This window comes from Anolis sagrei, chromosome 3 (genome assembly GCF_037176765.1).
Source record: "Anolis sagrei isolate rAnoSag1 chromosome 3, rAnoSag1.mat, whole genome shotgun sequence".
Lineage (NCBI taxonomy): Eukaryota > Metazoa > Chordata > Lepidosauria > Squamata > Dactyloidae > Anolis > Anolis sagrei.
Genome location: NC_090023.1, coordinates 240,287,673 through 240,431,851, shown reverse-complemented (window position 1 = coordinate 240,431,851; position 144,179 = coordinate 240,287,673). Strand labels below are relative to the sequence as shown.

General features: G+C 39.2%; 2 protein-coding genes across 3 annotated transcripts; both read right to left on the bottom strand.

The window, feature by feature from the left end:
- Positions 1 to 559: 559 nt before the first annotated feature.
- On the bottom strand, positions 560 to 30,348 carry LOC132770614 (carboxypeptidase B-like). The gene is made up of 11 exons (XM_060767750.2): positions 30,238 to 30,348; positions 30,072 to 30,147; positions 24,551 to 24,675; positions 18,164 to 18,263; positions 17,689 to 17,790; positions 14,850 to 14,951; positions 9,987 to 10,097; positions 9,796 to 9,886; positions 8,400 to 8,602; positions 1,336 to 1,420; positions 560 to 787 (listed from the first exon to the last, which is right to left on the bottom strand). Exons 1-11 carry the CDS (start codon positions 30,306 to 30,308, stop codon positions 600 to 602), a joined length of 1,254 nt encoding a protein of 417 aa, XP_060623733.2. The 5' UTR covers positions 30,309 to 30,348; the 3' UTR covers positions 560 to 599.
- Positions 30,349 to 57,294: 26,946 nt separating this feature from the next.
- Positions 57,295 to 119,909, bottom strand: AGTR1 (angiotensin II receptor type 1). 2 transcript variants are annotated; one of them, XM_060767754.2, is made up of 2 exons: positions 119,768 to 119,909; positions 57,295 to 60,449 (listed from the first exon to the last, which is right to left on the bottom strand). In XM_060767754.2, the coding sequence occupies exon 2, from the start codon at positions 60,398 to 60,400 to the stop codon at positions 59,312 to 59,314; it is 1,089 nt and encodes a 362-aa protein (XP_060623737.1). In that variant the 5' UTR covers positions 60,401 to 60,449; positions 119,768 to 119,909; the 3' UTR covers positions 57,295 to 59,311. The 2 variants fall into 2 exon arrangements, with proteins under 2 accessions (XP_060623737.1, XP_060623734.1); XM_060767751.2 differs by lacking the exon at positions 119,768 to 119,909 and adding an exon at positions 119,198 to 119,522.
- Between the last annotated feature and the right edge of the window lie 24,270 nt (positions 119,910 to 144,179).

Genomic DNA, 144,179 nt, shown 5'->3' with positions numbered 1-144,179 from the left:
TGAGCCAAGCCAAAAGCTAAAACTGTGGGCGAGTGGCAAGGCAATTGGACTGAAGCACCTCTCTCTAGAGTAAGGATGCAACCGAGCAATTGAGATGCTCACTCCATTAAACAGACACAGCTTGCTTAAGACACATCGTGGCTTTCTTCTATTTTGATGGGTCCAATAGGCAGGGCTCACAGGGGAACCCCATGTAAGCATGCAGCAGCCTCTCTGTGCGCCATGTGATCCTGGACAGAACAGAGGTAGCCGTGACCAGCAGCCACGTGGTCAGTTTTGGTAAAAAACAAAACAAAAACCATGGTGCCCGAGCCCTTGCCATTATGGGCATCCAAAGAAGCTGAAGGCAAATGTCAAAAACGAATCAGTGCACAAGCCTACTGCTTAGTTATAATGTTTTCTGCCTCTCCTGTAGTTATTCCATAGTGGGGTATGCAGATACTGAAATAGAAGCAGAGAATGTCATGGGTCCATTAGTGTTAATGTAAATAATGTTTTGAGATTCTTTGTAGATCCCAAAATAACTCATAACAAGAAAAAAGGAAGAGAAAAGAAGCTATTGTGAATCAAGCACTCTTTAATAGTCCCAGACTACAACATTAGTACAGATGATCAAGGACATAGCTGGCAATGTGTTTAACAGCAACCAGGGTCTCTTCACAAGTTGGTTTGATCTGAGATTCAGGAAGAGCAAAACCATATCGACCTGTGTCACGAAGCTCAAAGGTGAAAGAATACTTGATGCCCTGGTCATATGCCCAGTCATCAGAGCCACCAGCTGCGGGATCTGCAAAGGTGAATGAAAGGGAGCACCAGTTAAATACTAGAGCGAAGGCCAACGCAGCTGACTTTCTTAAGATTCACAAATTGTGCCTTTCCTTAGAAGTTTGGAGCTGATGGTTCTTCATGGTCTGAACCACCTCTCTCCCTTTCCTCTTCTAAGAGTGTAGATATACCTTTTCCATCTCCTCATTTCTCCCACATTATGCTGCAACAGACAGGCTGTCTATTTGAAGACATTTAGCAGTGTGAACCAATAAAAACAAAAAAAATGTTTCCATAACAATGGGTTGCAACTGGAAAAAAAATGTGGCTGAGAACAACATCCTAGTATTGAATTAAGGGAACGCAACATGTTACTCTCAGTTTTCATTGCATACGTTTTTTTCCCTTTTTCCTTTCACTTGCTTTTCATACTGCTTGTTTAGTTCAATATCTAATTTAAGAAGGTGGGAAACAACTGTACAGACATGTACACTGAGTGATAGTAACAATTTGCCATTATGTTGATGCTGATGCTGATGATTATTATATCATTATTAGAGTGATACTTACAGATAGTTGTAGCTCCTGGACCATATGTGTATTTTGTCCCATGCACTGTGGCTAGCTCTTGAACAGTGGCTTTAGCAAGTCTATTCTAAAAAGAGAAAGATGTTCAGGAGCTTTACTCACATGTTGCTATTCTATATCCCAGCTTTTTCCTAGCTTATTGCCTTTGAGGCAGGTTGGGTTTCAATTCCCATCAGTCTTAGCGGGCATAACTTATAGGAAAAAATACTGGAAATTATGGTGCCAAACATTTTGAAGGCATCAATTTGAATTTTAGTTACTGCCAAATAAAAATTATCCCTTAAATTTTAGGTTACTGTAATCTTGGATGTTTGGGAAGGAAGATTTCATTTGGAGGGATAATTCTTCTTTAGGTGGCAATGGTCCCATTTTGCCCCTACTGTGTTATGGAGGAAGATAATCAACCTTCTGGTACAAGCGCTTTTGTACATCTTGCTACAAAATGTTCACCTTTTGTCCAAGTAGCATAACAATCATATTAGCAAGCTGTTTGTTCCCCATTGTGCTCATAAAATTGCAGACTTGTTTTTCTGGTTTTGCAACAGAACCCAGAAATTCCAATGATAAGTTCAGTGACAATCTTGCCTCCCACCTCAGGTCTTTTCAAAGGTTTATCCGCACTGCACTGCACATGTTTGATATTTTATAAGTTTACTTCATACTATTGTTCCAAGCAATTAAAAAATATCTTTGTGCCTACTATAGCACTTGACTTGCTTTTCAAATCATCTTATTTAAAACGCATATTTTCAGATAATAGGGACAGTTCATGAAAACCACATTATTATTTCATGCTATCCATATCACTTCTTGAAGTTTGCACTTACAAGATAATGTATCAAGCCTTGTGCCTCCTGGCAGTTAACAGATTAAAGGAAATTGTTTCATCACCGTTGTCCAAATCAGCTATTTAGATTTGTTTCAATAAAGCCACTGCTGGCTTGTCTTGGGAGCTGATTTGGATCTATCAGATGATACTTGAGCTGAACTGCCATTGTTGTATCTAGTACATCATTCATCACGATGAGGAAAAATGACACCAAACTCATCTGCATGGGTTCATTTTTGATATCTCACAACCTAATAGTGCAGCTGTGTTACATAGTTAGCTAGGGGGGATATTAGCTGGCACCTATACTCAAATCCTAATTAGGCCTTGGGACCTCATCTGCCTCTATTTCGTATAAAACTGTTCTACATGGGTTTTTATGACTGTCCCGTAATTTAATCTTGATAACCTTGGAGCAGATACAAGATAGGAATATAAGTGTTTCTCTAGTTCCATATAGCCCAGCCATCTGCTCCATATAGTCTAGCCATCTGCACGATCTGTGCCAACCTGGATGTCTATAACAATTTCTCATGGAAGATCAGGACCGAACTTGGAAAGTTTCTTTTTGCAAAGGTTTTGACTTCTTTTATTCTGTACAGAATAAAATAATTATTATTGCTGCAATGCTAAAATATAATGTACTGCATTGCATGCTGCTTTTTCATTATTTTTGATTTTTGTTTTATTTAAAAAATGAGGGATTGTCATAAAACTTGAAAAAATTTCAGTCAAAATGCCAATAAAATGGCTTCTCAGAGTAATGCTGTTTAATGTTGCTCAATACACTATAAAGAGTACATCTACACTGCTAAATTCATGCAGTTGGATACCACTTAATTTGTCAGTGCTCAATGCACTAAATATTTTCACCAGCTCTGCCTTTTTTTTGACCAGGGACCACTCTGACCAGCGACCACTCTCCAACATTAGTATACCAAAAGGGTACTAATCGGTTTTTGGTCAACTTTAGTTTCAGTTTGATGCTGATTCAGAAAATTGTATTGGATAGACCACATCAGCTCTAGTTTCTGATACAGAACATATGGTTAGTGACAGGGAAGGAGTGACAGGTGGTGCAAAAGGAGTGGAAATAAAATAAAATAAAGAGGAAGGAGGCTCGCGGACCAGACTTTCATCCTTGCGGCCCACAGGTTAAGAACCACTGCTATAGAAAAATTGAAGACTGTTGTATTTTTCGATTACTGAGATTTATAGCCAGGTATCCACCATGTTAATCTTCCCAGCATTCTCTTTTATCATTCAAGCACAAATAAAGTGGGAACAAGTTGACAATGTAAGATGGAACAATGTAAGATAGAACTAGAATGTTCTAAACTGAAACTTAGGCCAAAGAATGTGCCAATATAAAGCATGAAATATTTCATTGGGGTGGAGGGGACTTACATCTACTATTACTAGCTCAATATAAATATTGCTTAAGCAAAGTCTGGTTGCAAAGAAAAGGCAGACAGTTACTATACCAACGATGTGAGGAAGGGTCCCTTAGTGCTTCCAGTTAATGAAAGGAAAGGAATTTTTGAGAAATATGTGCATATGCATGGATGTGCATATATTTAAGTACTGGAATGCAATAAACAGAATTATGGAACTGATTGTGAAACTCGGGAATATACTTTTCATTAATAACACATTTCTTCCAAGAAGCTGTCTTGAGACTATTGTGTAACATCTGTGAGAATTCGGAAAAGGACCTTGTTTCTCTCACTTTGACAGTAGGGTACTACTAGCGTGTTTTTCCACTAATAAACATTCACTAATAAACACAATACTTGGCCTGGACTCTAGAGTCTTTTTAGAATAAGTGTGCTTGAATGCTTGATTTTTTTTTTGGTAGAAGTATTATGTTTACTGGAAGGACAAGACTTGCCTGACTCATGGTTCTGTTGAGCGCATCTGAAGATATGTAGAGAATATCTATCGATTCATTATGGCTGTTTTCAGTCTTGAAGCAGCTGGTAATTAGGCTAGTCTCAGTGGATTTTAAACTATTTTACGAATTATTCTAACCAGCAATAAAGAAAAAAGGTAGAAAACAAAGGAACCAACCATCTCTATAGTCTTCCCACTTGCAAGCTATAGTCTGAAACAAAGCTTAGGATGTAACTTTTTGAAAGACACTAGGTCCTCTTTACTGATCACTCAACAAACATTCATGCCTTGTTACTACAGCCCAAAATGTAGTTCATTGGATTATAGTACACTTGATAATAATATATTACCAGTACTGCCTAAAGTAAATACCCTAAAGGCACCAGAACCTAAATGTGTCAGAAGCTAAGTAAGATCAGCTCTGGTTAGTCCATAGATGGGAGACCACTAGGTACTATTGGCTTTATTTCAGAGGAAGGAAGGAACTGTCAAATATATATCTAAGTATTCTCTGCCTAAGAAAACCCCATAAAATGTATAGGGTTACTGCAAGTTGACAAGTGACTTGGTGCACTTACACAACCCATAGATTAAAGTATCTGGTTCCCTCATCTCTTTCAGTGCTATTCTGGATGGAGTACATTGCTGGGAGTCCTCCTCCATAGGAACAGACAAAGCATAGAGGATCATGTGGTTATCATACACACTGCACACAGATGTTTTGGGAAGGTGCATTGACACAACTACTTCTTTTCCCATCTCAAATTAGAGGAAAGCAAAAAACACAAATTTCTTAAACATTTGGTAGCAATTCTGTATCATAGTCAAAGTTATGTAAATGTATGCATAATTGGCTACAATACAAAAACACTACAGTACCCTCCTACTGCATTGCAAAAAACCCCCCATCAGAATCAAAAGCACCATCCTAATGTACACTGACAATCCCTAGATACAAATCCATTAATGTAGACATAAGTCAATTTACCTAGATACTGAATTCCAGCCCTTTTCTTTTAACATATTAATGGAAAATCTCATGTATGCTTTCTTTTGGTCTGAATTTTATTGCAACTCAAGGACATTGCCAATGAAGAAATGTCAGGATGAGAATTTTCTATATATTTAGTTCTGCACCGTAAAAAATTACACATAATTGCCTTTTTTCATAGGAAATAGAATTTTCTATGCAGAAAATATTTCTACACAGAAATAATATTCCTTTCACCAAAAGCTGTTTTTTATACAGAAAATGCTGTACTTGGTGACTTATTATGGAAATAATTAATACACTAGTGATTGCACAGAAATAACATTTTAAACATAAGAAATATTTTTTTCATGTAGGAATTATTATTTCTGTAGATAAATATCATTTTTGGTGCAGAAAATGCTACTTACTCCACAGGGAAACAATCACGTTTTCCTGTGGAGTACAAAACAATCACGTGTGGTGTTTGTACAAAACAAGTACGTGTAATGTTTGTACAGAACAGCCTTCAAAACAATATGGTTTTTGAAGACATTCTTATAACATTAAGCAAATTGCAGAAATTAATTTTTGCTTCCCTTGAGAAGAAACTTAGTGATGAAGTATGATCCATCTCTGTTCAGACCTACAGATGAATGCATGGAGTTTTGCAGAAGATAGTGGGCATGAGTTTCATTCACCCTAAAGCATTAAGCTTTCATTTGATTACCAATCTTATCACATCATAGCAAAGCTAGAAAAACATGAGATGGCAATCTCTAACGTACCAGATATTGCAATAAAAATAGATAACGGGTTGGTAAAGTTTGAGTGACTTGAAATGTCCTCCCTCTCTGTCTACCTATCCAGACCCCTTTGTAGTGTAAACTGATACTCTTAGGGATGTTTCTCCACCTCTTCTTCTTCCCATGAATCCCCTCTTGATCATATAAGATGGAAATAGGTTATATCAGTACCCCAAGTAACGTTTCTATCTCAGAATCGTGTTCCTACAATAAGGCTTAGTTTCTTTATCCAAGCCATTGGTGTGTTTGTGCCTTAAATCAAGATGTTTAACAGTTGAATGCACTCTAACAATCACATTAGAGAAGGACTGATACAAATAGAGATATTTGAGGGTTAAAGAAGTTAAAATAATTCAAAATTCCCACTGGTCATCGTCAACCCCTTGAGTAGCTTTTTGGATCCTGGCCTCTGTTTTTCTTTTCATTTAGACCAAACAACAATGTGTGAAGTTAGAAACCCTTGTGTCAGAAAGAAAGGCAAACAGAACAAGGAAGAAATGGTTCTAGTTCACTGGAATAAACACAACTTGAACATATTGGCTTGAGGGAAAACAATGCAGCATAACAATGTACAAAACAAAAATCTTTTTTTTTCCAAAATGGAAAATGAGAAGATTATGTTGCCAGATGTCCGCAGAAAACAATTAATCTGCCCTTTCTGTCCATTTCTGCCTGAAAATCCTGATATTTCCACTAGGGAACCATTATAAATCTGTCAGGATTCTAGGCAAAAGGCCAGCTTTCTGTTTTGGCCTTGGACTTCTGGCAGCCGAATTAGGGAATTAAAATGCTCTTGATTTCTTTTTTGAAAAAATGGTTTGTTTATTATGTTGTGTTTAGTGCCAGCAACATCTACTCTTTAATATTCCAAAGCACTGAAGTAATTTTCTTCTGAGAACGTTACGGATTTTTTTGATGAAGAAAAAAGAAAATAGGAAAGAAACCCTATTAGCAAAGACAAACAAAGATGTATCAAATATATAATGTCCTGGATTCAGTATTGTAGGCAGATGTCTTTAATCTTAACAAAAAATAGTTGTGTATTACTATTTCGGTGTATTACCAGAGACAGTTAAAGGGCAAATTCCAGTTCTCAGGATGCTCCTTTATATTAGAAGACTGATACATGGCTGGAAAAATAACTGAAAACAAGATATTATTTCCAATCATGTATCAGTCTTCCATTATAAAGGAGCATCCTGAGAACTGGAATTTGCCCTTTATCTGTTTCTGGTAATACACCGAAATAGTAATACACAAGTATTTTTTGTTAGGATTAAAGACATATTTTTTTTTCTTATCATGCATTTTCTGAGAAGTATTTAGCTCCCAATCGAAACCAAATGTATACTAAATAGCAGAAGTGACAATAACCATGTGGTGTGATTCGAAGTCTTATGTATGCATCAAATAAAACTTCAATAGAAATACACATTCTATTGACGTTTGATTGAATTAGGTGGGAATTCCTTTTGAGTAGCTAACAGTACTATAAATGGGTGGCTGAGAGTTTTCCGGGCTGTATGGCCATGTTCTGGAAGCATTCTCTCCTGATGTTTTGCCTACATCTATGGCAAGCATCTTCAGAGGTTGTGAGGATGCTTGCTGTTTGATACTAGGCAAGTGGGGTTTATATATCTGTGGAATGTCCAGGGTTTATATATAAACCTCACATGCCTAGTTTCTAACAGACCTCGTATGTTGCTTCTGGAACATGGCCATACAGCCTGGAAAACTCACAGCAACTCAGTGATTGCAGCCATGAAAGCCTTCAATACATAGTACTATAAACGTTCCCCTTCAGAAACTCAATATATGCAAACAACAAAGAAACTTGGAATGCCTTAAAGACTAATGTGTTTTTATCAGACATGTATTTTCATGTGCCAGATAAAATTTGCCATTCAAATACCTATCTAGTTTTTCTGTTGAGTATATTATGTGTCTTCAAGTCCCCTATTGACTTATGTTAAATCTATGAATTCCTCTGAAATATAGCCCACAGAACCTGGTAATCATTAGTGGTACCCCATCCAATTGCTAACCTGGGATACCTCTGCTTAGCTTCCAAAATCAGAGAGGATCTGGTGCCTTTAGGGTATTTAGGCATATTTTTTATTTTTAACCTTTTCCCTTTTTAAAAGGTTTCTTAAAATGAAATTTTATTTTGTTTAATAATAGAATTGAAAATATAGACTAGCAATGAAAGGATCCCACATAATAAGAGAGAGTTTGTTAAGAGAAAAGGGGGAAATGAGCTCCACTCCTCTGAAGTGAGTTTCATAAATTTGAAGAAGACTGGCCCAGTTTTTGCACTGATCCTTAAAAATTTTGTTTCTGTTGTTCTTCCCCTTTTTTTGTTCCCATATAAACCTTACCTAATTGTGCCTCTAAATCTTTTATATACTTTTCAACACCTAAAGAATAAGAACTTCATAACGAAGAGCATTTCAGATCTATAATATCCAAGCAATACGAGTGAAATAAATGTAAGTTCACCACAACCCTTTTAAATTTAGAATAATATCGCCATTTAGTTCCTGCTTACCAATTCCACGTTGTCCTTTGTTACGTCATAAGTATAAGAATATGGATAAAGCAGTAGTTGAGAATAAGAGTGAATGGTCAAGTAAGCTTTGATGGTTGAGAGGTTTTGACGAATGAAGTTAGCCAAGGCCTTGGTCTCCTTCTCTGATTCAGGTGCGCTGCCACAGTAAGTGTCATCACATGGCCTTTTTGATGCACCAAGAGCTGTGGGTAGTAGAAAGAAAATGAGGAGAACTATACTGTCTAGTACCCCTTTCTATTTATACAGACACTAAACAAAAGGCAAACATTCAATGCCTGAAATGAATACAAACACATCAAAATAATACAAGATAATGCACAGAAAGAACAGTAAACGAACAACAGATAATTAAACATTGAGAGGAGGGCCTCCTCCGCTGACCCCAGTACACAGGGTGGTTTGTATAGGGAGATGCAATTACAAGCACAATACCCATGTTGAAATGCTCTTCATTTGTTCAGTGTAGCTTACTCTAAGTAAGCATGCAAAGAATAGATTGCAGGCACTAGGGAAGGCTGGCTAGTACTCTCTGTACTAATGAGCTTCAGTGTTCAAACATTTAATATACTACTTCTTCAACTGTGGCTCACAACCCCAAATAGAGTCCTCTTAACTTAATGGTGGGGTCAATAACATGCAGAGTTTACAGTGGACTCTGCAAAAAAATTCTTCAGTTATACAGGGTTAGTCAAAATGCATAGGCCAATCTGCCATTCAATTGAATGGCAGATTGGCCTATGCATTTTGACTAACCCTGTATTCTACAAAAAGGAAAAACATCATTGGGTTGCTGTGAGTTTTGCGGGCTGTATGCCTGTGTTCAAGTACCATTCTCTTCTGATGTTTCACCTACATCTGTGGATGGCATCTTCACAGGTTCTACAGCCCCTTCTACACTGCAATATAAAATCCAGATTATCTGCTTTGAACTGGATTATATGACAGTGTAGAAGGAGCCCCAGTGACCAAATTATAGTGTTTTGTTTTAAATGTCATTCAGAATTTATTTAACAATGTTCTAAACAACACAGAACAATATTAAATGAGCCTCAGAAGCTAACAGCAGCTCTCAAAAATTTGCACACCACTCTCACATGTTTAAAACACTTTAAACACAGTATAACTGTAACCTTATTTTGCAATATTTTTAAAAACACTTTGCAAATATTACCTTCTCACTAAGTGTTTTCAATGTAAGGAAATATATGCTTCATATGGCCATTGGGATGCATTCAAGGAGTGCAACCAATTTCATGCTGAAAATGTATTCTTAAATTTGGTAAAGGCCTTATTCTCTGAAATCTTACTCAGGTACATTCTGTCTATTGCCTTTTTCTATCTTTTCAAACCAGATTATGCCATAGGATATACTTACTGCACCATCCAGCATCCAAATTTCTGTTGGGATCTGTACCAATGCAACTACTGCCAGGATTTACAGAGCGTGTCTTCCTCCACATGCGAGACTATAATGGAAGGTATTTGTAAGTGCCACTTTGGAAGTACTGCATCTCACTCAAGTACAGTACCAGATGTTTAAATTCTGAAAACAAATATGCAATTTACCTTTTCCCAAGTATAGACATAGCCATCAATATTCAAGACAGGCAATACATAGAAGTCCAAGTTGTCCAGAAGTTGGGTCATAATAGTTTCAGTTCCATAGGTTCGAACAGCCTAAGTATAGCCACAGATAAAGCAGATATAACAAAGAACTGGCAGAAATATAACCATGAAAGACTGAAGTCATCTACTGTCTTTATTTTACATGAATTTGTGTGTTAATTATTTCATATTGAGAAACTGGGTTGTTATGAGTTTTCCGGGCTGTATGGCCATGTCCCAGAAACATTCTCTTCTGAAGTTTTGCCTGCATCTATGGCAGGCATCCATAGATGCAGGCCATACAGCCCGGAAAACTCACAACCAGGCCCGTAGCCAGGATTTCATTTCAGGAGGGGGGGGGGGGGCTGAATTTTTTTCAGGGTTTTTTTGGGGGGCTGAGTTTCGGGGGGTGGGGGCTGAGTGAAAGAGGGTCTAGCCTAGCAAACCTTTTGTATCATTACCCCAATACCCCCATGCATATGAGATATATTGAGTATGGTGATCAGATCTAAACATAACAGTTTAAATAATGCACCAGTAAGGCCTTTTCGCAAACCACCATGATAATTTCGGGGGGGGGGGGGGGGGGCTGAAGCCCCTCAAGCCCCCCTCCCCTGGCTACATGCCTGCTCACAACAACCCAGTGATTCCAGCCATGAATGCCTTTGACAAAATATCAAGAAAGTCATTAAATCAAATGACCTCCAAAAGAGAAAGAAGACTGTAAATTGGCAAGGTGACTCCTCCTCAGCAATTGAAATAGGATAATCAGACACAATTTTATAACCAAATATAGTTGTTTTGAAATTATTGTTATTTTATTGGCCCACTTATTGGCTCCTCTTCCTGGAGAGGCCTTTTGAAAACAGAGAAGAAAATCTTGGCATACTGGGGGTTTAAAATTCCTTATGAGTCTTCATGTGGCTGATGGCCTACTTTATAGATCCTTAGTATATTTCAAGGATGGTACAATTCAACTCTGGCTTCAAGTGAAAGGCCCATGAGAAAGGAAAGTACCCATTTGGAACTTGTATATCAACAGCCCATAAACAGCTGACTGAGAAGGAATGCCAGTCACCTGATCAGAGTTTTCTTTACTACTAAGATTGCAGAGTTAATTTGAAAATATTGCATTTACATGTATTAATTAAAATTGCCATGTGCCAATCTATGTCCCATTTGTCTTCTTTTGACTGATGCACTTCCTCCTTTTGGACAATGAACACGTGACTACCTAGGAGTCTTTACTCATTAGAATGAACCAGAGGCCTTTCCCAGCCAGGCATCTTCTACTTACCTATCACCTATCGAATGAAAACCAGAAGCAATGACAAAGCCCAATCAATAAGAAAGGCCTTTCAGATGATACGAGGGTTGAATGAAAAGTAATGCCTCCACCTTCATTACTTGGGTTTGGATGGGAATATTTTAATAAATCAAATGCAGAAATAATGTGCTCTTTAACTACCACTATTCACTTTTTCCCATAATCATCAGACAATTGGATACATTTCTGCCAATGATGAACAACTTTTCTGAAGCTGTCACGGAAGAAGTCGACACTCTGTTTCCGCAACCCATCGTGCACAGATCTTCCAATAACCAAGCAAAGCAATAATGTGACCCACACGTTCTTGTGAAATGCTGATTATGCTTGGAATTTCTCTCTGAGTGATACGACGATCGTCCTGAATCAATCTGTCAACCTTTTGCTTGTGAAACTCGGTGGTTGCTGTCACAGGACGTTCAACTCTTTGTTTGTCGCACAAGTCAGATGTTCCCATCTCAACATCTTTAAACTTACTCACCCATTGATGCACAGTACTCACATCAACACAGTCACCATAAACAGCTTGCATTCTCTGATTAATCTCCTTTGGGGTGACACCTTCTTCTGTCAAGAATTCAATGACTGCACGTTGCTTAAGTCGCATTGACCGACCATCTGCGCAGTGTTCCATACTTCACACTTTAACAACACAACTGTTCAATGCTAAGGCTTCCTGCTAAAATGGAACTGTAGAGGAGAGTCTACTGAACAAGCCAGTACCTGCCGCATACCAGTACTGCCATCTGTTGAGGAGTTACGTAGGTGGAGGCATTACTTTTCATTCAACTCTAGTATAATAGGGATCCTTAAATATATTAGGATATCATCTGGTTTCAATCTAATCCAGAAATATATGAATCCAAATGCCATGTAAAGCACTGGTATATATGGCTGGGATTGCAACCCAGCTGTTTTAAGTTATTTCCAAAAGTCAAGCATTGTTCTGGGGAGTGGGGGGAGGGGAGGGGGTAAATATCAGAGACTGATTGCTTTAGCAGTTTAGATTACTACTAGTTGTAATAGCAATCTAAACTGCTAAATAAGATAACATTTCACTCTCTGTTATGTTACTGGAAAAGATGTTGCAAAGATACGATTGCAATGTCACTTTCCGTTTCTGGGTCTGTTCTTGCATACTTGTCCCAGTGGACAAACATGGAAGCTCTTCTGCCATCACTGACTAGTTGCTAACATCCTAGAGTCAGTTATTTTAGGCCAGTTGAACTGTTTGTTAATTATATGCTACTGGTACTGATGTTTTTTAAATGTTGGTGTAGGAATTCTTATTAAACATGAGTCTCAAAAGAGCCATATTTCGAAGTTATTTTGTAAGAAGCAATCATTAGAGAACTTCATAGAAGCAAACATATTGTTTTATTAACTGAGTGAAAGCTGGAAATTGAAAAGTCAATTTCATAACTGACTTTGTGAAAGCTGGCAATTGCTAATAATATGAATAGAACTAGAATGCATATTCAATTACTTTTTGCATTAAGGAATTTTGGGTAATATCTCTTGAAATGTCTTTAATGGAATTTTTTTGTGTAAACATTTTAAAACAAGAACATTACTTTTGCATCTAAAGAAAATTCTTTTTGCAAAAATCATTTTCATTTTGCCATTGCTACTGACTTCTATGCAAAATTTCTGGCATTGTTTCTTATCTTGCTCAGTAGTGAAACATCTGTAATAAATTACAATTTTTGATGGTGTCTCCCTGTGTCAAGGCACATACTTCCTATCAAGGATGGAAATAAATGGATCTTTTACACCACTAATACAATAATACCTAATACTAGCAGCTTACCTAAATCAAGGAGCCGCAGTGGTGCAATGGATTAAACCTTTGTGCCGGCTAAATTGCTGACTTGAAATCTGTGGTTTCAATCTGTGAGATGATTCTCACATCTGCGGTTTGAATCTGTGAGATGGGGTGAGCTGCAATCTGTCAGCTCCAGCTTCCCATGTGGACATATAAGAGAAACCTCTCACAGGATGACAAAACATCCGGGCATCCCCTGGGCACTGTCCTTGCAGACAGCCAATTTTCTTACACCAGAAGTGACTTGCAGTTTCTCAAGCCATTTCTGACATGAAAATAAGACCTAAATCAAACACACTTGTTGTGTCAACATTTATGTAAATTGTATTGATTCCTTGGTTCTACTCCAGTTCAGACTAAGGATGGACAGAATATTCAAAAATGGTAGAAAAACATGTTCCTGAGAACCCCTTATTGAGAAGACTCCTGGACTGATAGGAATCTTCACTGTTCATGCACAAAATTTGCATGTGGTTATTATATACAAACCACAATATTTCTAGATAGAAGTATTTTCTATTCAGGAAAAAATGCTTCACAGGAATCTTCACTGTTCATGCACAAAATTTGCATGTGGTTATTATATACAAACCACAATATTTCTAGATAGAAGTATTTTCTATTCAGGAAAAAATGCTTCCTATGCAGAAAATGTGGACATATTCTGCACAAAATTTTGCCAAAATTGATTTGTTCAGAAAACATCATTTTGAATTGTGCAAATTAACCATACATTTGGCACAGAGTAAATCCTAATTTGCAAATGGTGTGGTTTTTAAGAGCTTTTTGGCAGTGAGAAGAACATGGTTTATTGCTTTCTTGAAGAATGCTAGTGAAGCAATACATGCCTAATGTGGATTAACAAGTGGATGTAGACCTTCAGACAAGGTGCTTCTGATAAATTGAATGATATGGCCTTTGATTTGCTATCTTGTGGTTGTTTTCAAAAATCTGTTTTTAACTGTTTTACTATATTGATACCTTAACTAATTTTAACTATTGTATGATGTATTTTTTCTGCATCTGTTTTAAGTTTCATAAGCTGCTTCTGGAAACAAGTATAGAAGAATAGATCCTGCTTCTTAAGTATATTAATACCAGCTGGGAGCCTTTAGCTATTAAAAAAACCCAGCAAGTTACTTTGGCATAATGTACCTATTATTAGGTTTCTTTTGTTTTATTGATTTTATTATTAGATTCAATACAACCTGCTTCTCTTCAAGGAATACATTTCTGAACTTATGGTGGAAACAGGAAATTATGGAACCTCAATGAAATAAATTACATCCATTGGAAGCAGCCAAGGCTTTCCTGGTTTGGAGCGAATTAATGCGGCACTGCCCAGAAGGTTGTCTGGACAGCCCCCTTTTTATTGTGGGTGTTTCCACAATAAAGGGGCTGTCTGGATGGGCCCCTAGAGTCCTAGGCCAACATACACAGCTGCATAAACTTTTCCAAATTAAGTATGATAGGAGTTCTTATTTGGAATTGACAGATTATGAAACCATATTTTTTAAAAATATTGTTATGGATCCTTATACACTCAAATTTGTGAATCTGAGAAATGAGAACTGAGAAAGAATAATATTTTGGGGGAAGTATGAATTCTGCCTCTAACTGGGTCAGTGACCTTGGCTGCTGATTTATTGAAATTAATGCTTTGATCACTAACCTGTCTTACAAACCACTGGCAAAAAGCAGGCGAGATCCACTCTCGAGCATGAAAGCCACAATCCATAAATATGGCTTTTTTGTTCCCACCAGGTACTCCCACCTGTAAAATCATCATCATCATCATCATCATCATCATCATCATCATCATGCAACAGCAGCAACTTACATTACATACAAGCACTTATGATTTTTCTGTCTCTATCGCAGCCTCAGGCATGACTAGAGATAAACAGGGGAGAGTTTCACCCATGGAAATTAAAATCCCAATGCTGGGTGCATTTTATCACCTTCTTTTAAACATCACCATATTGAAAAAAACACAATGAATCCATATTTTATCCCTGCTGATAACTGTACATTTTTCAGTAGCTTGCTTAACTGTGCTACATTCTTTAGCTGTGTCTACATCTCCCATTTATACATAAATAGTAATGTAAAGGATGACTGTAAGCAAGTCAGTCTCTTATCTTTAACAGTCGTGCATAAGAAGAAGGTTTGTCACACAGGCATGAGACGAGCTCCATCGGCTGGATTCTGTATCTATTAATGATACAGGAGCTCTGCCATTTCCATACATCTCCCAATGCATTTTCTCTCTGGGTTGTCTAAACCAGTGTTCCTTAAGCTATCTGATGTGACAGACTGACAGAGTTGTATTTGTGTCTGTGGGGGTTTTTTTGCCCCAATTTCTAGGGACAAGTATCAATATTCGTTCTTGTTTGCTTTCTTTCTTTCCTGGAAACTTCCTGCAATGGTTCATGGACCTGCAGCAATCCATGGCCCAAGAGCACTTTGAGTAACACTTGTTTAAATGAGCTTTCCTACATCACAAAGTAAACACAGATATTTTTCATGCATATTTTAGTCAAGGCTTACTTTTGTAAACAAGGATAGGGCTAAAAGTTTGCTCTTTAGATATCCCCCAAAATGGTATGTGTATGTGTGTGTGTTTGGTGTGGAGGACAATTTCGGAGCATGGTTTTTTCTCAAGCTCTGGTAGAATGATGGCAAGAATAGCTGTGCATATTTTCCCTCACACAATGCCATAGCATCAGCCCAGGGACATTCTATGCAAGCTATGAATTAGCAACAAGAGCTTTTCCACTGTCTCCCTTACTATGAGTGACAGAAAAAGGCAACTTAAACAAAAAAGGAATGAAAGCAAAATCCTTTAAAAAAATAAGGAAACAGTTGCTGCTTACTGTCATTGCACAAGCAGTCATAGGCCTTATATACACTGCCATATAATGCAACTTGAAACTACATTATATGGCCTGTGTATACTTAAATAATGCAGTTTAACTGCATTGAACTGGATTATATGAGTCAAACTGTATTATATGGAAGTGTAGGTAAAGATTTCCCCTGACATTAGGCTATTTGTCTCCGACTGTGGGGGATTGTGCTCATCTCCATTTCTAAGCTGAAGAAGCAGCGTTGTCTGTAGACACCTCCAAGGTCACGTGGCCAGCATGACTGCATGGAACGCCATTACCTTCCTGCAGAAGTGGTACCTATTGATCTACTCATATTTGCATGTTTTCAAACTGCTAGGTTGGCAGAAGCTGGGCCTAACAGCAGGAGCAAACCCTGCTCCCCAGATTTGAACCACCAACCTTTTGGTCAGCAAGTTCAACAGCTCAGCGGTTTAACCCGCTGCACCACCAGGGGACCCTATATTCAAATATGTATACTGTCCTATATCAGACCCTAAGAGAATCTGTCATCTCACAGTTGAATTCTCTTTCTACTTTCCTTGTGATTTCTTGCCATTAATGACTGTTTCTTTAATGTGCAGATTCTAAGGTTGGTATGTTTTCTATTTAGAGAAATGAACTTATAAAGCTTTGGGAAAAGGCCATGACTAATATACTAGTTCCTGATAAAGCAGAGCTGAAGATTGCTATTATCCTGCTTGTCAGCTTTATATGGGCAACAACTTGATCATTGTGTGAAGAAAATGTTGCTTTAGGTAGACCTTTGATCTGACCTAGGCAGACCCTACAAAGCCCAGTATTCCATAGGATGTTGCCATGGCAGTTAAAATAGAATCGCAGTGCTATCATTGAATGGATGGAAAAGGTCCCAGTACTATAGAGATCATTCTAAAAAGTGACCTGATCTCCAAAATAAGGGCAAGACTCTTTAATTGTCTTTTATTTTTATCAGCTGTGCTGATTACTATTTGACAGATCTGTTTATTGATTAGTTCACTGACCATATCAACAATAAAAGACAAAAACAAAAAGACACAGACAAAAAGACACTAATCACTATGCTAAAACTCCTGTAATCCTGCTGATTACTAAAACAGATAAACATTGAATAATTTTGTGTCATATTATAACAAAAAAGAAGAGGTATTCTCTTGGCTACCTACCAGTTATTGAATGATGAATTAAAATGTAGGTAAATCCCATTGATGAATAGGTATACTCTAGTTTGGACTAAAAACAGAATTTAGGCCATGGTATTTTTTTAAAAAGTATGTGATGAGACTAAAGTTTATAGATCATCTGATAGCAAATAGGTTTACAAACAACAGATGGAGAACACAATGATACAAAGGTAGATTACCATTTACCTTGCTTACAGGAATGCAGTAAAATTTATACATGCAAACTGTCAAAGCTTTTTATTACACTCTGTGCTATTTTGCAAGGGTTTACGATCAATCAGAAAGGATAAAAATGTCAACATAAAGGAATTCAGAAAATCTGTTCTGTATCCTAAAGCATTATTTTTTTAAATAAAAATTAAATCTGGAGTTCCAGGATATCATAAATATTGTTATTTCTTAGCCGACAAGTCCGCAAAAGAAAATGAATAGTGAATACCTTCAGGAGATGCATTGGGCGTCCCTCAAAAGTTGTCCCTATCTGTGATCGGGAAACAAGAGTTGGGTTCTCATTTGCAATATCAGCTGTCCAAGCCTCTATCTGTGAAGTAAAAAACATGTAAGTGCTTTAGTGATATAAGGAATCACCCAATGTTGAATTTAATACAATTCTAAGAGGAAGCATTGATTCAAAACAATTTTGAGGTCTGCATTTAGTTCATGATTTGGAGGTTCCTCACTCTTATTCAGTCTTGGTTTGTGACTGTTTTTCAAAGTCCAAAACAGTACTTTTCTAATTTTGCTATCAAAAAGAGCATTAACTGGAGATTACAGGGACTGAATTGGACTTGGAATACACACCAAGCGTCTGCCTTTCCTCATAATTTTGGACCCTTCATATCAAAATAATATGCCTAAGCAAAACCTGCCAAGTGGAAAGGAAAGAAGGTTTTCACATGTGAATATCAGCTTACCAGTTCCCAGCGGTTATATTTTTCATAATTGTGTCCAGCAGCTCTAACATGGTTGTCAAACTGCCCATCAAGCACGGATTGGAGGTTATCAATCAAAACTCTGAAACATAGAAGCAGTAATGAGAAGTGAAAACAGACATATTCATTCTCTACTTGCATTTTATTCCAGCTCTTCTTAAGGTCTCCTTCTCTACATGAAAACCAAAATCATTTTTTTGTCATTGGTTCTTCCTATTTTGCCTGGAAGTGGCAGCACTGCATCTCCCTAGGATAGAGACAGGAGACACCAGAAAGTTGGCTACAATTTGCAAAAGATGTTATAAGGAACTGTTTTCTACTGAGTTAGACCATTTTTCCATCTATCCCAGACTTGTCTGTCTATCCCAGACTTCTTTGGGAGTAGGGTCCCACCCCCACCACCATTTCTACATACTTTAAAACAATTTGAAAATAGAGTCCTATGGAGCTGATTATTATTATTATTATTATTATTATTATTATTATTATTATTATTATCTTTATTTGTACCCCGCTAGCATCTCCCGAAGGACTCGATGCGGCTTACACGGGCCGAAGCCACAAAACACAATACAATAGAAAACATAACACAGCAATAAACAAAGCAAATCAAACAATTAAGCAAAATAACCACAATGACAATACATCAAGACACTATTAAAACTGGTTCGGCCAGCGCAATGGGGTACAGGGTTAAAAGTGCTGAGATGGCAGGAGGAACGTAGGATTAAAAGTGCGGTGTGCAGCAACATTAGTTGTGCTAAAGTGCATCTAGGACTTGAGATGGGGATTCCTAATCTGCGAAGGCACATCGGAACAACCAAGTTTTTAGGTTCCTTCTGAAAACTGCCAGAGTAGGGGCCTGACGAAGCTCTTTTGGAAGGGCATTCCAAAGTCGGGGGGCCACCACAGAGAAGGCCCTGTCCCGCGTCCCCACCAAGCGCGCTTGCGATGTAGGTGGGATCACGAGCAGGGCCTCCCCAGATGACCGGAGCGAGCGTGTGGGTTCGTAGATGGAGATGCGGTCACGCAGGTAGGGTGGTCCCAAACCGTTCAGGGCTTTGTAGGTGAGCACCTGCACCTTGAATTGGGCTCGGAAAATAAATGGCAGCCAGTGGAGCTCCTTGAACAAGAGGGTTGACCTCTCTTGATAATGAGCTCCAGTTAGCATCCTGGCTGCTGCCCGCTGGACCAATTGTAGTTTCCGAGCCGTCTTCAAGGGCAGCCCCACGTAGAGCGCATTGCAGTAATCCATTCTAGAGGTGACCAAGGTGTGGACCACCCCGGCCAGATCCGCCTTCACAAGGTACGGTCGCAGCTGGCGCACAAGTCTCAGTTGTGCAAAGGCCCTCCCGGATACCGCCGACACCTGAGCCTCAAGTGTAAGCGAAGAATCCAGGAGGACACCCAAACTGCGGACCTGTGGCTTCAGGGGGAGTGTAACCCCGTCCAACACAGGTTGCCACCCTATACCCCGATCCGGTTTACGATCGACCAGGAGGACCTCTGTCTTGTCGGGATTGATCTTCAGCTTGTTCTTCCTCATCCAGATCGACACAGCGGCCAGGCACTCGTCCAGCACCCGAGAAGCCTCCTTGGAATTAGGTGGAAAGGAGTAGTAGAGTTGTGTGTCATCCGCATAGAGATGGCACCCAACTCCAAAACTCCGGATGACCTCTCCCAGCGGTTTCATGTAGATGTTGAAGAGCATGGGCGACAAGATAGATCCTTGCGGGACCCCACAGGTCAAAGGCCAGGGGTCCGAGCAGGCGTCTCCCAGCTTCACCATCTGGGTGCGTCCCTCCAGGAAGGACCGGAGCCACGACAAAACCATGCCCCCAAGGCCCATCCCAGAGAGACGACCCAGAAGGATACCATGATCGATGGTATCGAAAGCCGCTGAGATGTCCAGGAGAACCAACAGGGTCACACTCCCCCTGTCCAGCTCTCTGCGGAGGTCATCCACCAAGGCGACCAAGGCTGTCTCGGTGCCATGACCAGGCCTGAAACCAGACTGTGCCTGATCTAGGTAGTTGGTATCGTCTAGGAAGCCCTGGAGCTGCGAGGCGACCACCCGCTCCAGCACCTTACCCAAGAAAGGGAGGTTGGAGACTGGCCTGTAGTTATTCAGCACCGTGATTATATAACACAAAACTACTTCCAGCGGTTCCTGGTGGGACTATGTCTATAAACATTTTTCCAAGTGTGTAAAAATAGAGGCTTAGAAGTTTGTGGACTGGACTGACCTTGAAGGAGCTGGGGGTGGTGATGGCCGACAGGGAGCTCTAGCATGGGCTGGTCCATGAGGTCACGAAGAGTTGGAGACGACTGAATGAATGAACAACAGAAGTTTGTGAGCAATCATCTTCAGAGCTCCCAATTAACACAAAAATTGCTAATGGCATTTATTATAATGTGGAATGGGAAATATCAAATTCCCTGTGTTAGATCATCAAAGTGTAGGTGTTCTTGTGGGCAATCTTGTAATGTTCCTCAATGCTCCTTTTCTCACCATTAATCTTCTTGCAGGACACTTTTATGGTAATTTTAAATAATAATTTATTCTTTGGGATTTGAGCAATTTTGATAGATTTTGATAAGTTTGCTGTAGCTATAGTTCCCCCCTTACTATCACACTTACCTGTGTGATAGCTCAGAAAGCAAAGGATTATAGAAGAAACAGACAAAAGTACATTATGTGTGATGGGATGAATAGATTATGCATTTTCCTTATAAACCGAATGGGAAGAAACACTATAATAAAGAAGGCAATCCCCCCTGCTTTTCCCCTCTCATGGGATGAGGTCCTTATATTCTCTGGCTAGTCATCATTCTTTAGGATTTCAAGCAGAATTCTTCCTTAGCTCTATCTGGAGATCACTGAAAGTCAGTGATGGTTCCTTATCAAAGCACCAAGCAGTTCCAACTTCTGGAACCAGGAGAGATTGTCTATGTGCAAAGCATTTTGATGGTCTATCATCACTACTGCTTGCCATCAACATGGCCAGTCAGCTGGACTCCAGAAAGTCAAACAAAGTAGTTTTCTGATGCTCCAGGAGCTAGAACAAGAACTAGTAGACTCAAAATAAAAGCAATGCTTTTAAATTCCTCTTAAGGTTTCTCCAGCAACAGCAAGATAATTCCTCTGGGCAGCTAAACCAGGAAATCCTAAATGGATGCCCCCCCCCCCCCACCAAGGGTCTGCCTCCAGGGGCAAACAAAGAATGGGCCACTTGGAAGTCCCTGAACAGACTCAGAAGTGGAGTGGGCAGATCAAAAGACAACCTGGCAAAACGACACTACCCAGAAGAATCCTGCACCTTGTGAGACTGTGGAGCAGAACAAACAACTCCACATCTGTATGTTTGCCCATAATGCCCTGCCTTATGCACAGAGGAATAATTGTTTAGGGCTACAGACAATGCAGTCACTGCTGCCCATCTTTTGTCCAAAATTATTTAGCTGCTTGTGCTTCTCCTATTTTTATCAGTTTTATACTTATATATGCAATGCTTTTGACATGAAATAAATAAATAACATATAAGAAAAAAGATAATGAAAGATCCAAAATAGTAAGGACCTTTTGATTACAAAAGTTCTTCAACAGTATACCACCTCTGAGGTTTGTATACGTTTCTTTCTTTCTTTCTTTCTTTCTTTCTTTCTTTCTTTCTTTCTTTCTTTCTTTTTTTGAAGTTTTTAAATGGTTATTTGGTGGCCATCTTTCAAGAGTGTATCAACTGTTTATTCCTGTATTGTAGGGGGTTTAATTAAATGACCCTTGTGGTCCCTTACAATGATATTACTCCTCTGTGAAATAAGTTCTGCATTTTTTAAAATGAAAGATATCTGGGAAAAGTGATTTCATTACAGATGACAACAGGACAAAAGAAATGTGCATACACTTTGCTCATCTTCCCTAAGCTCATGTCCAGATGTTTTTGACGTCAGCTGTTGTGATTCTTACATGATTATCATGTGAATTTGGGCTCATGGGAGTTGCAGTGTAAAACATCTGAAATCTATGAACTAAGGGAAGACTACTACGCTATAAAATTCCCTTCAAAGCATTTAGAGATCACATAAAAACATTTTGTTTCCATCCATGTACCTTTAAAGACTGCCTTCAGAAAAGCCCACATTGTTAAAAGCAAAGGAGGTCTTCTCATCCACAATTCCCCCTCAACTCATTCTGAATAAAAGAGCTTTAGGGTAGAGAAATGTGCAAACTTAACATCCTTGATCCCTGTGACCTGCATTCAAAGAGTGAGAGAGGCCACTTTGCAACGCACCCCCAGCCTTCATAATGAACACTTGAACTGGATGCATTGACGTGATGTCAGGGCATTGCCGCTGCACATCAAAGACTTGTATCTTCTTTCGTTGTAGCAAGGACACTTCACTGAAGTTTGTCAGGGACAATCTTTCAAACTGGTCTCTGCTGCAGGCAACTATATACATTCATTAGAGGAAGTGTTGTAGTAACTCTTCCTTTGCCACAGAGACAAAACCGCTTCACCCAGGACTACAGAAGGTTACTAACTGGGACCATAAATGGTAAGATATCTTGCCAGTACTTACATAGTAGGAAGAAAGAGTATAAATTATCTGCATATAGTCAGTATAAAAATCCTAAACATGCAGTTTAACATCTGATTAAACAAAGTATCTGCTGATTTTTCCTCCCTGCTTTGATTCATGTTCTTCCTGCATCATTTCGGACTCAGCAATCTTTTTCATGTTGGTTGCAAAAAGCATCAATGCTTGCATACAGTGTTTACTGAGAGAAGGTGTCTGTCCTTTGTTTGAACTCTCTTTATCTTCCTTTGGTCTATGTACTCAAACCTGTTGCTTCCATCTTGCCTGCAGTGGTAACCTCTCACTTCCTCATGAAGTTAGTCTGTTTAGTAAGGTTGGGGATCCAACTTTAATAATCGCTGCTACCTTGCAAACACAGAGAACCAGCTTTTAGAGGCTCTTGTAACCCAGCACAGGTCAACTTCTGCTTCCTTTTCTATCCAGATTGGATTTTCTGAAACAATTTTCTTTTTCTTTTTACTTTCTTTTAAAATTTTTTATTAAAGGTTTTTATTTGTATACATATAGGTAAAAAGGACAAAGGAAGATGTGGTAGTGTAGGGATGGTATTGGGGTAGGCATAGGGGAAGCTGGGAGGCATGGTGGGAGAAGAAGGGGGCTCTAAGAGCATATAGTGCAATTAGTGCGTTTCTGACCTATGGCAACCCTAAGGCCCATGGAGCCTCATGCCATCCATCAAATTATGTACATCGACCTCTGGTGGGGCTCCATGGGTGAACTGTCATTGCAGTATGGTGGGACACTGCCATCACCAACACAGAGGCTGCCTCAGGTTTCATAAGGAGCAACAGGGTTTTGGCACAGTGGTGACGCTTCTTCACGTGAGAACACCAGAACTGCCTTACTGCTGCTTCACTGCTGCCATGATTCGTCACGGAGGCTGACAAATCATGTGATGAGGTCCAATTAGAGTATGAGGCCTATACATTCTTTAGTCCAAACATTAAACATTGTGGTACCAGCAAAGGTCCTGTATGTATTAGGGCGCATCCAGACAGCCCCTTTAAAGCAGGAGTTCCCACACTTTAAAGTGGGCTGTCCAGATGATGTTAAACAGAAAAATGAATTCATTGTTGTGAATTAATTTGTTAGTGTGTTTATTCCATGCCTTCTTAGAAGGTGTGGGACAAACCCACTACTTCCGCTGTCTGGATTGCTCCCTCAAAATTCTGGACCAGACAGTAGTCCCACATTCTTCTGGGTTAAATTAACCCGGAAAATGGCGAAGACACCAACCCACTCCCCAGAAAATCCCAAAACCGTCTTTAAAAATAAAAGAACTTACTCTGCCTCCATTACTGTGGTGCCGGAGATCTCCTGGGCATAGGAATAATGCGCCAGGAGGAAAAAAAGGGGGGGGGGGGAGGAATTGAATTGTACTTGGTCTGGATAGCCCTTCAGACAGAGGACAAACTGAGGGCTGTCCTCTTTAATTATGACACAAAGTTATTCTAAGGCTCAGGTATATCACTAGTATCTCATGCTGAGTGAACTGATTTTCAGCTTTTCTCTAGTTAAGCAGCATGTAACTGCAATCTGTCCTCTGTGTAACCTACTTATTGTATATATCCATGTATAAGTTGAGGGAAGATTTGGGGTCAGCTCACCTTTTGCTACTGTTCTCACAGATGGTTCCTTTTAAAATAAGACTTACATTGACAAATCCAGTCAACCAGGGATTTTTTGTGCTGATTTTTTGATTAAAATTTCTAGACTTATACATGAGTATATACAGTATATTAGTAAAGCAAATAAGGGGAAAAAACATACTCATAGTCCAGTCTGTTCTGCTGCAGAAGATCTTCTACTTCTGCCGATTTGTCCACTTCAACTCGGAAGTCAACAGTCATTTCTGCTTTGACTTGAGCAACAGAATCTGGTTTCCAGAAATCAACCTGAACAAATAAACAATGAAGAGGTTTGGGGGAAAAAACTCATAGGTTCATGCTGGATTTTTCTGTACATGTGGCTCTGCTTGGACATTCCCCCTCACACAGTAGCACTGCCATTAATTTATACTGATGGCATGTTGATACATAGATCTCTTCAGTATGTTTCACAGATGTTGAGAAGCTTTGTCAAAGCCAATTGCAATAGACCTTTGCACTAATCCAGTCATAAGTCAAATTCTACTGATCCAGGAAGTAAGATTGCCATTATAAGTATGCAATAGTGCCTGCTGGAATCTCCAACTCATACACAATGTGCTATTGCTTTAAAACAATTTAAAATTAATTTTAAAGATATCTTTTTGCTATTCTTTAGTATGATGAGAACAGTCATAATGACTAAGAGCATGCTCATTTGGACAAGATGAAATTTCATTTTGTTTTCTAATATGAGAATAATTAGTGTGAGGTAATGGAAATGCTATAGTTAGTTATCTTTTCCATCTCTTCAATCATTTATTAGATTTTGAAATGACAAAAGGCTGGACAGATTTGCCTTTTTTGTTTCTCTGAGTTTTTTCTAACATGTGGTCTTGTCAAACAATATAGCTCATCCTTTATTTGTGTCTCTTTATTATTTTGTTATTTGAATAGTAATCTGTGTATAGTTTGTGTGTTTTAATATTTTCTTTTCCCCACACCCTAGTTGTTGCTATGTGCCTGATTTGCTTGCATTGTGATTTTTTTTATTTAAAAACCTAGATTTTCTCATTGTATATGCAACTTTGTGTAATAGGATATTGTCAATACATTTGCTCCTCCCCCATGCCCTGCATGTACTGACATTGAAAAGGTTAAATGTGTAGGTATGGAATCCATTTCTTGGGAGAAAAATGAAATTGCAGTTTTGGGCCCAGTCTACTTGAGGGACTGCATCTTCTCCTACCAGTCCATATGAGCCCTGAGAGCACCGGGATTGTGGGCACCGGGATTGTGGCGCAGCTGGCTGAGTGTCAGCTGCATTAAGATCACTCTGACCAAAAGGTAATGAGTTCGAAGCCAGCCTGGGTTGGAGTGGGTTTCCAACCAATTATTTATAGCCTGTTGTCGACCTTTGCAACCAAAAAGACAGTTGCATCTGTCAAGTAGGAACATAAGGTACCACCTTAAAAGTGTGGGGAGGCTAAATTAACTGATTTATGAGGCCATAAAGAAGACTCCAGCAAAGCATTCCAGTTGGGAAGCATGCGGGAATGTGGAAGTGCTTCATCAGCATCGCAGATGGATGATTAAAGCAACAGCTTCCCTGGTGGCCAGAAAAAGTTAAATAGCCTCTGTGTATGTCTGTATATGTTGTATGTTAAAATTGGCATTGAATGTTTGCCATATATGTGTACACTGTAATCTGCCCTGAGTCCCCTGCAGGGTGAGAAGGGCGGAATATAAAAGCTGTAAATAAATAAATAAATAAATAAATTTGGAGAGGCGCTCCTCTTGGTCCCACCACCGTCACAAGTTTGGTTGGTAGGAACGAGAAAGAGGGCCTTTTTGGTGGTGGCTACACAGCTCTTACCTCCCAAAGAGACATGTTTGGCCTCCTTTTTATCTACCTTTCGCTGCCAGATCAAAGCCTTTCTGTGGAAGAAGGCCTTCCCTGACAACCCACAATAAGCTATCACTAGATAGCTAGTGATTATTGCCAAGACTTATCACCGAAAGCCAACCTGGTCTGGCAAGGTTCACATGGCCAAAGATTTGGAGCTTTGAGATTTTTTAGAATAATGTTTTAAGTACAACCTCAGTGGCCTGAGGCCTAGGGATCTTTAATGATAACGATAAATGTTATTATTTATTATGTGTATTATTTATGGTTTATGAAATGGGCTTGTGCAATGTGTTTGTTTATTGTTTACTTGTTCGAGCTGGGTGGATGATGTGGTGCTTTTTGGATTATGTAATTTTGGTTTTTTTAACCATTTGTTTGCCACTTTGTGCCCCACTCATGGGAAAATAAATAAATAAATAACTGTTGAGAACAGTTGCAAACAAATGTGGTGCAGGATTTAACAAAGATGTTCTTGAACAGAGCAAATGACAGGCAGCATGAATTACTCCTTGACTTACTTCAATTGATGCTGAGCTTAAAGAGCAAAGGTAGTGATCGTTTTGTCAATTTACCTTGGAAAGAAAATATAAGTGGGCAGAATTTTGCCCTTCGTGGTTAGGCAAAAGCAAACTGTCACAGCCTTTCCCATTGTATGTGCTCTTCAGCATTAATAACTGTTGCTTGACCAAATATGTCTCAGTTTTTATCTATGGAATGTTGGTAGAATATGCTGTATGTTTATAGCAACAGCTTTCATTGCCCCCCCCCCCCCACTTCAAAAAAGAAACTCTTTATCTCACTGGCTTTACAAAGCCAGGTTTCTCATATGCCTTGCACTAAAATCTCTCAACAGCTGGAGAACAGATGGGACTTGACTGGGCTTCAGATGTGTCTCACAGTGAAGAAGACTGTTGAAAGGCATGTTAGCACTATCACTTGAAAGAAACAAATGGCTTATGAATTTATGATGTGGCAGTGATATTTTCATATCTTTCTAAAGTTAGGAATTTGCTACAACATTTCATTTGGATGGACTGAATGGGTCCACAGGAATGTTTGCGAGTAAAGCATGCCTAAAAGGTGCCTACTGACTTGGTATCTAAGCAGTGACCAAAATATTATTACCTCTGGGATTATTACCCTGTAAACAGTGACATTTATCATCTAAATATACCAAGTTAAATTTGGATTCTCTCCTTTGGTCATCTAAATTTTTTTCTTAGGGAATAATAGTAATTGTTTTTGTTGTGATCTTGCTTTATTTATTTAAGTTTTACTCTTGTACTTCACCAAACCTTGTAACATACCATTCCTTAAATGGGTGCTGTATATTATGCACTTTCACTGAAATTGAGTTACCAGGATAACACAAACTGTGTTTTCTTTAGTCAGGATTTATAGAAGAGGAAATGTATAGTTGTGGAATTCAAATGAAATCAAATGTATGGTCTATTTCATGGGGAGCTATCACATAGAGATCACGAGCAATGGCCAGCTGTACAAATGTTTACTCAAACTTCAATTTCACAATTTAATGGTACTTATTCCCAGGTGAGATGTATAGGAATTTAATTCCTTTATGCTAAGTTCGAAATTATTACTTACTGGTCAATCACAAAGCTATAAAATGCATCCAGGTATGCATACTATTTTTCTGAGTAGACTGATGTGGCTTTCTAACAACACAAAGCCAAACTTACTTTTTACTACAGCCAATGTTATTGGGTACTACCACTGATTTATTTGAATAACGTATAGTTAAACATGGGGCCCTTCCACAAAGCCCTATATCCCAGAACATCAAGGCAGGAAATCCCACATTATCTGAGTGTGGACTCAGATAACCAAGTTCAAAGCAGATATCGTGGGATTTTCTGCCTTGATATTCTGGGATATAGAGCTGTGTGAAAGGGTCCTAAGTCATTTAAGAGGACTGCTGACCTTGGCCATGCAAAACAGATGCTCTACCAGTCAGGTATTGGTGCCTGTATCTAAAAGTAGCACCAATCCCTTGTAAACAGGAATTGGGAATGTGAGCCCCTATAGATGTTGTAGGACTTTAGTTCCCATCAGCCCTTCCCAACATAGTGAATGCTAAAGAATGATGGGTGTTGCAGTCCAGCAACTCTTAGAGGACTTCACTTTACTAATTTCTTATGTAACAGTTGGTGGTCTTTGCAGCAATGACTAAAGTACAGTTGGCCTTTCACGTTGACAGGTTCATCTTTTGTGGATTTGATTATCCACAGATTTGGTTAATATGGCCTCTCTAGAACCTCCACTGTGATTCCACCAGAAGTTGACCACAGAGTCACACTGCAGGTCATAGAAATTAATATAAAAGTGTTCTTTCAGGTAAAAAATAGCAGTCCCCCCCCCCCCCAGTTTTCCCCCTTTTTGGTGAGTTCTGTATCTCTAATGAAATTGGAGGGCCTACTATAATTTTCTACAGTTTGGTGCTGTTCTGGTCTACAATCTGCATTATCCCTAGCCACGTTAGCAGGAAAAGGTGGGAAGGGTAATCAAATACCTTTTAAGGACACCAGCTTGGGAAAAGTTGAACTAAAGGCTGTTTTGGTCCTTTTTGGATCCTATATCCTAATTTTTGAAAAAAAGTAAAACTATGGTAGCATCATTATAAGACATCCCACAAATTCAACATGATACATGAACAGCAAAACTCTTCTTGATTTGAAAGGATGCAGAATGGAAGTCAAAATGAAGAGCAGTGCTCAGCAGAGGACAGAGTTTGACAATGACCTGTGGTTAATGAAAAGCCCCCCTACATCAGTATATCACTGTAAATGTCACATTTCATGATGAAGCTTTGGGTGTTTCCCTCCTCTCTTTTGCAGCTATTTCTCAACATCAAAGGGATACACAAATATTGAAAACAGATCTGCTATCTTTGCTTGTGTTTTCCCATGCCATCATACATCTACATCAAGGTCAAACATGCATTTGGAATGGACAAGTACTTTACAGAACATTCAAGAAAGAAATGTGACATACATGAAATTGTAACATGGGACTAGGTGGGTGATGGTAATCATGAACCTAAATAATTTTAGCATGCCATACTAATCAGAATCTCTGTCCTGCTTCTGGTCTGATTCTCATCCGTTTTTTAAATGTATCTACTACAGCACATGCAAATTTATCTACTACAGACCAACAATGACAACATCTCAACAACTTAGAATCAGGCACTTCTCTGCTCAGTCTGTAAGTTTCCAGTGGCACTTAGGAATTAGGAATATAGTAGACTTTCCAGCAATGCATTTTTTCAGCTGAGTCATTTTCATGGTAGCAATTTACAAAGTAACACCAGAAAATCAAAAAGAAAGATGTCTGCTCCCAAGAGCTTACAATCTTCACTGCTCTGATGGAAAGTCCAATAATAAAGAGAGAGGAAATAGATAGAAAGGCTCAATGGGAAGTAGGGATATCACAGTGATAGTATTTTTTATAGCATTACAAGGGGTACTAGTAAAAGAAAATGATGTCCAGGGGTCCAGATAAAACTTTGCCTTAGAACAGCAATTCTCAACCTTTTTTTGACCAGGGACCACTTTGATCAAGGATCACTCACCAACATTAGTACCAAAAGGGTTACGAATCAGTTTTTGGTTAACTTTAGATTTGGATTGGTTTATAATTTTCAGAATCTCTGTGTTGGTCATTCATTACATTCTTCTGCAGTAGGAGCAACCCTCACTTTCTTATTCATGGAGAGAAGAAGATGTAGACTTAAAATAACTTCTAATCATTATCATTTTAGTACATTTCAATTTACCTGAAAGTTGCTGGCCAAGTATTCAAGGATGCCTATTTGTTCTTCATTGTGAGGGGTTACGCGGAAAACTTTCTCCCTAAAGAAAACAACAGTAGTGAATTATATGCCCCCAAGGTCTTGTATATTCTCCCAAAATGTGCAGGTTGAGAATGCTGTATATCCTTACCCATCAAATCTGTGAACGGAAACATCAGCTAAAGCAGATGTAGCACTTAGGAAAAGCAGCAAGCCCCACATCTTGGTTTTCACTTGGAAGAATAGAGCATCAGATTATCCTCTTACTTGCTTTTATAATTTACTGTTTTATCTTTGACAGGTCAGACTGTACACCAAGACCGTTTGTTCATTGATTGATGGTTCCCCTGGCCTTGCTTTGTTTACCGACTATTTATCATCAGCGTGGATTATGGCTCACCTGTGGAAACAGGAAAGAAAATCTCACGGCTTGTTAATGGATTACGTGTCTGGTGTTTGAAAAACAATGTTACTTTACAATTTTGTGCCTCTCCCACAAAAAATAGTGTCAAATTATGTGATGGTTATTGGTAGTCTTTCAAGTCTGGAAAATTGACTTTGCTCAGGCTACAGATATATTCTTGCAAACACAGCCATTGAGTATTTTGACTGTGGAATTTTCAGAGCTAAAGTCTAAAAAAAATATATCAATGTCCTGATAGCTCTGGCAGTACATGGGTTCCTCTCCTTCCACAACTGGTTCCTGTGCAGGACTACCTGTTTTTGTAAAGGATTGAAGACATTCCTTTTTGATTTGCTGGATTAAGCTGCTGAACTGTGGCTGGTGGAATATTGTTTTTTTTTTCCTTTTTGTATATTTACAATATTACATTTTATTGTGTTTGTCTGTGGTTGCAAATATTTGATGTTCCACCTTTTGGTGGAAAGTGCGGTATAAATAAATGTTGGTGAGATTATTACTGCTACTACTACAATTACTACTACTACTACTATTACTACTACTACTACTACTGTGTTTGCTAAGCTACTATTGGGGCAAGGAAACTGCCCAAGGTATTATTTCAATATGAATCCTGTTCTCTCCAATAATTGTTTTTTCCAGTCACCTTGTTTCTAGCATTGTAGTAAGTTAAAACATCAAGGGAATATGAGCACAGCACATACAAGAGGTCTAAGATTGAATTAATTTCCAATGTCTTACTCATTGTAGGGCTAGAAATTTGGAGACTGGAGGAAAAATTAATGAGAGGGAAGAAATCTTAGTTGGAATAGCATTTTTGTCCTCATTATAAAATTTGATTTATGTTCTACCTTTTTCCTAGAGTGGAAAAAGGTACTTTCATGAGTACATCTAAAAAGGTTTTAGATGTACTCATGAAAGTACATCTAAAACACAGCTTGTTCAGCACACTTTCCATTTGTTGTCAGTAATGGAGGGTGTGTATCATCTGGGGAGGCCCTGCTCTTGGTCCCGCCTTCTTCACAGATGCATTTGGCAGGGACAAGAGCAGGGCCTTCTCAGTGATGTCCCCTTGGCTGTGGAACATCCTCCCTAGGGATATTAGATCAGCCCCCTCCCTCCTAACATTTTGTAAAAAAAGTTTAAACCTGGCTTTTTGAGCAAACATTTGCAAATGCAGTGTAACAGGCAAATATAGATCTATGGAATAACTGGACAGCGTGAATTGGAAAATGGTTTTAGTAAGGAGACACTGAGAATTTATGTTTTTATTGGTTTTGTATGGTTTTTATATTATTTGCTAAATGTTTTTAAATTGTATTTTATGTTGTTGGGGGCATCGAACTGTGCCGACTGTAAACTGCCTTGAGTTGTCTTCGGGCTGAGAAAGGTGGTCTATAAATATGGCAAATAACTAAAGAAATATGTTGTCTCTTTCACCAAATTTTCTTGGGCTGACCCAGATCCCCTCCTCCATTTTCTGGCTTATAGTTTTCCTTGACATTCAAAGTAACAGACTATGGTTTGTGTCTTACTTCTAAACTACACTGTAAAATATATGTTGCTGATATGTGTTCACAAACTAGGGCATGGAAATCAGCATTAAATACCGTTTGGCAATTCAGGCATTCTGGTTTAATATTCAGCTTCAACAAAGGCACCATTTGCTGCTTGGGTTTGTGAAATGCTGTGTGGTATTTTAAAAAAAAAATAAAACTCAAAAGTTAATCAGAAAAAATGCATATCTACAGATTTTAGTGAACAATATGCTATAGCATGCATTTTGGGCTTTTATCATCTTTATAGATATTGTGTCACAGCAAAGTGGAAAATGTTTCTTCTTTCTGATTAGTGTGAACCTTGAGTGGGAATCTAAACGAAAATAAAAGAAAGGGTCAGCATGTATTCATCTCTTTGATTCTTGAAAGCATTTGATGTGGTATTTGTTTGTTTCTGACATTTCATAAGTGCACATTTCTTGCATTTGATATGAAAAGATGCTGCATAGAGGCAAAGAAAAATACACAAAAATAGCCAGCAGAAATACAATGGGAGATAATTTAACTTTTGTAGTGAGATAATGCTTATAATCCATCTTTAAGCCCCAAGGAAAGCTATCAGATTTGCTAATTAATTTCCATTATGAAATGTCCTGGTTTATAATCAGAGGCATTTGAGGATATTTACTAAAAAGGCAAGTAAATGCTTCACTGATTGTTCTCCATCTTTCATACAATTGAGTTCCACCATTCTTTGTAGCACTTGGGTAAACCAGTATACAAGCAAAGAATAATTCGACACATATATGGCCACTGCAGAGAAGATGGTAAAGCTGTTTTTAATCATCATATTTCAGGTTCCAATATTTCTCCTATACCTAATATACTAGTTCCCTGTATAGATGCAACCCCAGCCCCTGGAGCTCAGCAAACATGAATATGGCTAATAGAAAAGGGGTGTTTTATGTGGGTCATTAGCAGGAAGTTTTGAAGGGAAGATACAGAGTTCTGTTTCATTCATTGTGAGGGTGCTGCTATAGTCTTTTTCTGTGGCCTATTTGTGTGCGGAGGCTGCGGATAGCTGAACCTGCAGCAAGTTTAAGTTGGTGATCCTGTTGGAAGAGAAGCAATTTGAGGTCTACATAACTATTCCCCAGCATATTAAAATTTTCTTGAATACAGCAGAGCAGAATGTCCTGGATAAGTAATACAAAGTGGATGTCTCTGAATACAGCTTCTGAATACAAATATTTGAGGCTGTAAATAAGTCAGGCTGTTTTCTGCTGCTCCAGAGACAATTCAAACTATAGAAAAAGAGATCCCACCTAAACATAATGAAGAACTTCTTGACAGTGGAATATACTGCCTTACACTGGTGGAGTCTCCTTTTTTTGGAGGTTTTAGAAGCTGTTGAGGGGTGCTTTGATTGCATATTCCTGTGTGGCAGGGTATTGGACTGGATGGCTTTTGTCTCTTTCAAATAATAATAATAATAATAATAATAATAGAATAATAATAATAATCATCATTATAATCTTTTATTTATATCCCACCACCATCTCCCAGAGGGACTCAGAGCGGCTCACAAAACACTCAAGGTGTGACATGCAAAATTCAACCAGTGCAAAACAAAACATACAATAGACAATAAGCAATCAACACAACATCATACATTCACAGTACCCCCTGGGAAAAACAATAAAATACAGCAATTGCTATAGATAAAATAACAGTATTTGATCTCAGATGTATAAAGTGCTAATAAAGAATCTAAAGGTCCTCATTATTAGAGAGTCTAAACATGGTCGAAGGCTTGTCAGAAAAGCCAGGTCTTTAATTGTGTACAGAAGGCTTGGAGGGTGAGGGCTAGCCTGCTCTCTCTCAGGGGGGCATCACCAAGAAGGCCCTCTCTCTCATCCCCACCAACTGTGCTTGAGATGGAGGTGGGGCTGAGAGGATGGCCTCCCTGGTAGATCTTAAAGTCCATGCTGGTTCATAGAAGGAAATGCAGTCGCAAAGATAGATTGGACCCAAAGTGTATAGGGCTTTATAGGTAATAACCTGCACTTTGAATTGGGTTTGGAAACTCACCGGAAGCCAGTGGAGCTGCTTTAGTAGGGGCATAATGTGCTCCAGTTAGTAATCTGGCTGCCGACCTTTGTAGTAACTGCAGTTCCAAGCTGTCTTCAAAGGCAGCCCCATGTAGAGTGCATTGCAGCAGACCATTCTAGATGTAACTAAGGCGTGGACCACCATGGCCAAGTCAGGTATTTTGAGGTATGGTCACAGCTGGTGCACAAGTTTTAATTGTGCAAAGGCCTTCCCATCTAACACCTGAGCATCAAGTGTCAGTGCTGAGTCCAGAAGGACCCCCAGACTGTGGACCTGTGCCTTCAGAGGGAATATGATCCCATCAAGCACAGGCTGCCACACAATACCTTGACTGGCCCTCTAACTAACCAGGAGGACCTCTGTTTTTTCTGAATTAAGCTTCAGTTTGTTGGCCCTCATCCAGTCCGTCACAGCTGTCAGACACTGGTCCAGGATCCGGGGAGCTTCCTTGGAATGTGGTGGAAAAGAGTAGTAGAGTTGAGTGTCATCTGAGTAGAGATGGCAGCCATCTCCAAAACTAAAGAGGACTTCACCCAGTGGTTTCATGTAGATGTTAAAAATCTATAATCCTTTGGTTCTAACATCCCTTCTTAATTGCCTGCAACTTGGTACTTTACAAATGTGTTGAATTTTGATTTCATTCTTCACCATTTGAAATGGGTTTGCTAAATGACATGGTTGGATTTGTAATCTGATAGATTTTGAGAGTAGATCTAGGAAAGATTGGTTTAAGAATTCTGTTCAACAACCAAATTTTGTAGGAATATAACCATTAGCTTATGAATAGTTTCAAAAGTATTCTTGCGTTTTGAGCAAGGTTACAAAAGCACTATTTCACACAAAATATAAATTTCTTTTTTTCTTTTTGCCAAAAACATGGTTTGCATTCAAAACACAAATTCCTTGCACACATTTTTCTTAGAAACATCTCATATGAGAAAAACCCCATGGTAACTGGCCTTTCTCTCATTGAATATAAGACGGTGTGCACTTGAGTGCAGATCAAGTAAAATATAACCATCAAGTCAGGTCTTCTGCATCCAACAGAGTTGTAAAATCTGATGGAGAATGGAGTGAGTCACTTGTTAAGTGGTTACATTTGAGGCAAAATTGTTGTCGTTGGCAGACCTCTTGCCAAACCATAACTAAACTCACAATTAATTTGACCTAATTTTGTAGCATTTCATGTGGTTTTTCAGCTGTCTCTTGGAGTCAGGTCTGAGAAGACTAGCGACGGCAGGAGCTATCACAAACTGCCAAAATAGCAGCTGAGAGACTTGAGAACTTTTAATTTCCAGACAATGAAATCTATAACATTTGATACCATTGTTCCAGCTCACAAACGTGGCGAAAAGACAATAATGCAGAGTGATCAAGCCCAGGAGCTGCAATAAATAAATGATCAAAAGGAGTAATCAAACAAATTGTAGATGTCATCATTCCCTGTTGAGAGGCAGGAAGAGAAGCAGAAATAGAAGCCTGTCAGATTTTTTCCATGCATTTGAATGGAGTTTTAAGGGATTCTTTGTGCTTTTTCAAGCAGTTGGAGACCATTTCTGAAAAACAATCTATAACACATCATTAGCCACTGGCAACCATGGTGCTGCCAAGCTATATCGCATATTGTAATTTTTGATGACAGGTACCTTTTCATCTGAGATTAGGTCAGAAACACTTGGTGACATGAAATCCCACTGAAGTGCTTTATTTCGGATCCCAAGATTTGATGGCTATTTATCAAGTTATCTCAGAAAGTAATTCTAAGGAGCTTCTGGTTCTGGCACTCTGAAATTTCACTGTATAAATGTTCAAAATAAGAAAATTAAAGGGTTAGCATGGAGATAATCAACAGAAAATAAAATTGAGGGAGGCCATCTGCCCTTTGTCTTTTATGACTATCAGCTTTTATCCTATCTGATGGTCAAGGATTCATAAAATATTGCCTGCATAAATTTGAAATTATATTTAAGTCACTTTAGAGGAAATATGTTATTGAGACCAATTTTATTGTTGTTGTTTTTTTTTTACAAAACGCACAATTACAGTATCTGCCTTTTTCATACCCAGGTCCTCTCTGGTTCTCTGATATGACTTTCAATATGCAGAAAAATAAATAGCAATGGCATTTCTGCTAAAGATCCAAAGTGTTTCTTTTTTGCTCCCTTCAACATGAATAGAATTCTCTGTCACCAGAAACTGATCTTTGTTTGGGACTTTAAGCAGGTGATGAGTTTCAAGAAAACGTAAATTGGCATAGAGTTTTAGCTTTGTAGATATAGTGATGTTGTACTGGTAAATTGGGCTTACCAGAATGTTTTTTGTGATTATACGTAATTACAGGGATATTTTATTAAAATAATACATTTTGGCTGAAACACTATACAAATATTTTATGTACAGTCATTTTGCAGTCATCCCCTCTGATGGTGTCACCTCCTTACCCCTTAGTGATGTCACTGCTATGCAACTCATCTTTCTTCTTCCTTCTCATCCCTCTGCTTTGCTTCCAAGTACTCTCTTTAAGAGAAGATAAAACATATACAGCTTCATCCTTTAACCTTCACACTTGTGTGAAGAACATATGAATGGGGCCAAAGTCATGCCTTCAGTTCTATTTCAGGGGATATAGCAGGGGGAGAGCTGCCATTCAATTTTCTGAGTATTTCAGAAACAATGCTGTGAATGTAGCAACACCAACGCTCGGAAAAGTTGCTTGTTTTGAATACAAGTTCCAAAATCTTCCAGCCAGCATGCTCATTGGTTGTGTGGGAGATAGAGTTTTGGAAGTTTGCAATCTCATCTCCCCTCACCACATGAGAGCAACTTTTCCAAGCTCTGAGGATAATCAGTGACTTTTGCATTTGGTGAGGCAGGGCTTTTCAGTCTGTTCCAATGTCAGAATTCATTGCTGATAAGATAATAAACTGCAGTTTGCTATTTCTATTTTTTTTTTGCAACTTATTGGACCTAATGGACTCAGGAGATCTTTGGTCTTTGAAGAGATGGCGTGCTGCTGAGCCTGTTGTCAACCATATGCACATCTGCTTAGGGGAGACCTTCTTTCCACTCATATTTGATTAAAATCACATCCTTTCAATTCAAATAAAAGTCTTTTTGACCCATCCCACAACTCAGTCTCCATATCAGGGGACTAGGGTAGTGTGCCTTAATGGCTTCATAGAAACACAGTTTTGTTTACCTGAACAAAGTGTCTATGCTCTCATCCAGGGGTGGGTAACTGGGTGCCCTACAGATGTGGTTGGACATCTCTCATTACGCCTCTCTACTGGCATTACTGGTTAGTGCTGATGGAATTAGCCATCCAAAAACACCAAGAGGGACATTTTTTAGTTCTGCACTCATCCCACCTTATATGTCTGCAGAAGGTAGTGGTCAGATATAATTTCTGACTTATGGCAATACTAAGGTGAACCCATCAGGGGATCCAGCATGACTAAAGGAAGTTGATTATAATGTCACACGAGAGATTCCTAGAGAGAACATTTTAAATCAAATCCATGAATGATTAGTTTTCCAAAAGTTAAAGCTGCAAATCATAGAATCATGGAATGATAGAGTTAGAAGAGACCCCATGGGCCATCAAGTTCAACCCTCTGTCGTGCAGGAAAAGAACAATTAAATGTGGGTGGGTGGGGGGGGGGGACTGTAGATTTCAAACTGCCCTATCACCTTTGCAGTAGCCAAAGACTGTGTGTGTGTTGGTGGGTGGGTTGGAGTAGGAGTCCTTGTTTTTAAATCAAGATGTTCTGGAGCTATAGTCTTCTTTTTATAGTCTTCTCATTAACTGCATGCTGTCTAGATTAAGGTGATGAGCCCAATTAATTTGAACACTGAATAACAGGTCAGTCTATACATTGGCTCCATCAATGAATTGACTCTACATAGTCTGTAGTTATATCATGCCTAGCTATGGAGACAGGTACATAATGTGGCTCAGAACTGGTATGAAAAATGCTTTCTGGCCACATTGAAACCACACAAGGGTGCTGATAAGACAGGTTGACATAAAATCTCCAGAAAAAATAGATTTTCTCATGTTCCATCTCAGAGGTTTTTAGAGTCCAAACAGGATACAATGGTGCTTAGCAATAATATAGATATTAGGGATGATGATAAACAAAACTGCAGTGTATAGTGCAGCTGGAGTGGATTGCTCTTCATCTCATCCAAACTTGCAAGTTACCCCGAATGACAGCAGGTCCATATCCATAATTATTGGAGTAAGAGCTGCTCCAGCTGGCAGTCCGGGTAGAACTATGGTCCTCTTCTGCATCCCCCACAAGAAGGAGACTGAGAAGGGAACAAAGAACAAAATGTTTATGCTTCCACATCAGCTGTGCCCTGACCTCAGGATTCACTTTGCTTTTGGAAATCCTGACTTTAGGTCTCTTCTTGCCAATGGGGACCATGAGTGGAGCATGAAGAGAATCTTCACATTTATTGATCAATAACTGGAATAACTGGCAGCCACTCTGCTAGCCGACATACAAGATCATCTATGTTGTTACTTGAGATCAGTGACCTGAGAGAACAGTAGGTTTCTCTCTCTCTCCCTATTGTCTTTCAAGTATTACATGAAGGAGAGGTGTACCATCCCACCAGCCTCCCCATTAACCTCCAAAGGATGCTGAATGGAAATGCTCTGTAGGTCAGAAACTTCTGTGAGCTTTGACATGTCTTTAACACTGAGAGACTGGTATCATAGCATCATAGAAAATGAAGGGTTAATATATTAAGAATGCAGTGGGAAAAGTGTGACCTGTGGCCTTTGAAACTATTTTTCCAGCTTTGTGCTTCTTTATAACCATGACTGACCAATTTACTTTTGGAAAATAATATGTTTTCTGATCTTGGAACCATTGAGGAACAATAGTTTGCAGTAAGATGGAATGCAAAGTCTTTCATCCTTCCTCATCCCATGAACCCAAAGCAGACTTCATTCATTTCTTCCCATTTTTGACCATTGGGGAATTGATATGGCATAGAAACATTGTAGTGTGTTGAGCATTCACCTAGGTCTTGTGAACTAGAGTTTGAAATTATGGCCAGCCATGGAACACTAACTTGGGCAAGACACAGTCTCTCAGCTTTAAAAAGATAAAGGTTTCCCCTTGACATTAAATCTAGTCATGTCCGACTCAGGAGGGGGTGTGTGCTCATCTCCATTTCTAAGCCGAAGAGCCGGCATTGTCTGCAGACAAGGTCATGTAACCGGCATGACTGCATGGAGTGCTGTTACTTTCCCACTGGAGCAGTACCTATTGATGTACTCAATTTGCATGTTTTTGAACTGTTAGGTCGGCAGAAGCTGGGGCTAACAGTGGAAGCTCACTGGAATCAAACCACTGACCTTTTGGTCAGCAAGTTCAGCAGCTCAGCAGTTTAACTCGTTGTGCCAATGACCTTTAGAGGAAGGTAATGGTAAACCTCCTATGAATAAATTTTGAAAGACCTCCATGAGAGGGTTGACATAACTTGGTGTCAGTTTGCAGGCAAGAACAGCTAATGAAATGGGCAGTTGCCTGTATTTTGATACTACGAGATTGCCTATCCTTTTAAAATGAGTTTTATGGAATTGAAGAAAGATAAGTGTCTCTGCTGCCTTTAAAAAAGCATTACAAATCTGGTAGTAAATAGAAGTGAAAATATAGTAGTTTTGAGACTGAGAGAGAGAGGGAGAAGTTTATATTTCATAGATGCATCTAAAGAACCAGACTGACAACCTTATCAGACACAGAGAATGGGCGTCTTCCCTTTCTCTTCTCTGCTGGCACAGCCACCATCACATGACATAGGGCTACTTCCGAAAGGACTCTGTTGGGCTCTGTGCTGGCAGTGTTATGGCAGCAGAGCCCAGAGGAGTCATGTCTACACCTGACTCCTCATTGAAGAATACAAGAGGAGCTAAAGAGGAAGTGAGGACAGAAGGGGAAATGTTGTGGGCAGGGAACCTACGAGCCCAGATGGGAGGCAACAGAGCCTGGTGGCTCCCTCTGCTGTCCCACATTTGTCCCATGATTTCCCCCACTGTTCCCCACTTTATTCCGTTTCCATCTGATAAGGTCCTGCCTACAAAATTTTGTGCTATAAACTCTTAGTCGCAAAGGTTCTACAACATCCCTTTGCATACAGATACAGACTAACAAGCTATGACTTGGAATACAAGTAAAAAGGTTATGCTTGGAGTCTTAAAAAATGTAATTAACTTTCACTGAGCACTTTCAAATCTTTGTAGGGGAGGAGGAACTGCTCTGGTCTCTCTCATGTCTTTCTGGAACTTCTAGAGTTAAAAGAGGGCAATGAGGACCAAACAGGTTCTAGGAAATTACAGGGGAGGCAAAGGGAGGTGATGGATGGTGGGGAGAAAAACTGGCATTGTTCTTTTTTTTTTTTTGCTTTGAACAAATTTACAAAAGGCATCTCAAATAAATAAAAATAAGAACACTTTTCACAGATAAGAAATGCAGCATAAAATGTTAAAACATACCTAGCATCTGGCAACATTTATCACCAAATCACTATTAGCTGTCTCAAGTCTTTCCCTGGGAGATAAATGGCCTATATAAGTTATATTTACAGCCCTGCTGAAATCAACACAGCTTTTGATACTATCTTTTAAATCTGTTACTCAAAAACTGTTCTCCAGTATTTTAAAAATGATGTGCTCCCTCATAGACAACTCCAGAAACAAAAGGATAGGGTACAGATAAACACCAGTTGGTAGTGAATTGGGAATTGGCAACTTATCATTTTTGGATGAGGCTCTTCAAAACCTTGTAAAAGTATTTTTTTCAACTTGTCATTTAGCAAGAAGCTAGACCATTGTGCTTGTATATATTGGGAATACATACTGGGCAGCAAGCTTGAGCTCTGTGAAGTCACTTTCATTTAAATGACCTTACAAGAGTATCATGAAGATGAAGTACAATAGTCAGTTTCCTGAGTTGGGGGCTACTAGAGAATGCATCCCACTACTACTGGCATACAGGAATGGAACCAGTTCGTAACACAGTTGATGCCATTGTCTGGTAAGTATTTCAGCGCACACATAGTCCCCCCCCCCCCCCCCCCAGTTTCGGCATTGTATAAAGCCATATTCTGAACTCCTTAGAGGGAGAGTGTACTGAAAATGTGATAGATAAATGGGGCCATTTATTGATGATTTATAATAAATAACGATCCTAAAAAACAAAAAAATCTGGAGGGAACAGAATTAAGAGCAGGCTGGCACTCATATCTTTGGTACGGGGGAGCCAAGATAGAAAAAAAAATGGCAATCATTTTGTGAGATCAGCCATTTTTAAAATATGGGAAAAATATAAGGAAAGGTTATGTGAAAAAAACACCTCTATGGTGGGAGCTGCCCAAAGAAGAGTGCTGGGATTGAATGAGTGCCCAAAATACAAAGATATGTTGAAAAAAGATGGAAGGGAGATGATAATAAAATCACAACAAGAATTGAATCAAATTAACCAAAAGATCTTGTGGTATCAATATTGGCAAATAAAAGAATGATTTAATAAAGACAAGGAATAAGGATTCACAGAACAGGGAAACATCTGGGATAAGATAATTCATCTGGAGAAGAAGATAATAACTAAAATCTATAAGAAACTGCTAGAATGGTCCTTAGGAAAGAGAAGGATTACATGAAAAGATGGAAGGAAAATATAGGAAGAGTCACCAGGAAAGAAGAATGGGAAGAAATGTGGAATAAATAACTGATATATATATATACACAACTGATTTAAAGGAAAATTGGATTGAAATGACATATAGATGGTATATGACCCCCCAGAAATTGGGAAAATGTTATAGAGATGTGAACATAGCATAGTTGGAAGTGTGGCGAAAAGGAAGGATCATATTTCCACATGTGGTGGAAGTGTATTCAGAAGATACTAGAGATAAAGATTCCGAAGACACCGGAATTGTTCTTGCTAGGGATACATGATATGAAAATAGATAAAAATCTAGACAAATTATTATTTCTGATGACTACGGCAGCAAGGATATGCTATGCAGAACTATGGAAAAAAGAAAGAGATACCAGAAGAGGAAGAGTGGGTGACAAAAATACTAGAAATCAGAAATATGGATAGATTCACCTTCTTTATCTTAAAGAATAAGGAGAAGATATTGAAGGAAACAGATTGGAGACAAGTTACTGAACATTTAAAAGAGAGAAACAGGATTTTGATTTGATGAAGAAGAAAAGGATACATAGGAAGAGAAAAGTGATGAAGGGAGGGAGAAAGAAATTAAGAGGAGGAGTGAAAGAAGGAAAAGGAGAAGACCTCAATGAAGATACTCGGAAGTCAAGAAATCTCATTTCAACTTTCCTTTATTTACTTTTCTATTTTTTTCTTTTTCCTATTTCTTTATTTTTATTTGAAATATCTCAATAAAGATTATCTTAAAAATAATGATACTAATTGACTAGCAAGGGGAAAGAGATGAAAAAGAAATGGATAGACATTGGGTGATCAAGGTTGTCTATTTCTGCCTATGCTATTAGCAGCAGCATGAAATGCAGAATGAAGCAAATTAAACTTTCCTAAAGATTTATCTCCATCCTATGAAAACTTCAGGGCAAATTTCTGTGCAGCTCAGAGAAAGTAAATAGATGGCTGACCTTTGTCTGTGTGTGTGCGTGTGTGTGTTGGGGGAGGGGGTGAAATTTCTTTCTCTGTTTCACTGGTAATTTACAGTTCTGTTTTGCTTTTCATGTTGAGTTGGCCTTCAGCAGTGAAGTAAATCATGGCGGATTCCTTCTTCTCTATCTGTTGTTTCTGATAAGTCAGCATGATAACTTGAAAGTAAGAGGGGCACCTTCAACTCAGGATAGTTTTTACATGCAGAGGGTGACCTTTCATTGGAGGCAATTTTTGTCTAGTGAGATTAAGCAGTGGGTTAGCCAAAATCTGAGGCAGCTGTCCAGGGAGACATTCCTGGTTTACAGCAAGTGAAGGAAGCGCTGCCAGGAAAATGGTCATGATCTATAAGGAAATCAACAGTTGAAATGCTTTGGGACTACATCCCCCAAAATCTTTCAAGGATCTGGAGTCCAAAGATAATTTTTTCTAAAGATAATTTTTCAATTCATAGGTTTGGAAATTAACTTTTCTAAGCTATGACAAACACTTTCATCACAATGGTTTATGACAAACATTTTCATCACAATGGTTTGGGATTTCATTCAGACGAATAGCAGAAATGAACAGCATCAAGAGCAGAAAGCTTGTGAAAGTTAGGCGTTTGCTAGCTTGGACTACTTCAAAAGATTCAGGGGACATTTTCCCCCTCCTTTGGAGTTTTGAGAACTGTTGTCTATCTCTGGAAAAAATACTACAACCAGAAGTTTGATGAGGTGATTTGCTTTCTAAATACATTTTTCCCAAGGAATTTTCTGCGGGGAAAGGCAAAAAAGTATTTTCTAAGAAACAGGAAGTGACCTGTCAGTCATTTCTAGTTTCTCAAGAAAGCTACTCTGGCCCTCAAATTGCTCTTAACATACACAGAGACAGGGCGTGAGAGAGGGAACGGTTGGAGAATAATTAAAGAATGTGTATTGTGTTGAAAATATTGTAGGTCATTTCCTTTCTTTCTCAACCTGGTTCCAAATTTATCCAGCTGTTTCAAGAACACATATGAAAAGCATATTTGAATGATAGATGACTAGCAGCTGTTGTAGAAGAACTGAAAATGACGATGCACTGTAGGGACGCAGTGTGGAACTTCAGATGTTTTCAACTCTTATTATCCCCGGCCAACTTGACCAATGATCAACGATGACAGGAGGTGTAGCCCAGGTTCCTCGCCTCAGAGGATAAGGCTAAAGTCATTGCTTCTCAGGTCTTGTCACATAGTTGCATCTCTCCTCCATTAGGAAGCTAAATTTAAATGCTGAATCTCATAGGTCAGGTGGGAAAACAGATGATAGAACCGATGTCAATAATCTCTAAGGCTGTATAGTCATTCCTGGGTACAAATGGGAAAATATGAAGCTCTACCTATGCCAGGGCTTGGCAAAGTGCGGCCCTGGGACACATGTATCCTGAGACCACTTTTGGGGTGCTGAATCCATAAGACTCTCTGGGGGAAAGGACAAGAAAAAGAAAGACAGAGGCAGGAAGAAAAGATGGCTGGCATCCTGTTGGTAAGTTTTGATATTGTATGTTACATAAGGACATTACAGCTGCTTTGTAGTCTCATTTGCAATTACACAACTATTGCTATGACTACAAATGACCCTGAAACTCACCTTAAAAGCTATTTGGAATGACTGAGCTCTGTGCTGAATGATATAGGATGACGTGACCCTGCCTAGTCCTCACAGCTGCAGAAGCTGGGACCCCTGCAGGGACCTACTGCAATTTTTCATCACAGCATTGCTTCATCACAGCATTGCTGGAAAGAGTCTGGTCATATGAAATCTAGGACACAGATCTAGACTACACTGGTTTATGTGAATACCCATAAATATTTTTGTTTCTAACCCTTTGATTCATATTTTACCTTTAACACTGAATCATATGTCCTCCTGGTGTCTAAATTCTAGTTCCAATTCACTTGTGTGGTGTCTCATAATCCATTGCTTATTTGGAAAGCAAAAGGAAAATCCACCTCAAAGTGAATCTACTTTCTTTTCATTGCAGAAAAAGGATTTCTTCTCAGAAGAATCCCTTGAACCATTAGCTCCCTTTCTTCAAGGAAATATCAGTTGATCATCTTGAAAGATTAGTAGCCAGGCAGCAGCATAATAGATTGTCTAGTCAACAGTTGTAATTATTACCTACATCTCCTTGATCCCTTCTACACTGCCATATAAAATCAAGGTTGTTTGCTTTGAACTGGATTATATGGCAATGTATACTCATATAACCTAGTTCAAAGCAGATAATGTGGATTATCTGATTTGATAATATCACAGTGTAGAAGGGGGCCTTGTCATGTTTGATGTGAACTGCAACTGTTTGACCATTAAGGGGTGCATATAGAAAAGAGATTTTGAGAGAGGTGATTCCAGTTACTAAGACAGCTTGTGTTTTAAACTTAGAATGCAAGCATTTGCCTTTAGGTGAATTTGCATTCGTGAGAAGAGAATTATTTATTTATTTCAAACATTTATATCCCATCCTTCTCAACCCCCGAGGGGAGAATCAGGGCAGCTTATAACCAGCAACCATTAGATGCCAACAGCAACAAACAATAACAGTACAAAACAAATTAACATTAGAGAAACACCAAATTATAAATATATTAAAAATTATAAAAAATAATAATGTTTGAAGTATTAAAATTAAAACACAGCCATGCCCAAATCACAATCTAAATCAGAGTACAGAGTTCCAGTCCAAGGTGTATCCACATTGAAGGTGCACAGATTCTGAGACATGAACTATGGGGAAAATAGCTAATGCGACTCTCTTGTAACTTCTTCTTGTTGTTCATTCATTCAGTCATTTCCAACTCTTCGTGACCTCATGGACCAGCCCACGCCAGAGCTCCCTGTCGGCCGTCACCTCCCCCAGCTCCTTCAGAGACAAGCCAGTCACTTCAAGGATGCCATCCATCCATCTTGCCCTTGGTCGGCCCCTCTTCCTTTTTCCTTCCATTTTCCCGAGCATAATTGTCTTCTCTAAGCTTTTCTGTCTCCTCATGATGTGGCCAAAGTACTTCAACTTTGTCTCTAATATCCTTCCCTCCAATGAGCAGTAGGGCTTTATTTCCTGAAGTATGGACTGGTTGGATCTTCTTGCATTCCAAGGCACTCTCAGAACTTTCCTCCAGCACCACAGTTCAAAAGCATCTATCTTCCTTCGCTCAGCCTTCCCTATGATCCAGCTCTCACATTTGTAGGTGACTATGGGGAATACCATACACATTGATGTAACTTACAGATGTTCAAATCTCCTTTGCATATGAAGAACCACATCCAAAATGGGGGATGCTCGTGGCAGTGAATATTGGAAAAGGAAGATCTTGCTCATGGAAATGCTACCCTATACAATGCTGGGAAAACAACTAGGAAATCTTCCAAAATAAATTGTTTTGCTTGTTTCAGTGATCCATGAATAAGGTTAAGGGTTTGTTTGCTTCATGGTTCAGCTTGATGTTCTTTTAATCCAAGCCATGTCTTCAATATTGTCTATTCAATTAAATACTTCCTTCTGCTGTCATAAGTTCATAGCAACAACATTCACGGACAACATGAAGCTATATCCTCCACAATGTCTCACGGGAACAATGACTTCCTCTGCTCTCCCTAATCATATTCTGAACAGTTTTTCCCCAAATGCCACATTCTTGACCTTAAAAGGGGAAAAGTACAGCACAGATCGTGTATGTGGCTGCTGAAATGCTCCAATTTGTATCTAAGCCTATAGGGATTAATATTGCAACATGTGTATTTCCTTTATGGTCCCTCAAAGTTGCCCTTGTCATCTACCATCCAACTTTATTCTGCTATAAGAGATAAAACACCAGTGATGCCTGGCCTACTTCTGCTTTCTTCTGCCCCTTTTCCTAGGCCAGCTTATGTAGGGCCCTTCCACACAGCCATGTAACCCAAAATATCATCCACAATAACTTCTTTGAACTGGGTTATCTGAGTCCACACTGCCATATAATCCAGTTCAATGTGGATTTTATACAGCTGTATAGAAGAAGCCATAGAAATAAATTTTCAGAAGAACCATAAAATTGAACACAATGGAAAATGAAAAAAAAAACTGTCAATCATTTCTCTCTCCATTCTAACCAATTGCAATATATACAATACAATTAAAATACATGGAAGACCAACCTTAATTTAGAATTAAATGCTCAGCAATATTAAAAGCAATTTATAGTTTACAATTAGAAATAATAAATACCACCTTTCAAACAGCACAATACTCTGTTGACAACATTTTCTTTAAAAACATTCAGTTGATAAGAAATTGCTAAAATTCTCAATGTCCACCTTCCATGTCCTGATGGACAAGGAAGCCAAAATCAAAGAGAAGTAAATCTCAGTTTTTCTTGTCCATCCAAACCCAGAGCCTAACTCTTAAAATTCTGAATCTAAATCCTTCTAAGTTAATCTCCCCTCTTTCACTGTTTTGAGAGGCTCCTAATTTTAACACGTATAGGATAGGCAGATACTCTATGGGCCTTTTCATGCTGAGGTGGAAATAATTATCTTAATAAGCAGTTCCTGATTCCTAGGTTCCTTCACAGCTCAATAAAACTTCAGCGTTCATTCAACAACCTGCAAATAGGTAAGAAAAAGAACAAAGAATGAAAAACACTTTTAAAGTAAATATAATCAGAACCTATAAGTAACAAGTTGGAAGTAACAAGTGAACTACGAGGGGTATTTTTAAAGCAAGGTCCGTTTTGTTGTAGACACTAGTAGTTCGCGCGCATACTGCAACGAGTGCATGCGTCGTGTACCGGCATGCCTCGGGAACAACTCTGCTCAGTTTCCACTCTGTAGCTAACCTGTACGGTCTGTTCTGTGCTTTAAAAATGTTTAAGACTATCAACTCATGCGCCACATGTGAGGTTAACTCAGTGATACAGTTTTTGTCAGCAAGGAACCTGCCTGCTGCAGAAATTCATCGACAGATTTGTGAACTGTATGGTGATACTGTTATGAGTGAAAGAAAAGTGCGTACGACAATTCAAAGATGGCCGTGACAACGTCCATGATGAGGACCACTCTGGTCGCCCTTCTTCTTCTTTGCATCAGTAAGCATAATTTGGTAAACACTAGCTTGGTGAAAGAAGTTTGTTCAATATGCTCTTGTAGACTGCCTATATTTCATGAGATGCATCATATGCATCTGATAAATTAGGCACACTCTACAAAAATGTTTCAGCATAGACTAGCAGGGCTACATCTTTATGTGCCAATAAAGTTAGACTGAACTAACTCAATACATGACTTTTTGCTTAACTAAGGTGGCAACGTTAAAAAAAAAGAAAGTGCTCCTGTATATTTAATAACTGAATGGGAGATAACAATTGTCATCTTGTCATCAATTGTCATCAAACTGGCAAATACAGGGAGAAAAAATGTGTAGGCAGTTAAAGACTTTGTATTTCTAGGTGCAAAGATTACTGCAGACACAGACTGTAGCCAGGAAACCAGAAGACATTTACTTCTTGGGAGGAGAACAATGACCAATCTCGATAAAATAGTGAAGAGTAGAGACATCACACTGGCAACAAAGATCCGCATAGTTAAAGCAATTGTATTCCCCATAGTCACCTATAGAAGCGAGAGCTGAACCACAAGGAAGGCTGAGCGAAGGAAAATAGATGCTTTTGAACTGTGGTGCTAAAGGAAAATTCGATGAGTGCCTTGGATCACAAGAAGATCAAACCAGTCCATACTCCAGGAAATAAAGCCTGACTGCTCACTGGAGGAAAGGATATTAGAAGCAAAGGCGAAGTATTTTGGCCACCTAATGAGAAGACAGAAAAGCTTGGAGAAGACAAGGATGCTGGAGAAAAAGGAAGGGTAAAATGGATGGATGCTATCCTTGAAGTGACTGACTTGACTTTGAAGGAACTGGGGGTGGTGATGGCTGACAGGGAACTCTGGCGTGAGCTGGTCAGTCGGAAGCAACTGAACGAATAAACAACAAGAACATATATGGCAACTCTCTTGCAGGGGTTTCTTGGCAAGGTTTATTACTCAAAGGTTACCCAAATGGATTTCTTTCCATTCATTCCAGGCTGAATGTGAGCTTGTATTTATGAGAAAAGATGTTACTCAAATGATGGCTGATAAACTAGGCAGAATAGAAGGAATGTTGCTAGCTAGACTGTGGCAGAAACTGCACATGTTCAAATCCCAGTTCACTGTACTTCCATCCATAAAACTGAGAGCAAAATTTGGCTTATCAGATATTAAAAATGACTTCTCATATGAACACCAGGGAAACATATGTGACTCTAGAGACATACGGACATGCAACTGTTTGAGTCCTGTGTTCTTGACCCAAAGCATCTGTTTTGGTTCTTGTACCAGAGCATTATTTCCCTGACTCATACTTTTTCTCAAAGGAGTATCTTTTTAACAAGAGTAACTTGGAAGTAATTCTTATTAATCTCAGTAGAATTTCCTTCTGAATATACTTGTTTAGATTGGTACACATATTATCACAGAATCTGCTTTTACTTTATCTCCATAAGAAGCTCTGGATATTTTCCCCTAACTCATAGGTTTTATTAGTCTCAACGGGCAAGATTTTCAGTCCAACATATGGTAGCTTCTTAGAAGTCAGCTCTATTGAACCCAATGTTACTTCATTCTAATGCATTTCTTCTTTAAGCAGACACAGTGAACCAAAAAATTATTTTTCTAATATGTAATATCACTTTATGCATGGAAGAAAATAACACAAAGAGGTAAAAGATCTAAAGAGCAGCGGGGAGTCTCCTCATTGTTTACCTCCAATTGAATAACCAGCCAACACAAAGCTGGGTCATCCACACACAATATGAAAAATATCCTTACAATATAAATTCTGTGTATACCAGTTTAACAGAGCATCCCGAAATATAAGTACAGCTGGAAGAGTGGGGACAGAGGCCTGCTATTTTGTTGGACTGTTTCACTTATTTATATCAGGGATGGGGAAATGTGGAGGGGCCATGCCCATCTTTACCACTGCAACCTCACCTGTGGGAACACTAGCACACCTACACAATCATTTCTGGTTTCATTTTGACCTATTTGGGTTTTTAAAATAGGTATTTGGGTATGTGGGGAACTTAGGAACCCATGTTTTGCAAAGGTTTTGACCAATTTGGGGGTAATTATATCAGAAAATTTATCCTGGAACATTTGGGGGGGGGGGCTTCATATTGGGAAGCCTCACAGACCATAAATTGGGACCCTGAGGACCTCATGCCCTACCAATGTTTTATATCCTGCCTTTCTCTAAAAACTGAAACTCGAAGTGGATTACAAAATGAAAAAAAATCACAGCAAAAACATATCAGATATGGTCATGGTGACACATAGGTATAAATGCCTCCTGCATCTTGTTCATGCCTAGCATTATTTTTTAAACTTTAATTACATTTGGCCCAGCCATAGATTTTAGGCCCAGCCATAGATTTTAATTGTGCACTGTATTTTGTTTAACGTTTGTGCTTTTTCTGTTATGAGATTTATTTTAATTGCTGTATTGTATTGTTATTGCTTGTATTACTTGTATTGTTGTATGTGGGCTCGGCCTCATGTAAGCTGCACCGAGTCCCATGGGGAGATGGTAGCAGGTTATAAATAAAGGTATTATTATTATTATTATTATTATTATTATTATTATTATGCCCTTCCACATGAAATTCCCCTAAATTTGTCATTTGTTGAAGCACAGTTGAAGGTCTTTGGCAATGACTATCTGTTGCTTTTTATTTCCTTTACGATAACCATGATCTAATTCCAGCTGACTGGGTTTTGCTTGTTTTCTCTTAGTTTCCTGCTAGTAGATGAGTTAATTTTTGGTACTGTTATTTTTGTGATATTTGTTCTATTCTGTTTTGGTATTGCTTGCTCTTGGAAATTTGTTTGAAAGAAGACTGACATAATGTTCTAAAATATACTTGTGAATTACTAAATTTTATTGGGGAGACTGATCCTTTGAAAGAACACTTTTTCCTTACAGGATGATAACAATTCGACAGAATTAAATACTTGCTGCCATAATTATCCATATTAGTTTCTGTGTATTCAGTTTCATAGTAAATTGTCTATCAGCATAACATAAAAACAGCAAAATACTCAAAATCCATAAATTTCTCCAGATTGGAATGTTAAAACTGGCATGTGCACTTGCAGCTGTGCACATACAGGGTTGTGCCAACCGTTTATCAAAGAGTTTAAAATGTTAGCATTAACATTTTGCTACTTATATATTTGTTCAGAGGATAAGGTTATATTGTATGAAGGAATGAATTCACCAAATTACAGATGCCATTTATGTGTCATTATAAAAAAACCAAATTGCCTGTTGGTTTTGATAACAATCTTAAATATTCCATCTCAAAGAGCATGCATGACACACATTTTGTCAACACAATTCTCTATCTGCTATTAGGAATGTGGCACTGTTGTGGTCCTGGAGGGACCTGAAAATACCTATTATGACTAGGGACCTTATCACAAAGGCCTATGTAATCGCCATGCATTGGGGTGAATCTGTGGGGTTCTGGAGGGTTCTGGAGGGGTGTGTGGATAACCCATCGCTCCACACCCTGCATCGTACGACTTACCTCTGCCCCCATGACACGGGGGGAAGCGTTGTCACCTGGCTTCCCCCCACTGTAGCAAGGGCAACATGGGAAGCCTCCTGTGTTGTTGCAGTCACAGTGTTCACCACTTGCTCTCCTTGTTCACCATAGAGCAGGCTGGAAGTCTTTATGTGTCGTGTATTGGGCCCCGTGGCAAAAATGGAGAGTAAGCGGCATACAACGGGCAAATCAGCCCATTTGATGAGATCATAGGTATTTGATTTTGAAGTACAGCAGACATCACTTTTCATCTTTGTTATGAACAAGCTGATAGCACTTGAAAGGACTATTAAGAGTTCTGCTGATTCGGACAAAGATTTCATCTTGACATTTTTTTTTCTGGCTCAGCTGAAAGGTGTATGGCTAGGGGAAGGAGCCAAAAGCAAACTTATTCTATCCAGCCTCATTGTCACTATGGTCAGTTTAATTAATGGTGAGAGTTGGTGAAAACCTTGGTCCAACAACATTTGGAGGGCCATACATTTACTACCCATTATACTCATTATACTCTGTTTGATGAACTTCCATCTTGTCTGTCCGTTCCCTTATTTCAATACAGCTAATCATTGCTGTTACAGCAACAGTGCAATCAACATTTTGATTCAATGTGTCTTCATTCTTTTTTAAATAGAACAAAGAAGAGGAATAGTATAGAGGTGTATGAGTATGTGCTTTTAGGTCTCTGCGACTTGTTAAATTCTGAAAGGAAAAACAATACTCCATTGCTAATTTTGAGAGCAACAGAGTAGGAAAATGGCAAAAACTTCTAAGAAAGAGTCTGTGATGCTCCTGACCTTTATCTCTGTCATTTCCCCATCTCTTTGTTATAATTTCTTTTGGTTTAATTAAGAAAATTGTTCCACATCTGCTGCCCCTTATAATGGATTTCCTTCTAATTGGGTTAGATGTTTGCCACCTTTGTGTGACATAATACCAGAGCCAAGCAGGAAAATGTGTGTTATTACTTCAAAGAAGCCTTACTTGCTGACAAGAATTAATTAGAATTCTAAATTGTTACATAAGTCTTCTGTTCTTCAGTGGGAGCCTTAGTGGAAATGATGGCAATAGATAATTAGCAGTCACTATTCTGTCTCTTCAGTTTGGATAGTCCATAAAAGATTTGATGCTTCCTTTTCGTGAAATAAACAAAAACAGCTTCTGAACTGTCAAAAGAAACAACAGCAATTCTTGAAGGCTAATCATTAGGAGGCTTTGTCATGGACTTGTAATTGGTTGATGAATTCTGCTTCAATCAGGGAAAAAGTGCTTAAGTGCCAATAAAAAAAGTTTTAAAGTTAGTGTGATTTGCTTCCTGATTTTTTCCTCCGAATGCTCCCAGACAATTCTGTTCCATCAGCAAAAACTGAACTTCTGTGAGAAATACTGGCTGAAAGATTTTCTCTGATTGGAAGTGTACAATCAGGATTGCTAAATGAGGAGGACATGTTCTTCTACAAGTTGCTATTCTTAAAGACGTGGTTGTAAAGCAAATCAATATAATGCACTAATTCTAGTCCTGTCGAAAAACAAATATTTAATCTATTGTCGAAGGCTTTCATGGCCGGAATCAATGGGTTGTTGTAGGTTTTTTCGGGCTGTATGGTCATGGTCTAGAGGCATTCTCTCCTGACGTTTCGCCTGCATCCTCAGAGGTAGTTCCATGCCAGGCATGAGGATGCTTGCCATAAATGCAGGCGAAACGTCAGGAGAGAATGCCTCTAGACCATGGCCATACAGCCCGAAAAAACGTACAACAACCCAAATATTTAATCCCCATTCCTTTGAATCTCTGTGGACAAACACTTATATCACTGGCTATAAAGCAAAAGAAATGAAAGCAATACAATGTAATACAATGAGATTGGTGAACATGTAGTATGCTATTGGACCTCAACTCCAATCAGCTCTGGACAGCACAGTTAGCAGAGAGGCATGAGGGTAGATGTGATCCAGAAGCATGTGAAGAGCAACGCTCTTTCTATCCTTGTCACAGAAGAAGAGTATTGGATTAAGATTCTAAGAAAACATGCTTTGAGTCCCTACTTGACCATGTCAGCCCAGTAGATGACCACTCTTGTAGCCTCAGAGGAAGACAATAGCAAACTTCCTCTATGTAAATCCTACCAAGAAAATTCTAATAGAATTGCAATACTTCAACTTGTAGGCACCTAATAATAACAACAAGATTGTTGTTGTTATTAAACGGCCCCGGCCCAATTTACCTTTCTGAACGCATCTCCCCCTATGGACCATTGCAGAGATTAAGTTCCTCTGAGGACGCCCTTCTCTCCATCCCACCATTGTCACAGGCATGATTGGTGGGGACAAGAGAGAGGGCCTTTTCAGTGATTGCCCCATGGCTATGGATCTCCCTTCCTGGTGAGATCAGATAGGCCACCTCCTTCCTGTCCTTTAGAAAGATGATAAAAACTTGGCTATGGCACCAAGCTTTCGGGACAGTGCAATAAAGCAGCGATACCTTACCAAGCTGATTAGATTAGAAGCAGATGATCAAGACAGTTTTAAACAGTGCATTTTAATACTGAGACAAATGTTTTTAATGTTTATGTATGCATATAATGAATTCTTGCCCGGCATAGAATGTTAGTTGTATATATACTGTGCTCCACCCTGCGTCCCCTTTGGGGTAAGAAGGGCAGAATATAAATATTTTAAATAAATTAATATATCATCATCATCATTGGTGACCACTTATGTTGTCAAATGGTTAGAGTAAAAAAGCAAATATTTTTTTTGAAATTACTATAAAAAGAAATAGAGTAAATTACCATAAGTGATTTAAAATCTGGGTTCATTTTGCACCCTAAACTGCACATAACCTTAATGAATCCATAAACTGACAGTTTGTCAGCTTGTCATTTGGCATGGATCCCAAGCTATTGAGAAAAACTACTGCCTTCTTAATGTTATTTCATAAACATTATGAGGCAAAATAATGTATTGAAGAAGTCAGTGCAATTGGGAGGGGCAGCCTCAATAGATGCTTGTATACAAGACTTATATGTACTGCTCCTCAGGCTTAATCCCAGGGTTCTCTAAATTAGATGTTTTTTGTTGCAGAGCTGGGTAAAACTTCTGGAATCAGTCTGCTGTCCTCTGGTCAAGGTATTCAAATGGGGAAAGGAGGAGGTGAAAAAAGCAACATTTAAAAAGCTGCTAAAAGCAAGATAATAGAAGATTAAGCAGGACGGTCCTTGCCAAATTGGGACAGTTGGAGGGCATGTTTGTAATCAGAGGGCAAATCTAGGAAATGGTATTTCCTCTAAATTCTCTCCATGTTGTATTCAATATTTTTTTAACCTTTTAATAATGGCAACAGTACTATTCCTTATTTTCAGTAGGGAAGAAATGTTTTAAATGCATCATTGCACATTGAATGATTCCTGTCCTTTTTATTATTTCTCTTTTATGGATGACACAAACAGAACCACAAAAAGCCACACAACATTCTACACATAAAACAGATGCTTTATCAAAATATATATTGTTCAATAGTTGTTCTTCTGTATGCAGGAAGTGAATAATCAAACACATTTACATTGGTTTAAGCTGCAAACTATACACATCAATAAAGCATTTGCTCTTAAATGTAAAGTTAATAATGTAAAGCCTTTAGATTCAGGTATCTGTATTATTGTTCAAGGTCTTTCAATGAAATGTAAAGAAGTATTAAAAGGTCAGGCTCAAAATAATGCACAGTAGATAGAAATACAGAATTCAGTGATCTTCACAAAATGTATGTTACAGCCTGTGATTTTTATGGATCATGAATTTTGCCTTTGGATTTGATTACTGCTTTATAGCAATTAGCAAGGAGTTTGCAAGCCACTCACATTTCGCAATAAACTTCTCTGTATTTGTGAATTAGCTAATTCAAAAGTGTTTATGCATTGAAAAACTCAATTAACAACTAATTTTATGATGCTAATGTGCCACCATAACATGCTCTTCTCATGGTGGCAGACTTGTACTACCAAAGCAACAACAACAATATATGAAAATAATTTAGAAATACTGTAAAGCTAAACATAAAAACATAACATCAAGATAATATAAAAATACAAAAAGAAACCAAACACTTGGAAATCTCCAAATTAAAAAAAAAAGATATTGGAAAACCAATTAACCCGCATTTTTAGTTCTTAAATGATCAAGGTAAATAAAAATGTCTTCATCTGGTGCCAGGGAAAATGCCCTGGTGGTAACCTGCCTCCCTTCCTTCAGAGGCAGCATCTGGATTGGGGCCTATGAAGATTTTAAGATTTGGCTAAATAGATATGAAAATGCTAAGTGGTTGTAATGGTTTGAGAGAAGCAATGGAAATGATAAAGTTAAACTTTAGTTATTTTTACTCATTGGGAAAAAGGGCAGAAGTGGGTGAGCTAATTGGTGGACCACCATGGTGTAGTGGTCTGAGCACTGGACTATGACTAGAGATCAGGATTCAAGTCCCTGCTCAGCTGTGGGAACCTATTGGATGCCTTGGGCAAGTAACAACCCCTCAGCCTCAGAGGAAGCAAAGGCAAATATTATTTCAACAAATCTTGCCAAGAAAACTCCATGTAGGTTCACCTTAGAGTTGCATATGCTGAAAATGATTTGAAGGCACAGAACAGCAACCATGAAGGTACAATTGAAGGAGTATAATCATTTGGATTTTGCATTTGTTTCTGATTTTGCATTTGAATCTGAGAAAATACAGCAATATCCAAAAAAGGTTTATAAACTTAAAAATGTATTCTATTGTTGGATAGCAACTCCTATCACCTCTAGCCAGTTAACCCAGTGGTGAGAAACACTGGGGATGAATTAAACAGCTGGAGGGCTATACAGCCCTTAGTTTAGCAGATGAGTTTTAGAAATTTTACCTGTCCCCCGAACTGAATAAGTTAATTAGCAAATAGGGAACCTCCATGTATGCAATGAAGTCTACATGGGTCTCTACAGGATTAGTATTTTTAGATTTCCAACTGCTCGTGTATGAGCATACAGAGTATTTTGCTCTTATTATAGCATTTGACTTGTTTTACAAAATGCTCCATAATAATACAGACAACAACTTCTGTGACAGTTTTGAAATACAAATGTATCATATGGACAGTATCTTCTACAGCTTTTGAAATACAGAATATATATTATACAGAATATTGTATCAAATGTTGTAACACTAAAAAACAACGGTACAAGAAACTACATCACCATCTTGTACTGTTTTAGGTATAACATTTATCAGTTATGTGAAGTTTAATATTGGTTCTTTTACAGTTTTTATATACAGTATGTGTAAATGAAACTACTGAAGGATATTCAAAGTTCACAGGAAATTCATATACATATCCAACAACTTGCTAACTTTTAATGGGGAATGTGTTTTTTTGATGTCAGTGGATGGGCAAATTTACCTAAGTTAGATATGGTTCAGGATTGGAAAGCTGCATTAAAATTCTGACTAAATTCAGAACAGATTCACCGAGCCTCTGATCACGCACCTTCCCTGAATTTCCTAACCAACACTGTTTTCAAAAACGCGAGCACAATATGAACAAAAATACAATGTTTGAAGCATAGTGTTTGCTGGACTAGAAAAGACTCATCCAAAGTACAGTGCCATAATCAGTTTCATGGCACTTTAATTGCCATGGCTTTCTTCTAAGGAATATTGGGATTGCTAGTTTAGAGAGGGGTTTTAGCATTCTGTTTTAGAGAGTTTTCTTGTATATTCTCCAGAACTATGGAATTCTGGAAACTGCTGGTTGGGAAGAGAGGAAGGAAGAATTGTACCTAAATATTCTATATCATAATAACATGGAACATTGAATTCAAGATGGAAAAAATAAACTCAAGTCAGATAAAGCTTTATTATACAATAAATACAAATAAATATCTTTACAACATAAGCTAAGCCAACATTTACAAGAACTCTGCCAGCAGAAAAGGGAGGCATTCTTTGTATGAGGATAGCAATAGTGTATGGAAGAGAGGGGCAAGCAATTTCTTCATTCTTCCATCTATGTGTTTTCCCCTGTGGCCTGTGGAGCATCCATTGAGACAACAAGAACTCTGAGCTGAAGGCCTTAAAATAAAGACAGGAAAATGCTTTACAAGTGAATAAAAATACGAAGACACCTTGCATTTACATGAGGAAATTCATTAGCTGAATCATTACAATCAGCACTTATGCTCGCAGCTAATGAATCAATCAATAGAATGTTGTTCATGTGTGAAGTTTCCTTTTTAGTACTGAATTTTATCCTTCAACTAAGTTATGTGAGAAGGCATGGCTGTGATTCATTGGGTCTTTGTCATGGAATAAATGTACATATAACTGACAGTGTTGTGTCGTTCTTTAAATCCTGGTCATGTGCTACACTGTACAGTACAGTTCAGTGAACCTTCTCACGCATTCAGAGAACACTTAGAAAGTACCCATTTATCAAACTGCTTTTGTTTGCTTCTAATTACTATATTGACAGAGCTGGCTATTATACAGTGTCTACTTTTTTCCCAGAGACATGGACAACAATCCTTGGTGGCCAACAATTCATTGGGCATGTAAAATTGCTTGAGGTAAGTATTGATGCAGCTTTCTATGTAGCTGGCTTCTAAGCCCTGTGCATTCATTGGCCTTTGCTCCATGTAGTCCTGTCATGTGGAGGAGCTACAATGAAATGAGGAGCTCCATGCTTTTAGATGGTCATGAGGGGGCTCATAACACAGCCTGAAGGTCCCATCAAAGCACTGTGGTCCTATATATACAATATCATGATGACATGCAGTGTCATGAATGATGCCTGATAAAATTTTCACAAATGTCAGAATTTGCTCCTGAAGCTTGGAGCTATGTCACTTACACCAGTGCAGTGTGAGTGTGTGAACACACACAAATGCATGTAAATTGCATTTAAAAGGGCGCTTGGACTGGATGGCCCACAAGGTCTCTTCCAACTCAATGATTCTATGATTCTATGAGAGAGCTATTTTGGAGAGCTATGAGAGAGCTATTTTGGTGATTTCTGCATAAACCTTTCTCACATATATATTTTTTATCACTAGCTCATGGCTCCACAGATGTAATGGGGTTGCATTTAACTGTATATGCAAGAAATGTTCTCTAAGAATTAAAAGATTAGCATAAATTCAATTGTTAGTTCAAACTAGAATGAGCCCATTAAATCAATGGGAATTTATTAATCCAATTATTTTTGATAACTGGGATGAACAACTGAATTCATGCCATGGCACACACAGATAACATCATTTTGCTTCATGTGTATACTTTGTCTGATTTAAGAGTCTCATAGTGCTACATGTATATGCCATCCCAATGCTGACAGTCTTTGCTACTGGAAGGGCTTTGCATTTATATATATATGAAGTTGTAACATAGCCTAGGTAGGTTTTGATTACAATCAAGTAGCATACAAGATGCATAATTCACATTCTTGAAAAACAACATGGATTTACTACATATATATTTTTAATATTCCTCTGTCTAAGGCCCTGAAAGAGAAGCATAATTGCTTATGTAAGTTCAAAGGAAAACTTTAGACGTGATACAATGAAATAAGAATTTGGACCACATTTTCGAGTTCACTGTACGTTGTTCTTAGCCCTACCACATACTCTTTCTCTCCAAGCTTCAACTTCTAACAGGCAGGATGTTGATGAACACAGCTGCCTAACACTCAGCTGTAAACCACCAACAGTCTTTCTCACAATGTGAAATGAAAGGCAACTGCTCAGTTTTTATAAGGATGATGTGTTTCAGATGGTTTAACACTTTAAGCTATGGAGGTTGCGGTGTAGCATGAGACTCATCACTCCAGTTGCAGAAAAGATACGCTGCTGCCAAGCCATCACTCAACATCCAAGGACCCATTTTTTCTGGCTGTCAGGATTAAGTTTTCTGAAGGACGATAGGAAAGGGAGCTTGTTTTTGTTGCCAGACTAGCATGCCTGACATTTGGAGGGATATATTTCAGAAGCTGAAGAAAATACTTTCTAAAGTTCTTTCCAAAAAACCCGTAAAAGACAGGATTCAGGCAGTTGTTAAAATAAGCTAAGCAGATTGTGAAGGGCATAGCTGTATCCACAATATCAACAATGTGACAATTCACAATCACACGGAGCTGGATCAGCACATCTAGAAAAGTGAATATTTGATGAGGAATCCAAGAAAAAAAGAAAAAAAGTACAATCGCAATGATCATCTTAAAAATATCATCTCCTCTGGTCTTGTTCCTTTGAATCTGATAAGCCTTTTTCAAGGTCTTCCAGATTAATACATAGCTTGTTGAAATAATCACAAAGGGGATCAAAAATCCCAGCATGTTTTTGGACAAGCCTAATCCAACTTGAACCAATGTGCTGTTGGTTGTGTTGGTGGGGGTCTCATACCGAAATGCACAAACAGTTATATTTTCATTTTCAATGAAATAAACACTGCGGTGAATCATAACTGGCAAGCTAGCAAGTGCTGCCATCAACCAGATGATGATGCAAGTTATCCGAGCAACAACCATTGTGCGCCGAAGCCGGGACTTCATTGGATGCACTATTGCCAAGTAACGGTCAATGCTGAGGCAGGTTAGGAGAAAAACACTGGCATAGAGATTGAAGCTTGCGGCAGCTGATGTTAACTTACACAAGCAATTGCCAAAAGGCCAGCGATATTCCATGGCTGTGGTAGCTGCCCATAATGGCAAAGTCACTATGAAACACAAATCAGCCAGGGCTAAATTGAACAGAAAGACACTTGCCACAGTTTTCAGCTTCATGTAGAAGTAAATGACAACCACTACCAAGCTGTTTCCAAAGATACCTATGATGAAGATGATAGTGTAAACAGTTGGCACCAAAATCAGGATGTAGTTGTGTCTTCCTAAAGAGGAACATTCAACATGGACCTTTCTGACAGTCTCTTCTGTAGACATATTTAGGACCATTTTGGTAAGTTCAGTTGGAGGCTAACCGGAGAACCGATACGAAGTTTAACTGAAAGAGAGAGAGAGAGAGAGAGATGAGAACATTATTCATTTTGTTTTGCCATTATATTAAAATCTATTAGATATACTCTGTAAATAATCTCTTACAGTAATTTCCGCAGACATTTAAATACTGAAAATAAATGCTATGAAAAGGACAAAGCTGATTGTCAGCTATTATCTTTTTCTTCATTTTAATGCAGAAAACATTACTGTTAAAATGATTAAGATCAGGCTACTGGTTTATGTTTATATCTTAATCTAGCAGAAAAGACAAGGGAACAGAAATGATCTACAACAAAATGTTTTACAATATCATTTTCTCCTAGCAAGAGTGCATTTGTATAAGGTACCGATTAACCAGCTTTGCCATGATACAGGATGCAATACTTCTTGCCCTGTGTCATTTTGTTTTTCTTTTCCAAGGAACAGTCAACATTCCTTGACATTTGAAGATATTCAATCTTCAGTAAGATTTTGAAAGATGACTTCAAGTTTATTTATTTTAAAGTTCCCCTGCAAATTATGGGGGTTTCCCTCTCATTTCTTAGTGGCCTCATTCTGGATTCATTCCTGTTGGCAGCTCATTATCCCAGTTTGTTATGACAGGGAGTGGTGATTTTTTACTGATTGTAAGGTTCCTGTGGGAATCTTGACTAAAATTTGTTTGAAGGGTCAGTCCACATGTCATGTTTTGTCCTGTGCTTGGAATGTTAGGATTAATTTCTGTTCATGAATTTTGAATGTTAAAAGGAGGGGAATTAAATCATTGTTATTAAAGTTGTGCAGACAGAAATCTAATTCACTGCATTCAATAATAACACATCCATTAATTAACTTTTGATTGTATAGAAGCCAGGAGATTTTCAGAAAATGATGTAGGTAGTTATCACTGTTGCAGAGCTAACCAGCCCCACCCCTTTTGGTACTAATGTTGGAGAGTGGTCCTTGGTCAAAGTGGTTTCTGGTCAAGTGGTCTCTGGTCAAGTGGGCCTTTGTCAAAGTGGGCCCTGGTCAACATGGCCCCTGGTCAAAAAAAGGTTGGGAACCACTGCTTTACAGGATCCTTTCTTTCACCAACTGCACACCTTCCTTTGACTTTGTGGTAAGGACCTGCTTAGAGAGCCATTGGCAGAGTGCTTTGAATGTTGGAACAGGACCAGCATTTGAAAACCTGCTCAGCCATGAGACACATTGGGTGACCTTGGGAAAGACACAGCCTTACAGGAAGGCAAACACAAATGACCTCTGAACAAATCTAGCAAAAAACAAACAAACCAAAAACCCCTAAAATTATAATAGGTTCATCTTAAGTTGGAAATTACTTGAAGGCACATAACCACAAAGACCTGCTTACCACTGTACTTATATGCATGCCCATTCAGAAAAAATCTGCTTTAATTCAGTCATACTGATTTCCAAATAAACATGGATAGGATTGCAACAATATCCAAGAAAAGAATAAAGATTAGGAGTTGCAATTCTCTTATGGTGTTTAAATAAAAGTACTTTCTGTATGGACAGAAAAAGAAATGGGGACAAAAGTAGAAAAGAGCAGGTAGGACACTGATAAAATTGGGTCTTTTTTCTCTTTTCAGTTCTTTCCCCCACAAACTTCATTCCAATCCTTCAGAGTATTCCTCCAACATCTTGCACCCTACAAGCCAGTAGTGAGATGTGTGATCTTCCTCCTTCTCCTTATCTTTCTAAGGGCCCTTCCACACAGCCACATAACTCAGAATATCAAGGCAGATAATTCACACTATCTGCTTTGAAGTGGATTATCTTGGTCCACACCTCTGTATAATCCAGTTCAATGTGGATTTTATACAACTGTGTGGAAGGGGCTTGAGAACACCCCTTGTAGTGAATGAACAATCCCACCACAAGAATAATAAATTGAGCTTCATTAGCAGAAGGGGAAAATGACAAGTAGTTACATTTAACTGGTTATTTTCAAACTGATAATACTTTCAATCAACAAATTAACTCTTTGAGCTTCACTAGGGTAAAAAGGATAATGAGCCATTGGCATTTCTAAGCCCCTTTGCAATTGCATGTTCAGAAGCTAGCTGACTTGGTAACTGAATTTCACTTCAATGCTCCAGTTGAAATATTGTGCTTTGCCACACCTGAGATAGCAGGATAGCAGGAGAAAAGAACAAGTCAGGTGGATTAACCAGCACTAGCTTCTAACAGCAGGGAACAGCTGACATCTGCCACTATTCTCAATAACTGCTCCCCCCATTAATGCTGGATATATGTATGTCACTTTTCTTTTCTTTCCTGTCTCTACAATAAATTTGCTAGTATAGCTTGGGCAAGAACTCTAATCTGTGTTGCAGTCAATCTCTGCTAGATCTACAGTGGGAAAAAGAGATAGAGAGCTACCCTTTGCTCCTACAGATCATTTGGCACTACAGATCTGATGTATTGAGGCTGTGAATCCCCATCTTATATTCAGCCTCTCTTTATCTGGTTAGTTGGTTTTTGCTTAGACATTTATGTGCCAACTCTCAGCTCACCAGGGCGCCTAAGTCAATTTGCAACAAATAAAAACATTTAAAATATTTACTATATATATATTTAAAAATAAGTTAAAACACTCATTTAAAATAAAGCTAGACAGTTAAAACAACCAATAGCATTTCAAGGAACAATGACCATATGGAACAGCACTATGTTACCTGCCTGCTGGAAGTTTAGAAAAGATCTACCCAGCCTAAATTAATTCTGGAACAGAGCATTATACAGTTCAGGGAAAACCTGTTTATTATATATGTGTTAATAAACCATATAAAAGTGTGATAAGTTGCTTGTAAAAACTTCTTGCTTCTGTGAGAAATGACAATTGCCGCACATTCACCAAATTTAGCATCCTAGGATGCTTCCAGCCTGTTTTGGAGATGGAGCTCCATGCTGGCCACCACACGATGTCATGTGACTTTCAGTGGAGGCCCTGCCCCCAACCATGGTGGAAGTATGGAGGTATGTCCTTGGATTCATCCCTCACAACACGGGAAGCTTCCCATGTTGTGCTGGCTCCAAGGTATACTCCCCCGAAAGACAACAATTCCCACGTGTGATGGGAGAAGCGTCATGAAGAGAGACCTACATGCAAGGTGACAGATTCATCCTGCTGCGTTTCTCTTTCCTCGGTGAAGCTTCTTTGCCTGGCCTTTGTGATAAGGTCTTGAGAAAGCATCTATAGTGTAGAATTAATGCAGTCTGACATCATTTTAATTACTATTCTGTGGAACCATGGAAGTTATAAGTTTTACAGTGTATTTAGCCTTCTCTGCCAAAGCATGCTCATGCCTCACCAAGCAACAAATCCCAGGATTCCATAATATTGAGACATGAGATAACTGAAGTGGTATCAAATTGCATTAATTCTACAGTGTAGATCCAGCCTAAGTCCATAGTGCAGTGATTCTCAACCTGTGGGCCCCCAGGTGTTTTGGCCTACAACTCCCAGAAATCCCAGCCAGTTTACCAGCTGTTAGGATTTCTGGGAGTTGAAGGCCAAAACATCTGGAGACCCATAAGTTGAGAACCTCTGTCTTAGTGAGTCCTGGTACCCTAGAACTTCTCAGAAACAGCATAGGTGCAACTATATACAGATCTTCATAGAATAATAGAAATAGAAGGGATTACAGGAGACATCTATACCGCTGCTAGGCTAATACTCTCCCAAGAGGTGGTTATCCAACTTCTGTATAAAAACCTTCAAATATGGGGGGTTTTTTAGACAGAAGCTGGTCAGTCAATAACTTCTGATAATGATATTTAGAAAAGAGACCACCTTCTGTGTTAGGTTTTCTAAATATCTTTTTTTTAAATGGAGGGTGGGTGAAATTGTCAATCAGATTTTGAAAATAGTACTGGAGAAAGGGATTACTATGGGCTCTTCTGCACTGCCATATAATCCAGGATATCAAGGCAGATAATCCACATTGTCTGTTTTGAACAGTATTATTTGAGTCTATACTACCAGATAATCCACCTCAAAGCAGATAATCTGGATTTCACACAGATGTAGAAGGGGTCTAAATCTTTGTTTGCTATCAAAAATCAAAAAAATATTCTCCAAGCTTTCAGTTTCATGATGGTGGCTGGATTAGGAAGACTTCTGTATGAGAGGAAAACACATAGGCCCCTTCCACACAGCTGTATAAAATCCACATTGAACTGGATTATATGGCAGTGTGGACTCAGATAACCCAGTTCAAGGCAGATATTGTGGATTATCTGCCTTGATGTTCTGTGTCATATGGCTTTGTGGAAGGGCTCATAGAAAGGAAGCAGGTTTACAACAAATTTGATCTCTGGGAGAATAGAGGTTAATCACATTCCTCCAGTTGTGTTCCCGTCACAGTCTTATCCTTCAAACACACAAAGAAATGCTCATACCAGGCAATGGCAGAGCAAAAATCAACTATACGTGCTATTATGTGGAAGAGTAAGAAGCATAAATTGAAATGGTTTTCCATATTATCTGCCCTAGTAATGCTTATTACAATACTGAAGGAGACTGGAATACATTAAATTTGATGTAAATTTAATAATATACTTTAAATGTAAGAAAATAATTAAGGGTAATCAGGTTTTCTTGTACTCTACAAGACAAAGTGGCTGACCTTAAAAACCTGAACACAGCATCATTAATAAGAAATGGAATGCTGTTCTTTCCACTGTATTATCTTATCAATGTAAACACTAAATATAGCTCAACTGCTAGATTCCAGATATCTTGGTGTTCTGTTTCTATTACATTATGGATAGATACTGTAAACAGCTGAGTGACTTTGTTTCATGGGATATGTTTTGGCTGCTCTTTGGAGACCAAGACAAACAATAGAACGCAATGTGTTTTTAGAGAATCATTTAAGAGGTTGTCTTGGATCATGGAGATTTGCTAGCTATTAATGAGAACAAAACCTTCTGGCATTCAGAGATTTGCTTAGCTGCACTTACATGCATTTCCTGCCAAATACTAATTTGTGTCTGATTATCAAGCATGTTGGCTTTATACTTAAATTCACTTTGGATATGCTAAGTCATTGTGGTTAAAATAAATATGAGCCAAAATCAGTGGAGCAACATATTTTCTCACTGATAGAACAAAATACCATATACCGTATACACCAGAGTATAAGCTGAAATTTTCAGCCCTTTTTAGGCTGACCCCCCCCCCCCCACCCAGATTCTACTCGAGTCAAAGTTATTTATTATTTTACTTGGTTATTATTATTTTTATTATGCTATTATTTTACTAAAATTATTATTATTATTATTATTATTGTAATAGTAGTAGTACATTTATTATTTTACTCTATGTATTGTTATTATTACATTTACTCTTTTACTCTATTGTTGTTATTACATTTATTATTTTACTTTATTATTATATTTATTATTTTACTCTATTTATTATTGTTATTATTACAATTATTATTTTACTCTATTATTATTAGAAGGATACATAAGCACATTTACACTGAAGAAGGTTAGAATAATGGTTTATCAGAGTTGGACAGATTGATCTTAAATTACAGTTTTATGTAAATATTCAAAAACATTTAACCTACTGATGCCTCAGTTAATGTAATTTTATTGATATCTGTTTTTATTTTGGAATTTATTAGTGGCTATTGCATTTCCCACTCATAGCCTATACTCTAGTCATTACGTTTGCCTAATTTTTTTGTGATAAAATTAGGTGCCTTGGCTTATATTTGGGTCAGCTTATACTTGAGTATATGTGGTATACTTGTGACAAAAACTTGGCCCCCAAAACTTGGATTGATTTATACATATGTCACCATGTTATTTCCACTGGCCATAGTACCATTTCTGGCACCTTGAAATGTCTATTTAAAAAATGGTGGTGGCAGCAGCTCTATTGTGGCTTTCTGGTGCTTCTTTCAAGTTAGTACAGTTCAAGCTCTGAGAGTGCAAGAACTAAGTCTGGGCTGGGAGACCCTGGATTGGGGAGAAAAGAAATGTATTCCCTTGCTTTCTCTGAATCAGCTTTCCTGCCATAGCAGAGAGAGTGGACAGAACAGAGCTTCTCCTTCCATTGGGCTTTGGCTTGCCACCACAACCACCATTTTTCCATGCCTGAGCACATTGGGTTGTATAGTTTCTCTGAGCCTGTTGGGTTCATGCAGGAATGGAAACTGTCATGACAAGCAGAATGCTGGGCCACTCCCCTTAAAGAGTGACTTATCAAGGAATTTTTGTCCAAATGAAGGAATTCGAACTGTCCCGCTTCTGTTTTGCCTGGAAAGGATGTAAACTATCCAGCCTGGGTTAATTTCCATTGATTTTAGGTGTTCTGCTACCATTCCTGTTCCTGGTAGGCACATTCCCAAAGTGGACTTGGAGCACACTGGGCTGTATTATCCTGCTCCCACAACAGAAACAGAAGGAACAGAGTTTGAATTAATCCATTCAGATAAGAAAGATGAATGTCCCTCTCTGAAGGGAATGCCTATTTCTGTCCCTGTGTGTGCCCAGCACCTGGTGCACTTCTTCCTCAAGTGGCTTCAGAGTATGTTGGACTGCATAGTTTCCCTTTGTCTCAGTACAATCAATCATGACATTCATATTTGGATGGTGGAATTCAAAGTATGCTGATTCTGCTTCACCCATTGGTGGATGGGTGGGGGGCTATGTGGCTCCATGTACCCTGGGAATGAGCTTGCTGGGTGTCTGGAGTAACAGCAGTGGTGGAAACAGGACAAAGTCCAATGGAAAGAGGAGAATAATCAAAGGGATTAAGGGATGCAATCCTTCCCTCACCACATATATTCACCACACATACTACATCATGTATAAAATGTAAAGGTTTCTCCTTGACATTAAGTCTAGTTGTGTCTGACTTTGGGAGGTGGTGCTCATCTCAATTTCTAAGCCGAAGAGCCAGCATTGTCCATAGACACCTCCAAGGTCATATGGTCGGCATGAGTTTTTGAATGGATAGTTTGGGAGAAGCTGGAGTTAACAACGGGAGCTCACCTTGCTCCCTGGATTTGAATCGCTCATATTTTGGTCAGCAAGTTCAGCAGCTGAGTGGTTTAACCCACTGTGCCACCGGGGGCTCCTTACTAAAGCATAGGTATACATAAAAAGCTTAGTTAAGTTTTTTTTTGTCTCAAAGTCCTCTTTGCATTCAGTATAAATTATCTTCAGAAATGAATTTCACTAAGATTTTGGCAAGAAAACCTATTAAATAGTGTTCTTCATTTTATTAAACCATTTTATTTTTAATGGCTTATCGATAGTTTTGTTTTGCGATGGTTTTATTTTATTTCAAATGTATTGCATATAGCCTATGGCTATCCATTCTTCTTTCTCATACTGCCCAACTCGAGCACTAAGTGTCTGCAATTGACCTTTAGTTTTAACAGTTCCTTGAGTGATTTCTCTCAAAATACATGGGGTTTAGGGCTCTATTTCTCTGCAGATCCTGCTTTTTATAATTTGAGTGAACCTTAAAGTTGCAAATGCTGGATGACTGAAGGAAGATGATGTTCAAGCTCTGGGTGCAAAGCTGAGAGATATTCTAGTGATGATGAAGTGAACAACCATATTTTTTGCCTGCTGGTAGAATTCAGCTCACTAGCCACCTGTTCACCTAATATTATAGAACTGACTGGTCATGGAAAGCAATTGTCATGCAGTACAAATAAAAAGGAGCATGTCATGATGTGATTATGGGCACAATTGGAAAGTTCTCCTTTTAATGCTGTGAAAGGAACTCTGTATCAACAAATTAGATCCTGTCTTCCTTCATTTGGATTTTACGTCCACTCCAAAGGTAATTTCTATCCTCCACAAAGTACAAAAGATAACCATTCTTTCTTTTCCTTGCCACAACTAAGATCTGGCACATCTAGCATGTCTGCAGAGCACCTAGATATGTTAATCAAGCAGCTTCTGATTAACTGTCTCCTTCCAACCATATTTACAGGTAAGAAATCTCTAACCTAAGCAGGTGGCATCTTTCACAGCCTACTATGAGTTTCTGAGAATCCCTCTACTGGGAAAGACAATGTTGTTGCTTATTCATTCCGTTGCTTCTGACTCTTCGTGACATCATGGACCAGCCCACACCAGAGTTCCCTCTCAACCATGGCCACCCCCTGCAGCTTCAAAGTCAAGCCAGTCACTTCAAGGATACCATCCATCCATCTTGCCCTTGTTCGGCCCCTCTTCCTTTTTCCTTCCATTTTCCCCAACATCATTGTCTTCTCTAAGCTTTCCCGTCTTCTCATTATGTGTCCAAAGTACTTCATCTTTGCCTCTAATATCCTTCCCTCCAGTGAGCAGTCGGGCTTTATTTCCTGGAATATGGACTGGTTTGATCTTCTTGTGGTCCAAGGCACTCTCAGAACTTTCCTCCAGCACCACAGTTCAAAAGCGTCTATCTTCCTTCGCTCAGCCTTCCTTAGGGTCCAGCTCTCACATCCTTAAGTTACTGCGGGGATTATCATTGCCAGTGGGGAAAGACAATAGTACACTCCAATAGAAGTGCTTCCACTTGTCAGTCCTAGCTACTTATAACTCTCTGGAAGATATTTATAGGGTAACCATTTGGAAATCCCCCTCCACATTTGTAAAACACTAGAAGACGCAACTGCCCTGCTGCAACAGGTCCATCTGCTGCCAATTCATTCCCAAGTACATTCCATAGTACTGGTTTTGACATATAATGCTATTTCTTGCATAGGAAAAACCCAAGGCAACCCATCTTGGCAAATTCATTCAGAGGGAGTTTGGCCTTGCCTTCCTCTGAAGTTGAGAATGTGTGATTTGTCCAAAGTCACCCAGTGGGTTTCCACAGTTAAATGTGGTTTTCAACCTGGTTTCCCAATATCCTAGTCCAACATTCAAACCACTTTACCACATTGGCTCCCAGCCTATAATGCCTTACAAATGTGGAAGGGGATTTCTGACAGTGAGTCAGACAAATGGAAGCTGTCAGATGTCTTGAAACAGTTCAATTGTTGTCCTGGGATAGTTTTACCTCCAATGGAAAAAAAAAACCCCAGAACATTCACTGCTTGCTTTAATCAGGTCAGATTGAATACTAACTGTGTTTTGATGAGCACAGATCTGTGTTGCTGAATAATTTGCTATTGCATTTGATGCATAGAATGCAGTCATGAAACATTGGCGATTGTTTGATAAGTTCATGAGGATGAATGCTCCTCCAGCTAAACTGTCTTTCATGCATTGTCTAGAGAAATTTCACACATCCTCTAGATTAATGATGACATAAGTGAAATGCATTAGAATAGATGAAAAAAATAGTCATGCCACAGATTTTTTAAACTAAAACCTCATGTTTTCTAGCAAAGAAAGGGGATAATATAGTGCAAGGCATAGATACATTTAGAGCTGCCATGCTCTATCACATCTGTGGTAGCTGCCATCTTGATTTTCCACTTCAGATAAAATATGTTTCTGCTTCAGTTGTTAAGCTTTTAACTTCCTTTCAGGGTTTTTTTTTTTCAAACTTATGCAAAGACTGGGAGTTTTATGAGGAAACTTCCATTGGATACATTAGAATTTCCCTTCATGATAAAAATCCAATTTGGATCTTAGCAATGGTTCTTCAGTGAAGCTTAAATGTGGTGCCTTTTTGCCTCAAAGTTATACACAACCTTAAATAAATAGATCACAAGGTCACACAGGTGATAAGGTTACAAATAAATCTCACCTTATCATGAGAAAGTTACACAGCTGTTACTTCCAGAGTATTTGCAGGAGTAAAGGTAAAGGTTTTCCTCTGACATTAAGTCCAGTTGTGTCTGGCTCTGGGGATTGGTGCTCATCTCCATTTCTAAGTCATAGAACCAGCATTGTCCATAGACACCTCCAAGGTCATGTGGCTGGCTGGCACCTTTACCTTCCCGCCAAAGTGGTACCTATTGATCTACTGACATTTGCATGTTTTCAAACTGCTAGGTTGGCAAAAGCTGGGCCTAACAGTGGGAGCTCACTCCACTCCCTGAATTCGAACTGCTGTCCTTTTGGTCAGCAAGTTCAATGGTTTAACCCATGCACCACCTGGGGCTCCCATTAGTGCTTGTGATATTAAATAAGAATTCCTAATCAACAACACAGTTCCTCATGACATAGAATATGTAACATCTGGAAAGGAATACACAAACAGATGATGATCAGACCAAATTTGTTTTTAGTCTTGCATCCTGTTTCCAGAGTGGCCTACACTCTGCAGTTTGTATCAGAAAGCATTTAGCCTCTGGTATCAGGAGTTCAGACCCTCAAAATCCAGTTACACTAAGGAGGATTACTCTAGGTGTCAAGCCAATGGGTGGTGCCTGGCTTCACCTGCTTTACCCACCCGTTTTTGTTTAACTCCATCCACCACCACAAGGGCAAAATACTTCCTTCAGTGAGCCTCCTTTCTCCCCTGTGCTAAGCAGTGATAAGCACTACTTTTAGTAGTTACTGTATAATGTATTCCAGGAAAACAGTTGGTTCTCTCTCTCTCAATTTGGATATTTTCCAACTATAGAAAAAAGGCAAAAACCTGTCTTGGTCTTTTTGTCATATTTATTTATTTCGGGTATTTGTACCCCACCCTTCTCAACCCTCCCCCTCTCCCCCGGGGGGGGGGGGGAGACTCAGGTTGCTGCCAGTTTTTATATTTTCAAAAATGGGGAATCAAGCATTTTTTTCTTTTCTTGTTCTCATCATTACCAGTGGCAGTTCCATGTTCAACTGGATATCATCACATTAATTATGTGGGATCTGAGCTTACCAGAGGTATGGACATAACCATATATATTTAGGGCCCCCTTCACACTGCTCTATAACCCAGGATCTGATCCCAGATTATCTGTTTATCCCAGGTTATCTGGCAGTGTAGACTCATATAATCCAGATCAGAACAGATAATCTGGGGTATAGGGCAGTGTAGATCCAGCCTAGATCCAGTCCACAGATTTGCACCACAGCACTTATACTCCAGGGGCTCATGGTGTTACATCATAGCTACCATTTTAAATAATTAGAAGTAACAATGTGTCTAATTCTGATCACTATTCAGATTGTTTTTAGTTTTTAAAAATACTATTTTGGAGAACCCTCCTAAACAACATTTTACAGCCCTGTAAAAAGTGTTTTAACCATTTTGATGTTGTTGTTGTTCGGGGGGATGCAAGGATTCTTGGGGCATCAAAGTCATTAGTTGCATGATTTCTACCTAAACAAACACAGGAAGAAACTAGCATAGACACACTGATGGAACTTAATTTCATTTATTTGCTATGTGAATCTAGAAGAAGAAGCAGAAAGAAGGCGTACTCATTCTGATTGACTGGACACAGGTAAATGCTCCCTTCATGGTTTTACAATGAGTTGAGAAGATAAAATGTCATCATGTCATCATGGACTTGGATTCCAAGTCTACGGGAAGTTTGTATTCTTAGCTGCAAGTAATTTTGTATTACTTATTAAAGTTGAAAAATTATCTTTCCCTCTCCCCCAAAGTATGTGTTTACAAGTAGAGTAAATATCTTACTTTGTCACTTGCATGGGCATTTATAGCCTACTGACTTACTAACTGGCTGCATCCATGTTACATTGGCTGCCACTTCACAAACTGAGTGTTGTTAACTTTATTGTAGTATTAATACCAGTTTCCACAATACTGAATGTAAATGAATATACATGGTGCTAATTTTACAAACAGTTTCCCCATTACATTTTTCCTTTGGATCCAATGCTTCTAAATTGAGGAAGTGTTAGACATCTTCCGTAAGAGAATCCATTCAAAACTGTATCCACTGAATTACTTTCAAAACTGAAGAAATAATGGAAGTGTAGGCTGGCTTTTAACTCTATCTTTACTGAAATATTGAACTGGAAGCAGTAAAACATTTTACTACAGTCGCCTGTTAAGGGCTGAAAAATGCGGTATAGAAATAAAGCAAATAAATAAATAAATAAATAAATAAATAAATAAATAAAACATGTAGCAAATACTGAGGCCAGCATGTTGGTCTCCCTATCCAAAGTATCTGCTTGTGCTATCCCACCCTCTTGATCTCCTACTTCTCAATGATCTGGAAGGTCTGCAGTCTGGGCTATGGGACCCATGTACTAACCCTCTACCACCACACCCATTCTTCCTTTAGACAAATACGTGAGATGGTCTTTGTGAGGAGGACTCCTTATGTGTAGGTAGCTTCAGACCTTCTCATGGACAGCTTTTGGGTGTTTTCAAGTGAGTGAGAAATAACATGCAGTATTGGTGGTAAGTGAAGTGAACCCACCTGGTCTTAAGACATTTTTGTGTCAACTCTACTAAGGAGCTCTTATGAAGGACAACATTAAACAGCATTGTTAACTGTGCAAGTATTTGTACTCATAGTTATTAAGAGAGTTCACGTAGAAACCCCACTCATACCTTCAAGCTGAGTGCAGAAAGGGCAGGGAGATTAGAGGAGAGCACCATCTTGTGTTCTTTGTGTACACTGCTGTGTTCCCTCCACACAACTACAGTTAGCCCTTCACATTCATTGGGGTTAGGGGCACAGGACCCCCTATGAATGTGAAATACTATGAATTTAAAAATGCTATTCTATCTGAGATAATATTGCTTTAGGCATCTTTAGGTCCTTCAGCATGACTCTATGATCAATGTACACTGAATGCTGACCATAGAATTATTCTGAGGGTGGGGGCTACAGATTGATGGAGAGCATTTAATCAAATTTACAAAATTCGAATCTGAAATTTGTACAGTTGACTGTGCAACTAATACTCGGGTAACATCTCAACAGGGGTTTCCTAAGGAGCTATTATAAAGAAAGTGGAAAAGTCTAAGTGTGACTGTGATAAATATTGTAATCATAAATGACAAACTGCTTCTTTTGTACTGTTACATTTTTGTAAAATATATATAACTGGTGCAAATGAATTCTGTTAATGGTGAGTTTCAACCCCAGAACCAGAAGAGCAGTGGACTGTACTTAAGTCTAGAAGGGCAAAAATAGCTTTGTTATAAAGCACAATTCATGTAATTATAAATGGTGTATGTAATGGTCACTGGAGGATCCATTTTTCAACAAATTATCTGGAGAGCTGCTAATCCCTGCTGTACATGACTGTCCTATTTGACCTTTTATTATATATATATATATATATATATATATATATATATGCAATGATTATAATAAGTCACTGATGAGCATATGCTGCTTCAAGCTGTTCCACCAAATATTATTTCGCACTCTGCTCATTTTCTATGTTAGATGATCATGTCTTCTAATTAAACTGCCCAAGATAACAGAAAATGATGCTGGGCCTCTTTACAAGGTAAATAGTACTTTGCTGAATGAAAAACAAGATGAAATACCAGCAACGAGAGCTTCCTGTGAGAACTTCATTAACAGTAAACCCGAGCCAGATTTCAACCTAACATAAACGTAGGCTATTTACCTTCTGACAAGGACTTACTTGATAACATGTGGGCAGACTGCCTGTAAAAAGGTCGCCGAAGCATCTAGATGTGAAGGACTATTTAAGGACTATTTAACTGCCTAATGTTATATTATTACCCTTTTGCAAATGTAATGAAAACAGAGCTATTTATGGGTATTTGGATGGCTAGAATGAATTCTTTTCGAACAAACTCTGAAGGTATATGATGACCTTACTCTATAACTTTCTTTGCAAATAATGGATAATATGAGCCAATATTGTTCAAGGCTTTCATGGCCAGAATCACTGGGTTGCTGTAAGTTTTTTCGGGCTGTATGGCCATGTTCCAGAAGTATTCTCTCCTGACATTTTATCTACATCTACGGCAGGCATCCTCAGAGGTTGTGAGGTTTGTTGGAAACTAGGAAAATGGGATTTATATATCTGTGTGATGTCCAGGGTGGGAGAAAGAACTCTTGTTTGCTTGAGTTAGGTGTGAATGTCTCAATTGGCCAGCTTGATTAGCATTTAATGGCCTAGCAGTTTCAAGGTTTGGCTTCTTACTGCCTGGGGGACTCCTTTGTTGGGAGCTGATTAGCCGGTTTTGATTGTTTCTTGTCTGGAATTCTGCTGTTTTTGAGTGTTGTTCTTTATTTACTGTTATGGTTTTAGAGTTTTTTTTTAATACCAGTGGCCAATTGAAACATCCACACCTACCTCAGGCAGACAAAAATTCTTTCTCCCACCCTAGACACAGAGGTTGCCTGTCAAAGATGCAGGCGAAATCTCAGCAGAGAATACTTCTTGAACATGGCCATACAGCCCAAAAAAACTCACAACAACCAAGTGAACCAATATTTCTGATGCAAAAGGCATACAACTGTGTGTATGCTATTTCACAAAAATGTCTAACATAATGAAAAGAAACCTTCCTTTCAGCAATTTTCCAGAGATCATTACAAGACAACTTTTCGGTTTTGAAGAATCTACATCAAGGAGAGAACAGGTAACTTTATGCTGAAAAAGTTAAAAAGTGTTTGTACAACACACTGCTTCCTGAGTGAATTGTGATACTGCTTAACCAAAAGCCTATACATGTCTACATGTGAGAAGCATCACTATACCAACCCATGCACAACAATATACAGTGTGTGTGCAGAACTATGCACAATGTCCAATCAAACATTCTACTACTTCAACCGTGAACTTAATGTAGCCATTTTGGATTTGATGAAAGCCTCTAGATGTTTCTGTAGGAAAACCTACATATGTGTAAAATGCCAATTGGATTTTTGACTTTGCTTATTTGCCCAGGACAGAAACCCAGTTTGGCTCTAAAAGGCTTCATTAGACTTCAGCACACAAGTTAATCCTAATTGGCCACATAACAGTATGATAACATCATGTTTTGCATGTGATCCCTGACTGGCCCAGATTTGTTGTTGTTGTGCTTTCAGACTGCTTTAGGAGAAGTGAAAACAACTGTGTGCATATGCCGTAGCAGACTAGGAAAGAAGTGTTTATGAATAAACCCACATGCACATAGATCAAGAATCCTGGAGCAGTTGCTCCCAATTAAAAGGGAGATTGAAGAACATTTGACTCATCATTATTTGGGGATTATATGTTTTATGAAAGGAACTCTTTTTTATATATTAACTAGGGATTTCGTTTTTGTAAATCTGTTTTTATGGTTGTAGCTTATACTCTTGTCGCTAGAGAACTAATATGGTTTTGACTTTCTTGCTCCAGTTGTCTTTTATTGCCAGTGGCTAGAATGAAAATCTCTGCTCTCACAATTTTTCATTTTCCCTCTAGCTCTTGATTCTTAGGTTGTCCTCATTTCCTGCATATAAATACAGTAGTTCCAAATAACTGGAAATCACATTCTCATGAATCAGCAGCTTCCCCCAAAATTATGTTTCCTGTTTCAGAAATATGGGCCTCGGGGACTTTTAATGCACATCTCAATTATGAAACAAGTGTTATGACTCCATAAGGATACTTTGGCTTAGATTTCAATGCAAGCTAAGGAAGAATTCAGTTTATTTTCCCCATCACATTGATCTAACCCATGACCTATTATCTTCCTTACTATTTGTGCAATATCCTCCCAGGCCATATTTATTCTTCTACCTGGCTGCTTCTGCTAGTGTAGTGGCAGCAGTGGGAAGTCTTTGTGCCTAGTTCTAGCCACCACAGTTCATGAAGGATATTGACAAACTAGAACGTGTCCTGAGGAGGATGACCAAAATGGTAAAAGGTATGGAAACCAAGCTTTATGAGGAATATCTTAGGGAACTGGGTATACCTAGCCTGGAGAAGATAGGGTTAAAAGATGACACATAATATTTAAAAGGATGTAATATTCAAAATGGAACAAGCTTATTTTTTTGCTGCTCCAGCAACTAGGACAATAGATTCAACCACAGGAAAAGAGATTCCACCTAAACATTACAAAGAACTTCCTGACAGTTAAGAGCTGTTTGACACTGGACTACACCAGATATGGGCAAACTTCAGCCCTCCAGATGTTTTGAACTTCAACTCCCACTATTTTCCAGCGAAATTAGGTCCACTGTTTCCCTCTTTTCCTTCAGGAAAAAGTTGAAGATGTGGCTATGGGACCAGGCATTTGGATAGCAGGTTGACAATCAAAATGATGACAATGCTATGGAAAACAAACTATGGACAGACTTCGGATTAAGTTGTTGATTGTAGAACTGAGACTTGACATGCCAACTAATTTAATTTGCACTATTTTAAATGGTTTTTAATCTAATTTTAATGTTTTACTTATTATGTAACTGTTGGTTTATCTGTTGCATATGTGAGGCATTGAATTGTTGCCGGCTATAAGCTGCCCTGAGTCCCCCTTCGGTGGTAGAGAAGGGCAGGGTACAAATATTTGAAATAAATAAATGGAATTGTGGGAGTTGAAGTCCAAAACATCTGGAGGGCTGAAGTTTGCCCATGCCTGGACTGTACTGCCTCAAAGTGTAACGAACCCTGCTTTGGAGGCTTTTAAACAGAGACAGGGTGGTTACTAATAATGAACTGTAGTTGAAAAAGTAACTTTTTCAAGTTTGGCTATCAAAGTACATTCCTTGAGACTCTTTGCCAGCTAGGCTTCTAATAGGACGAGCTGAGGAGAAGTTCTAATGCTAAAACAATCCAGGTCATGTGAGAAATGGCACAGGAATGTTTGAGAGGTTGATGATTAGGTGTTAGAATCCAAGACACACATCCTGGAATCATGTTACAGAGTTTGGGGGACCAATCTGGGGGAAATGAAAATGTGTTCAACTTCCCTGTGATGAAACCTTGACATTTCTTAGAAGCCACTATGTTCTCAAATGGCAGAAGTTTTAACACTGAAACATAGCCAGTTTCAAAATTCTCATTACACAAGAGGGAGATGACCAAGATATGACATTTTATGTTGGTAAGGTAAGAAATATATATAGCAGCCACATTATTACTTTATAAATGATGAAAACAACTATGATGATGACGACTATTTAAACCCACAGTTCTGCTATTTCATAACTTTTAAAAAATACTTTTAAAAAAAGCAAGTACCAATTACAGCACAGAAATGGAATGGCCTCATTAGACCAAGTAAGTGATGGGAACATGGCATGATCTGTGACTATTGGCATGTTTTCCATAAATAACAGGGAATGGGTTTATTGCAGAGTAGTAGAAGACTGGCAGTGAGATGCACATGGTGTCCCACTTCAATGACCAAGTGCGTCCTTCATTCAATAAAGTCCTTTAGCATTGTTCAAATACTTGCCAGAGTTTCTTCCCCACTTGGCATGTGCTATGGGAAAGGAAGCCCCTGGTTAAATCCTTGTGCTGGCAGGACTACTGGTTTGAATCCAGGGAGAGTGGGTTGAGCTCCTTCTGTCAGTTCCAGCTCCCCATGCGGGGACATGAGAGAAGCCTCCCACAAAGATAGTAAAACATCAAAACATCCAGGCATCCCCTGAGCCACATCCTTGCAGACTGCCAATTCTCTAACACTAGAAGCAACTGGCATTTTCTCAGGTTGCTCCTGACACAGAAAAAAATGGGAAAGGAGCATTATGTAGAACTGCCAGATCAGGACTGAACCAGTGCCTGAGAATCCAGATCTAAAACCAAAGTTGTGCTGGAGGACCCAAAAATGCATAAAGATAACCTATTTGGCCATATGTGGATTAATCCCATGCATACAGTAAATTAAATGCAAAACAAGATAATAGTATTATCCAGAGTGAAAGTTTTCATTTAACCCAAAAATTCTACTTCTCCTCAAGTACATGACTTTGACCACTAGAGGTCTGTATTTCATACTTTTAGAAATGCTATTTGACACTACGAAAAATGTGAATGAATTGTCATTTCTTAGTCAAAAGTTGTGTTTCCAAAGCTTCTCTTCATCATTCAAAAGTAATAATAATATGAGAGAGACCAAGGAGAAAAAACCTTAATCCCAGGGCAGATTAGAGGACACAATAGATCTTTTCCTTCTTTAATTGCTGTTATTTCCACATATTCTCAATTTGCTGACATTTAACCTAATATTCTGTTCTAATAAATCATGGTCTAAGATTCATGACATTTGTTGGTACAGGGCCACATAGATTAAGTTCTGTGTCAGAGAGCTTGCAGTCCATGAACATCCTGAACCCAATTATGAAAAGGAAAAAAATCAAGTCTCTGCCATAATCAACCCATCTGCCATAGTTAAAGCCCAGCGTTAGGAAAAAGCAATGCTTATTATTTGAAAGGTCTTTAAAAAACCACCCAGAACATTTTGCATAATGATATCATAGAGTTCCTAGTCTACACCAATACTAAAAGAGATTTTGTTTTGTTCAGCAAATGATAGGTCTTATTCATTCATTCATCTATTTATTTTCCTTCAGGGCCTACAATAGGGATGAACATCTTCACAAATTTCATTTTCATCGTTTAGCTATTTTCTCCCAGCTTTAATAGATGCTTTGAAAGCTGCAGTGTTTTTGAGGAAGATTTTAGTTTGGGTTTCTATGCCAACATTTGTGAAGAAATGTTGGTCAGAATCTTGTATAGCAGCTGAAAATCTACACTGTTGACTTGTTGCCTTTCTCTGGGGCTGAGAGTCACCCAATGTATTTCTAAGTGAGAATTTCAACCCTGGTTTCCAAAGTCAAAGTCCAGTACTAGGTCTACAACACCAAGATGGCCCTTGTAGCATCTGAAACATTTATCATCAACATCTGGACAAAAATTTATTTCAAGTCTCTCATCACTGGCACCATTTCTTATATTACGGATGGTTTTTGATATGCTTGTATTTATCTATAACGATTCTAATAATGCATATTCACATGACTTTCAGGGTAAAGAGTCACTGGCTAATTTTTAACCATAAAAGGGATGTGGTTTCTTTCTGTGGAGAAAAAGAAGGCCAAAGAGATACCAGTTACTGCTTGTATCTTGTCATTATTATTGTGGTGTGCCTTCAAGTTTTTTCTGATTTATCGTGATCCAAAGATTAATCTATCATGGGATTTTCTGGGGTTGAAAGTTTGTGATTTGCCCAAGGTCACCCAGTGGATTTTCATGGCTGAGTAAGGAACTGAACTCTGGTTTTCAGATTTATGGCCCGATGCTCAAATCACAACACCACACTGACTCTTTAACATCACTGTAGTCCAGACCATGTCTGACATATGAAATTTGTAGAACATCATTGGCTGTTAGTAAGATAATAATGTAGATTAGAACCAGGGTTCATAGTCTCTTTTAAAAGAGAAAAAGCAGAATATAAATAAAGATAATCGCTGCAATCATCATCATCTGACTGAAGAATTGTTACTTTTTAATTAACAGCAAAGATATTACATGTTACCTATCTCAAAGTTCCCTGTTTCCTCTAAGATTAGATGCCATCATCACCGCAGCTTGAGGTAGGGGAGGGGGCATAAACTTTCCTAGCAATAATAATACGTTGTGAGTTGTTCTTTTTGCAAAGTGTTTGAGAGCGCAATTAAAACCCATTCACTTTACAAACACACTTGCTTTGAGTGAAGATGAAAACTGGAGATGTAATTCTGTATTAAATTTCTTCTTGTAGAAGAATCTTCTTTCTACTGCAGGAAAGGCTTAAAAGACCACAACATGTTCAAAACCTAGACATAACTTGGTAGTTATTCTGAGTAAAATTCACACTTGACTGTTTTGCACAGAAAATAGGGAGCATGAGACAGAGAAGAGTAGTCCATTTTATGGGGGGGGGGGGGGGGGAGCTGAAGGAGGAAAACAATTTCCCCCGTTTTCATTGGTTATTCCCTCTCCCCACTTCCTATTTCTTAACTGAGGGTTGTTTCCAAAATGGGGACATGGATGGGGGGGGGGGGGGATAACAGGAAAACAGGGGGAAATGGTTTTATTCTTTCACTTCTCCCCCATATAATAGACTATCTTTCTCTGTCCAGCACCCCTTTTGGCCTTTGCCCGGATAATAGAACAGTACCCATATTTTCATCTATGCAAAAAAGGGTGTATTTCCAGCATAGATCAAAGAGCTGGCTGGATATTTTTAAAGTCTCCATTGGGATGCATGGGATGCTTATTGCTTCTAAATACTTTGAAGGCACCATCAAGTATTTATTTATTTATTTCCAATATTTCTACCCCATCCTTCTCAATCCCCAAAGAGGGACTCAGGATGGCTTAAATTTGGCACAATTTGATTCCATTAACTATAACAAAGCAATATAACAACAATTAAAACAATAAATAGAACATTAATTAAAACAATAATTGTCACCATTTCAGTCAAATTCCATTGCATTACAGTAATTCAAATGGGAGTTAGTTAAAAGGATGTAACACTATATCCAGATCAGGCAATTCCAGGAACAAGTGCAGTTGATGTATGCAAAAGCACTCCTGGCCACCACAAAAACCTAGGACTCCAGGTCCAAGGCTGAATCCAGGAATAAACCCAAACCATGAGTCTCTGTCTTCAGTGGAAATGTAACCCTATCCAGAACAGGTTGAATCGTTATTTCTTAATCTAACTTTTGACTGGATTGAGCTTCAATTTGTCATCCATTCTACAACTGATGAAATTTACATTGATTCTAAAATGACTAATAAAATGAGCATGTCACATTACTGTTTTTAAACAGTGTACAAAGCATACTGAAGCTGTCAGTGTTGTGAGATTTTTTTGCTCATTCTATTATTATCATAGGCCCCTTTTACACTGCATATAAAACCTAGATTATCTGCTCTCAATTGGATTATATAGCAGTGTAGACCAATATGATCCAATTTAAAGAAGCTAATGTGGATAATTTGCTTTGATAATCTGAATTATATGCCAGTGTAGAAGGGGCCCAAGTCTCCCACCAATTGATGGATGATTGCAATGATATAGCCCCCTTCTACACTGCCCTATATCCTAGGATCTGATCCCAGATTATCTGCATTAAACTGGATTATATGAGTCTCCATTGCCTGATAGTTTGGGATAAGCAGATAATCTAGCATCAGATCCTGGGATATAGGGCAGTATGGAAGGGGCCATAATTAGCTAATACATCCTTTTCTTTCTTTTTTTCTTTAGATCAGGCATGGGCAACTGTGGCCCTACAAATATTTTTGGCATGGAATTCTCATTAGCCCTGATTAGCATAACCAGTGGAGATGGATTGTGGATACTGTACAAAACACATGGAGGACCACAACTGTTGTTGTTGCTGTTGTTGCTGTTGTGTACTTTGAAGACATTTATAACATCTGGTGATCCTATGGCAACTCTATCACAGGGAATTCTTGACATAGTTTATTCAAAACGTATTTGCCTTGGCCTTCAATGAGACTGAGTGTGATTTGTCCAGAGGGTTTCTTTGGCTGAGTTGGGATTTGAATCCAGGTCTCCCAATGTCCCAGTCCAAGACTGAAACAAATACACAACAGTGGGTCTTCTTCACAGCTAACCATCCCTTTTAAGGATTGTAATGTGCACTATTCCATTAATGTCATAACGTGGTAAGTCAGGACTGCTTCCATGTTGCGCAACTGTAGTGTGAAGACTCCAATTTAACTGCCATGGTCCCATCCTATGAAATCCTGGAAATTTGCAGTTTAGGAAGGGGGATTAAGAATCTTCAGCTAAAGATATCCAAAGCCTCAATCAAATCTACAAACCTTAGGACTCCACAGAATGCAATGATATAATGACCCTTTAATATACACATGATTCCTACTCTTTGTTTTCTTGTTTATTCCTTGCTCAGATTTGATAATTCTTCAGTAAGTACAGGCTTGTTGAAAGTTATTTTCAAATAAACTTTGCCTATGCTTATTGTGTAGCCTGCTGGAGGTGCAGCGAGATACACCGCTGAGCTGCTGAACTTGCTGACTGAAAGGTTGACAGTTCAAATCCAGGGAGCAGGGTGAGCTCCTGCTATTAGCACCAGCTTCTGCCAACCTAGCAGTTCAAAAACATGCAGATGTGATTAGATCAATAGGTACTGCTTCTACGGGAAGATAACGGCACTCCATGCAGTCATGCCAGCCACATGACCTTGGAGGTGTCTATGGACAATGCTGGCTCTTTGGCTTAGAAATGGAGATGAGCACCACTCCCCACAGTCAGACACAACTAGAATTAATATCAGGGGAAAGCTTTATGCTTATTGCTTCAGTTTAGAGGGAAAAATCCCAGTGTTGCCAAAAGTATTATGGAATTTATTATTAGTCTTACACAGATTTGACTAATGTCTAATGTACTAGCTGAGGAACAAAAAGGCCCAGAAATGAATAGTGTTACTTCAGAGCAGACACCAATTGGATTGATATGCTTACTTTTCACCTCCATGTCCAATTTTAGATTAAACGTGTGGCCTATTTTATACCTTGCTAATTAATGCTTGCGTATTTAGAATATGTCTCTCTGTTGTTTGTGTCTATGTGCCTTCTTGGTGACCCCAATTCATAGTATTTTCTTAGGCAAGAAATACTCAGAGGTGGTTTGAGAATTCCTTTCTCTGAAATGTACTCAGGAAAGAAATACCCCCAACACTGAGGTTACTACATAGCTCTTTGCACAGAGCCAGCCAAAAACAGAACTGGTTTAGGAAAAGCAACTGAAAATACAGAATCATGCATCTACGGTGTAAGAAACGAATGGGTGTGACCAGGGTCTGGGAAAAAAGCAAACGGAAGAATTTGAGACGCAAGTATGGACATTTCCTCAGTTTCTAACGAGAAAATGCTGGTGAGAAAAGGAAAACATGGATTTCCTGAAGTTCTGCAAAGTGATACTGTTATTTGACATAAGACAGCACACTGTTCCAATGATGATGGCATACATTTTTGTCCATCTTTAGAAGTAGAAGGCTGCAAGGAATTTTCTTTTACTCAACCTCTAACCTTTTCACACTGGGAAATATTTCTATAAAGATCTCAATCCAGTGTGTCTGTGTGTGTGTGTCTATGTGTGAGTACTTAGAACAGAACTTGGGCATTAGACTTGAGGGCACCATGACAAGTTTGGTAAACTTGAGGGCATGGTGACAAGCTTAACATGGAAGAATGCCAATTTCTGCACAGTACACTTGTGTGGATTCAATTAGAAGAACAGCATATTACATTAGGAACAGGGAAAAGGTTTGTGAGCCTGTACCATCGTCCAAATAATTCCTAGAGATGAATTTGGATTCATTTAGCTAAGAATTCAAAGTCCACTGAGGTAGAAAAAGAGTATTTTGCTCTTTCAATATAGGAATAACAAGATCTGACACAAGTTCAGACATTAGGGAATTTTATTAGTTATGACCTATTTAATTGTTTCTTGGTAATGAACAAAACTAAAGGAGGGAGCAATCTCTTGTGGGATTGGCTGCAGAAGGAGGTCTCACTCAGATGACACTCCATTCTCCCCTGGGCAAAGCATCGTAGCCCTCAAGAGGAATCCCTGAAGTTCAGGGCTGCTCCCAGGTCAACTGAGAGGCTGACCAAAGGGTGTAAGCTGCAAAGCCACATGGCCCTTCTATGGGCAAAGACTCAGAGACCAGCCCCAAGGACAGGGTATTTTTCCCCAACCTCAATCACATGATATGTAGGAGCAATTGTAAATATCCATCTGTTACAAAAAATGTGCCAGAAGGTGCTCACCAAGTCATATCTCACCCAGACAACTACCTGGAATCCTCTTTATGCTTGGTTTTTATTTTCTTTGGAAGACGCCTGTGCGTGGGTTTTTTTAATGTGTGGAGGTCAGTGCACAGCTGAACAACACACAGTCTTCACAGATGAGGTTCCACTGGTGATGTAGTTTAACACAATGACCGTGGCTTCTCAGTCTGTTGCAGCCTTCTTCCGCCTTCGCAGCCGTTGTAACATGTGCCATGTTATCCTCCGCCTGCTCCGCCGTTGAGGTCTTTGGGTCTTCGGACTGTGCTTGGTCTGGGACCTCCCCCGCGGCCACTCCTGGGAGTGCACGACTCCAGTTGTTGTGCCCACAGGTTCATCGGAACACGCAAGCCCCCTCACCACGACAAGGTGACAGTCCATCGAGGGGGGACAGTCCATCTGTCCGAAGCACCCACTGGCATCAACGAACGACTCTCCACCCTCCGAGTTGATCTTGCCAAAAACCAACGGGCAACCATCATAAGTGCCTATGCACCAACACTAGACGCTGATGAAGACATCAAGGAGAAATTCTACTGTCAGCTGGACACCGTCCTATCGGGGATACCTAAGGAGGACAAAATCATTCTCCTGGGGGACTTCAATGCAAGAGTCGGGCGAGACTTCGACCTGTGGCCAGGCACCATAGGAAAAGACGGGGTTGGAAACAGCAACTCGAATGGCATCCTGCTTCTCACCAAATGTGCGGAGCACAACCTTGTCATCACCAACACGCTCTTCCGCCAGAAAAACAAGTTCAAGACATCATGGAAGCACCCCCGGTCAAAGCATTGGCACCTCTTAGACTATGTAATCACACGTGCCAGAGACCGCCGTGACGTACTCCTCACAAGAGCCATGACAGGTGCTGACGACTGCTGGACCGACCACAGGCTAATCCGATCCACGATGGCTATCAAGATCGCCCCCAAGCGCAGGCTCCAAGGAAGAAAGACAAGGCGCAAAATGAACACCCAAGCCCTTCAGGAGCCCTCCAGGCGAGCCCATCTCCAAACAGCACTCAAGGACCATCTACCCACAGTACACCCCGAAAATGTTGAGGAACATTGGAACAAACTGAAGACCTCCATCATCCAAGCCTGCGAAGAATCTATTGGATACCAAGCCAAGAAACATCAAGACTGGTTTGACGAAAATGACATCGAGATCCAACAGCTAATCGACAAGAAAAGGAAAGCCTTCCAAACATGGCAGAGAGACATCAACTGTGCTGCTAAGAAAAAGATCTACGCCAGTGCAAAAGCTGAGGTCCAAAGAAGGACAAGAGAACTCAAGAACATCTGGTGGACAAAGAAGGCTGAAGAAATCCAACACCTGGCAGATACCCATAATGCTCAAGGATTTTTCAAAGCCACAAAGGTCATCTATGGGCCAAGAAACCATGGCATACAGCCTCTACGCTCATCAGACGGAACCAAACTCCTGAAGGACCAAAAGTCAATTGCACTACGTTGGAAAGAACACTACCAAAGCCTCCTAAACCGCAGCTCCAGTGTGGCCGAAGAGGTCCTCTCACAAATCCCGCAACAACAAACCAGGGATGAGCTTGCAGCACTGCCTAGTTTGGAAGAAGTCAGCAATGCCATCAGCCAACAAAAGAACAACAAAGCCAGCGGACCGGATGGGATCCCTGCTGAAATCTTTAAAGAGGGAGGACCTGCGCTGACACACCAACTCCACCAGCTCATAGAAAAAGTGTGGGTGACCGAGAAAATCCCAGCAGACTTCAAGGATGCCACCATCATCACCCTCTTCAAAAAAGGGGAAAGAACAGACTGCGGAAACTATCGAGGTATCTCCCTTCTAACCTCTGCTGGAAAAATCCTCGCAAGAATCCTTGCAAACCGCCTTCTGCCCCTCTCAGAAGACACCCTCCCAGAATCCCAGAACGGCTTCCGCCCCTCCAGAGGAACTGTGGACATGATCTTCACTGCACGACAGCTCCAAGAAAAATGCAGGGAACAAAACCAACCTCTGTACATGGCATTCATCGACCTTGCAAAGGCATTCGACACAGTGAATCGCAGCGCTCTCTGGACCATCCTCCAAAAAATCGGGTGCCCAAGCAAATTTGTGAACATCCTGCGGCTCCTCCACGATGACATGATGGCAACAGTCTTGGACAGCAATGGCTCCCAAAGTGACCCATTTAAGGTGGAATCGGGTGTCAAACAGGGATGTGTTATTGCCCCAACTTTATTCTCCATCTTCATCGCCATGATACTTCACCTTGTTGATGGGAAGCTTCCCACCGGAGTGGAAATCATCTATCGGACAGACGGCAAGCTATTTAACCTCAGCAGACTGAAAGCCAAAACCAAGGTCACAACAACATGTGTTATAGAACTCCAGTATGCTGATGACAATGTCGTCTGTGCGCATTCAGAAGAAGATCTACAAGCCACTCTCAACACCTTTGCAGAAGCATACACAAAGCTTGGCCTGTCACTGAACATCGAGAAAACCAAAGTGCTGTTCCAGCAGTCACCAGCCAACTCCTCCCCAATGCCAGAGATACAGCTTAATGGTGTAACATTAGAAAATGTCGACCATTTCCGCTACCTTGGCAGCCACCTCTCCACCAAAGTCAACATCGACGCCGAAATACAACACCGCCTGAGCTCTGCAAGTGCAGCATTTTCCCGAATGAAGCAGAGAGTGTTTGAGGACCGGGACATCCGTAGGGATACCAAGGTGCTTGTCTATAAAGCTATTGTCCTCCCAACCCTGCTATATGCCTGTGAGACATGGACTGTCTACAGACGTCACATGCAGCTCCTGGAACGATTCCATCAGCGCTGCCTCCGGAAAATCCTGCAAATCTCCTGGGAAGACAAGCGGACAAACGTCAGCGTGCTGGAGGAAGCAAAGACCACCAGCATTGAAGCAATGGCCCTCCAACATCAACTCCGCTGGACAGGCCACGTTGTCCGGATGCCTGACCACCGTCTCCCAAAGCAGTTGCTCTACTCCGAACTCAAGAACGGAAAACGGAATGTTGGTGGACAGGAAAAGAGATTTAAAGATGGGCTCAAAGCCAACCTTAAAAACTCTGGCATAGACACTGAGAACTGGGAGGCCCTGGCCCTTGAGCGCTCCAGCTGGAGGTCAGCTGTGACCAGCAGTGCTGCAGAATTCGAGGAGGCATGAGTGGAGGGTGAAAGAGAGAAACGTGCCAGGAGGAAGGCGCGTCAAGCCAACCCCAACCGGGACCGCCTTCCACCTGGAAACCAATGCCCTCACTGCGGAAGAAGATGCAGAGCAAGAATAGGGCTCCACAGCCACATGCGGACCCACAAGGAAACCCATGATGGAAGACCATCTTACTCGTCCAACGAGGGATCGCCTAAGTAAGTAAGTAATCCTCTTTATGACACCATCTTATGCCAATGGCTAAATTCTCCATGATAGAGAATAGGTTAAAAACTCTCACTTCATTGGGGGAGGGGATTCTCAGCTTCACCGTGATCAGAAGGCTTACACTGTGAAAGGAGGTAGGAGGGTGGGTCAGCACTCTCCAAAGAGGAGGAGAAAAGGGATGGGGTTGATTTGAATAGCCCATCCAAGCCTCTCCTCCTCTTCCCACAAGTAGGCCATCCAAGCCTCTCCCCCTCTCCTCACACAAATTAATTCTGACCTCTCCCCTATGGAGGCCCAGGAAACTAATCACCCTTCCTTAGCATTTCACTAAGGTGGTGGAAACTGCATTATCTGCTAAAAAAAGAAATGATATAGACCAGACAAAGGGACAAACTACTATTTTACTGATGGCCACTGCCCGGGGAGAATATATTTATATATGTGTGTGTGTTTTATCAGGGTTTTTATTTTTTATGATGCCTTTATATTTTGCTATTTTGTTTATTAAGTTACAGCTAGGTTGTTTTATATTGTCTAATGTGCTTTGTCTTGATGTAAATTGTTTGTATGGTTTTCTTTTTGGCATTGAATGCTTGCCATATTCTCCCCTTCAGGGAGATAGGGTAGTCTATAAATAAATTATTATTATTATTATTATTATTATTATTATTATTATTATTATTTCTTCCCAGGCAAATCCATGCTTGTCTGTTGCAGCAAAAACAAAAAAAAGGTTTAAAATAACTGAAAAGTTAACCATGATATTAATGATATTAACATTTGTAGTCAGGAACTGCACTCCATGTCATCAGATGTATGCAAGCAATGAAGTGGGCTATTGTTTAAAATATATGCCAAATACAATCTGTTAGCTTTTATGGTGCCAAAATACTTGTTCTTGTTGAGCAACTGTATGTTTGCAATGTCTGCATTCCAGTCGTGTCTGATCCTAATACTTATATGTCTCCATCCACCTACTCACCTCCCATCGTGTCCCATGCCAACTGAGATAATATGTCATGCATCACATGAAGTGAGTTGGAATCCACAAAAGGTTAGATTATAGTAAACATGTTAGTTTTGCCATAAGACTTGTGTTTTATACTCATGACTTTATCACAGCAACCCATGATTCTAATAGCCACATTAGTTGGTTAATGGGGACATACTGAGATGAACACCTTCAATTACACCTTTATTCAGTAGGGCAGCTATAATGATTCAGAAATCTGTGTACCCACAATCAAACTTCTGCACACCTTTGTAACTTCACTTTTCTATCCAGTTGTGGTTTATTTATTTTTGCTTGGAAGGAAGTAGGTGCTACTCTAGCTAACCCTTCTGTGCCTCTATGTGTCTTTCAGTAACCAGTAAGACAAAAACAGAAGATACTTCCCTTACTGAACACTGGTTGCAGCCAAACAGAGGGAAAAGAGGAGAGCAGATAAACTTGCACCAGGCATATTATAAAAGCATTGATCCATAAGTTTATTCACTAATATGGAAATGATAAGAAACGTGGTCAAGACACAAATCAACAGGGCCTTTAGGGTCTATCCCAACATGCAATAAGGAATAAACTTCAAAGAGATGCGACTGTGTTATTTACAAGACAGAAAGTACAAGACCAAATTTTGCAAGATCACACGAAAGATCCAATTGAATTAGGAAATACCAGGATTGCAGTATTAAGAGAACTTTCATCTCAGACAATAAAGAAGAGGTTACTTTTTCCTGACAGATAAAACTTAAGAAGAAAGGCTACAGATTCAGATGGAAAAGCCCAGAAGACAGGATGGTATCTTACATAGAACACAGGTATTGCTTAGCATCAGTCATGAAGGCTCAGGAATTTCATGAAAAAAATTAAAAAAGACCTGGATTCAGAAGAAAAATCTGACCACCAAGAAGAAAGAGAACATCCAAGAAGGCAAGAAGAGATGGTAATCTCAATAAATCCTGGATAAGGAAAAAAATCAACCACAGCAACAGGCCACTTTACATGATTAAGAAGAATTGGATGATCACTTACTATCACAACAAAGAGGACCCTAAAGACACTTCCTTTAAATTTAAATGGACTAAGTTCACCAAACAAGAGTAGAAGAGCTTTTCATTATTAGCGATTACTGAAAACAAGAAGAAATCCCCACTCAAGATTTATGGATTACAAAAATGATGAATCTGGTAGAAATGGACAAATTGATCATCAGGTTTATACAATTGCCAGGCCATTCCAAATTTGAAGAAGAAATTTAATACTGTAAGAAACTGACTAGACTTATCCAACTACCAGATCACTCCCTATTTGAAGAATAGAATCCTTTTATAGACTATTTAAAAGAAGAAAGAAAATGAAAATATTGGGTGTTCTAAAGTATCAATAGAAAATTAATAGTACAGAGATGTAGATTTAACAAGAAAAGAAAAGATAAGGAAGTTAGTGGTAAGAATAACAGGATCTCCAATGATATCCAAGGAATCCTGGAAAGTTCATCTGCCATAAGAGAAAAGATGACAAAAGAATATCTTTTTTTATTATGAAGAATACAGCAGAAACAGGGTAGGTAGTGTTAGTTAGGGCTTTCTAGTTTCCATTTCTCAACTTTTCTATCTCCTTTGTTTCAAAACACTGTAGACCCACTTTTCTATTCTTCTGTTTGAGATTAGAAGAGAAATGTTCTTTTTTAACATCATAGAAACCCTTTTTGTATTATATAACAATAGAAGATGTAAGATGTTTAAAATGCTCCTTTTCTTGTACCCTTCCCCATTCCTCATATATTTGCAATAAAATTATATGAAAAAAAGAAAAGAAAAGCGGTAGCTTGTGAAATGAAAAGCTTCCCTGAATGCATTTTTGAGGGGAAAAATCTTCCTAGTACTCTCTAGCTGTTTCAAAACGTTTTTGTTTATTTATACAAGGCTTATATGACCTGATTGTTTTAATTCCCATGTTTGCATTGTTTGCTTTTACATAAAAAGTTTGATGAAACAACCAGGTCAGATAAGTGATGTTGAACTGCTCTTCTTTTTTCTCATGTAGAAACTCTCCATCTTCTTTCCATGTTTTCCTTGCCTCTGTTACAAAATAGATGCAATTCCCAAGAACATATTTCATTAAAAGCAGTCCCCGAGTTACAAACATCCAACTTACAAATGACTCATAGTAAAGAATGGGGGTGAGATGGCAGGAAGTAAGAGAAATGTACCTCTTGAAAGGGAAATTTACTCCTGGAAGAAATTTCATTGTTATTTCTGCAACAAGCCCAGTTTTTCAAAATCCAGTTATCACAAGGACAGAAAGTAAGGTGAAATCTTCTGAAGAGCAGCACAGAGAGCAAAACAAACCCCACAGGGGTGTCAACCCTTCCCTATCCTATCCAAAACTAATACACACACACACACACACACAGACACACACACACACACACACACACACACACACATGGCTGGAGTTCTACTTAACAATGTACTTATTTGTAACTTGGGGACTGCCTGTGCTGTCAACATTTGGGTGATGTGAAGCAAGTTTGGAGATGGTAATAGATGCTCCATACTCACAGTTGCACTAGACCAGGAGTGAGCGTCTTCAGATGTTGTTGCACTATAACTCCCAGCTGCCCTAGCCACCACAGCCACTGGTGACGAATACTGGAAATAGCACTCCAAAAGCCACTTTGACCACCTTTACTTTATATCCTTGATTATTAGAAACCCCTGCTGAAGAGCATCTGCTTTTGTGTTAAAGAGTGAACAAGTGAGACATAAAAGGATGACTTGGACATATCTTTGCAGGGATTTCAGTAGAATTCCTAAGTGGCATCAATGCAGGAATTTGTCTTTCTTCAGACTCATTTACTTTCAATCGCATTTGGCAGTGTAGATGGAAGGGAGCTGAACATGGACTCTGCACAGGGCAATTTATGGGGACTTAATGCACTTGATGACAAAGTGCCCCTAGAAATAGGTGTAGCTAGGAACAATAGAAAGGAGAAAACTGCCAGCAGCCTAGTGATTCAGAAGAAAAAGCCATAATTACAGACCCTTTCACCTTCCTTTCCTCCTTCTTACCCTGTTCTGAGATATGATATAATGCTATTCCTTCCAACAGCTTTTAACACAAGACAATCCGAGAAATGTGCTCCTCCTCCAGACAGAAATGGCTTGGTTTGGGGGAAATCAACATCTTGTTGCAATTACAATCAACAATAACAATTTCATTATGCCTCTGTGTATCATTAAGAACTCCAATTTGCCAAGTTTCCAACACTGCTGAATAGAAATTCATAATGTCGTCATTTCAATTGTAGAAATTAAGTCACCAGTAAGAAAAAAAGGAGAGGGGAGAGATCATGTACTATCCACTCCAGTGCTACTCCCCCACCCATATCCTCATTTGCGTTGAGCAATGTAGTAAATATGTAATGCAATGAATGGAAATTTCCCATTGCTCTTCAGTTATGACAGTTCTTTGGACTCCTGACACACAGCTTTGCTTGAAATTGTGCTCATGTATAATACCACTGCCCCACCTCAAAATTGTGCAATATCTGAGTCTATCTATGTAGGGGGAGAAAGTGATTTTAGAATATGATTCTAATCAAGATATACACAAAACTAAATCCAACTGATGTAACCGACAATCCTATAGATGTTTATGAAATGTCAAATTTTCCTGTGTTCATTGGGACTTAAACTTGAGAAAGTATGACTAGGGCTGTAGCTTTAGATTTAAGTTTGAAACATATATTTAGATACTCAACCTACATGTTGCTTTTGCACCATTTCAGATCCAAATTATGTGTTATTTTCAAATTATATTGTATTGTATATACTCAGGTATAAACAGAGTTTTTCAGCCCTTTTTTAAGGCTGAAAAAGCCCCCTTATACTTAAGTCAAAGTTATTTATTATTTAAATTGGTATTATTATTTTATTACATTTATTATTTTACTCTATTTATTATTATTAGATTTACATTATTTTACTCTATTATTATTTTTATTACATTTATTATTTTACTCTATTATTATTATTATTATTACATTCATTATTTTTCTCTATTTATTATTTTTATTGTTCTTGTTACTATAGACAAGTTTCTGATTGAATCACTGGTCACAGAATTTGGTTTAGATAAGGCCAACCAGACAGTAATATTTTAAAACAGATTTAAATTTGAATTGATTTAATATTTTTACCTGTATGTAATTATTGTATTTTATTACGTTGTATGTGGGGGTATCAAATCATTGCCGGCTGTAAGCCGCCCTGAGTCCCCCTCTGGGGGTTGAGAAGGGCGGGTACAAATAGTTGAAATAAATAAATAAGAAATAAATTTATTATTTTACTCTATTATGACTGTTATTATTACATTTCAATTATTTTGCTCTATTATTATTTTATTTTATTTTATGTGCTCTATTATTCTATTTAATTTATTATTACGATAATAATAATTATCATAATAATAATATAAACAATTATTATTATTTAATTTACTCTATAATAATAATAATAATTATATTTTATTTAATTTACTCATCTTATTTTTATAATATTTATTATTTTACTCTCTTTATTATTATTGGAAGGATATGTAAGCCATTTACACTGAAGAAGGTTAGAACAATGGTTTAATCAAAGTTTGACAGCCTTATCTTGAATTACAGTTTTATGTAAATATTTAAAAACATTTAACCTACTGATGCCTCAATTAATGTAATTTTATTGCTTTTTTATTATTAAATTTACCAGTAGCTGCTGCATTTTCCACCCTCAGCTTATACTTGAATCAATACGTTTGCCCAGTTTTTTGTGTGGTAAATTTAGGTTAAATATAAAGAGTTAAATTTCCCTCCTCTGTCTCCCACAGTTCTATATTGTTTACTTTTGATATTTCATTGTATTTCAGGCATGACTTAATAACCCCAGTGTGCTTCAACCATGGCATGGGCATGGCAATGTGACTCAGTTACAGAACAGTCCAACATTTACTGGGATTTTTAGACTTCTGGAAGAAACTGCCATCTTTTTTTATGAAGGGCAAAGACACTTAGAAAATATATAGCACAATTTTGAGATCTCCAGCACCTCAATCAATAAATGTCAGTTTCACTGGAAATTGGTTTCATTCTGTTTGTCACTACTCCCTTTCTGACCCACTGCCACACATTATTATAACCATGTGAGTGCATGTGTATCGTTGTGCATGCATAGTTCAGAAAGATTATGCAGGATGGGGGCAAGAAACCCTTGTGGTACAACAATATAGAATATTTGAGATAGATGCTCTTTCTGCTTCCTCTAGTTTGATCAAAGGCTTTTGTATAGAATACCCATCAGAAAGACTATCAAGACAAACTGCACTTCCAATAAGTAGCAGCCATTTGGATGGCTCTCCCCAGGTCTTTTTCTCACTATGGACTTCATCATATATATCTTCAGCAGGGTCATAGGAGCCCCACGCTGCCCATCATATGATGTATGAAGTGCAGGGGGATGCCATGTGGCAATACTTCCTAACATGTGATAGGGAAGCATTGCTGTGGGTTAGGTGTGATGCGGGATTGCTTCGTTGCCCCATTGATTGGCCATGGAGGCTGGCGAATCACCTGTGGGATCTCATCAATGTGCTGAGGTTCTATACCAGGGGTCCTCAAACTTTTTAAACAGAGGGCCAGGTCACAGTCCCTCAAACTGTTGGAGGTCTGGATTATAATTAAAAAAACATGGATGAATTCCTATACACACTTAAAAACAATGCAATAATTAAAATTAAGAACAATTTTAACAAATATAAACTTATTAGTATTTCAATGGAAAGTGTGGGCCTGCTTTTGGCTGATGAGATAGGGTTGTTGCTGTTGCTGTTGTTGTTGTTGTTGTTGTTGTGTGTTTTCAAGTCATTTCAGACTTAGGTTGATTGTGAGCAAGAGCCAGGTAAATGACCTTGGAGGGCCGTATCTGGCCCACGGGCCTTAGTTTGAGGACCCCTCTCCTATACCTTTGCAACTTCTATGTAGTGTTGTTCTATCCTCTGAAGAAGTATACCTACAGTGAGCAGGTCATGGGAATCTTTGGGTTTTTTGCTATATTTGAAGCAGAAATCCTGATGAGTGATACATACTACTCCAGACCCTTTCTATTTAAATCCACCAATTTTTGTAATGGTTCAGCATTAAGTGTCTCTCAGCTGATATAAAAATAGATACGCAAACCGCAAACACATTTTCTTTCCAGTCCATAAGAGGAACTCAATTTGAATTCATGTTTATGTCACTGATAGAGAGAAAGCAAATTTTTTCTCTTGTGGGAATGAATATACAGGAATGTTGATTAGGCCTTGTGAAACTTGTAAGTTGCACAACTTATTATTTTTTGCTACAGAAAAGTATTGCTGCTATATATTTATAAATAGCCCACTTCATACTTTACCATCTATTTGAGTATTTGTCCAGTGCTTTCCTAGACCACTTTTTTCAGTTGTGTGATCCCTACCACACCTGTTAAAACATTCCCGCTTTCATGCCGAACTTTATCCATATATCATAATGTACATACTGTAATAATGTATAAATAAGGTAATTAGAGAAATTTGTTTTGTTCACATTTTATTTGAATGTATTTATTTAATTTATATTTTCCCCTTCTCTTCTCACTTGAATTCAAAATAGGTCATGAGAATAAAAAATACAAATAAAAGGATGTTAAACTATAATAATGTGCAATTGAAGAATTATAATGGTGAAACACATTTGAGTTGTACAATTTCAAAGCACAAAAAGTTCACAAACATCCAATCTATGCAGAGATGCTACTCAAGAGTAAGACATATCCCAACAGACTCCAAGCTGGGTCTGGCTCAATGAAATCAAAGGCCCAAAGTCCCTTAAGGGGATCCCTGCAAAAGGAGAGAATGGGTGCACAGGTTGGGTTCTCTTTTCAAAGTAGATCTGGCCCTGTGTCACACTGGGGAATGTTGTTACAGTTACAAACCAATACAAAGCAATGGACAAATAGGATGAAATAGAAATAAGAAATGAGCCCCGGGTGGCACAGCAGATTAAACCGCTGAGCTGCTGAACTTGCTGACCAAAATATTGGGGGTTCGAATCTGGGGAGTTGGGTGAGGTCCCACTGTTAGACCCTACCATCTGCCAATGCAGCAGTTTGAAAATATGCAAATGTGAGTAGATCAATATGAACCACTTTGGCAAGAAGGTAATTACACTCCATGCAGCTAAGCTCGCAACATGACCTTGGAGGTATCTACGGACAACACCATCCTCCAGAGTCAGACACGACTAGACTTAATGTCAGGGAAAACCTTTACATTTATCTTAGAAATAAGAAATTCCACTACCATAAATGATAGGTTGGGAAGGCATCACCAAGGGCCTTTCTACACATGCATTGTAACCCAGGCTAAACTGAATTAAGGGAGGGGGGAGGGAACAGACTAAACAACATCTAGCCGAAATGCCGGAGGGAAAGGATGGAAAACATGTGTTTAAAAGTTGCCTTTTAAACCCGGTTCTTCCTGAGAAACATATGTTTTCCTTCTCTCCTCCCCTCTGGACTTCCAACGGTCCCCATTTCCCTCACAACTCACCAGAGGAAGCCTTCCATGCAGGCTGGTGGCCACTGCCTCTGTTTCTTCTCCCTGGAAAATCCAACAGTGGGGCTTGGTGAAGAAATCCCCCTTTCCCTACCCAAAGGCCTCCTTTTGTGCTTCCACGGGAGGGTGGACGGAGGGAGGAAAGCTTCAGGCCTGGTTGGAGTGGAGTCTTCTGCCGGTAAGTGCAGGAGGAAATGAGGGAAGGGAGGGGGAGGCTGGCAATAATCTCATATCAGCAGGGGTGACTATCTGGATACTGGGTAGTTGTACGTTTTTCGGTCTGTATGGACATGTTCTAGAAGCATTCTCTCCTGATGTTTTGCCTCCATCTATGGCAGGCATCCTCAGAGGTTGTGAGGTCTGTTGGAAACTAGATGGCCTGACAGTTTTTAGGTGTGGCTTGTTCCTGCCTGGGAGAGGTTGATAGAGTGGTTCAGCTGGAGTCCATCATGTTAGTTTACACAGAGAAACCACTGAAATCCACAAGCGGACAAAATGTGGACAATTTCAACAGAGAGGAAGAAACCATGAAAATGAACAATATCTGTCTACCAGTATTAAAAAAAACTCTAAAATTATAACAGTAAATAAAGAACAAAACTCAAACACGGGGGAACTCCAGACAAGAAACAATCAGGAACAGCTAATCACCTCTCAACAATGGATTTTCCCAGGCAGGAACAAGCCACACCTAAAAACTGTCAGGCCATCAAATACTAATCAAGGTGGCCAATTGAAACATTCACACCTAGCTCCTACAGACAAGAGTTCTTTCTCTCACCCTGGACATTCCACAGATATATAAACCCAATTTTCCTAGTTTCCAACAGCCTCTGAGGATGCTTGTCATAGATGCAGGTGAAACGTCAGGAGAGAATGCTTCAAGAACATGTCCATATAGCCTAAAAACCTACAACAACTCAGTGATCTTGGCCATGAAAGTCTTCGTCAATATATATCTGGACACATCTCCCCACCTGCTGCTGCAAAATCCCAGGATTTAAAATCCCAATTTCTCTTGGATTTTTTGCCTGTCTGGAAGGGCCCCAGGAGATCTTCTATATGTGGAACTGGACCAGACATCCATTTTTATAGACCTGTCGTTTTGGCCACAGACTGGGTGACTATCTAGGTCCCATCTGACCATATAATCCAGTTTTTGAATGAAGATTATCTGCTTTAAACTGGATGATATGAGTCTGACATATAATCCAGTTTAAATCAGATAGCCTGCATTCAGAAAGTAGATTATATGGCAGTGCAGGTGTGGCCTCAGAGATCAGCGAAAACACACTACCAGTACCAAGGGGAATGGCAACTCATCTGCCCACAGCCTCACAAATAGGCCATTTCATTAAGCTTGCTATTAACAACTCCATTTATCTTATGTACCTGTTAGGTGTAAGCATTTTGACTGGATTATATGAAGTCAATATAATGTGTCACTGTGCCTTGTATATTTTCAAAGGGCTCATGACAATCTTCATGCAACAATTTAAATTGCCAATATTGTACTGGTGTGCGTGGATGCAAATAACCGATGGGAAAGTTTTTAGTATCTTAGTCATTACTGCAAAAACCAGCACTGAATAGTGCAGAATATATTTGATTTTTTTTTCCTATGGATATCCCTTTCTCTCTCTCTTTGTGTGTGTGTGTGATAGAGAGAGAGAGAGAGAGAGAGAGAGAGAGAGAGATTCACACAATTGGTAGAGAGCAAAGCCAACTCACATGGTTAGGCTATACAGTAAGAGCATAAGACCCCCCCCCCCCCCAATCATAATCATTTCAAGATGCAAGGGAGTAGAGTAAAATCCACCCACTCTCACTCTAGTAATGCTAGTTAAGCTTAGAGAAAGCTGCAGTTCCAAGTGTAATTTAAAAAAGGCATGTTATGTGGAACTGCATATGCTTCTGTTTCAAAATCTGAAATGTTTCTTACAGGGCGGGGCATGCAAGTTCTTTGGCTTTTCTCCCAGATGCTTTTTGGATTTCAGCGAGAAATTCTCGTGCAGAACGATTTAGCACTATACAAAAGCCTACTGTATAAACAAGCAGAATGTGTGATTTTAATGGACAACTCTTATAAAATCTACTTTTCTTGCATCTGTCATGCTGTGAAATTTATCGCTCTCAGCATTTACCAACTGTAGCTAAAGTGGCGATTAAGGAAACTGTTGTATCTTGTGCATATCAAGCCTGGGCTAAAATCTCATGCACTCTATGTCATGTTATTTTGAATCAGTAGCCCCTGGTGGCACAATGGGTTAAAACCTTGTGCCAGCAGGACTGAAGACAGACAGGTCACAGGTTTGAATCCGGGGAGAGTGCGGATGAGCTCCTTCTGTCAGCTCCAGCTCCCCATGCAGTGACACGAGAGAAGCCTCCCACAAGGATGGCAAAACATCAAAACATCCAGGGGCAATGTCCTTGCAGAAGGTCAATTCTTTCACATCAGAAGCAACTTGCAGTTTCTCAAGTTGCTCTTGACACACACACAAAAATGGCATGATGAAAGATTAAGAACCTATCAATTGAAAATTGTTTCCTTGCAATCTGGATGACCACAAAAAAGTTAAGGAGTATAGATGAATAAAGGCAGTTGAGCCACATTATTTAAATTTTGTTCTCTGAATTTTAATAAGGAGCAATGTGTCTGTATTATATCATAGTTGTTGAGCTGCTGGGTTGGTCTGATGGTACAAGATATTTACTGACACTTTGAAACTTCTTAACAATAAGAATGTTTTTGCTGCAGTATTACTTGTTGAAGGAGGAGGGAAATTAAATGTTTCTTATCATTCTTGCATTCTTTCATATCTCTTCCTGTTAGTGTCTTGGAGTACTATCTAACTCCCCAACTGATGTTTAAAAACATAGTTATCGTCGGATATTTCACAATTACATAATTAAGATGTATCACTATAATCCACTTCATGTCAGTTTATTTGGCAACAATGTAACAATCCTTCCAAATTGAAGACTCCTACAGCAAGACTTATGGGAGAAGGAAGTCCAAGCTTAGACATTGCTTGATTTTATCTACATCAATATGTATTGTACCGTGTAATTGTACTGAATATAATGTGAGTCAATTCAGTATAAAGCCTACATAAACCTCTGTGGCTTCACACTCCCCCAACCCCAAATACAGTCCTCCAAAGGCATAAAGAAAATTCACATAAATGTCAAGAACATTTGCCAGTGCTCCTTCTAGAGTTTTAAACCTTGGCCAAAGAGGAGTGGATGTGCCTTTATAAGTTTGACTGAGTTTTGAGAACCTTGGGGAAAACATTGTACATTTACACCGTGGAATTAATGCACTTTGTCACCACTTTGCTGTTATTACTCAATACTATGAAATCATGGGAGTTGTAGTTTGGTGGGGCATCAGCATTCTTAAGGAGAGAAAGCTTACCAATATATAATAATAATAATAATAATAATAATAATAATAATCATCATCATCATCATCTTTACTTATATTCTGCTCTATCTCCCCAAAGGGACTCAGGGCAGATTCCAAACATAAAAGGCAAACATTCAATGCCCAAATACAACAACAAAACATCCATACTAACAAAATTTATACAACCCAACATATAAATACAAATTATAACTTAACAAACTAAAATTAAATAAAAAGCACAGCCTGTTATAACATACATAAGGCAAAATATGGCTCCTTAACCAAGAATCACAAGACTTACAAGAAATGTGATATTCCAAAATGTAACTTCTATCATATCTGACTGCACTAGTCACTAGGACTGCAGGAAGTTATGGTCTAGCAATATCTGGAGGAGTGCATGTTCTTCACCTTTGTCTTAATCTAAAGGGAGAGAGAAAGGAGGGTGCCTGAACTGTGCTATGTACAGCAGCAGTGTTGAAGTCCACATGCCCAAAGACCATACATGTGTAGAGATGTGTAACATTTTGGCTTAATTTAAATCCTTTCTTGGGAATATAACAGTAGGGGAGGCCAACAAATAAATAAATATATTGAGGGGGTCATATCAAATGCTGACTTTTCATTCCAGCTCTCATAAAGAAGGGCATTCAATATTTGCTGACTACAACAGCAACTGTACACTAATCCACAAGAGGAATAGAGGTTCCCCACAAACTTGTGAACTTGCCGCTGGCAAAAAGTACCTCCCATAGCATATGTAGAAGTGAAATTGGCTATCTCAGATGACGTCATCACTTGAATCCACATACTCTTTCATACAAAACTGCTAGTAACTTTAAAAAAGAACGCTGTTCCATGTTTTGCAGGTGGTGCAATGGGTTAAACCCTTGTGCCGGCAGGACTGAAGACGAACAGGTCAGAAGTTCGAATCTGGGAAGAGCACAGATGAGCTCCCTCTGTCAGCTCCAGCTCCCCATGCAGGGACATGAGAGATGCCTCCTACAAGGATGGTAAAAACATCAAAATATCCAGGCGTCCCGTGGGCAATGTTGTCCTTGCAGGCTGCCAATTCTCTCACATCAGAAGTGGCTTGCAGTTTCTCAAGTCGCTCCTGACACACACACACAAAATGTTTTGCAGACGAATTCTCCCCAAATGTAACACAATATATTTTATTAAGTGTTAAACAGTAAATATATTAACAACTGGCAGAAAAAATGCAACATACCCTCCATAAAGTTTTTTTTTAAAAAAAAATGGGCTGCAGTTTGAAACCTAGTCTTTGAACGCAAGAGACCTCACTTCTGAATAATTGTATAGTGTGGATATTTCACACTGTGGACTTAATGGTTTGATCTTGTCCATATTTTTGTTGATAAAACATATAAATTACCTTATTTTAAAATGTGGTAAATCAGCCAAGCTGTTTGGCTCCCTTGTTCATTTTTCTAGGATAGTGCTGATGGACAACCAAAAAAACTCTCCTTAGCTCTCTGGCAGAAGTACATAACAGTTCTTTCCTATTAAGACTGGAAACTGACTGAAACTGACATTTAAATGTGGGCTGTGTGTTTCAGTAAAGGGCAGCTATAAAGGTGATTATGAGCTCTGATGTGTGGGGCACTTAACATTTTACTGTAACTCCAGTGCTCAGAGAAGCAAATAAAATATTGCACTAACAGGTTTTTCAAAGAACTGCATCTTTATTTATAAATACTATTAAAAACTGAACAAATAGATAACATTCACAATAATGGATCCTTTGAGTTTTCAAAATAAATACAATGAGCTCATCCAGATTAAATGTTGTGCAACTGGGCTAGAAGAAAAATTCACAACCCAATTTCCTCCAATATTGCCCTGCTCCCTAGAAACAATATATAGAGGGTTACATCACTGAATCATTAGACAATTGTACATAGGAGAAGAGAAAGGAGCATCTTCTTAAAATGGGCAAAGGCAAAGATTTACTCATGAAAATGCCTAGAGAGGGCAGCAGAAAGTCTGTTCTTAAAAATGAATCCAAGCCTATGGAAACTATGCAATCTAGTGCCTTCAGTCTATTTAAGCCTTTATCTCTTACTTCATTTTAAATCATTTTGACTGTATGGTTTTAACAATCGTTCACTTAATTGCTATTTAACCTTAGCATTAATGAAATTTTAGCTGTATTTTGTTTAGAGTGGATGTAAACTACATTGGATCCTATGTTAGGAGAAAAGCAGGATGCAAATCAAACCAATATGTAAATAAATAAATAAATCACAAATACGTACCTATGATTAATCACTTTTAAAGAAGAAGATTTTAAAGATAAAGTCAGGGGGTGCTGTTAGCTTTTAATATTGACTGGTTGCTGATGACTTGATAAATAGAAAATGGATTTAAACTGTGATTTTAAAAAATACTGTCATGTTTAATTCTGTTTTAATGTTTGCATATTTGTATATTTTAAATTATGTGGTCATAATTTTAATTTAAGCCATTTTAAGTCTTCTTTGGGAGAGATAAAATGGGGGTATCATCATCATCATCATCATCATCATCAACAACAACTGGAACTTGTGCCACAAATACCATCTGCCTGTGGCAAATATTGGTGGGATCACAAGCCTGAAAAAGTTACAAAAAATGAACACGTCAAACTACTCTGGGACTTCTGAATTCAGACTGACAGAGTTTTGGAGCACAATACTCCTGACCTCATGATCGTAAATAAAACAAAGTATGGATCATCGACGTTGCAATCCCAGGCAACAGCAGAATTGAGAAGCAACTGGCAAAGCTTACACGATACAAGGATTTAAATATTGAATTGCTAAGTCTCTGGCACAAGCCAGTAAAGATGGTTGCAGTGGTGATCAGCACACTGGGTGTAGTGTCTAAAGACCTTGGCCAGAAAAACTACCAGCGCTGACAAAATTACTGTCCGTCAGTTGCAAAAGGCCACCCTACTCCGATCTGCATGCATAATTTACTGATACATCACACTTCCCAGACACTTGGGAAGTGTCCGATGTGTGTTTGAATACAAAAGTCAGTATAGTGATCTTGTTTTCTGTCTACTATTCTTGTTGTGTAGCAAACAACAATAACAACAACCACGTTATCACACCAGGGAAATGTAGTTTGGGAAGTTGATTCAGGGAAATGTAGTTTGGGAAGTTGAGGATCTCTGTAGCTGAGAATTCAAAAGGCCCCACCCTAAACTACATTTCCCAGAATTCTGGAGAAATGGAGGGCTACCCACTTTAAAGCCTTGGTGTGATAACGTCAATAGCCTCCTTGGCCAAATTCCAATTGCTAAGGTATATCTGCTAAACTGATTGCTGAATGGTAAGTCAACACTTATGTAAGTCCTATTGATTCAATGGGTGTGCACCAGTTGGGGCCATTCATTAGCTTTGGGATGCTGAATTTAGTGGCAGCTATTTCTGAAAATTAAACAGCTGTGCATGTCCACTCTTTTGAGAGTTAAGAGCTCATAAATTCCATGGGACTTAACTTGAATTGTAAATATATTGTTCATGGAAACCATATTCACACACCAACACCTAGAAGGATGCCAACTCCTCCCTCCCCTCCCCTCTCTGAGATATAACAGGCATGTTTATAAAGCCAAGGAACACTCAACATTACATGTGTAATTTTTTTTAAAAAAATGTGTGTGTTTGTGTGGGAGTATTTTGAATCTGTGGCTGCAGAATCTGTGCATATGGATGGCTGATTGTAGTTCAATTTTATGCAATAATGCCGTTAGAATAATTACATTTGACAGCCACACCATTGGAAAAATGTGATTTGTTCTAAAATATAACACTTCCAAAAAGAAAGAAAGGAAAGGAAAGAAATTAAGAGATGATAAAAGTAAGGATGTTAGGAACTGCCTGGAGCAAAAAGGTAAAAGATTAAGAGCCAGAGAATCAGCATGGAGGCTTACTAATGACTCCCTCGTTATGGTCATAGAAGGAAGCCGAAGATTAGAAAGAAAGAAAAGCAGCAGTCTAGTTAAATGGAAAAATACAAGGAGTCATCTTTGAATGCTGAATGCCAGCAGGCATTAGGTACGTAGCAACCATGGAGTGAGCCTGAGGCTCTATGTGGAGCCTCCTCCTTTATGCAATGCTTGCCTCAGACACTTTGGGGCGACAGTGATGTTTTAATCATTCCTATAACAGGTCTATCTATCTATCTATCTATCTATCTATCTATCTATCTATAACAAAACATTCTGAGGTTTGTAGGGATTAACTATATTTTAGCTTTTATGAAATTCTGCTATACTTTTGAGGTTTCTTGAATTGAATGTTATCTTAATTCTTTCTGTGATCTGCCTGCTGATATTATATTTAAATTGCAATCCAATTGGAAATGTTTGGCTAAATAGAAGAGACATAACAACAAAATATTTATAATGTAGGTCTAGAGATATAGAAAATATTTGGAAATATTCATATTTTCAATAAATATCCATTGAGATATTCATTTTTCATTTTTACATGCAAGAATAAATAATCCATTGAGACATTGCATTACGGTAAAATTAGAAACCACAGCTTGGTATTGTGCATTTCAAAAGATCTTTGCAAATATTGTGAAAAGGATATTTTTTAGAATTACCTTCAGAAAATTTTCATATAAAAGATTTGAAATGTGAAAAATTGTCAGAAAATGCCCTAAAAGCTTGTAATCTGGACTAACAAGGAGAAATCTTTCATTTGTGCATTCAAGAATAAACTTATGTGAAGATTTACTTCTCTACTCTCAGGCAGAATAGACTGAGTTTATCAATAGGATTTCTTTAAGTATTAAATCAGTAGTTGGTTCAACAAGACTGCTCACAGTGAGACTAGTACTTGGATTTAGGTTATAACAGCAGCAGCAGCAACAACATTGACTTTTAACTGGGATTTTCTTTTCAAAAATTTGTTTGTGTTTTGAGTAGGTGTTTTTTTTAATTTATATTTTTCTACAGAAAATACTATTTTGTGAAAACACTATTTCCTACATAAAACTACTTTTTTGCACATTCCCCCCAAAAAGTGTAAAAAAATTGCCAGAACTTATACATTTAGATTTTTAAAGTTGTTCAATAATCAAAACATCATTGTCTCTTGTCCAGAAGCCTACAATAATTTTTGTCATTCTTCCATTTCCAGAGTGAGGCAACTGTCTCAGATGGCAGAAGTTAAGGATGAGTATTGACATGGCCTTAGGCCATTCCTTCTAAGATTCCTGGCCAGCAGTGTGTGCAACACAGGGCCTTCTCTGCCAATGCTAAACTAGCCCATTGGCCTTGGGGCCAGTGGAAGTCACTGTTCCATTGCCAATATTCAAGTAAGATTTGCCTTTCAGTTCATATTGTTCTTGTTCATAGAGTAACAAGGAAGGGTGTTATCTTGTCCTTTACCTCATGCAGCAAAATTTATTGGCCCCACTCTGCTTATTATCTAAGAGAATTTATATAAAAGAAGAAAGGGATGAGACAAACAACAAGTTTTATTGCAGACGTTTTCACATATTACAGTCATTCCATTCTCACTGAAAAAAGTATGGTGAAGTGTATGGTAATTTAGGCAACATGTGTTCCTTACTGAAAACAATGGTAATAGATAATTTCCAAAGATACTTTCCCCATCATTTACTGATTCTCCATGAGCTATAGGAAACACATAGAAGCTTTCTTGTCTCTGTTATAAGAGTTGAGAAAGTCACTCTAGATATATTTTCATGCACTTTTTTCTCCTTTTTGAATATAGAGAATTTGGAAGAGAAAGATCTGAAAGGTGTTGCGAGTGTATAATAGTAGAGGTAAAAGGGAATAATGCTTTGGACTACAGTTTCCAGAATTCTCTGATTAGCTTAGCCATTCTGAGAGTTATAATCCAAATAACTAATATTACCAAGGTCAAGAAGAAGGTTATGATTGGCTGGAATATTATCTTCAACTCATGACTGACCAATTTATTAGCTAAACTTTCACCTATTACTCTAGAGACAGTTTCTCTTATCACTCCTGAAATAGAATTTAACTACTTGGATTGACTGTGGAAATGGAAATTTGGATTTGGGTGGGTGAGATGCCATCTTGGTCTGGCTTTGGTTCAAGCCTCACCTCAGGCACAAATGTATTAGGTGACCTAAAATGTTTGCATCACATAAATATAGATTTATTATTTCAGAATTCTTTTCTTTCTATTCAAGGTGCCTATCAGCTATCTCTTGAAACTAAATTACAGGCGTGCAACTGTGGAAGACTATGGGACTGCATTCGAGCCCTCTAGGAGACCTTGGAATGCTCACCCCCAACTTCACCTGATCTTGTAATAAACAAAAACAATTGTTTGTCCCCTCCCTATACACATTCCAGAAGGAACTAAAGACGTGGATGTTTCGTTGTGCATTCGATTGACAACTCCTGTGACATACGATCTGAATCATGACTTGAATCATGACCTGAATTCAAATTTCTATATTTCAATACTACATTTTTAAGTTAGTAAAAGTAACTTAAGTTCTTCCAGTGAACCCAAATAAATGTATATTGTTTTCCTCCTGTATATAACATGCTGAAGAAATCATATGGCAGAAAATGATAAGACCAAGGTCAAACAGTGAAGTCATAGCTCAATAAGACTAGAACAAAACGAAGCATCTGCGAAGGGCTGGGTGACACAGATAGTTCCCATTTACTACCTCTGGGATCTCTTTGCTCCATCTACCCCCCTTTCAAAGTTCAAAATAGGTGGGTGGAGGGACTATTTCTTAAAGGTATGTGCAGCAAAATAGCTTTAAAATAGCTTTAAAATCTCTTGTTCTTTGGGGACTTCTGTAGTGAAATATGTTCCATTCTTCTATGGCCCCTTCTGCACTGCCTCATATCTCAGAATCTGATCCCAGATTATCTGGCAATGTGAACCCATATAATCCAGTTCAAAACTGATAATCTGGAATCAGGTCCGGGAATATAGGGCAGTGTAGACCAGCCTATAAGAAGCAATTATAAGACCTTTGTTGAAGGAACCTCCATCAGACTCTCACTTCCAAAATAATTATTGCTGAAGCTGTATAACAAATCCTACCCTATTTGTAAATAAATTATTGAAGTGAATTATGGTAGGTCCAAATGTTCAGGTTTTCGTGGATAAAATGGATTACCTTTATCCATTCCAATTGAGTTTCAAACCTGGTTTGGGGACAAAAACAGCCTTGGTAGCCTTGGTAGCCTTGGTACAAAGAGCTAGTTGGGAGATTATGTCCCTGTTAGTCTTTCTGGGTCTTCAGTGGCATTCTATTATATCGATCATTATATCTTTCCAATACATTTTCTGATACAGGATTTAATGTTATTGTGTTACAATAGTTTGAGTCTTTTATGGATGAATGTTCCCAGGAGGTAGGGTTGTGAGATCATTGTTCATCTTTTCAGTGTTAGCCTGTGGGGTCACAAAGGGTTCAAGACTGTTTTGCTAGCCAGCAAAATCTTGAGTGCTGCAATATTCTCATTCTGTTTCAGATAATCCTACCAAGTATTGCAGCTCCAAAACTGTCTGGTCAATCTTGTTGCCATTATTACACACCCAAAAGCAAGCTTGTCAAGGATAAACTGCTTAGTGAAGGATTCTTCTTGGGCCCCTTCTATACTGACATATAATTCAGTTCAAAGAAGATAACCTGAATTTTATATGGCAGTATAGAAAGGGCCTTAGGCCATATAAAACCCAGATTATTTGTTTTGAACTGGATTATATGGAAGTAGGCTCAGCCAGTTCAAAGCAGATAATCTGGATTAATTGGTTTGATAATCTGGATTATATGGCAGTGTAGAAAAAATAACAGAAAAAGAGTGACTTTTACACCAGACAACATGGCAATCATGTCTATAATTTTTTTAGTTTTCTGTTTTACATCCCTTTGGGCTGTCATCCTCTTTATAAAACCAACAGAGTGAGTTTTTTCCTGTTTCATTTCAGCAATGGCAAGTATAGAATATAGAGCATTCTTCCAAAACAACTTGGCCTGTTGATTGCTTATTTTTTACACCAGTGTGCACTCCCAGACATCACCTTAGACAGTCAAAAAAATTTAAATGGAAAAAAAGAATAGACCAGACATTTATTCAAATCCACAATATTCTGAAAAATACTCCACTCTTCCTTTAAGTCAAGTAGCTCAGGAGATATATAATGGTTTTTGCACAGGAGATAAGAGATTATTGTTCAAACTTTGTGAAGATGTGCTAATACAAAGCCAAAGCTCACTTGACTCTTGTCAGAAACCATTCCTGGACAATCGTGAAAATATGTTAGTGGTATTCCTAAAAACAAGTATCCTATACAACTACTGATTATTTAAATATGCTAGAGGAAAACTAAACAAAATGGATTGTATCAATATAAAATATGAAACACACATCTAAGCTTACATTTACACCCACTGGATAAATCTGGAGGAAAGGTCTCTGATGCTGCCCAGGAGTATCCCCAGGGCCCTTTGGCCATCCACATGGCCTAACTGGTTCAAAGGCACATCATTTTATTTATTTATTTATTTCGTATACTTCTACCCCACCCTTCTCAACCCCCGAGGGAGGACTCAGGTTTACAAAAAGGCACAATTCGATGCCTACACAATAATACAATAAACATATAAAAACAACAGTTAAACAGTTATAACAATTAAAACATCAAAAAATCACAGTCAATAAACCAATCTCATGCACAGCATTCGCCAACTCAGAGTCCATACTTCATTCCACACTGTTTATTCCTATCCGTCGTCGTAGTCCTTTACTTATCTGCCAGATTGCCCAAACGCCTGGTCCCAAATCCATGTTTTTAATTTCCTTCTAAAGGAAAGGAGGGATGTTGCTGATCTAATTTCCCCGGGGAGTGAATTCCATAGGTGAGGGGCCACCACTGAGAAGGCCCTGCTCCTCGTCCCTGCCAATCTCACTTGTGAGAGAGGCGGGGCCGAGAGCAGGGCCTCCCCAGAGGATCTTAAACTCCAAGGTGGGATGTAGAGGGAGATCCGTTCGGACAGATACGCTGGGCTGGAACCGTATAGGGTTTTGTAGGTCAAAACCAGCACTTTGAATTGTGCTCGGAATTGGATTGGCAGCCAGTGGAGCTGACATAGCAGAGGGGTGGTATGCTCCCTGTATGATGCTCCGGTGAGTAGTCTGGCTGCCTCCCACTGGACTAGTTGAAGTTTCCTAAAAGTCTTCAAAGGCAACCCCATGTAGAGTGTGTTGCAGTAATCTAATCATGCTGGTAATGTCACATTTTTTGTTTCATGGCTCAGTGTCAGGAAACACTGCCAGAAATGTGGTGTTGCCAGCAGGCCTCTGGGAGACAGCTGGTTGCTGGTGGTGATGCAGTAGTGGGTCAGTTGGTGATATGGGCAGTGGATTGGACTAGATCCAGCTGTCCACATCTTTAAAACAGCAGGATGAATCCAGAGCTCCTAAGAAGTCCCACAGTAAATCCTCTGTTTGATACAAACAGATTAATGGATGGTTGTGTTGCCAATCGAGTTGTTCATTATGTGGACTCCCGACAGCAGCTGAGTGGCGCATCCTCTTTATTTTGGCCATGGAGACATAGTATAAGTCAGTCGTTCTCAACCTTGGGTCCCCAGGTGTTTTGGCCTACAACTCCCAGAAATCCCAGCCGGTTTACCAGCTGTTAGGATTTCTGGGAGTTGAAGGTCAAAAACATCTGGGGAAGGTCCTTAGAAATGTTGGTTCCACGTTAGGCTCATGGTGAAATTGCTGCCCTGGATTATGTTGCATAGCAGGATTCTAGCACACTTCCAAAGCATGTAGCACCTTTTATCTGCCAATGACAATTCCTTCCTGTAAAAGACTTTACTTTATGCATGGTTTTGCTCTTTCATAAAATTGTAATGTCAGGTGACTCATAGGGAAAACTGCTTTATATAGGGCCAGACTGTCTTCTTGTGTGTCTGTCAGTACATAATATTTACAAGATGTGCTATAACTTAATTTCTGGGCAGTTATCAGGGTTTAAGATAAGTGAGGTTATAGTAAAAAAAACAAGAAATATCCAACTGAAAATTACAATAAAATCCATATATTTCCTTAGGAAGGAAAGTTGGAGTGAAATGAGAAATTTCTATAAACAGCTTTTGAACACAGGGATAACAATATCTAAGCTAAAACAGTATATAAAAATAACATATGGTAGTTTAAGGGGCCTGAGAAAAAATTAAAAGCTTAAAAGGTATTAAAGTAGATACCCTGTAAGCTTCTCCATGTAGCTCAGTATTATCTGGGGAGGTCCCAGAATATCATTTGTATGGAAGAGCTTTCAAGTTGAGGTTTTCTCATCATTTTCTACTGCCTGGTCCTTTTAACTGGAGAGGACAGTTTGATCCTGGGATTAGTGCAAGTAAATATGTACCTTGCTACAGAGTCCCCATGGTCGTTTTCCCCAAATATGGTGAACAAAACGTTTTAGAGAACAAGACATGGTACATACAAAGTTGATAAATTGGTACTGCTTAGTGGTCCTTCAGCTGATATATCATCATCAGTCCCAGTCAACACAGTCCACAGCAAGTCATGATGGGAATTGCAGTCTGATAAAAACTGCAGGACCGCAAGCTGCTCCCTTAGATCTAGCCCTGCAGATTAGAGGGAGCAGTTTGTGACCCCAGGCAATTCTTTCTTCTGAGTAACAGCCCTCTCTTTCGGGTCTGTTTTCTCCAGGCTGCCCCTACCCCCACATTTTGGGCATGCCAGTGCTGTGGGGCTGATGGGAATCACAAAACAGCTCTGGGTTTTAAATGGTCTCAATAGTATATAACACGGGCTAGGTATTCCTTATCCAAAATGACTGGGATCAGAAATGCTTTGGATTTCAGATTGTTTCAAATTTTGGGATACCTATATTTGCATATACAGTCAGCCTTTCACATTTGTAGATTTGATTTTTTACAGATTTGATAGATATGTTTTGTAGCAACCTCCAGGTCTAAGAATCTCTACATTCTCTAGGAATCTTTGCGGTCAACTTCCAGCATTTCTAGGCCCTAGAGAACATTAGGAAGTCCTCCGGCAGTAGACGTGGACCACAGAATTGTGCTTTAAGACGCATGTTTTCCCACTTTTTCAGAAGTCCTGCACTCCTAACATGAGGGAATGTGGAGGACCCACTGTAATGAGATATATTGGAAATTGGACGCAAGTCAAAATACAAAATTCAATTGTGTTTTATACACCTTAATACAAATTAGGTGACAATAATTTTATATAATACTTTTAATAATTTTTGCATGAAAAGGTGTGTTTGCATTGTGTCATCAGAAAGCAATGCCATCACTATCTTATCCACTCATGTGAAAAACTTTGGATTTTGTAGTGTTTTGGAATTTAGAATTTTAGGTGTGCTGGTTTTGTTTAACCCACATGGAAAGGAACTTGTAAGATGTTTTGTTCTTGTTACCTGAATCAGGAAATGCTGTATGCTACTCACATGGCCAAGCAAGTGACAGTCTGTTTGCATAATTTGACTTACTAATATTGCTATTATCTTATCAATCTAAGACAGAGCAATGCTACACTGTTAATCTTAGCACAAAAATGGTTCAAAGCAAGAAATAATATGTTGTTGAAGGCTTTCATGGCTGGAATCACTGGGTTGTTGTAGGTTTTTCGGGCTATATGGCCATGTTCTAGAAGCATTCTCTCCTGACATTTCACCTGCATCTGTGACAGGCATCCTCAGAAGTTGTGAGGTCAGACCTCACATCCTCTGAGGATGCCTGCCATAGATGCAGGTGAAATGTCAGGACAGAATGCTTCTAGTACAGGACCACATAGCCCGAAAAACCTACAACAACCCAAGAAATAATAGTCATGGCATTTTGTCCTGTTGTCCTTTCTACGCAATTCTGTAAATGTTCCTTTGAGTTTAACATGATAAGGGTCCATAATGCGGGTGCTCCCGCGGTTTTACCGGAGGCATCCAAACAATGTCTTCTGTAAAACCAAATTAATTTGAGACAAAGCAGGAAAATCCTGCTTTGTCCGGAATTAACTTGATACTCCATTAGACTCGGGTCTTCCTGAAAAACCCGGGTCTAATGGAATATGGGCCCTGTGGGGACTGACCCCTCGGTAGCCTTAGGACTACTGAAGGGGCAGTCCCTACAGCCCAATTCACTTCTTCAGGCCCCATGGGCATGGAAAAATGAAGAGGGAACCCATTTTCTCCCCAAATCTCCCCCTAAAATCTTTAAAATAAAAGAAAAACTTACCAGGCCACCATTAGGCTTTTCTGCATGCTTTTTGGAATGTACCAATGTAGTGCTAAGAGATGGGAGTGGGCAATTGCTTCTCCCCCCGTCTCTTAGTGCTACATTGGTATATTCCAGAAAGTATGCCAAAAGGCCTAATGAAAGCCTGGTAAGTTTTTCTTTTATTTTAAAGATTTTTGGGGGGTGGTGGTGGTGGGCTTTCTTCATTGTAGCGTGATTGTTACCGTGCTACAATCGGGACAACACATGGGAAAGCCTGCTTCTTTTGGGCACCCATGTGGACAGCAAAGTGGGGGGAAAAACAGGTTACTTTAGTCTGTTTTCTCCCACAACAAATTGCTATCTGGAAGCAGCCTAAGTAAGGATGAAAACAGTTTCCACCTTAGATACTGCAATGATCTGTCAATACAACTAAATCTAACCTTTAGATTTGTTTGTTCGGAATGTTTGTGGACTGGGTCAGAAGTGTGGCATGACTATGGAGATCCAAGGGGCAGTTTAGGCTTCTGTTTATTCCTGAAGCAACACTGCAGGATAGAAAGAGAATGCAGAAATCTGTTGGTTTGTGACTGTTCCCTGGCTTTGATCTCAGGGACATTCTGCTAATATTCCTAAGCCCAATTTATCTACTCTAGCATCCACACTATAGTTCCTTAGCCAGTACTGGGAAGCACTGGCCTCCTTATGTTTCCAAAGTAAGGAGAGCAAAGAATTATGCATTGAATCTCAGTCAATTTGCAGAATTTCTTTAATCTGCTTGGATTGAGGGTTAGTAGCTACATATCTCTTATTGTCATCACAGTTCCTAGATCAAAGTTTGAGTGTTTGGGGCAGGAGCTCCACTATTTCTGTAAGCACAGATTATAGAATCATAGAATCATAGAATCAAAGAGTTGGAAGAGACCTCATGGGCCATCCAGTCCAACCCCCTGCCAAGAAGCAGGAATATTGCATTCAAATCACCCCTGACAAATGGCCATCCAGCCTCTGCTTAAAAGCTTCCAAAGAAGGAGCCTCCACCACACTCCGGGGCAGAGAGTTCCACTGCTGAACGGCTCTCACACTCAGGAAGTTCTTCCTAATGTTCAGATGGAATCTCCTCTCTTGTAGTTTGAAGCCATTGTTCCGCGTCCTAGTCTCCAAGGAAGCAGAAAACAAGCTTGCTCCCTCCTCCCTGTGGCTTCCTCTCACATATTTATACATGGCTATCATATCTCCTCTCAGCCTTCTCTTCATCAGGCTAAACATGCCCAGTTCCCTAAGCCGCTCCTCATAGGGCTTGTTCTCCAGACCCTTGATCATTTTAGTCGCCCTCCTCTGGACACATTCCAGCTTGTCAATATCTCTCTTGAATTGTGGTGCCCAGAATTGGACACAGTATTCCAGATGTGGTCTAACCAAAGCAGAATAGAGGGGTAGCATTACTTCCTTAGATCTAGACACTATGCTCCTATTGATGCAGGCCAAAATCCCATTGGCTTTTTTTGCTGCCACATCACATTGTTGGCTCATGTTTAACTTGTTGTCCACGAGGACTCCAAGATCTTTTTCACACGTACTGCTCTCGAGCCAGGCGTCCCCCATTCTGTATCTTTGCATTTCATTTTTTCTGCCAAAGTGGAGTATCTTGCATTTGTCACTGTTGAACTTCATTTTGTTAGTTTTGGCCCATCTCTCTAATCTGTCAAGATCGTTTTGAATTCTGCTCCTGTCCTCTGGACTATTGGCTATCCCTCCCAATTTGGTGTCATCTGCAAACTTGATGATCATGCCTTCTAGCCCTTCATCTAAGTCATTAATAAAGATGTTGAACAGGACCGGGCCCAGGACGGAACCCTGCGGCACTCCGCTCGTCACTTCTTTCCAAGATGAAGAGGAAGCATTGGTGAGCACTCTCTGTGTTCGTCCACTTAACCAATTACAGATCCACCTCACCATAGTTTTGCCTAGCCCACATTGGACTAGTTTCCTTGCCAGAAGGTCATGGGGGACCTTGTCGAAGGCCTTACTGAAATCCAGGTACGCTACATCCACGGCATTCCCCGCATCTACCCAGCTTGTAGCTCTATCAAAGAAAGAGATCAGATTAGTCTGGCATGACTTGTTTTTGATAAATCCATGTTGACTATTAGCGATGACTGCATTTGTTTCTAAGTGTTTGCAGACCGCTTCCTTAACAATCTTTTCCAGAATCTTGCCCGGTATCGACGTGAGGCTGACCGGACGGTAGTTGTTTGGGTCGTCCTTTTTTCCCTTCTTGAAGATTGGGACCACATTGGCCCTCCTCCAATCTGCTGGAACTTCTCTCTATTGTCTCTATACTTGCTGTCTCCTAGCTTGCTATGCCTCCCTCACTTAGATCCTTGAGATGTCAACTGAGATTCTATTTTTTCAAACTTTGGAAAACATTTGAGAATGTCACCATAGTCTTTCCATTTGTTTTGCAGCTGTTGCTTCATCTTTCCTCTTCCTTAAAAAACCCCCCTACAACATACTGGCTTCTTGCTAAGCCTCAAAATTATATATGAAAGGTCATGAGGACCAGACCTGCTGCCAACTGTGCTGGTGTAGCAATATGAATTTCAGATTAAGTGCAGAGGCAACAAGGTCTACTGTTTATGCATGTTTATTTGCACATATCACAAATCCACCAGTGTTTATTTCAGTTGTATTACATATAGCAAAGTGTGCACTTAATCAGCTGAAGGAATGGTCTATAGTCCATTAAGGCTTGCATTGCAAAAAGTGTATTTACCTTTAGTGCCACAGTCCAAGGCTTGGAAAATTTACTTTTTTAGAGTGTCTCGGTTGTTTCAAGGATTCAGGAACTTGTAATCCAAAGCAGTAACCTTTCCAAATTTTGAAGCAGAGTAATATGGCTTTCCCTTTCACAATGAACTAAAATAATGTTCATACTTTTGTAGTTTGAGCATTACCTAGTTCAGATTCCACACAATATACTAAAATGTGAGATTGTCTTCTAACTTATCCCTCTCTCACATTTCCCCCCAGGAATAATCGGTGCAAGATGGTGGGGATGTAGCAAGGGGCATCAATGCCAAAAGATGAATATTACTCCCTTGTTGCTTGCCTTCAAGTCAACTGTGACTTATGCTGACCCTATGTTAGGGTTTTCTTGGGAAGGTTTATTTTAAGTTTACCATTTCCTTCCTCTAAGGGTGAAAGTGTGTGACTTGTCTAAGGTCAGTGGATTTCCATGACAAAGCAAGGATTTGAACCCTAGTTTCCTGAAAACCTTGACCAAAACTCAAACCATGCGCAATGGTGGCTGACATTACATGCTAGCTTTTTCTGAATATACTCTATTTTAAGTATTTATTTTCTTACTCTACACTCAGGATGCATCTCTTGATATATGTGAATGGGTGCAAATGTTATATACAGTAGAGTCTCGCTTATCCAACCTTTGCTCATCCAACATTCTGTATTATCCAATGCAGTCTGCCTCCCACCCTGAATAATGTCTAGGGTGGGAGAAAGAACGAACCCTTGTCTCTTTTGGTGCTAAATTAATAAATACAGTAATTACTACATAACGTTACCATGTATTGAACTGGTTTTTCTGTTGATTTGTTGTAAAACCTGATTTTTTGGTGCATAATTTGTAAAATCATAATGTAATTTGATGTTTAATAGGCTTTTCCTTAATCACTCCATGTTATCCAACATTTTTGCTTATCTAAAGCTCTGCCGGTCTGATTATGTTGTATAAGCAAGACTCTGCTGTATTTACCAGACTCAAAAAGACCCTCAATACAAATCCTAAACTACAGATTTCTGAGGAAGACATCTGATTTTTCTGTCTCTGGTTGGAACTCTGAGCTGAAAAGTTGCTTTTCAGATAAAGAGTCTATTAGAAGGTCTCAACATATTCAGCTACAGCAGGAGAAAGTATTGGGTTAAGAGAAATCTCAAATCCTGTACACCATTTGGCTAGTTAAATCTTATTAATTCCAACTTATTTTAATAGCATTACCACATTTGGGGTTGCAGTGTTACTGTTAACCAATATAGGATTCATGTCCTTTTCTTATTAGTTTCATGTCCTGCTTTATTCTGTCCTTTCTCATTTATTCTATTGCGTGTCTGTAACAGCCTTGCGAAGTTAGAGTGATAAAAAGACTCATGGGTTCAAGGTCACCCTGTGACTCTTAAGACTGAGGGGAGATGTGAACCTGGTTTCTCCAAATCCTAATCCAATACTTAAATCCACTGAAAGTACTCCAAGCTCTTCGTCACACTAGAGAATGAATCCACTTTAAATCTGGTTGCTGATTTCTGGGGTTTGCAGAATTCTGAGGTTTGTAGTTTAGGGAGGAGCCTTTAACAGCCTCACTAAACTAAAAACCCCAGAATTCTGCCAGAGGTACAAACCAGATTTAAAGTGGATTCATTATCTAGTGCGATGAGGTTATAAGTAAGGAAGATGAAACTTCCCAAATTGGGAAACAGCTTGGATCACACCTATCACACTAGAGAATGAATCTACTTTAAATCCGGTTTCTGCCTCCTACATTATTCTGGGGTTTGTAGTTTACTGAGAGTGTTAAAAGCTCCTCCCTAAACTACAAATCCCAGAATTCTGCAGGAGGCAGCAACCAAGTGGATTTATTCTCTAGTGTGATGAAGTAGCTATCTAGTCAGGAAAGTTATTTTGAGCATTCTGAAAACAGGGCATATCCTACCAGTTGTCCCTTTACTATCAATTTTCATGTCAAATTTAGAGGTGAGAATTTGGCTGCATCTGTAATAACCGAGAAACATTGCTCCGGACAATATGTCTGTCACTTATGTTGTTAAGTGGTACTTTGGACTTGCTGATGAGAAATATGAGAGGATTCACATGATGTGGCCATGAGCACACAAGCGCTCTATCTTTCACATGCAGATAAATCTGTGGCAGGGTTTCAAGGAGCTGGCCTTGTGGCTAATGGTTCTGTCTTTCTTTGGGGGATCTTGCTGTGAAACAACTGCCTTAGCAAGAAAGAGAATGCCTCCTCCAATACTGCATAAACAAAGCATAAATCTCCACTTTAAAAGTTTGAAAACCCATTGATACACTTCCATCTCTCTTTCAGAGAAACAAGGATATGAAGCAAAGTACGCATATCAGAGGAAGATGCAAATGATAAACATGTACCAGACCAGAAAGAATATGTTAATATATGAGTAGGACCTGAAAAGGTTACATTTCTGGTCTACAACTCCCAGAATCTCTCAATATTATCCATGCTGGCTGGGAGACGCTGTGAGATTTTATCCAAAAATTAACTGTCTCAAGCTCTGTGCATGGTCCAAGGGATTTTCAAGTAGCTTTAGAGCAGGCATGGGCAAAACTTGTAGCTTTAGAGCAGGCATTTGAACCTTCAGGTGTTTTGGATTTCAACTCCCACAATTCCTAACAGCCTCGGGCCCTTTCCTTTTCCCCCTCAGCCACTAAAAGTAAGGGCCTGAGGCTGTTAGGAATTGTGAGAGTTGAAGTCCAAAACACCTGGAGGGACAAAGTTTGCCCATGCCTGCTTTAGAGGCCTTAATACTTTTATATCTAGATGCCATCAATGGAGGGAGTTCCACATACCAAAGGAGGGGAATAAATAAAGCTTAAGAGTTCACAAAATTTCGACTGAGAGTGGAAGAGGCCAAGGCTTCAAACACACATTCACACATACATGAAAACCACAGGCATGCAAGCAATAAATGCCAAAGCCTGGTTATAGAAAACTACTATGTGGTTCTCCACAACCACAGCAGGATTATATTTCCCGGGAGTTTGTGAGAGGGAGAAAGCAACTGGTGGGAGCGTAGAAAGTTTAAGATTTCTCAAGAAAAGGAAGGGTGGGACAGGGGGATTTCTCCTCAGTGGGAGAAATAAAAATCAAAAAGTTATAGCTGTTTGAGTCTGTTGCATCATTATAACCCTCAAAAGAACACAAAAACCAAACAAACTCCACATGTCAAGGGATAGTCAACTGTTTGTTCCTTTAAAACAGCGTTTCTCAACCTGGAGGTCAGGACCCCTGGGGGGTTGCCAGGGGGGGGGGTGTCAGAGGGGTCACCAAAGACCATCAGAAAACACTGGATTTTCTGTTGGTCATGGGGGTTCTGTGTGGGAAGTTTGGCCCATTTTATCATTGGTGGGGTTCAGAATGCTCTTTGATTGTAGGTGAACTATAAATCCCAGCATCCACAACTCCCAAACGTCAAGATCTATTTCCCCCAAACTTCACTGGTGTTCACATTTGGGCATATTGAGTATTTGTGCCAAGTTTGGTCCAGATTCATCGTTGTTTGAGTCCACAGTAGTTTCAGGATGTAGATGAACTACAACTCCAAAACTCAAGGTCAATGCCCACCAGACCCTTCCAGTTTTTTCTGTTGGTCATGGGAACTCTGTGTGCCAAGTTCAATTGATGGAATTGGTTCAATTCCATTATTGGTGGAGTTCAGAATGCTTTTTGATTGTAGGTTAACTATAAATTCCAGATACAACAACTCAAAAATGACAAAATCAATCCCCACCCCAACTCCACCAGTATTCAAATGTGGGTGTATTGAGTATTTGTGACAAATTTGGTCCAGAGAATATATCCTGCATATCTGATATATACATTACGATTCATAACAGTAGCAAAATTACAGTTGTGAAGTAGCAAAGAAAATAATTATATGGCTGGGGGTCACCACAGCATGAGGAACTGTATGAAGGGGTCGCAGCACTAGGAAGGTTGAGAAACACTGCTTTAAAAAGCCCTCTTGGGGGGCTTTTGTTTGCCCCTGAAGTGATCACTCTAGGATAGAAAGGGAAGGATGCAATGCTGTTGCTGCCCGTGGCCACCCCATCAGCAACAGGCACAGCCTCTTTGGCATTTCCCAAAGGTTCCTGGGAGGGTGAAAGCAACTGGTGGGGGTGTAGAAACTTTAAAATTCCTGAAGGAAGCGGGGCAGGAGGGAAAGAGAGACATATCATGACTTCCAAAAGCATAGTGGTTTGGCTATGTTGCATCACCAAGGCATCAATAACAACAACAACAACAACAATACTGTCGAAGGCTTTCATGGCTGGAATCACTGGGTTGTTGTAGGTTTTTTTGGGCTATATGGCCATGGTCTAGAGAGGCATTCTTTCCTGACGTTTCGCCTGCATCTATGGCAAGCATCCTCAGAGGTAGTGAGGTGCTTGCATAGATGCAGGCGAAACGTCAGGAGAGAATGCCTCTAGACCATGGCCATCTAGCCCGAAAAACCTACAACAACCCAACAATACTACTGCCAACATTACCTGTCCCCATAGATTCACCTAATGCTCAGGGAGAAGGAAAGACTAGCCATTCAAGATGTGTTTGAGAAGGGCTTCTTTAAAGATAGCTGCAAAGAGAAGGCGGAGGAAACTTACAGAGAAGGGAGAAGAAACTTCGCGGCGGTGGAGGATGAGGAGCGAGTGGGGAGGCGGCTTCTTCGGGCCCGGGCGACCTTCTTCCCTTTCGGTGGGGCTGAGCAGTGGCACCTGGGCCAGGAGATGGCCCTCCTTTGGCTTGGCTGGACCACTTCCCGCGTGGGGCGCTCGCTGGTCCGACCAAGACCAAGGCACCAAAGGCAGGCAGTTGGCTTCCGCGCCGTGGACAAGAGAGAGAGAGAGAGAGAGAAGGCTCGGACCCGCCCGTTCCCCTCCTCGGGATTTTATAGGACCGCGCGGGCTGTTTCCCCTGGCGTCCCTTCCACCCGCCCCACTCCCTCCTGGAGAGGAGACCCCCTCCTGGACGTGGCCTCCCTTTCCCCGCCCCGCTCCCCCGCCCGAGCCATGAGCCGGCCTCCTCCATCCCTTCATCCCTCCTTCCCTCTTTCCCTCCTTTCGCTCCCCTCCCCATCGCCAAGTTCCTCGCAAGGAAATTGCGGCTTCCTTTTCCCGGGCACCCAGGATGTGTCCCCCCCCCCCCCGGGGCTGCCCACCTCTCTCTTGACTCACTCTAACTTCTGCGCTTGCTTCTTTCCAATGAGAGGCGTGTGCCCGTGTAAACTCGGCTGGGATGGAGAGCGAGCCCTGCTTTTGAGAAGCCGAGGCAGTTCCTCCTTGGAGAAGTTTGTTGGAGGGCTGGAGGGAACACCCACTCCTCACTAAGCTCCTGGTGGGGCAGGGAAGGGAGAGGCGTGGCACTCACTCTCGGCCTCAGTAGAAAGGAGAGCCGTGTGGGACTGGGCGCACACCTCCTTCAGTACAGTCCCAAAGGCATGTTGCTGAGCATCTCATAGGACAGTGGCATATTTGTATTGTCCAAGGCTTTCAAGGCTGGAATCACTGGGTAGGTTTTTTGGGCGATGTGGCCATGTTCTAGAAGCATACCCTCCTGTCGTTTCGCCTGCATCTATGGTAAGCATCCTCAGAGGTAGTGAGGTAACCTCACTATCTCTGAGGATGTTTGCCATAGATGCAGGTGAAACGTCAGGACAGAATGCTTCTAGAACATGGCCGTATCACCTGAAAAAAACTACAACAACCCATTTGTAGCCTACCTTTCTCAGCCTTACAGCAACACAAGGTGGCTTACAGAATTGGCAGAATTTGATGCTATACATTCATAAAAATACAGTTTAAGACATTCAACATAATATTATAAAAAACCATATAAACTCATGAAAAACATAGAGTCAGCACTCACAGGAATCCTTCTTCCTGGCCCAACAGTTTAAAACTATTATTATTATTATTATTATTAAGAATGGATGGCCATCTGTCAGGGGCATTTTAATTTGATATTCCCAGCATGAAGGCAGAAGGGGGTTTGTGGTTGATATTATTATTATTATTATTATTATTATTATTATTAAGAATGAGATGTGTGGTCCATCCAAAAACAATCCAGAGTCAGAATGGAGGAGTCAGCACTCACACAAATCCAGTCTTTAAAACGCTTTAAAATGGGTTGTCTAAACACAGCTAAACGTTTTCTTCCTGGCCCAACAGTTTAAAACTATTATATTCCAAGATCCGATCCAGGTTATCTGCTTTGAACTGGATTATATGAGTCTGCACTGCCAGATAACCTGGGATAAACAGAAAACCTGGGATCAGACCTTGAGATATAGGGCCTGCCTGCAAGGGCCCCTAGACCCTTTGAGACTGTCCTTATATCCCAAGATCCTATCCAGGTTATCTGCTTTGAACTGGATTGTATGAGTCTGCACTGCCAGATAACCTGGGATAAACAGAAAACCTGGGATCAGACCACACATCTCATTCTTAATAATAATAATAATAATAATATCAACCACAAACCCCCTTCTGCCTTCATGCTGGGGATATCAAATTAAAGTGCCCTTGACAGATGGCCATCCATTCTTAATAATAATAATAATAATAATAATAATAATAACAATACTAATAATAATAATAGTTTCAACCCCTGCCCAGGAAGGCAGGCGGTTAGGCAGGCAACAGGCAGGTCTCTGTGAGTGCTGCACTGCTGTGTCCTCTTTGCCCAATGCAGGCCAGAGTGAGGGGTGAGGTGACCAGCAGGTTAATCCGCTGAAGCGGAGGCCAGGGACCCGGAAGTGGGGTAAATGCCGACCGCTTGCAACCAGGGAGAGGGGAGGGAAATGGTGAGTTTTTAAAACTTGCACCAGACATCCGAAATAATTACGAAAAATGAGGAAATTGTTTCAATTCTTATGTACTCCTCACACTATTCCTGTATGGCTCGATATTGGATCGTAAGCGAATTTAAATGCGAATCAATAACAAAATACAAAAATAACGAACGAAACTGCCCAAGCCTAATAATTACCAGTGTCGTCCTGTTAAAATCATCATCCAGCAGCGTCATTCAGCCATTCCGTGTTCAATCTTCCTATTTCATAATTATTTATTCTGCTGCATTTCCAAACACTTGTTCAAAAAACCAAGTTTTTACTCTTTTCCGGAAGGTCAGGAGGGAGGGGGCCAATCTAATATCTGAACATACATATACAATATGACTGTATTGTATATGTATGTTCTGAGCATCCCATAGGTATGTGGTTTCCATTTCCTTTTTGTTTTTTGAGGTTGTTGGAGGGACTGCAGATCAGATCTGGGACTGTCCTGAGCTCAGACTCCATTTTAGAAGGTCAGACTCCATGAGACTCTCAGAGTGTAAAGGTGCTGCTGCTGATTTTCAGAAAGGTGCCCTGTGTTATCTGCACAGAGAAACCAATTTAAACCTATCTGTAATTGGATTGATAAGCAATGTACTTGTATGCTGAATACATGAAGTTTGTAAGTAACCAACTATGTTTTTTTTTTAAAAAAAGACTACTTTTTTGGGCTCCTGAGAGCATGATTTAAAACCAAATATATTTTATGGGAGAGTAGATTTTCGCGGGCTACTGAAATAACTCTTCTGAAAGATCTGCTATATATCTTGTGTACTGCCATAATTTTTGTTTCTAACAGTTGAAAGAGATTACCTTTGTTTCTAACAGTCGAAAAACCTAATTTGCCTTGCATGAATACTAGTGGATATATACCACTAAAGAGGAGATTTACTCAAATGAGTTCTAGGGAAGATCATACTTTACAAAAAGGTTATGATTTTCCAAATGGTAGTGAATGTCAATTTATCTCTAAAAAGGTCATGCTTCCAAAAGGCTTTGGAGATTCTGGTTTCCCAAAAGGTTATGATCTCAAAGGTCATCCTTTTCTCAAAAGGTTATGCATTTTTCAAAAGTCACTGGTACCCAAACTAGTTCTCTGTCCCTGGTGAATTTCCACAAAAGAAAAAAAAAACTAGTTGTTGCCATTTGGCACAAATATGATGCTGGTCCCTGGCACACTGAAGAAAAACGATGGCTGCTCCCTGACACCAGATAATCCGAGAATTACTCATCTGGATTACATTGACAAGGATATGTTGAGCCCTGTTTTTTAAAAGATTGACAAGCTTTAGGGAGTAGAGTAATCTTACGAACCAGGGGAGACCAATGTAAGGGTTTCCAGTTTGTTCAGCAAACTGAGGATATATTATTCCAGTTTTTCTTATTTTTCTTCTATTTTAAACTTAACTTCAGATATTTCTGGAGGTGAAACCCTCACACAATTGAATGAATGAAAAGTAGAACTTTCCCTATTAATACCCATTCTGCTTGCTACAAGATTAACAGATATTTATGAACAAGACTTATCCTGTCCTGAAACACACATTAATATAGTTGAATGTTTTCTTAAATGAAGTCCACACTTTCAACAGAGCTTCAATACATAAAGCCATTAAACAATATTGTTTTAGAGAAAGTATTTTTGAACAACTTCTAGCTGATTTAAAAAATAAAAAAGATGGTGATGATGATTGTGATGATGGTGGCACAAACAACTGTGTTTTTAAGGTTCTTAAAAATTCACTAGATAAGTTCTGTTTTGATTTTGTTACCAGAGTAACATATGTTCTTCAGCAGATGCTCACATATATTCAGTGGGGAGTCCTCTGGCAGCATGTGTTGCACATCTGTTTGCTAAGTCAGAAATCCAAAGGCGCTTTAGAACTTTTTCCAAGGAGTATCATAAGTCGTTTTCTCCAGAAGTAAATACAATACTTTTAGACACAAAAATATGGACACAGTACAAACCCCAAATTCATATGGGATATGTTCCAAGACCCACCCACCCTCCACGGGTAGCTAAAACCATGGATGACAATGAATCCATTTTTGACCATACTTGGACTGGAAGCATACCATAGAATTGCACTGGGGTACTTTAGAGAGGCCTGCACACACTTCTGGGAGGAAAGGCAATATTCTTTGGAGCATGAGTAAATGAAAGTTGATATCAAAGGTCATACTGCATTTATATAACTACTTCACTTTCAATTTTGTGTTTCCTTAACTTAGAGATCAGCAACAGTAGATGTTTCTGGATTTCAGTTCTCTATGCATAGGTAGAACATATGTATCATAGTATTCTGATAGACATTGGAAGTTCATTTTTTCTACACCAGATCTCTAGGGAGACAGACAGGAATAGACAGATAGCTCAGAAATCCCAAAATCCTCCTTCTCTATCTTCATATCATTGTGCTCATCTTCTTCTCAGGGAAGATGGGAAGACTGGAAAATCACCCCTCTGTACATCACCTAGCTTTCATCGTTCTTATTTATGGAGACATAACATTGGAATACCTTGAACTACCAAAACCCCTCTGTCAAGTATTAATATTAATTAATAACCCACAATGGCAACCCTATTATATATTTTTTAGATTTTTAAAAACTACAGCTCATAGGATCCTCCAACAAATATATCCACAAATGTTACAAAAAGTAACTGTTGCAAGCTGCGTATGGAAATCAAAACAGACTTCCTATGTCTTTTGGGTTTTTTTGTTTTCTGATTGCAAGCTTCTGTCTCTAACAACTTGAGATGACACTTTTGACACACTTATGTTCTTGAAAGCTGGACTATATGCAAGGTTTCTTTGCACAAGGCAAATTTCCTACAAGCAGTGATACAGACTAAATCAGGCATGGGCAAACTTTGGCCATCCAGGCAGGCATGTAGCCGGGGGGGGGGGGTGGGGGGCTCGGGGGGCTTCACCCCCCCCCCCCCGAAATTCTCATGGTGGTTCGCGAAAAGGCCTTACTGGTGCATTATTTAAACTGTTACGTTTATTCATATCATGATCTGATCACCATACTCAATATATCCCATATGCATGGGGGTATTGGGGTAATGATACAAAAGGTTTGCTAGGCTAGACCCTCTTTCACTCAGACTCAGCCCCCCCCCCCGAAACTCAGCCCCCCCAACCCCCCCTGAAAAAAATTCACACACCCCCCAAAACGAAATCCTGGCTACGGGCCTGCCTCCAGGTGTTTTGGACTTCAACTCCCAGAAAGTCCAGCCAGTTTACCAGCTGTTAGGAATTGTGGGAGTTGAAGTCCAAAACACCTGAAGGGCTGAAGTTTGCTCATGCCTGGTCTAAATATACACACTCAATTCTCTGGGCAACATAATGATGTACTCTTTTTCTCTTAACATAAAAGGGAGACATAATCTCATTATTTTATATTGAGAAATGTGCTTGAAATACGGTTGTTTGAAAAGCCATTTTTTATTATTAACTAGTTGAATTGGTATATTTAAAGTGGAAATGTTTTCCAAAGTTGCAGATGTATCTTAAATTATTAGAGATATCAGTGGAATGAGAAAGAGATGCCAACATTCCTTTTCCTTACAGACCGCTTGCAAGGTCAGCATTCTCAAACCAAAAGCACATTGTGTGAATGAAGGAGGGGAGAGAGCTCATCACTTTCAAACTTTTTATCTGGAATTTCTCTTCTGTCAAAACAATGAATGAGAGTAACTCAATAAAAACCAAGCCCAGAGTATGGTATCTCTGGTTCATGGACCTAATCCAGTCCGTGGGGGGCTGACTCTGTCCTTACAGAAATGTCAGATGATGCTTTGGCCATGGGAGGTTGGGGATTTCTGGAAGGATAATTGTGCTCCTGGTGTCAACCAGTTTGTGGGGCGAGGTTCTGACCTGGCATCTCAAACCATTTCCCAACTCTGGCATACCAAGGTGCTGAGATAGAGACAAGGCTCCATTTTTCATCCCTAAAATCTCCTCTTTTACCCAGTAAAATACGTTTTTTAAAAGCAAACAATGTGGTGTAGTCTCCTTCTTTGGAAGTTTTTAAGCAATGGCTGGATGGCCTGTCCAAGGTGCCTTGATTTTATGTACCTGCATGGCAGGGGTTGAACTGGATAGCCTTTGTGGTCTCTTCCAACTCTATGGTTCTATAAACAATGGCAATAGAACTACAACTCCAAGCAGGATCATTCTTCTCATAAAACATTTACCTGTGGCTAGAAAGGCCAGTCATATGGCCAGAGGGAAGCCTTTCAGTACCCCCCCCCCCCCCCCACCGGTAGATGAGGCCAGTGTTCTGAGACTGATGTCACCAAGACTGGTGTTCTTCGGTTAGCCCTTCCCTCTTCATTCTGTCTCTGGCAGCACAACCATCCTCCCACCCTCAGTTCAATATGAGTTAATACTGGTCACACTAATACTGGTCACACTAGGGCCTGGTAGGAATGTTTTCCCTCCTTAAGAAGGGAGGTTTTTCATCTACCCCATATTGAAACTGCTGGGAGTAAGAAATTTAAATGGGTGGGGCTGTCATAATTAGGTGTCACTGGCAAAAAGTGGGGAGAGAACATGGATCAGTGTGCATCTTGGCGCGCCTCCCTTTTGGGGTGAAGAGGGGCTTTTGGGGTTGATCTTTATAGGTTCTGGGGTTTAAGGGGTCCCCCAAAATATATCCTTTAGGGCTTACCTGGGGGAGTCCTATTGGGTCTTGGGGCTCAGGAGGACCCCAGGGATGGCCTTCCATTAATGACTGGCTGGGATAGCAAACCATCACTGTGGAGTGCTCCTGGGATCAGATGCTTTGCCCAGTGGTTGGCTTGGCAGGTAGTCAGAGAATGATAACTAGCCTCAGGCCATTGCCTGTGTTGCAGTGCTTCCCCCACAACTTGTTAGTTAGTTCATTTACCAGTTTAAATAAGTCAATAACTGGCTTGTTATTTGTCCATATCTTTGTGTCTCATGTCTGTATTTTGCGGTGGGGATTCAAAGAACATTTATTTCCCAGCCTTGTTCTATTAGAAAATTATATTTCCTTACAAATAAGATTTAATCCCTCTCAGAATCAGAAGTGATATTCTGGTCATTTCAGATTTCCTGTGGATAGACCAGTGGTTTTCAACCTGTGGGTCCCCAGGTGTTTTGGCCTACACCTCCCAGAAATCCCAGCCAGTTTGCCAGCTGTTAGGAATTCTGGGAGTTGAAGGCCAAAACACCTGGGGACCCACAAGCTGAGAACCATTGGGATAGACAAATGTGTTTGCTTTAAGGTTATCGGGTGAGGAAAATGGCCCAAAGTCCCCTGGAACCTGACCACTTCTGCATTGGTATCCCAAACCCATGTTCTGAGGTTCTGATTTTCCCCTGCATTGAGATAGGACCACTTTGTTGTTTTCATGTTGTATTTTACTAAGTTTTGCAATGGAGTTTCAGTTTTTAATCTTCACCATGCATTTTGCATATGCGAAAGGTAACGCCTTTTTAAGTATTAATATTCAAGAATCAGTATGGGACATTTTTGTTCCACAGAGTCACAGCTTTATTTCACACCAGCTGTAGGCATCTTGCAGCATTGTTATCTGTACAGTTGTAAATAGTCCATTCAGTGTCTGCCAATTCTTATGTACATATAATTTTTAACGAATGCCACCCCCCCAAACTGCTAAGAAACCTTTTACTTTTGCCACTGAGGTATTTCTTCATAAGGACAAGATTTTAGAAAATGTTGCATGCCATTCTTTGGCAAATTATGATAGAGTAAAGCAGTTGAGATAAATCCAGATTGTCAGGCGTATGCTTTAATTTAGATGCTATTAAAAATTTTAATGCAAGAGAAGTGTGGAATCCCAGACTATCTACTGAAAAATGAAATAAAGCAAGAGTCATAATAATTATACATTCCTTCCAACATAAAACATAAATGGAATAAACTTTCAAAAGCTGAGTAAATATGAGTTCTACTGTCTGAAAAGGTAAGAAGGAAGCATGAAATCAATGGGACAAACATACTGAAACTTGGCTGGACCACTTCCTATACTTATAACATCTTTTCTTTTTAAAGTACACTTTTGTTGTGCTCCATTAATTAGTCTGTTCTCCTGTTTTCTTCCAGTTCAATTTTCTGTTCATTACTTGGGTGTATTTTTCCCCGTATTAGTATTAACCCAACCTGGTGATAATTTCTCCAACATTTATTTTAGCACATCTTGAGGATGGCAGTGATTGCTCTAATTGTTTCCTTGTACCTCACTGTGGTTGGTCTGGTTCAGTCTGTTATTTTGCTCTTGAATCTGAATTAAATAGGACACCCATCTTTTGTAAACAATTGCAGGCTAAATTCATCCTGGACAAACTCTATTGGAACAAATAGAGTTGCTGGCATTCTATCTCTGCCTTGTTATTTTTTTAGCAATCAAACAGCTCACTGCGATAATGTTAATCATAGATTTCCAGTGATGAAGTTCCTATTTACCTTTAAGTTATCCAAAATTGCCTCCAATATAACAGTAAAAAACCCTTCCTATACTTCTGTTTTTCTTCATAGCACTTTAGTTCAGAAGTTATGATGAGAATATTCTTCAATGAGCAGCAGTTTCTACAAGTTTGCCATTGTTCCAATATCCTGACTATATATATCTTTAGTCTATATGCTTAGACGGGGCTACAAAGTGGAGTCCACATCATATGAGTGTGGAAAAGAGCAAATCACAGACCACTTACTACAACACAGCCTGAGTCCCACCACATGCACAATGGAGGACCTTCTCACAGTGACACCAGAGGCACCTGAAGTGGCCAGCTTCTGGTCAAAGGAAATTTAGTATAACTCCAAGCTTTCAACTTTGTTCGTGGTTTTTAAAATACATTATAATTGTATTCCCAATTTGCCTCTGACACGATAAATAAATAATTACTCGATAATTTTATGAAATGTTGACATAAAGGAAGAACTTAGCAAATCAGTGATATATAGTTGATATCTGTTGTGCTTGGAAAACCAGCCCAAGGCAGTTCAGCCTTAAGCACAGTGAGGCATTTGCCTCAAGTGAATGCCATGCAAATGCAGCAATTATTATTATTATTATTATTATTATTATTATTATTATTATTGCATCTTTTTAATTCCCAGCGAAAGGCTGGGGTTGCCCCAGGGACAAAATTACTTGACAACCATGCACTATGATTTTGGAGATAGAGAGTGGATAATGTTTTCTGTTGTTTTTCCTCAAGCAATGAAAATTCTTCTATTGGCTTTCACACCATTTTGTTTATATTTCTAGCATCTATATAAATAAAACTGTAATGCTCGTTTGTGGGATTAACAGAACTCAAAAACCACTGGACGAATTGACACCAAATTTGGACACAAGACACCTAACAACCCAATGTATGACCTTCATTCATTTTTTTTGTCATTTGGGAGTTATAGTTGCTGGGATTTATAGTTCACCTACAATCAAAGAGCATTCTGAATCCCACCAACGATGTAATTGAACCAAACTTGGCACACAGTTCTCCCATGATGAACAGAAAATACTGGAAGGGTTTGGTGGGCAGGGTCCTTTGGTTTTGGAGTTGTAGTTCACCTACATCCAGAGGTCACTGTGGACTAAATGATCGATCTGGAGCAAACACTACACGAATACTCAATATGCTCAAATATGAACACTGGTGGAATTTGGGGAAAATAGGATCTTGACATTTGGGAGTTGTAGTTGCTGGGATTTATAGTTCACCTACAGTCACAGAGCATTCTGAACCCCACCAACGATAGAATTGGACCAAACCTCCCACACAGAACCCCCACGTGGGCCACAGCAATGCGTGGCAGGGGACGGCTAGTACAACAATATTTTTGGAAGTGCTTTGATCAAAATTTCCTTTAGGTCTCAAGGTGCCTTCTTTGTTTAATCCACACCTGTTCAGAGAGCTATAAAAGATTCTGGTTGGCCTCAGTCTAAGAATATGCTTGACATTGGAATATTAATATAACCAGACTCCTTCTCTGTATTGCTCTGGGTTTCTCAAGAATCCTACAGACTCAAATTGGGGGACCTGTATCCATGACTCTGTTTTGCCTCCAGTGGTAGTTGGTGGCTTTCAGATTTGATATGGACGTTAAAGAAGCGATATACCTGTTTACGGAATGGATGCAGCACTTTGAAATGCTCCTTTATAATCTGGGTAAAAACTGAGAGTAGATTCATTGCCCCACTGACATTGAAGCCACCAACTGCTCATTGCAACACCAGTTTATCTGGTTACTTTGGGATATTCACTAGGTGTGTACAAGGTTTCTTGCCTCCATGAGTTCAAAAACTTTCATCTAAAAGGAGAGAAAACAAAGTTTCCAAGGAAATATAGCATTCAGCAAATATAAGCAGTCTAGGTGTTAATGATTTTCAATTTCTTTCTCTGCAATGCTAGAAATTAAAGAATTGAAGGAAAAATAGATTTGTGGGCAGTAGAATTCTTACTTGAAGTAACATTTTGTCCCCCCCCCCCCAATAGCTACTTACCTGGCAGAAGGGGATGTTTATTGTTTTTGAACATTTCGATATGAATATTTAGAGATTTACAGTAGGGTTACATTTATGACAGGAAGTTTATAATTCAAATTTAACAAGGGTAATGGTAATATCTGAAAAAGCTTTCTACTTAGTATCCGTGATTAATAGGATTACGATCTGAATAAATGTTGATTTTACTCTTTCTACAGAAGAGGAAAAAAATTGTGATCCACAGGTAAATACTTAAAAGCATATTGATTTTCTTAACAGGTGAAATAATTGAAAGATTATAGAGAAGATGAATGCCAAACCTCTCTTGGTAATATTTTCCACTTCTAGCTCGTATGGTGGCCACCTGCCTTGCATATTTAGCATAGCATAACTGCCCCTTTTTTCAGTGTAAGATTGTGATACCGCAAGATACCCTGGGATGCATCTACACTATACAATTAATGCAGTTTGACACTTTAACTGTCATGGCTCAATGCTATGGAATCATGGATGTTGCAGTTTAACAAGATCTTTAGCTTTCTCTGCCAAAGAGTGTTGGTGCATCACAAAACTACAAATCTCAGGGTTCCATAGCATTGAGCCATGGCAACTAAAGCAGTATCAAACTGTTTTAACTATGTAATGAGTAAAGTGTTGAGAAAGACTGGAAAGCAATGACATTATTGAGACAATATTTCTAATAAAGAGATAGACTGCAATGAACACAATAATTTGCACTTTAAGAAGGCTATAATGACATTTTGATAAGCAATCTACACCTGAGATGATAAGATTATGTGCTGAATAATCCTATCATTTCTCCATTATGGATGGCTTCAGCATGTTATGTATGGCTTTGACATTCTGTGAACCTTGGAGATCCCCCAAGTCTGTGCATATGTTTCTGCTTAATCAGTGGCACTTAGACTTGAACATTAGAAATAGAGGACATGATAGCTGAACAAAAACTTTACAAGTTTTATTTATTGATTTATTATTTCAGTGGGCCTACTTTGACCGAGACCAATACTAGGACGTAGGCTTAAGAACACACAACATTCACCATGCTCTTATAGGTTTCCTTCTGGATTTCTGGAGATAGAGATGAGAACTTGGATATGGATGTATTTTTATACTGGAGCCACCCGCTACTGAATACTTTCATATGAAGATTACCACAATGTTAATATAACATTTTCCATGTTTGAGAAATTCCATGAAGCCAAATCTCTGTCTTTTCTCTCTCTTAAACCTGACTGCTGTTGTTCTTGTTGAACTCCCTTGAAACCCATCTAGTATGTCAATTTCCTCTTTAAAGGCAATTAACCCAAGATCGGCACAGTACTCCAGCCCTGACTGAATTGTCCAACGAATATTGGAAAAATTACTTCCCTTCCCTTGGACACTGTGCTACAGTTAATGCAACACAACATGATACTTGGTTCTATGTTGTAATTTGTAGTGATAGCAACAATAATACTGTTTAACTGTGATTTGATTTAACTAATATGGGAGATAATATATCCTCCATGCTTACTGGTAGCATCCATGTCAGTGGGATAATGAACTCACCCCAAGTTTAAAAACTCACCCACACTTTAAAATAATCATCCAAGGTACTGAGCAAATTTTGAAGATAAACTTCAGAACTTTGGATAGCTTCTTTGAAATAGGGCTGAAAATTCAGCGTGATCTCAAAGCTCCACTGACATCAAAAGAAGCAGCCATTTCTGTAAACTGCCTACTACTACCCCTATTTCTATGAGGCCATTCATTTCTGGGGTAACGGGTCATTTTCAGGGATGTATATCCAGTTGTTAGTTTCAACTAGCACAAACTCACTGAAATCATGAAACTCAATGGGATAACAATTCTAATGGGTCTTACTTAAGCGATCCTTCATTGTCTGAGTATGGTGGCCTTCCAAGTTCTTGGAAGACCCCGCGTGAGAGTTTTTTTTTAATGTGTGGATGTCAGTGCACAGTCAATCAACTCACAGTCTTCACAGTGTGAGGGTCCCAACCAGTGGCATGGTTAACATGATGACGGTGGCTTCTCAATCTGTTGAAGCCTTCTTCTGCCTTCACAGCCATTGTAACATGTACCAAGTTATCTTCCGCCTGATCTGCCATTGAGGTCTTTGGATTGTGCTCTTTTTGAAAACTCCCCTGCTCCCTCCCCTCGCCTGGGAGTGCATGACTCCATGACGCCCGCAGGTTCATGGGAATATGCAAGCCCCCTCACCATGACAAGGCGACACTCCATCTAACGGGTCTACTGTAGTATTGGGCATTGAAATCAATTTTGCCATTGCAACTGTTACAGAGCAAAAAACTTGAATGGGGAAAACATTATCAACTGTTGTGAATAGTCTGTCCCCTTGGATCTTTAGCTTCATCTGCACTGATCATTTAATGCAGTTTAAAACTAGTTTCAAACAAACAGCTACAAAAGTGTGCAAAAGACAGCCCTTAAGGTGCACCAGTGCTCTATGGTTTATGTAATCACCATTCTGTCTGAACTGGTTTTGGGATTTGCACAGCGAAATCACTTTCTTCAATACTGTATAAAACTGCATTAAATGGTCAGTGGATGATCCCTGGGTGTTTGTAAAGTGCTCCATCTCTAACTATTTTTGGAAGTAATTAATCTGCTTGTTCAAAAAATAGAGGCATGGCCATTTTACCATCAATGGCATGATGCAACATAGTTACATTGTTACATGGCTTGTTTTGCCTAGGTGGCTTCTAATTTTCATCAGGAAATGTCTATTGATTGCCAGACCTCTGAGATGTGGACATGAGTAAAAAAACCCTATGAATTTTAAATGAATGCTTCAGTGACCACAAACATCGGTGTATTTTTTGTAAGCAGCACTGTAATCATGATCTTACAATTGTTACAATTTGAACTACTTGAACAACATGATTGTTCTAAATTGAATATAATGCAGCTTATTGTCACTATGATGGAGGAAAAAAAGGAGCTGATTGGTGGTGTTCTGGTTATAAAATGCTCTGAGGTCTAGCCAGATGCCATTTTCATTTCTTTCAGTCTTTTCCTCCCCCATACCTGTTAGTTATCAGATCTCTCAGGCACCAAGGAGATGGAGAGACTTGTTTTACAAATTGAAAATCACTTCACTATGTGCTAGTAATAATCCGATTGATTCTGGGTGATGGGAAATGCAATTTTTCTGTAGAGGCAAGATTGCTCTAAACCAGTGATCTTCAACTGCTTCAGACCTGAGACTCACCTTTAAACTTCACTCTACAATGTGGCAAACACATTTAAGTATACATAAGACACCATGAACCTATTTTTATTTCATCTCAGCATTTCTCTTTTCTGATAAGAAAAATGATGGGACAAAGATGAAAAAACATTGGAGGTTATGCAGGGGTGACAATGCTATCTGAAATCTAGGGCAGAGTGACTAAAAAATTAAAACATCATATTGATTACCATAAAGATACCAGTCAAAAAGAATCAGTTTGGTTAGTACTTGGATGAAAGGCCACCAAGAAATACCAAGTGTATGGGATCACCATAAAGTCAATAGGCAAATTGAAGGCACATATCCGCATACTCTTGAAACACACAAAATTGAAGTCTGTTATGGCTCTGAAGGAGTGGATTAAAACAAAATTGAAGGAAACAGTAAGTCATTTGGTTACTCATCTAGAATTGGCCCTTTCATAGGTGAACTTATTTAATAATTCTTTGAATATTTATTTCACCACCTATTAATTATCTCAACTGTTTTGACCTTGAGTCCCTAAAAAAAAAAACCCAGCAAGAATCTAGCCACCAGGCATCATGGTTGCAGCAGACATTCACTGACAAATATCATTATTTGAGAATTTCTAAGTTGACATATGATGCACAGGGGCTAGTGAACATGTTAATCAAATCTGTGAAAAATAAAATCCATAAAAGTCAAGCCCACACATGTGAAGGGTAAACTTTAGCATATACTCTATATACTCATATATAAGTTTAGAGATTTCAGTTAAAAAAATCAACCCCGCAAACCCATGTCAACTTATCCATGGATCAATGTAAGTACTAAACCTTAATTAATATTTTCAAAGGAACCATCCCTTTGTCTGCTGTAGTGCCACACTGTTATATGTGAGTTAAAACCTACATCCTTTGGACTCAAAAATTCCAAATCCAGAATGTGTTAAAGCAAAATAGTATTTAAAAGAAACGGCCAGTACAACCTTATTCAATCTTTATAACTGATGTGTGCAATGTGTATTTTTAAATATTAGTGATCACGAAATAAAGAAAAACTAAATAAGGCTGCCCAATTTAAATATCTAAGGTCACTGGTATCCATAGATGGTTACACATTGCCAGATGTATGGTCACAAAGAAAGGCAAGAGCTTAGAACATAAAAAGTATTGACTACTTTTGCTCTTTCTGCTGTAGTGCCACTTCTAGGTTTTTTGGATGCCTGAGTGGGGAAATGCTGACACCCTGCAATAACATTGGTGCTTTCCCCTCCCAGTGAAATCACCCTCAACTTATCCATGGATCAAATCAAAATCCATAATTTTGGCCCCAAAATCTGCCCTTGACCTATACATGACATTGACTTTTGCATGAGTATATGTTATAGATCTCATGCAGAATGAATATAATTTTATATGAATGTAACCTTCAGTCTCTAGAATCTTTTTTTTCATGCAACCTCAAAACACATTTCTTCTGCTCGAGAGCTGAACTGCCAACAACCTTTTTGCAAAGGAAAGAAAATAAATATAGGTTTAATTCTTCCAGGGGATGGCTAGGATTTACACTGTTATATGTGAGTTAAAACCTACATCCTTTGGACTCAAAAATTCCAAATCCAGAATGTGTTAAAGCAAAATAGTATTTAAAGGAAACGGCCAGTACAACCTTATTCAATCTTTATAACTAATGTGTGCAATGTGTATTTTTAAATATTAGTGATCATGAAATAAAGAAAAACTAAATAAGGCTACCCAATTTAAATATCTAAGGCCACTGGTATCCATAGATGGTTACACATTGCCAGATGTATGGTCACAAAGAAATGCAGCCTGGTTGAAATGATGGCAAACTACTAGCATTCTGTGTGACTCAAAAATGCCTGAACAACTCAAGGATAAGAGCTACACTACAGTTGTCTTCCTAGTAGCCTCTACGGGGCAGAGTGCTGGCCAGCAACAAAGAAACGTAAACAAGCTATTAACATAATGGCAATGTCATGAGAAGAGAACCAACATTAGTAGCACAAACAGCACTACATTTGGAGATTGCAGGACAATGACCACATGGATGGCCAAAGAAAAGATGGACACCATCAATGAAGACATGCGAGCTGTCCACCTGAGACCCAAGGAAGCTCAAAACAAAGCCCTGTGGAAATGACAGTCACAATGCTAACTCCTCCATTGGGAAAATAGTTTAGTAAGAAGAAGACTAAATAAGAAAGAAGTTGGGAAATTTGCAAATTATCTATCAATAGCTAATACTGATGTTGAAATGCTCAGTGGTCTTTTGAATTTGATAGAGGATTAATTGGTTGCTGATATTCTAAGAATTATTTCACAAAAGAAAAAAAACCATCTATAATTTTGAACATATAATCCATAACCTGAGCATCAGAGAAAGAATTGCAATCTGTGATTCACATATTAACAGATGTGTCTTCCTTTAGATTAGTTTTGATAGCAATATTATGAATTAAATTCACAAAAGTTTATGTTAAAATAAATCAGGCTTAAAGATACTGCTAGATTCCTTTCTGTCTGTACTTTCTCTCCCTTTTGTTTCCCATATACAAATATAGTCATGTAAAGAGCTATACATATCCATTAATGTAGAAAAGATGGGGAAGGTGGTAGGCAGGAAGCACAACCAAATGCTGTGGCAGGCAGGCAGCCAGAAAATTGGTGACAACAGCTGCTGGAAAGGCAATAATGAGCACAGAAACTGCATTCTTGCTAATTCTGCAGAAGTTCCCAAATTCTTGCAAGCTGCAACCTTTATGAGTATTGTTATTCATGTACTGTCAGAGTGTAGATGCTTAGTATCATTGTTTGCAGCCTTTTCTCTTCCAAATCAGTTTCTTTATGGAGAGAAGAAAGAACCAGTAACCCAGGACCTAATGACATAGAATTTAAAACAACAACAGAACCAGACACTGGGCAATTACCAGAAATGGGGAGTTGCATTATTTAAATGCTTTTTAGCCTTCCTCCAATAACATTCGGTTCATTACACACAACTGGTTCTGTTATTAACAACTAATTACATGCATGTGAGTGACAAATATCCCAAACTAAAGCTAGGTAAGCTTTTGCTTTTATGATACGTTTCTATGGAGCCTGCTGCATTTTAAATGCCATGGAAAGAGCAGGGCTTAGAACTTTTTGTCCGTAGATAAATCCGTTCCAGGAAAGTGATAAGCTTCTCATTAGAGCAGCCATAGAGTGCATCTCCAAAAATAATTCCTTCTGCAATTGGTCTTGTGGAAGTGTCAGCTTGCTGTAAGGTATATTAAATGAAGAGCAAAACTCCTGATTTTTAAAATTAAATCTGTTTAACTTACCTATAATTTTCAGGGAACTTAAGCAGGTGACCACTGTTTGTGGTCTGTTCACAAAGTGATAAATATAGCTACAGTGAAATTATTATCTATCTATTTATTTATTTAGATTCTGTTTTTCTCCCAGAATTGGGCCTCAAATTGACTTACAGTTTAAAAGATTCAATACAATTAAAAACAAAATACAAAAAAGTGAACATTGACATAACATTTAAACTATCATTTCAAAATAATTTAAACCATCAATTAAAAGAATAAAGGACTGTTCTCGATGTTGACCATATACATTTCCTCATTTTCATTAACTGGGTGACTTGGAAAGTGCTGAACAGACTGTGCTCTGGCACCACGAGATGCAGAGCCAACCTTAAGAAATGGGGCCTCAAAGTGGAATCCACGACATGCGAGTGTAGATAAGAGCAAACTACAGACCACCTGCTGCAATGCAACCTGAGCCCTGCCATATGCACAATGGAAGGCCTTCTTGCAGCAACACCAGAGGCACTCCAAGTGGCCAGCTACTGGTCAAAGGACATTTAATAGGATACAAAGCTTGCAAACTTTGTGTTCTGTTTGTTTGTTAAAAAATGCAATGCAACTGTTTGGTCTGCTCCTGACACGATAAATAAATATTAGGCCGCATCTACACTGCCATGTGAAATCCAGATTATCTAATTTGAACTGATTTATATGGCAGTGTAGGCTCATATAATCCAGTTCAAAGCAGATAATCTGGGACTGAAGAGAAATCCGATGGTGGTAAATGAGAGATGAAGAAGCTGTGGTTCTCCAAATGTGGTAAAGCTGCAATTTCCATCAGATCTGCTCAGCATAGTCAATGCTCATGGAACTCTTCCTATATGGATGTTTCTTTCTTAGAAATTGTTTCCACTTACAAGGGAAGTCTCTCTCATTTTTTCACCACATGGTATGTCTCAGTTTGATGTGAGCATTTATTATAACAGCACGATAATTCCTTGCTTCTGCAGGCAGAGTAGAGAGGAATGCCTTTCTCTTCTATGATAATCATCCTTCATACAGAGCACAGAATTAAATGTTGACTACTTCTATTCTGGGTATGTTAAGTGGAATGCCAGAAAGAAGGCAGCATAAAACAAAACACTGGTCCTGGAGGTCAGACTGCTTATTTGAAAACTTTATATTAATCTAGATTTTCCATCTTTCACTTCTATTAACATAAGTGTCTTAATTTTTCCCAAGAAAACTGTTACTTAAAAACATAACGGTAATGAGCATGTGATTGTATTTTTCTCTAGCCATGGCATGCATGTTGCTTTCTCTGCTTACTATTAAAATATATTTTCCATTTTAATAACAAAGATACTTTCTTTCTTTCATGGAACTCAAACTTATATAAAGTGCCACCTCCATATCTATGGTGAATACATTCCTGGAGTTTGTGTGGACATGGAAAACTGGAGATAAGAGCAAACCTTGTTGAAATAAAGGACTTCTGGTTCAACAAAATCAAAGAGTCATACCAGAGGATCTAGAAAATGCCTAGAGAGGTCATATTTCATTAGCAGTGGATAAATAAAATCTGGTCCTACAAATATGAGTGGTGTACTATATGTGCTTGGTCATTTTATCCTGACAATATCCGTATGAGTTAACTTAAGATGAAAGATAATAACTTTCTCAACATCATATTTTGAGCTTTAGACCTCTGTGAGGATTTGTATCTGAATTTCTAATCCTAGTAGTTTGATACATTAGCTATCATTCCATATTGGTTCTCAATAGGGCTGAGGAGGAAAAACACATCACATTACAATGTGAACTCATCTAGTTTTGACTTTTAGACTAAGACATAAACTAGAAGTTGGTTCTGAAGTTTACAAAGAAGCTCAGCAGGGAAAACAAATAGAAGAAATAATCTGTTATTGGAAATATCACTGGAGAATGGGAAGAAGGACAGACACAAACCTTTATTTCCTCAGGTGAAAAATATATATGCTGGCATCCTGTTCAACAGTTACAAGGTTATACACCAGATATATGATCTCATGAACACTGCTGGAAATTGGGGCAGTAGAAAATGAAAGCAATTGTGTGGATATAGTTCAGCATCTTGGTTAGCATCTTTAAAGTGCCAATAAAACCTGGAATAGATTCATCACTCCACAGACATGAAAGCCACTAGTTGCCAAGCAAAAAAGAAAAAGTGTGTCTCAAAAGAAAGATAATTGCCATTCAGAATAAATACAATGGGCTCTTGGCATCCACTGATATATACAATGGCATTGTTGTAGCCTGGTCAGATTCTGAGTGTTTAGATGAGGAGGAAGGGGGTGGTGGGAGAGCCTGGTGGAGAATGGAAGTAGCCCAAAGAGAGTTGTTTTGGAATTTACTCCTGGCAGTTCCCACGTGACTGGAGAAGGTGAGACCCATTCCCATGGGAACATGCCAGAAGTGCAGGCTGAGAGAAATGTGGGACACAAATATTTGTTTAGGTCAAGGTGATTGGAGCATGTAACAAAGACAGACTCACTTTTTCCAGAGAATTAGAGATAAAGAGCAAAGAAGCGGGTGCGTGAGAAATGATGTCATAGGAAGATCTGGGGCTTTTTTTTAAAGTGGTGCCTGCTGGTACAATCCTTGTGAGAGCAATGCTGCATTCAGGTAAAGAGCTCTCAGTTATTTGGGCCTGTTGTCTTGGAATTCATGTATTCAAGTTTCTAAGCTGTTCTTGCTTCCTGTTCTTGTGTGCTTGCTGTGGATTCATGTTACCTTGTCTTTGGATATCTCTGTGGATTGACTTTGGAGACTTTCTTTAAATGGATTTTTGGACTCTCAGCCTTTATGGAAATAACCTTGTGAACTTTGATTCTCCCTTTTGAATTTGCTTGCTTTTTATATACTCAGCTTTTTAAAAAAGTTTACTTTTTGAATTGCCTGGACAGTGTGTGGTTTGTGGTGAAAAGAGGCTTTGGGGACCTAGTGCAACAGGCATAGAAAAATGATGTCCCTTACGTAAATGGCAAAATCAAGACTTGCTTTTTGGATTTTTTTAAAAAATATTTTCAAGCCATGGATAGTTGAGACCAACAGACAAAATAGAAATATCTTGATTAAATAGCTTTGTTTTTGTTTTTTTCATTTTGGAAGGAATTCAAGCACAATGTCATGTTTCCTTATACCAATGCCTTATTGAGATAAAACCACCCTGGAAGAAGTTGTTGGAAAGAAGGAAATAAAGAGGTTTCATCATATTAACAAAGAATTGAGGTATTAATTGGTCCAGAGATGAAATTATACATGTGGTTTGCAAATGCCAGATACCTACTGGCAACAAACCTAGCCACTAGATCTGAAAACCAGAATGAGATTAAAATATCCTGTTGTTATGCAATGAACTGAGTGTATATATAAAAATAAATACTGTTTGCTTAAGGCAAAACAGTCTTGCCCAGTAAGCTCTGTGTTGTGTTACAGTGATGGGTGCAGATGCAACAAAGCTGAGGCTATTAATGTCAGAGCAACAGTTGATTTTATTAGGTCCAAGGCAGGAATATATTCGAACACTTCCCTTAGACTCTAGCCTACTTTGCCTCTGCCAGATACAAAGGTCTTCAAAGCAAAGTGTAGAAAGTACTTATTGGAGCCTAGAGCAGGTGATATTAGCATTGAAGCAATGAAGTATCTATAATGATGGAAAGCTGGGGCACTTAACCTGAAGCAGAATACATATGGTTATCTCTTCCATTATCTCTGTTAGTTTAATAGGACCTACAATCCATTGTATGCATGAATTGTTAGGATCAGGAACCAACAAACTGGAGCACCCAAGTCTAATGCTTCACCTCTTGTGGAATATTTATCTCATCTCATGTTTATTTGGTTGCGCTCTAAATATGTCTGATATATGATGAAATAAATTTATTTCTTTTTTAAAAAAACATATACACAAACCAAGGGGAAAGCTTCTGGAACTAGGGTTGAACATACCATTAGGCGGAGTGGTCACTTCAGGCAGCAGATACTGGGAGGCAGCACTAGAATGGCTTCTATATAGCCTTCACTGTGGCCTCTAAGCTATGCTATTGCCCCCCAGGTTCTCTTCTATCACTGGTGCTAAAGAAAAAAATAAGTGTCGGGCCAGTTATATAGGATTAGTATGAATCTCATCTTGTTCTTTTGCTGATATTGGCAAAATGTCTTAAACCAGCCATGCTTGATGCTCCATATCTAAGAGAAGGAACTTGTTCTTTTGGGATCTGTGGGATCATCTACATGGGCCAAATGAGGTGAGATAGGGGTGAATGGACTTCACGGCAACCACATACCACGCAAATCTGATCTGCCCTAAATGTTTGGCATTCCCAAACTCAGGGAATGTTCTGAAATTTTTCCAAAGCTCCTGAAATCATCCACACTTTGCAGACATGTAAATAGTTGGACTGGTTCTGATTCAGAACTGACTGCCACTGTTTACATAGCCACCCTACTTTCATAGAATCATAGAGTTGGAAGAGACCTCATGGGCCATCCAATCCAACCCCCTGCCAAGAAGCAGGAATATTGCATTCAAAGCATCCCTGACAGATGGCCATCCAGCCTCTGTTTAAAAGCTTCCAAAGAAGAAGCCTCCACTACACTCCGGGGCAGAGAGTTCCACTACTGAACGGCTCTCACAGTCAGGAAGTTCTTCCTCATGTTCAGATGGAATCTCCTTTCCTGTACTTTGAAGCCATTGTGCCGTGTCCTAGTCTCCAGGGCAGCAGAAAACAAGCTTGCTCCCTCCTCCCTGTGACTTTCTCTCATATATTTATACATGGCTATCATGTCTCCCCTCAGCCTTCTCTTCTTCAGGCTAAATATGCCCAGCTCTTTAAGCCGCTCCTCATAGGGCTTGTTCTCCAGACCCTTCATCATTTTAGTCGCCCTCCTCTGGACACTTTACAGCTTGTCAATATCTCTCTTCAATTGTGGTGCCCAGAATTGGACACAATATTCCAGGTGTGGTCTAAACAAGGCAGAATAGAGGGGTAGCATGACTTCCCTGGACCTAGACACTATACACCTATTAAATCAGGCCAAAATCCCATTGGCTTTTTTTGTCACCACATCACATTGTTGGCTCATGTTTAACTTGTTGTCCACAAGGACCCAAATATCTTTTTCACACGTACTGCTCTTGAGCCACGCATCCCCCATTCTGTATTTTTACATTTCATTTTTTCTGCCTAAGTGGAGTATCTTGCATTTGTTCCTGTTGAACTTCATTTTGTTAGCTTTGGCCCATCTCTCTAATCTGTCAAGACCATTTTGAATTCTGCTACTGTCCTCTGGAGTATTTGCTATCCCTCCCAATTTGGTGTCGTCTGCAAACTTGATGATCATGCCTTCTAATAGGGCTGGGCGGTTTCGTTTCGTTAATTCGTAATTCGTTAAAAAATTCGTTAATTTTTCAATTACAAAACGATAACGAACCAGTCTGGAGCAATTTAAAAAAAAACGAATTTTTAAATTGTTTCGTAAATGTTTTGTATTTCGTTATTGTATTCGTTTCGTTATCGTTTTGAGGTCGTTTCGTTATTATTTCCGCATGTCTGGGGCAAGTTTTATAGTTGTTTTTGGTTTTCTAAGGGTTTTTATAGTTGTTTTTGGTTTAATTAAGCATCAGAAGTTCCCCCTGTCCCATTTGGAGGTTTTTTAGCGTATTGCGCGGTCGCGTCCGCCATTAACGAATCGATTCGTTATTGTTTCAGAAATCGATTTGTTATTGTTTTGTAATTTTTTCACATTTACGAAATTTCGTAAATATCGAACTTTTTTAAAGGAAAATTTTGTAATTATTTTAAATAAGGAAACGCAAAAACCCCCCAAAAACGAATCGATTTTAGAAACAAATTTTTCCGTTGTTACCCAGGCCTACCTTCTAACCCTTCATCTAAGTTATTAATAAAGATGTTGAACAGGACCGGGCCCAGGATGGACCCCTGCGGCACTCCACTCGTCACTTCTTTCCAGGGTGAAGCATTGGTGAGCACCCTCTGGGTTCGTCCACTTAACCAATTACAGATCCACCTAACCGTAGTTTTGTCTAGCCCACATTTGACTAGGCAAAACTATGGTCATAGCGGACCCTGTCGAAACCCTTAGTGAAATCCAGGTACGCTACATCCAAGGCATTCCCTGCATCTACCCAGCTTGTAACTCTATTGAAAAAAGAGATCCGATTAGTCTGGCATGACTTGTTTTTGATAAATCCGTGTTGACTATTAGCTATGACCACATTTGTTTCTAAGTGTTTGCAGACCACAATCTTTTCCAGAATCTTGCCTGGTATCGACATGAGGCTGACCGGATGGTAAATGTTTGGGTCATCCTTTTTCCCTTCTTGAAGATTGGGACCACATTGGCCCTCCTCCAATCTGCTGGAACTTCTCCTGTTCTCCAAGAACTCTCAAAGATGATTACCAATGGTTCTGAGATGACTTCCGCTAGTTCCTTCAATACTCTTGGGTGTAGTTGATCTGGTCCTGGGGATTTGAACTCATTTAGAGCAGCCAGGTATTCCTGGACGACTTGTTTCTCAATTTGGGGTTGGATGTCCTCTAATCCCTTATCCACTCCATCTTTCTGAGATTGAATATGACTTTCTTTTTGTGAGAAGACCGAGGCAAAGAAGGCATTAAGTAGTTCTGCCTTTTCCTTATCCCCTGCCAGCATTGCCCCATCTTCTCCTCAAAGAGGCCCTATCGCCTTTTTGTTCTTCCTTTTTCTACTAACATAAAAAAGAAGCCCTTTTTATTGTTTTTATTGTCCCTGGCAAGCCTGAGCTCATTTTGTGATTTAGCCTTGCTGACCTTTTCCCTACAGGAGTCTTAGCACAATTAGAAGTTCTTTGGACATCCATTTTGGCTTTGCACTTGTCCTATTTTTTCTCTTTGTTAGCACTGTTTGCAATTGCACCTTGATTATTTCACTCTTGAAAAACTCCCATCCATGTATAACTCCCTTGTCTTTTAGTATCTGTGTCCACAGAATGCTGCTCAGTGTTTCCTTCATTTTTCAGAAATCAGCTCTCCTAAAGTCCAAAATGCGAGTTTGACTTGTCTTTGTTTCAGCCTTCCTTTGTACCTCAAATTGCAGGAGCACATGGTCACTATGAAATTGCTGGTGGTCACCACTTGTCACTAGTTCTATCACTGGCCAAAATGTAAGCATAACTCAGAGAAGGGAGAGGGAATGGAGGACGACTTTCCATCCCTCCCATCACAGAGTTGCACTAATGATTCAGCCAGCATCACCATGGTGGTTCAGTGCTGTGCTGTGTGGATACCCTGTTGTTGCCAGGTTGACTAGGAGGCTAGTTGTGCAGATTCTCCAAGAGTTGATCTGGAGTACTCCACTCCAGAACAGCTCTGACATGACATGTGGAAATATGCCCTAAAATTCTGGCACCTGTCAAATTTCCAATCTTTGTCTGAATTTCACTCTTGCCTTCTCTTTGCTTCTATCTCCCATTCACTGTTTTCATTGCATAGTTTTTGTGCTTTCTTGTTAACATCAGATTTTCCTTCCACCCTTAATTCCTTTCTTTTTCAAGAATCAAAAACAGATTAAAGGAAGTGACAATCCTTTCCTGATGTTACTGAAGAACATTATCCCACAAGAAATGCAAAATTGAGTGACCTTATGTGTGT

What these genes read in the sequence shown, in the direction of transcription:
- LOC132770614 (XM_060767750.2), bottom strand. Translation starts at nt 30,308, where the DNA reads ATGTGGGGCTTGCTGCTTTTCCTAAGTGCTACATCTGCTTTAGCTGAT. An exon ending in TCCGTTCACAGATTTGATGG is followed by an intron (nt 30,148 to 30,237) that starts GTAAGGATATAC and finishes TGTTTTCTTTAG; the next exon opens with GGAGAAAGTTTTCCGCGTAA. An exon ending in GCCAGTGGTTTGTAAGACAG is followed by an intron (nt 10,098 to 14,849) that starts GTTAGTGATCAA and finishes GGCTATACTTAG; the next exon opens with GCTGTTCGAACCTATGGAAC.
- AGTR1 (XM_060767754.2), bottom strand. Translation starts at nt 60,400, where the DNA reads ATGGTCCTAAATATGTCTACAGAAGAGACTGTCAGAAAGGTCCATGTT.